Source organism: Vipera ursinii, assembly GCF_947247035.1.
Source record: "Vipera ursinii genome assembly, chromosome: 7".
Taxonomy (NCBI): Eukaryota; Metazoa; Chordata; class Lepidosauria; order Squamata; family Viperidae; genus Vipera; species Vipera ursinii.
In genome coordinates this window covers 17,482,356-17,611,264 of record NC_139521.1, presented here as the reverse complement: position 1 = coordinate 17,611,264, position 128,909 = coordinate 17,482,356, and the positions used below count along the sequence as shown (strand labels likewise).

The 128,909-nt window shown below is 38.4% G+C and overlaps 2 protein-coding genes across 3 annotated transcripts in view; both read left to right on the top strand.

Moving 5' to 3' along the window:
* Positions 1-7,269: 7,269 nt before the first annotated feature.
* On the top strand, positions 7,270-60,179 carry GLRB (glycine receptor beta; the record flags this gene model as incomplete). The annotated part of the gene is given in 11 exon segments (XM_083366932.1): positions 7,270-7,333; positions 7,336-7,397; positions 8,779-8,930; positions 23,912-24,018; positions 24,692-24,759; positions 38,680-38,909; positions 39,427-39,509; positions 43,155-43,295; positions 48,937-49,089; positions 51,127-51,419; positions 59,883-60,179. Coding segments are annotated over 11 exon segments (1,650 nt in total).
* A 24,488-nt stretch (positions 60,180-84,667) lies between these two features.
* GRIA2 (glutamate ionotropic receptor AMPA type subunit 2) overlaps positions 84,668-128,909 on the top strand; it is a gene marked incomplete at its 3' end in the record, with an annotated part of 82,486 nt that continues 38,244 nt past the window's right edge. For both annotated transcript variants that reach the window (XM_083368001.1, XM_083368000.1), the window contains exons 1-3: positions 84,668-84,821; positions 85,502-85,642; positions 118,822-119,061. In XM_083368001.1, the coding sequence (XP_083224127.1) occupies positions 84,728-84,821; positions 85,502-85,642; positions 118,822-119,061 (475 nt within the window). In that variant the 5' untranslated portion in view covers positions 84,668-84,727. The remainder of the gene's footprint in view (positions 84,822-85,501; positions 85,643-118,821; positions 119,062-128,909) is intronic.

Here is a 128,909-nt window from a genome sequence, read left to right as displayed (position 1 = left end):
AGCAACCTGGAAGTAAGGAGAAAGTTCATAAAAGTGAGGACAATTAACCAGTGGAACAGCTTGCCTTCAGAAATTGTGGGCACTCCATCACTGGAAGTTTTTAAGAAGAGACTGGAGAGTCACTTGTCTGAGATGTTATAGGTTCTCCTGCTTGAGTGGTGGGCTGGACTAGAAGCTCCATGGTCCCTTACAGCTCTATCCTATTCTAAAATAAAACACGTAGCATTAGAACATCAGCCCAACAATTACCAACACAGCCAGGACATGTGCTTTGACACACACCTCAAGTTCCAGCCTTGAGCCCAAAGCCAAATTTTCAATGCCTTTCAGAAGGCATGCAAGGATGATCAAGGCCTAGCTAATCTCAGAAGGTATGATGTTCCAAAGTGCAGCAGCCCCACAGACAATGCTCTCCTTTTGGCCCCACCTACTAACATTCCTTTGCCAACAATACCTGGAAATCAGGTAGGATGGGTGGGGACAGTTGGTGAGATATGGTCCCATAAATAACCCGGCTTCAAGACATGAAGGTCTTTAAAGGTGATAACTCACACCTTAAACTGCATCCAGGAGCACACTGGAAGCCAGTGCAGTCGATGGAGCTGTAGTGTAACATGCACCAAGTAACCAGTATCATTAACTGCTACACTGCTGAATTCTGTGCCAGCTGAGTTGTAAAGCACATAGTCCAATCTGGAGGTCATAAGGCATGAGTGAGTAGGAGCAGGGCTTCACATTCCAGAAATAGCTGCAACTAATGCATGAGATGAACTTGTGGAATTATGATCTCATAAAGTACTCAGGAAGATTAAATACAAGGATTTCTATTGATATGCTTCCAAATGTGACAAACGAAAAATACCACTGAATACTGTATATATTTTGCATTACTATTCAGTAACTGGTAAACAGATTTGAAATTTTTATTGACTGAATATTTCCAATTTGGATTTTCTTGCCTGAGATTTTAGAGGTTTTTCATTGCTTTCTAATGTTGGTGAGAAGTCTGTTTTACCACACTACCAGATTTACTTAAATATAGATGAGAGGGAAAGAGAGAGAGATAAAATCTTTCAAGTATATATAGTGCAAATAAACCTTTACCAAAGAAGAGAGTATTTCAAGTGCAATAGGAAAAAAATTATTGGAAAACCAAATGGTTTCCAATAGATCCTTTGTGAAAAGCACTGTGAATATATAAATTTTCTGCTTTTATACAAGTAATCCTTGACTTGCAATAGTTTATTTAGTGATGTTCAAAGTTACAATACTAAAAAAGCGACATGAGTTTTTTACACTTACGACCATTGCAGCATCTCCATGATCACATGATTAAAATTCAGATGCTTGGCAACTAATTGATATTTATGACAGCTGCAGTGTCCTAGGGTCATGAGATCAGTTTTTGCAACCTTCTGACAAGCAAAATCAACAAGAAATCTGGATTCACTTAACAACCATGCTACTAACTTAACAAATGCAATAGTTCACTTAACAACTGTGGCAAGAAAAGTTTTAAAATGGGGCAAACTCACTTAACAAATGTTTCACTTAGCAACATTAGCAACTGTGGTCGTAACTTGAGGATTACCTGTACATTATTATTGAGGCAGATGGGTATTATTTATATTAAGCTATAATGTCACTACACAGAAAGGGCACTAGCCAAGAAATCCAAGGATCCTGATTTAAAAACAATCATATTTACTTTGGGTAGCTGTTGTAAAACAGGTTGTAGACTATGTTGCTTGTATATAAATCAAGGACTTAAGGAGAAAGCTCAAAAACATCAGTAGTCTAATAAGAGAGTAGACATACTTTGTGGTGAGTAAGTGGAAACGTTCAGCTTCCACTCCATAGGCCTTTTTCTTAGCAGCATGCATAGCTCTGTAATTTCTTTATGAGTCAGTGAGGGTTGTATGGTTTTTCTTCTGAAAGTAGAATGTGCCCGAAATAATACATTTCATGTGGCAGATGTCATCATGATTAATCATATGTTTCTGAACCAGAAGATATGTTTTCTTTCTGCAGAAACCAGATAAAAGTGATATGAAATTGAAATATGTTCTCATTCCATAATATTTTACATCCCATGTATGATTATACTACTCAACTTGAAATTCATTAAAAATCTTTAGGAACAAATATGTGACATTCAGGAATTAAAGATCTTTTTATCTGTGTGAACTGAGATCCTTATGCCAGGACAAAGAACAGAAGAATTCATTGTTCTTTCCTCTTATTTTCTTAATTATTGCCATTGTGTCCTATGTAATGCTAGGAATAGAAGTGATCAGAAGCCCAGATGTTTATTGTTAACAATGGATTAATAGAAAAGCCAAAATCTGGATTGCTTTAGGTGAAAATAATCTTTAAAAGCTAGTTTTGGCTGCTAAAAATTCACATTTCAGGGAGGCATACCAAAAGAGCTAAATAAGTACAAAACATATTGGCAAAAAAATCAATTTTCTTTGGAAGGAGGTCACTGGAGGTCAATATATATATTTTATAATATTTTAGTTTTTACATGCATAGACATATGTTTATGTATCTATGTATCTATGTGTGTATGTAAAAACTGAACACACACACACAGACATATATCAAAGTCAAACTGATAAAACCCAGGGGCCATCCCACCTTAGGGGGAACATACACTGAAGATTGTTCCACAAGGTAAGGCAATGGTTGAAAAATTATTTTGTAAGTCAGCAGAAAATATATGGCATTTTTGATATTTCATCATGAGTTTCTTACTACCAATTCTTTTTATAAGAGATCACACAACAGCCCAAGTCCATTTTTGAAACAAGTTAATTCAACCTTTGTTTTTTCTTCCCAAAGCTAAGTTTGTTAATTTTTCCTTCCTTGACACTGCTATAGGGCATGTTTTTAAGGACATATACTAGAGCAATTTAAAAATATGCTGATGTAATCTAGGTATCTCCATTGTTCCACTACTTTGTTAGTAGATGTTCTGTCCCAGCCTATGTACATCCTTGTTAAATGCACAAGGACAAAACCCCTTTTGACAAGTAGGCTGGAGACTCAGAAGAAAACAACCCCCTTTTAATATTGGTAACAAACCTGCCAAATGGTCCAAAAACAAAGGCAACAAAACAGAATCCAAATGGAGAAAATTGTCCACATGAAACACAATGCAAAACAGAGAATTATTCACCGGCAAAACCAACAGAACATGATCCCATGAAGTACTTTGCAACGGTTGCCTTCAGCAACCAGCACCGCCCACACATTCCCCTTTTGCAATTCAGGCCTCAAGGTGTGGCTTCTCAATGCCTTCTCCAGAGTGGCTCCATTGCCTTTCTCTGACCTACTCTCCTGGCCTGTCTTTGTTTGTGGGTGTCTCTCAGGTCCTCCAGCTGTGCGTCCTCCGAGTCTGATCCAGCCTCCCCATCCAGCTGCCTCTCATCCTGACCATGAGCGGAAGGGCCAGGCTCCTCACTGGAGTGTAAGTCTTGGAGCTCATCAGAGTCTTCCTCCAACTTCGATGGCTCCCCAGGCCCCTCCTCCTCCTCCTCAGATTCCCCGGACTCAGCTGTTGGGATCACAGGCTGGCATGGAATCACAACAGTAGACTTCAAAAAACAAAAAAAACCCTACATTTCTACATTTCACTTGTAAACTTGTAAAAAAATATGATTGTGAAAATTAAAAAAAGTATTTCTGTCATAATGCATAATGAGAGTTTGCTTACAATAAAATTAAGTGCAGCACACAAACTGGACGGCACCCTTTGCACCGGCACAAGTCAGAAATTGCTGATGTAAAGCACAAAATGTTGTTTGCAGGTTGCCTTCTTGGAAGGCTGGAGTAGTTAGAGCATGATGCTTTATTTTCTTGCCTGAGTACTCCTTACTCATGCTGAAACAAACTAATTGTGTGGATCAGCCCTGAATGCATTTGTTAACTATAGGTGCAGTTGGGTGTTGGGTATTGTCAAGATTCAAAATAATTTTAAAAAATGGCTCTTATTCATTTTGAAAACAAAACGTTAGATGATATTACTTTGGCTCTTGCCAGTGGATTTAAGATTTTTTTCCCTCTGATGGATAGATCATGTAGCTATGATTTATATCGTATATCAGTCTAACCACTGTGTGTATCTGCATGAGCTATAACTCATGGAAACATATGCTGTTTAGAAAAAATTGACAGAAACTGGTGTACCCTGTTATTTTGTCACCCTAAATTAATATGACTTTCCTCCTATATTTTCAGCTATGATGAGTCTATTAACAGGACAAGATTAGAATCCAGGTGTTAAAGTTACTTCATTCCTGTATATCTTAGGAAAGAAGCAAGTGAGCCCTGAAATATGCTGTTATGATTTTGATAATAATCCCAAAATTGAAACCAAATAAAGGGTTATTCCTTTACCGGATCTTTACAAATATGGATCCAAGCATTTTCGATACAACTAAGAAACTTTGATCCAAAACACAATACAGAAACATTAACCCAAGAAAGTAATAAATTAATTGTATTGTTACATGGAATCCACTTGGAACTGCTGACAAGCTCACACCTGACTGTATAACATACTGCAAACCATGCTTTGGTGCTTTCATGGTGCAAAAATGTGAATTCAAAGTACAGGTTCTCATTATTTTTTACATGAATCCACCTGAAACTATCATCTAATTATAGATAACATCTGTTATCAAGGTCTAATAATTATGAATCATCATGGTACAAAAATAGAAATACAAGGCATGGATGCTCATATTTTGGATGAAATTATTTGACGGTACAGAATTGGTTAATTGACTTACAGTCTATAAAGGTAGAAATAATGCTTTATTTTAATGGCACTTTCAACCAAAAACATAACAATTTGTAAGAGTTTGTACTTTGAGTCCCTTTTTATACAGGTTTTTTTCCCCTCAAGTTAAAATTGTCAGATCTGTGCTTCTTATGGTCGTTTTTGTGCAAACTGATGTAATCTGTGTTGTGATACTGATTTCAGGCAGATGCATAGTAAAAAAAAAAGTCCAGGGAATTCATGAAGATTGGATGCTCTTTGGATCCACATTTCATTTATTTATAGATTTATGTCCCATCTTTGGTACAGACATTCATGGTGGTTTATAAACTGACCCATTTATTTTATTTCTTACAATGAACCTGTGAGTCAATCTGGCATTAGAGAGTGACTGGACTAACATCACTCACTTTCTGTGGCTGAAGTTGGACAAGATCCTGGGTATTTCTGCTCCTGCTTACGTATCTTAATCTATACCATATTGGCTCTCTTTTTTTAACTGTGATAGCAGGAAAATATCAGATCCATGACTATGAAGATGGGTATGATTCTATGGAGACTGATCCCATGTAAAAACAATTAAGAAGAATGAGGCTCTACATGGATCCAGCATCTTTCTTCCAATCAAATTCAAGAAATCTCATTACAAATTAATGCACTGAATGAACTCAGTCTCTAAACCCATCTTTCAATCAGAACAGAGAAAGAATCCCAGTAGGCAAATAAGTGCAGTACCAATTCCAATCCAAATACAGGTTGATTTAGAAAAGTTCAGTTATTGAGCATACAAAATTACATCACCACTGAAAAAAGTGAATTCTGACTGTTGCTGCAGCTTCTCATGATCAAAATTCAGACACTTGGCAACTGACTCATATTTATGACGGTTGCAGTGTCCCAGGCTCGTGATCACCCTTTGCGACCTTCAGACAAAGTCAATGGTGAAACCAGATTCACTTAACAACCGTGTTACTAATTTAACTGCAGTGATACACTTTACATCTGTGGCAAGAAATGTTACAAAATGAGGCAAAAGTTCACTTAGCAACAGAAATTTGGGGCTCAATTGTGGTCATTAGTCGAGGACTACTTGTATCTCCCCTGCCACCATCCTATCATGCAATAAATGGCTACAAACTTCTTAATTTTCTTGGAACACTTTACGTTAGTGAAAAATCCTTGGTGACAGCCGATTAACAATTGTAGGACTAAGTCCTCCTGGTAGAAGTTTTGTGCTAGTACAATATTACAGGTGTTTTTATGGATTCGGGATAAAAACCTCAACAACCGAAAAAGGCCAGGTGCTCGCAGAAGGAAAGGGAACGAAACCTCGCAAAGCCGTCGAGGCAAACAGCTTAAAGGTAGAAAAGGGACGGGCGCAGAAACGAGCAAGGGCAGACGCCACATCGCCACCGCACATGCGCAACAGGCCCGCACATGCTCCCTCACAGCCTCTCAAGGCGCGTGCACATGCTCAGTAGCAACATGGGCGCTTTTTTGATGCGGGGCTCGTTTTCATAATTCAGCGGCGGATCTCCGGCGTTGCTTCGTTTCTCTTCCCGGACGTGCTTTGGTCATGTCACCTTTGGCCAATCACCTCTGGCTATAATCCCGGAGAGGCAAGGGAGGCTGCTAGCGGTAAGTCCTCGTCCCGTGGCTCGCAGGGCCGTAGAGCTCAGCCAGGAGTTTGTGCCTGCGCGTCCGTTTAGGAAGGGAAGGGAAGGGAAGGCTTCGGGAACCCACGCAGACGGGTCTTGGGAAATGCCCCAGATGGTGAGCCCTCCCCGTGAGGTCCCGGGCTGATGTAGCATCCCGCTCTGCAGAGGTGGGCGATCGGCCTCTCTCTGCTCCATCGGCACCTGAGTTCAGTACCTCGGCCAGCTTCTGGCGGGATGCCGCCCTTCCTTGCTGGCAAGCTGCGGAGCCGGCTCTTAGCGAGGTTGGGAAGGAATCTGGGGACAGCGGAATCCCCGGACGCTGCTGCTGTCGCCCAGACGCGAAGCGGGGAGAGGGGAGGAAACTGCGGGGTGGGAGATATTTTCATCCGGGAGAGGGGAAGGCGGGCAGCTCTCGAAATGTAGGAAAAAGCTGTAGGGCGCAAGAGCGAGGCTCTGAGTCTGAAAAGTCGGGCTCCACTGCTCGGTTCCGACCGAGGATTTGGAGGGAGACAGTTGGTGTTCAGAGGCCTTGTTGGTTCGACGAGGTGCTGGAAGGGGCAAGCGATAAACCTTAGGTATGGTTGCTTGGTGGAAGCGGGGGTGGTGGTGGGGGGGGGGGAAAGTGACATCTGTTGCTAAAGTGACACAGGGAATCACTCAAGTCTCTGTGTGTGTTTTCTTAGAAATGTGTCCTCCAATGAAAGGTGCTGTTTCTGCAGGTTGAAATGTGTTCTGCAGATCCTATAAAGTGTGTGCGTGTGTGTGTGTTTGTCTCAGTAATATTTGATAACTTCAGAAAAGGCCACAAAGATCTCACACTAATGAATGCAGGAGAAGATGTTAGGGAGACCTTGTCATTGGACAAGTGAGAAGGCACCGTCACCATTTCTACCCTACCAGTACTGCAGCACTGGAGCATGTCCTTGGTCAAAGCCTGGATGTGCTTATGGGGAGTACAGAGAACCCATGTCTCCTAATCTGACTGCAGTCCAGCACTGTGGGCAGAAGAAGATGCTTCTTCTGTTGGAAGGAAGACACCAATTCTGTTGCTGTAGATATACATTCTGTTGAAGGGGTATAAATATCCAACCTCTGCATTCAGAGTAAGAAGGATGGAGAAAGAAATATACGCAGCTCATAATGCTCAGTCACTTGCTCTAGAGCTAAAGCTGGTTGAAGATCATAAATGCAAAAGGGTTTTTTTCCCCTGTCAGTGCAGCTGGGAACCAGCAAGCAGTGTTTGTATTAAGTGTAAACAATTATGCTGCTCTTTGTTTAGCTAGGTTGATACAGAATATTCAGTAAGTGTCATGTAAAGAGCATGTAATAATAAAACAGCTTCAATGAATATCTCTTATTATTTCTATTTGAAATTAGAATGTTAAACAGATTATTGACAATTCGTGTAAGTATATTCATTGTAATAAAAAGCTGAACATTCCAGTGGGAATGAATATACTGTAATTAATAAAATGTTTTGATAATATTAATTGAACTACTAGGAGAATAAAATTCTAAACAGGGCCCAAAACTAATCTGTTTTATCTTATAGGTAGCATAATATGAAATACTTATCAGAAACTCAATGACTGATTACAGTGTTTATATTTAGGAATTTATGCTGGTGGATTTTCATGCCTCTAGCTTCTTTTGGAAGATTTGTTTGTAACATTCTTTTAGAAGACTGGTTTGTAAAATAACTCAAGGTTTTATTAATAAAAGGATTACCATATGTTGCAAAGTTTATAGTGACAGTTAAAATATAGTCACCCCAATCTAAAACAATTTAAATGAGCGTTAAAATATATGTCTATTTTTAATTTATTTATTAGGTACCTTTAAGTCAGTTTTCAACTCCTGGCAATTACCTGGCCTGATCATGGTAAGGTATTTTCGTGGTAAGGCATTTTGGAAGTGGTTTGCAATTGCCTGCTTGCAAGACTGGGGCGGAGTGACTGATCCAAAGTCACCTAAATGACTTTGCTCAGGCAGGACTAGAACTCTCAGTCTGCCAGTTCCTAGTCAGATGCTTTAACAACCATACAGACGGAAAAAAAACTTTATTCAATACTAAGCTTTCGTCAACAGTAGTAGCCTTTTAAAATGGATATACCTGGGACTCGATTTTTTAGGATAATTGCAGGTGTGTGTGTGTCTCTCTGTGTGTGTATTCCTCGTATAAGAGCCAAATTAATAAGCTCTAGTAGCTGATCATTAGAGAATAATTATTTCTATCTAGGATATTTAAAAGTGTTTGCTTCCAGTGTGAAGTATATCCTAGTTTTTCATTGAACCTCATCAAATTGCATTTTTGTTCTTTCTTATCTGTCATAGGTCAACTTTCATCCTGGGCTTCAAGTCCCCACGATGAAGTTTTTCTTGGCAATGGTTGTGGTTGCTTTTTTCTTATATGTTGAGGAAGTCTGTTCCAAAGAGAAATCTTCAAAGAAAGGAAAAGGGAAAAAGAAGCAATATCTCTGTCCTTCGTATGTTCATTACATTTTTATACAATGTCTGAAATACTGTATAGTTGCACATTAAGAAATGCCTATAATTAAATGTAGGCTTTTCATAAAACAAGTTAATTCATATAAGCAGTATTGTAACTTTTTAGGGATTTAGACAAGAGACTTTCTCAATGTAGAATTTGAACCTGGAACTTTGTAAATGAAAACCATGTATACTGCCATGAAACTGTGATTAAATAAGACTTCATCAATACAGACACAAAATAATGATCAGAATTTTAAGTCAATTTTTAAAATGTGTGAGTGTTGAAAAGCATGTTAATCATTATACTGTAATATGCCTCTTAAGTCCTTGTGCAGGTAGCTTGATTTTGCATGTGCAGAGAAATTATTCTCTTATGTTGTCCAGGAATGGATAAAGCCAGAGTGTGACTTTTTAGGCAAATTGACATGAGAGAAATTAATTCTTATTCATATTTTTATATACTTGAAAGTACGGAAGGCGTAACCAACCTTAGCATGCCATGGTCAGAGATGAATTGTTAGTTCTGTTGACATTAGCAGCCAGCTTCTGTGCAATTATCTCGCCAGTAATTTTGAGCTTGTATAGTACAAAATTATTTCCTGTTTTTTGTTTCTTAATGCACAAAGATATAGTACAGGTAGTCCTTGACTTACAACAGTTCATTTAGTGACTGTTCAAAATTGCAATGGCATTAAAAATGACTTATGATCGTTTTTCACACTTACAATGGTTGCTGCAATATCCCTATGGACACGTGATCTACTGACTCATATTTATGACACTTGCAATGTCCCAGAGTCATGTGGTAACCTTTTGTGACCTTCTGACAAGCAAAGTCAATGGGGAAGCCAGATTCGCTTAACAACCATGGTACTAACTTAACAACTGCAGTGATTCACTTAATAATTGTGGCAAGAACAGTCATAAAGGGGGTAAAAATTCACTTAACAGTCTCATTTAGTAACAGAAATTTTGGGCTCAATTGTGGTCACAAGTTGAGGACTACCTATATTTTGCCATAACTTTTTATTTTTTTTGTAATATATTTTATTGATTTTTTTAAAAAAAACATAAATCACTTAATAATTGGTGAACAGTGTGTTGTCTGGGTTACATTTGTAAAACAATCATTAACAATTGATTTCTATAATCCATAATCCACATAATTGTTTTAGTTGATTTCCTCTTTTCCCAAAATGTCCTCTTTTGCAAACACTGAGTTAATACATTTCTTATTGTTTTGATAGATAACAATTAAATATATATTTTTCCCAATATTCCTAAAAATAATAATCACATCAATATAATATTTCTTTTCTATCCAATCATTCTGGTTCCCTTATCTTAGATCCTGTTACAGTCCTTATTTCAGTTTGTTTCTCCCACCAAATTTTAGGTATTCTTACTGATTAAGATTTTTTCAAAAATTAATTACATTTAAAAATTTAACTCTATTTTTCTAAATGAACCATCTCACACTTTTACATTTCTTAAGGAATAGATAAAAAAAATGAAGGAAAAAAAAGAAAGGAGAGCAAGAGTAAAAAAAACATAAAAAATAACATACTACTTAAAATATATATCCCTCCTAAGCTAATATATATTTATTTCCTACATTTCTTATTCTTTTTAACTATAATAAAAATATGTTTAATCTTTAAACATTCCATTTAATACATCTAGTCATCTAGTCCTTTAACTCTTATTCAAAACATTTTTTATCCATTATAATTTTCTTAAATTCAATCACATTTAAGTATCTAAAACATTTCCTTTATCTAAGTCATTTCAACTTTTTTATATTACTCATATCAAGAAAGAGAACAAAAAAGGGAAAAAAGCATACTATGTTATTTAGGGAATTCATCCCTCTTAGAATGACATATATATTCCAAAACTTTTCTATTTCTTTAACCATATTCAAACAAAAGTTTCTTTTTAAAGTATTCTCTCTGGTAAGTCTCATCATCTATTTTCTTGGTTTCCACTTTAGTCTTTTTCTTTTGCCCAATGGAAAAAGCAATGTATTTTGCTGAAGCAAAAAGTTTTTCCGTATGTTCGTAAATGTTGCTGTAGATATAAAAAGTAAATCAGGAGAAGTGTCTTTGTACGGGGCTTCTGACTTTCCATGTTCCATGTTTGTTGAAAATCTTTTTCTGTTTCTTTCTCTCCAATTCTCTTATCATTTCCTTTCTCTCCAATGTTCCTGACATCTCTACAGTTCATTTTATCCAATCTGTTTTCTTGTCCTCAGATTTATTTTGTAGTCTTAAGGGATAAATTGTTTTTTCCAATTCTTTTGAATTTTTTTCCACTAGGATTAAATCATGTTTCCTTGTTTTGTTAAGTTCCATCTTTAAGTCCCTATTCTCAATTCTATATCCATTTATCTGTTTTATCTGCTCCTTCTCTGTTGTTGTTTTCTGGGAATTTTTGTTGTTGTAAAGTTAACTTAGAAATAGATTGATTTATATTTTCAAAGTTATTTTGGATTTCTTTGTGGTTTAAAGTCATTGTTGTTTGAATTAGTTGCAGTATACTATATATCTCCTCCTGTGAAGTATTTATCTTTTCTTGATATCTTCTTTCTATGTGTCTCTGATCCATGATGGCCAAGAATTTGAGTTTTTCTTTTCCTTTCTTTTATCTGCAAATAGCTTTAGAGTCCCAATTAAATAGATATTTGTAATCCAAATAGTTAAAAATATTTTTTCTGAAATTTATAATTCTCTCTTTGTCTACAGCACAGATTATTGTCTTTTTTTTGGTCACAGCTATTCTTTGTTGTTAAAACTTTGAAGGTCACAAACACAGATTAGCAGCAATTATTTGTTTTTCAATTTCCAAAATGAACAATTATATTTAAAATGAGAGTCTTAACCATTCAAACAATTTTAGATTTATCCAGATTTAAGTTTTAAATTTCAGGTTTTATATTTATTTCACTTCCATATATTTTGATCCTCCATAAAAAGATTAATTTGCCGCTTCTGTTAGTATAAGGGTGGGACGGAAATCCCCCTCCTTCCCTTTGGAGGTATTTTGCTCCTTGGTGATCTTTTCCAGGAAATTAAATGTAGAATAGAAAAGAGAAGATCGAATTTTTCACCCAGTTTCAAGCACACTGTTCACAATAGTGCTGGTTAGTGCTTTTGGACTTCGGTTGCTAGTAGCTTGGGCTGGTCGATGCAATATGGCCAGCCTTTCTCCTGTTGGGTTAGAAGGCTTTCCCCAAGTTGAACAGAATGGCTTCCGCCATTCCAGAATCGCTGGAGCACCCTTTTATCTTCGTCGCCTCTCCGGGGTGACTTAGACCCATTTAGAGTCCCCAGACAGGTTGAAATTAGCCACGGGGGTGCGGAGAATCCACAAGCCCGTGATCGGTCGCTACCGCACAAAACCAGAAGTCCTGCAATGACTTTTTAGTAATTGACATCAGTGACCTCTAAGTGAACAGGATCTGCTATTCTAAAAATTTAACATAGGGTCCATGTGATAGTCAAAGGTGGTATGAATTTTGCTTTGAGGTTTGGACAATACAATTTTATTTTGTGCAGTCGTGGTTCTTTTGTTTTTTTCAAGGGTAAAGGTATTGGAAAAGTTTAAAAAACAGAACAAAGGATATATTGAGTTTGAATTTTGCCTTATTCAAAGAGTTTAAAGGAATTGCTTATTGAACGGTGCAAATTCAGATTATAACCTCAGTAATATATATCCAAAGTGATTATATCCTCCTAATATATATGCTGTTATGTGCTAAATTTACAATTATATCTAGTATAAACCTCTTTTGCAAAATACTGTATGTATATGTCCCAAACTATTTTATGAATATAAAATATACATGGCTATCAATTTCTTAATTCTCATATAGTTTAAATGATCTTTACTCAACTTTAATTTGCTTCATTTATCAGGATTTCCAGATACTGCAGCAAAATCAATAGTATTACGTTAAAATACTGTTTGTAAGAAAATAGAGTACAAATGTATTACTATATGTACAGTATATGAATGTTTTAAAAATCCTCTATTAACAATTTCATTAAATCCAATTATTTCAAAATCTATTATTCTGCATACTCAGTCCAATAGTAGTCCTTTTGCATTTTTACTTGCATTGTAGTTCAAATATATAACCACATACAAATTTTAATTTCCTTATATTTATAAGCCTTAAGTACAAACTATTCTATTCAAAGAAAAATTGACTATTAATTATAAATTATTAAATATTTAAAACTTCTAATTCATATTTGTTGGCAATTTGAAAATAAACCTCCACAGACACTTGCAGATACAGAATTTTTATTATACACATTACAAAACTACAACATTATATTACTTGTCTTGCAAGGCTTGAAATTCCTTAGTAGTGGTCACTCAGTACCAGATCTGAGCAATGTGGGGGAGGTGATCAAAAACATCCCAACGGAACTGCTTCAAAACCTCTTGGGTGGGCTAGCGGTGTATGGGTGAGCATTATCATGAACCAACACCACACTGGAAGTCAGCATGCCCTGATTCTTGTTATGGATGGCTCATCTGAGTTTTCGTAATGTTTCACAGTAGACTTCTGAACTGATGGTTGAACCACACTCCATGAAGTTCATTAGCAGTACTCCTTTCGTATCTTCATATTTGGCAGGATTTTCTATGGCACCACTTCCAGTGTGGTGTTGGTTCACAATAATGCTCGCCCACACACTGCTAGACGCACCCAAGAACTTTTGAAGCAGTTCTGTTGGGATAGTTTTGATCACCCCCCCCCCATAGCCCAGATTTGGCGCCGAGTGACTACTACTAAGAATTTCAAACCTTGTAAGACATTATGACAAGTGCTCTGACTACCGGGATAAATATAAACCAACTGTTTAATGAACTTAGCTTTCGTCGGCTAACTGCCAACATCATTAGAGTAAGCTTGCTTATAAGACCGGTTGTTTTTTTTTATTGAAAAGTTTTATCATACATTTTATCTTTAACAAACCCCCCTACCCCTCCCCTGTCCCTCCCTCCTTACCCCTCCCCCCCTCCCCCCCCCGACTTCCCAGAGCTAAGTACAAGGTATAAAAAACAAAAAAAAAAGAATCATAAACAACCATATGCTAACAACCGTAAACTCTAAAATCTATCACTCTCTAGCTCATTTAGGATAACTACAAACACTATTAATATAAAATATATAAAATATATATAAAAAAAGGAAAAAAGGAAGGAAGACTTATTCAAATGCTACATGAAACTTCTTAGTCCCGTATTTGTTCTGGATATACTCAATCCATTTTCTCCACTCCATAATATAGCGTTCTTGCGAATGATCTTTCAAATAGGCCGATATCTTTGCCATCTCTGCCAGGTCAGAAACCTTTAAAGTCCATTCTTCTATAGTTGGCAGTTCCTCCTTCTTCCAATACTGACCTATTAAGAGTCTTGCTGCCGTAATTAAATTCAACATCAACTTAGTGTCCACAACTGTAGCATCTGTAATTATTCCCAACAAAAAAAGTTGCGGACAAAACTTTATCCTCTGTTTAAAAATCTTCTGCATGTTTTACCGGTCTACCTGCCCTGATTGGCCGGTAAAATTCAAATGGATGTCAGTTAGCACAACAGAAACAGGATTGATGCAGCCAGTTGTAGGTGGGCGAGTGATGGACAGACCTATGATACGCTCATTGTCGAAATCTTTAGCTTCCCAAAGACTATAAGGATGAGCGTCCCCAGATACTGTCTTATACTTGACAATGTCAGCAGCTGCTGACAAAAGCTTAGTTTTTAATAAAGTTTTTAGTCTTGGAGATCAAGTAATTGTTTTGAATAAAAAATATTTTTCTAATTTCTAATTTGAACTAAATGTTTAAATAAATATTATCTTACTATTTGTCTAAAGCAATATGATGTTGCATGAATCAGCTGTATAGCGCTTTGGATTTAATCTCATGTGGTAACACGAATCTAATTCCTTTGCAACAACCCAGAGAAGCTACATCTTTAAGGCAGGTCTATGATCTTGGGGGCAAATATGTCACTGTTTTAAGATGTATAGGCAGCAGCTACATGTGCTGTTCTGTGCATGCTGAAGCATTTTTGGAAACTGCATAGTCTTAATTTTTATGTTATATTGAAATATTTATTTAAAATACTTTTCTGTTTCCAAAATAGGAGAGTTCTTACCATATTCTTTTGTTTAATTTTAATGATATAATTATTGAGTGATTGAATAACTTTTTTATGTCTGTTTAGATCTTAATCAACTGATTGCAATACTGATTATTAAAAGAAATATTAACAAAACCTTGAAAAGTCATTTTTGTTGTTTACATTTTGTTTTCAAAGTGATATTATAACATTATCTAATTATTTAAATATGTGATCTCTTTATGTTCCTTATAGTAAAAATGATGCTACAAATCCATTTAATTATATTGCTTTTATCGGATATAAGGATTGGGACAAATTCATAATAAACTAACTTTTTGACTTAATGCTGAAACGTCAACAGATGCTGTTGGTATTCAGCTTTTATCAGAGTCATATGGCTGAGTCAACTTTCAGTACTTTATCTCAATTTTTTAATTTGGCCTTCCTCTACTTAATTCTATAGGTATAATTAAATTAGACGTATGACAGAATTCCCACCTTCGTATGTTTTGGGGCTTGGATACGGAAAAAAGTGAAGATAATGTGAAGGTATTAATAGATTAACTGGTATTTGAGGTGACTAATTTTTCAATTATTAAGTGAAATTATGAAGTGATTAATCAGAAATAGGTATTTAGCATTCCCATTAATTTGACTACAACAGAAATTCTTCTGGTCTCTGCTTTTTCTTCATAAAGTCTTTTAATTTATCTCTTGCTAATTTGTGAAACAAAATCCTTACTGGAATATCACAAAGCAAACAGGCAGAAAGTAAAGAAAAATACTAGAATAATTTTTTATGGGTTTTCTTGTGTGTAATAACAGTAGAATTTGGAGTGGAGCAAAACTGTTGTTCTCATGTCATATCTAATCTGTTTGCTTTTAGTCCTGGGGTAAATTGTAGAGAAAGGACTGTAGTGTATACCAATAACATTGGACAAGTAAATTTGTATTTATGCCTGTAGTAGCATAAACATTTTTTTAATATTAAATCTGCAAATAGAAGAAAAGGATATTAGAGCAGATTTATTACCGCACATACATTTTTCATCAGTATTATGCAATTATATAGGATTCTAGCTTGTCTGAACTATTAAGAAAAAGAGCTGAACCACTGTCATAGCCTTTTGGAAGAGCCTCCAAGCATTAACTAGCTGCTATTCTGTGGAACATATTTAATTATGTTAAAATAAAGGTGATCCAGTTTTCTGCAAGACATTTAACTGCGATAATAAATGGCAAACAGTGGCACTCACATAGAACGAATCAAGTCCTTAAATATTAGCTACTGTATCCTCTTTCATTCATCTTCCACATGGAAACAACAAATTGTCAAAGCTTCACCTCAGTTTTCCAATCTGATGGCAGATCTGAATGGCAGTTAACTATTTAGAACTACAGTACTCTTGCTTTTGCTTTATGGTATCCAGTTCAGTCTTTATGAAATATAACCATATTATGATTCTAGAATCATAATATATTTATTCTATATTGAATCATTCTCCATGCCCCTGAATTATCCTTAAGGCTTCCCTGAGTATTGAACTAAATTCTACGTCTATCATTATTTGCATGTGAATTTGCCATCTGAGAAATTAAACTTTTGAGGAAAAAATCATTATTTCATCTTATCATATCGAGGAATTCAACACTTCCTTGAGGAAAGTCATAGTAAATTATTTTTCTCTGAATGGTCTATCCATAAAGCATTAGTAGTAATTGGTTTGGAGCAGGCATTTTGGAGGCAAAGCAATGTATTCTAATGTTGATTTGTAAATTCAGAGATCTGCCTCCTAATTATCTTTTAGCAATTATTTTTGCCCCAGCCCTTTTGCTGTTCCTGAGATTCAGTGCCATCCCATTTATGCTTGTAGAAGGTGATTTAATAATATGCTCTATTTAGATTGCCATTGCAGTTCACCACTGCAGATACTACAGTAGGCACTTTATTAATTGCTCATATCCTGTTGCATTGCCATTACCTTAGCATTGGCAATCAGTTTAGTTATATTTTCTTTTGGCCCAGCATACGAGCTGGGCTGAATCTGACAGAATCTTATTAGCACTTTTTATTAGCAGATACCACCTCTGAAATTTCTAAGAAAGTGGCTTAATTTTGTTCTGTTCCAATTGCAATTAGATGTCATTAGATGTCATCTGGTGACATCAACTTATTGCCTATTATTATTCATTTGTATATTCTTATAAATATACTTCATTTGATTTGATTTTAACCATTTTTGTCTATCACATGCATTCATTTTCATAACTTGCTTTATTATCATCATAAACATATATTTTGTTTATTACTTCAATATTGTTTTTGACCATAAACGTATAATAAATAAAAATTGCAGGAAGTGTTCTGCTATTTACACATAAACATAGATTCTAGTATCGGTGGCTTAATCAGAGAGATCAAGAGATCTGATTAAAGGAAAGGAAAGCTTTTCTTGGCATCTGATTTTTATGACAGCAGCAGTTAACCTTAGAAAACATCTTGTACATTTTGTTAATGCAGTATCCTATTCCTATACTTTGAATAATGATGAGGAAATCTAGATCTATCGAAGGAAACACATTTCTGTCTTTATGATTTATTACTGTAATAATACTCCCTATGCCTTCCTGCAATCACCATTTCATGGCTAAACCTACTACAGTCTTTGACTTACAACAAAATTCAGCCCAAAACAAAACTGTTGTTAAATGAGCTTTACCCCATTTTACAACCTTCCTTGCCACAGTTGTTAAGCGAATCACTGCAGATATTAAATCAGTAATATGGTTGTTAAGTGAATCTGGCTTCTCCATTGCCTGGTCCAAACTCACCTAGCTGGTTTCCTACCTAAGGCAGGACTAGAACTCACAGTCTTCTAGTTTCTAGCTGGTGCCTTAACACTTCACCAAACTAGCTCCATAGCTGATATTCTATATACATCTTACTAAGTAGAGATGTTGAAATAAATGCCCACATAAAAAGGATTCCAATACTACCCCAGATTTCACTTCCATTTTCTGCTTCCTAGGATGGAGGGATTGAAATTCTATACTTAAGTCAATAATAAAGTTAACATATATGACAAAAGTTAAAATATCAAAACTTAGTTTACTGATAGTAATTGTAATTTATACCTTAAAATCTTCACAGGGAATTATTCAACTTGCTATAAATTTGCTTAAAACAGTGTTAATTTCATATCATTCAGTTTTACCATAGACATTGAGAAATGACTTTTTCCATCAAATATATTGAAGGCACATACAAGTCTTCCACAAAAAATTTGACCTAACCATACTAGTCTAAAGACAATAAACCTTGGATTCCACATTTTACAAAGGCGCACCATGAAATATATTAATATTTTCTAATATTAAATTGTTTAATATTAAATAGTTTCTAATTAATATTAGAATCAATAACAAAGAACAAAATGCCCCTTGCATTAAAAACTGATGAGGATGACGACATTGCTGAATATTCCATGAAGCAGTTGGGGGAGTTCTGCTGCTAAACCTACTGAAATATATTGACATCAACAAAGTTAAATATAAAAGAGAGAGAGAGGGGGGGGGAAGGGGGGAGAAAAAAAGGAAAAACACATAGTAGTGTTGCAAGTGAAAAAGCAAGCAGAGCTTCTATAGGATTTATGTTTTTTAATTGTTCTTTATAGCCAAGGTCATATAAATAAAAAAGCTAGCTTAATTAGGAAATGTGGAGATAAAGTGCCTGAAGACAAATAAGCAACAAATAAAATAACATTTAATCCCCCTTCAAAAGGAATTCAGCTCTAAGGAGCTAAGACATTTTTCTGCTTCCCCATGATATAAAATCAAAAGTGTCATTTGATTATGCCAGAACAAAGGAATACAGAATTCTTCTAAAATACTTATACAATATTTCTCTTCATACTAAACATCATTCTATGTTGTTCAATTTCCTGAGTGTAATATCAGAGAAACATAGGATATACTATTTTTCCCATTTAATCACAAAAATGAATTGTCCTTTTGCTATATTTCATTTTGTACAGGTAATCTAAGAAATCTCACAGTAAATGGCTGAGCTTTAATAGAATATGAAAAGAAGAAACTGGAAAGTGGCGATCCTTACCTTTGTGAAAACCAATTCTTTAACATTTTTTTAAAAAATATTTTATTAATTTTCCCATTTCCCATTTAAGTATTTAAAAAGCAACGTGGTGACTGGGTTAATCAATAGTTCGATAACAAAATCTTTAGTGCAAATCTCAGGTTACAACATCAGATATTTGTTCTCTTTTTCCCTTAACATTTACTGTCTCATATTTAAGCTGGTACAGTTATATAAACTCAATAAAAACATCCTTATTACATTTATCAATAATTTTTTTAGCTTATACATATCTTAATTACATTCAATCTTCATAAATAATCCATATCCTGTTATTTTTACCCAATTTTTAGTTTCTCATTAATATTCCAATTTAACCTTTGATATTTATAATTTTCAGGCTTTGGGTAACCAACATTTATTTCCCTTGTCTCAATTCATAACAAAATATAATATCCAAAATACACATTTTATCTATATGAATGTAATCTTGTTGTATTTCCTAAAAGCTATCTATTTCCCACCATATAAAATCATCTACTTAATAATACAATACACCTTTAATAAATCAAAATTATGTATATTACCTGGGTTAATCAATAAATCAAACATATTCATAATAATTAATTTTATTTTCCCTTTTAGGTGTAATTTTTAAATATTAAACAGATAAAATCCTTATTTTCAACTAATTTCCAAGTATTTTAAATCTAATGACCAAAATTCCCCTTATCTCAACATCTCCCTTTAATACTATAATTAATAATATGAAATTCCCTCTTAATAAGTCAAAACCCCAGTTTTCTTCAATCTTATTCTGGCTTTCTTCCTTTGCCAACTAGGCTTCCATATCAGTGCTTTTAGATCGTCAAATAGATCTCCCTCTATTATTATATATATTATTTGAAATGAAGGAGACCATTTAATTGCCAGTTTTCTGGAAGGACTAGTATTCATTAAATTGTCTCCCTGTTATTCCAGTTCCACATTGTCTCCCTGTTATTCTAGTTCCCCATGCTTGCTCTGATATATTTGTTGTCCATTCAATCTGTTCTTCTTTTTCAAATTTCTTCTGATTTATATAGAAAGTTATTTCCATTTTCAGTGTTGTCACTTCCTTTTCTGGATTTTCCGTCAGCTGTATTTGTTGGTCAATTGAGTCCTCTGTCTTAATATTTCATTGTCCCACTTCTTCTGTTATCTTCTGCATCGTTGGTTCTTTGGTTGTAGTCAAAGTTTGGGTTTGTGTCTCTAAGCTGGCATCTTGATCTTTTATGTTAGGTCTTATTTTATCAGAAGCTGAAAGAATGGTTTCATGTATTGCTTTCAACATGGAAAGAATCTTTTCCTGGTCTTCATCCATCTCTTTCACATGTTTAAGAATAGTCTTTCTAATAAAAGTTGTTTGTCAAGCAAAATTTTATAAACCAAGGTATTTCAACATCTCATATAGTGACCAATATTCCTCAAGTAAAGAGATAGGAAAGCAATTTCCCACATATAACTCTGAAAGTCACTAAAGGTTTACATTCACAGTTCAAGTAGCCCAGCCGCCCAGCTGTTCTCTTATAACTAAGTATCTCACAGATGGTGCCAAGGTCAGAAAAGTCTTATCTAAGGTCTGGGCTTCAAGCCAAGTCTCTTTTAGGAAATAACAAATTGTAATACCAAATTTCACCACAAGATGTCACCAATGCCATTTAAGGTTTTTTAAATCCAAAATTTTCTAATCCTTTTTCTAAATTTATTTCTTTTTTAGAGATAAAAACGAGTCTCCAGTAAAAATAGGAAAATTTTTGGTCCCCAAGTTTCAGGACCAAATAAATCCAATTAGATTAAAATTGTTCTTTTAATGCTTTGATTCCCCTGGGTAGTCAGTTGCCGCTATTCTTAGAGGGTGGGATAAAAATTCCCTCTCTCCTCACAGGGGGATAGATATTTTGAGCAGCTCTTAGAGGAAGAGAAGGTACTTAGGGTAAAGAGAAGATCAGATCTCACCCAGTTTCATCTGCATTGCTTTCAAAGTGCTTAATGGTGAGTTTGACTTTGGCTGTCTGCAGCCTAATGACAGGCCATATTGCTATGGCCAATCTTTCCTCTGCCAGTTTGGAAGGCTGCCCCGGATTGAGCAGAAGGGCTACTGCCCTCCTGCAATCAAGCGGGGATCCCCTCCTTGCTCGTCATTGCTACAGGGCGACTTTCAACCCTTTCCAGGGTCCCCAGTGAAGGGAAATTGGATGTGGAAGATGGAGCTCACCTTCCAAGCAATTGCGGCAGCAAAGTGGAAGCCACCTTTAACATTATAGCTTCCTAGAAAGAAAGAAAAAAATCCCTGTTTTTTTTTTGCTTTTTCTTCATGTATACTTTAGCTGAACAAAAGAGAGAATCCAAGAATATTATTTTATCCTGAATGGATCAGTTGTAAATTATAAAATATAATTTAATCTGCAATGTGAATTATTAATTTAGCAGACATTTTATGATCTTTCTATTCCTCACCTGCAAATGAACAGCCTTTGCATTTTTCTCATTTGCTTCCTGAACTATAGTCAGAACCCATTCATTCCCTGGGGGGTGGTTCTCTTTCAATTCTTCCCATTTCTTTCTGTGGGTTCTGCCATTCTCATGAGGGGGAGGGGGGAAGGCTCTGTGATATGTTTTCTACTTTGTTACAGTGTGTCCTTTCTGCTGTTTCTATATACTTACTCTTTGAACTGTTTCTCCCTTGTTGTCAACCTGGGGTGAGAAAGGAATGTGCCTCAGGGCATCTGCCTTGTCTCTCGCTGTGGAAGGGAAGGTGTGAAGACCCAACAACATCTTCACAAGCATGGGAACAGACCCCGTTATCAGCTCCATTCCCACAGTGGACTTTACACCTAGGAATTGGCTCATTTAAACCAGATGAACTGTCAGGGTGGGATTTGCTTGGGACTCTTTTAACCTATTGATCTGAGTGGGAAACCCTCAGATCCTGCTTTCTATGCTTACTATCAGTTTCTCCTAATAAAAGTTCCTTTTGAGATGAAACAATTCTAAGGGTACTGCTTTCTTGGGATGAGGTTTTGAAGTGGGCCCTGACACTATTGCTCCAATGGAACACATTGCTGAATTTATTTCAGAATCATCCAGGCAAACCACAATATCTCTCCTATAAATGGACAGGGCATTTTGTAGTTCTAATTTAAGTGACTATTAAGTGTTTATAATAATATAAACACTGTGGGAGATATCAGAGAATTGCAATACCCATTCAGTTATAGCACAATTTTAACCAAAAGTCTTTTTTCAATTTTGTTTTTATTTTGTTTTAATGTCTTCAAAATCAAGAGTGCTAATTGCTTCTATAATATGTCCAAACTATAATAATTTGAGCTTCATCATTTGTGCCATAAATAAAATACTTATATAATCTATATTCAGTTCTTCAGTTTATGCATAAATATATTGGTTAAACAGCTAATACATGGAAAAATGCTTCAAAGGAATATTTAATGTTACTGGTATATTTATTTCCAGTTTGAACATTCCCCGTTCATATTTTCTTGTAGCTTTGCTGCATGTGACCACTCCATAGTATTGCAAATGTTTGTAACTTTGATTTATGAACTTTTGACTATACAGCTTTATATCTGAGTACTTGTCCAGGACTAAAATTGCAATGGTAGTTATATATCCTGGCTATCTTGACATTTTTTTCCTAGTCTATAAACTACAATGCATGGTATTCAACTGAAGTTGGCCTTTGTAAAAGGTTATCAGGGTTAATAACATACAGTATATTAAACCTCTGATAAGTACATATTTTGTAGGAAAGCTAATGAAATGGTTGTTTAAAATGCCAGTGCTGTGGTGTATCAAATGCAAAGCCTATTTAATTAAAATGAGGTTTAATTTTTTTGTACTTTTTTACCCTATTTGCGTGGATTAACAGGCTTGAAGCATCTCTTTTCTGGTTAAGAAAAACTTTTACTTGTTTCTTGCTTTGGTAATGGACTAATCTGGACTGAAGTGGTGTCAGTCTTTTTTACTTCTGATTTTATGAGAGCTGCCTCTCACAATTATTCAGCTGTGACAGAATCATGGTATGATTTTTTAAAATATGATTTTTAACTTTAAAATTTGGATACTAATATTGCCTAATATGGTAAAAACTCTAACACTTATGTTATGGGCTCAGATGCTTCATTTCCTTCATGCATAGATTTCCAGAAATCAAGTTATGCTATTCTTTTGTAATAAAAGAAACAAATGGTAATGACGAATCTTAATGATTTAGGTTTGCTTTGTATTATTGTATACAGTTTCATGTATCCTAGTTCATGCATTAAAATTTCATGTTTCATTTACAATTGTATGTGCTTTCATGTATCATGCTTCAAATTCATGTAGTTATTAGTACATTTAGAAATTAAGATCTTTTTGAGTCTTTTGATTAATTGAACAACTATTGATAGTTAGGAGTTTGATCCTGACTGGCTTAAGGTTGACTCAGCCTTGAATGAGAATTCTGGGTCGATTCATTTGATCATCCCTTTGTTCCCTTGGCTAGTCATCTATTCTCAGGACTTCCAAGGTCGGTAAAATGAGGACCCAGATTGTTGGGGGCAATATGCTGATTCTGTAAACCACTTAGAGAGTGCTGTAAAACATTATGAAGTGATATATGTCTTAAGTGCCAATGCTATTGCTATAAAGGTGCAGAAAAAGAATAAGTAAAGCTTTTTTGGTTTTTAACAGACAGCAATCAGCTGAAGACCTTGCAAGAGTACCTGCTAATTCTACAAGTAACATCTTAAATAGACTTCTGCTTACTTATGATCCCAGGATAAGACCAAATTTCAAAGGTTGGGTAATGTATAACAAAGTAGATTTATTTTAATTTGATTTGCTATTCTAAATGTTTGTGGCATCAATAATTTGCATTTTAATTATTTATTTCTGTAAATTAGCTAGACATTGGTAGGTGAGAATTGATTAGAGTTCTAACTATAAAACAGGATATAAATTAAATGTCAGATTATGTATTTTAAATGTAAGTTAGAACATTGAATTTGCTGTAAATACTGTAAACTAACATAGCTGTCAATCACTATAAATTAATATACCATTATATGCAAAAATTTATCTGAATTATAAGCTGAGCTAACCACATTTTAGTAATTATTACTTTTTCATCTGCCCATCTAATATTTGGTCATAATATACCATTATATACAAAACGTTATCTGAATTGTAAACTGAGCTAACCATATTTTAGTAATTATTACTTTTTTCATCTGCCCATCTAATATTTGGTCATACTAAGTAATAAATTGTTTATAATTTTTATGGCTTTTTTTCTGAAATTTTCTTCATAAACTAGAACTGGGTATATATTCATTAAAGAATATAGAATTAGAATTACTTTTTACTTGCTGTGTATTTATAAATCTTTTATTTAAGAGTCAGAAACAAAAATAAAAGGATGAAAGATGAAAGAGAGAAAACAGAATAAAAATTCTTATGCATATGTTTTAGGAATTCCAGTGGATGTAGCAGTGAATATTTTCATTAACAGTTTTGGATCAATACAAGAAACAACTATGGTGAGATTGAGGTTTATTTATTTATTTGGATAATCAATGTTTTTCTTCATTAAACATAGTCATTGTGATGGGCAATAATGTTAGAAGAAAGAATCTCAGAATAGTTAAAATTAAGGCAGTCAGAAATAGTCAACACTCAAAATGACAGTTTAGAGTCAAATGACTTTATCAGCATTTTAAAAAGTTTGGATGAACATTACTCAGGGGCAAATATTAAGGAAAAAAACAGTCCTAAGAAAGGAATGATCTTCACCTTTGAATCCTCTACTGTATATTTACTATACAGTATCTGCATAAGAGATTAAAATTTTCCTTTCTTCTAAATGTTTATTATCTTTAAAAAATTTCTTCCCAAGGCTGACATAGCGTTATGGATTGATCTATAGCTATACTGAGTGGATGTGATAGATGTCTTTCTATCTGGTGCTCTAAGGCACCAGCTAACTCATTCCCACAACAGTTAACTTAGTCCCTACCAACATTCAATTGATCAGTGGTTCCCTATGACATTAGAACAGAGTCATGAGAACTGTGTTATTTAAACAAAGGCTTTTAAATTTAATCACTAGTTGAATTTTTACCAAAATGCTTTTACGTTTCATTCCTAGTTTGTCTTTGTCAAGAGTAATGGTTCTAAAATGAAGCAAGGGAGATATTTAATGAATTTGCAATAACCAATGACATACATATCTTTCTGATGTCAAATCTTCCCTTGATTTTATTTTGAAATCTCCCTTGGAAAATTCCAGTATATCATCCTAGGTTAATCACCTATGTTTAGCTATCATTTCTCTTGCATAATATGCTTTTTGTCATGACAGCCACAAAAGTACACAATTTGGGTTTACTATATATCTATTCCATATTCTGAATATGGCATGCCTAACAAAATGATTTTTAAAATGTACATTATCATTAACATTAACCATAAATAACCATGCCACCCAAACCTCAAAGCATGTCCTTATACAGGTAACTCCAATATCTTCTATTTCTTACAACAGCCACTCTTTTATCCAAGCTAAAAAGCAGGCAACAAAGTATAATTTCAAATCAGATGAAACCAAGTTTGTTCTTTTTTTGACATTATAACATCTTATACTTAGCTCAGGGGTAGGTAACCTTGGCTCTTTTATGACTCGTGGACTTCAACCCCCAGAATTCCTGAGCCAACTGGCTCAGGAATTCTAGGAGTTGAAGTCCACGAGTCATAAAAGAGCCAAGGTTGCCTACCCCTGACTTAGCTTATGGCTTTTTATCCTGCTGCAAAAGTTTAATATGTTAAATGGTTCATCAGTTGTCAAAACAGGTATTGTCTGGAACAAAAATAATATCTTAGGTAAAACATTCATCTTAAGTCAGAGATTCTACCCCAAAATGACAATTGTATATTTTTCCATCTTAACATATTTTTTAACTTCATTGCATGTCTTAACGTAATTATTTTGAAAAAGTATACAATTAATATTTGTCAATTTAACACCCCAATATTTCCCCTTTTCTTGAATCTTCAAACCAGTTTTGTTCATCAATTTTGTTTGATCTTGTATTTCATATATTTGTCTCTTCAGTTTATTAATATTAAAGCCAGCTAAATGCTAATTCTTTTAATTTTCTCATTTAATGGATCTTCCAATAGCAACACCAAATTATCTGTAAAAGCTCCCAATACTTTTTAAGTTTTTATACCCTTTATTCTTTCATCTTGCCTTACATCTCTATTCAAAATTTCAAGAAGCAAAATAAAAGAGTATCTCACATTGTTAAATCTCCATTAACAATAATGTGTGGTTTCTGTGAGGTACAAATGAATTTACCCATTTTATAAATCCTCTTCAAAGTTAATATCTTTCAAAACTTTGAATAAAAAAGGTCAATTTAAATTATCCATAGCTTTCTCCACATCTAAAAAAATTAATACACCTTGTTTTTTATTATGGTGTTCCAAGTATTCTGTAACATCTAATACTATTCTGACATTAGCTTTTAATTGTTTTTTAAGATAAAAACGGCATATAGATGTCTGTGTGTGTGTGTGTGTGTGTGTGTGTGTTTTCTCTTGTTTGTATTACTGAAATCTGAGATCTGAGGGGCAGTTCCTCTCTTGGAGATGTGTCCAAACAGCTTTATATATGGCATCATCCATTGAGCCATGGCTGGAAGAATGCTGTGGTAATTGCAATTAATATTTAAGAAACTCTAGTGGTTTTCAAAACTGTTTTGCAGATTGCCAGATGTGAAGTCTTGTTTGTGAATTTGGGCTGCAGGGATCAGAAAAGAAAGTGGCTTGTGAAAAGAAAGTTTCCTTGCTTCATAGCCCTGTTTGGGGTATCATGGTCTGTTCTGACTAAGGAGGGGTTGCAAAAATACCTGCAGGCCCACCTTGAGGAATATTCTAGTAAACTGTCCAATAAAGTTGATCAAATTTGCTTGGAGGTCAAATTCAGCTATAGAGATCCTTTATTATTGCCTGAGGAAGGGTCTGGCCCAGTTATCTAGTAAGAGTTCAAACCTGTCACCCAAGATAAAGTAGACAGAGTTCTTGGTGCAAAGGGCCAGGCTATTTGCAGGACCACTTACCTCCCATTGTCTCTTTGTGCCCTGTTATATTAAATAGAGACAGCATATTCCCAGGCCCTCATATCAAATTATGATCTATTATTGGAGCCTTATGTATGGGGCAGTGTGAGGCTTGGGTCCAAGAGTGATGGTGCATAAAATTTAGCTATACAAATCTTTTCAGTGACTGACTGACTGATTTAATGAAATAGACATGTATTATTGATTATTATTATTTATTAAATTTGCTTGCTGCCCATCTCACCATGAGGCGAATCCATATATGGAGTATGAAAATGGTTTCTTGATTTAAGCTTTGTGAGTTTTGCTAACATTTCTGTCAACTGAATATACCGAATATCTGCTTTAGGTGTTAACGTATTAATTCATTATCCTGGGAACAGCTCATCGGGGCAGCAAAGTGAAAGAGCCTTGGTGGAGCAGTGGGCTAATGCTTCCTTAAGTAACACCAGCTGCCTGCAATTAGTGCAGGTTCGAGTCCCACCAGGCTCAAGGTTGACTCAGCCTTCCATCCTTCCGAGGTAGGTAAAATGAGGACCCAGATTGTTGGGGGCAATAAGCTGACTTTGTAATAATGCCGCTTGGGGTGTGTGTGTGTGAAAGCCCTAATAAGCAGGCATATACATAGAATGAAGGCTACTGCTAAGTTTGTAAGCCGCCCTGAGTCTTCGGAGAAGGGCGGGATATAAATGGAATTAAAATAAAATAAAATAAATAAATAAACTCTTCTTTATTTTGGCGTCTAATAGCTTGCCACTTTGAAAGAATCTATACCCCATTAGACTGTCATATATCTCCTGTAACCTGGGAACTCCATTTTCGGAAAATGTATGAAGACCCCTCCAGCGAGAGTACAAGGTCTGTAATGAAGGATTTACCTGAGTGGCCTCCAGTTTCAGAGTCTGAAATTAAATCCCTCATTGGCCAACTCAGGATAGGGAAGGCGCCAGGAACTGACTTCATTTCAGCTGAATTACTAAAGAATAATATGGAGTGGTGGATACCCATCCTGGCAACACTATTCACCTATATTGACTCCACCGGCCATATCCCCGAGGATTGTGGTCCCAATTTATAAAAAGGGAAAGAGAGACAACCCTGCCAACTACAGACCAATAAGTCTGCTAAATATAATCAGCAAACTCTATACCAGGGGTCAGGAACCTGAAACAGTGAAAGAGCCACTCGGAACCGGTTCCCTCACAAAAGGAAAAACTGGGAGCCGCAAAAAAATGTTTGCACATGTGCGTACATGTGCACATGCGCAGAACAGGGTTTGACTGAAGAGTGGAGCCAAGGCGAGATATGCACCTACCCTGCATATTTGAATTGATTGGTTGAACTTTTTTAGTCCCGCTTTTTTTTTTTGGACTGCACATGGCAGAGGACTGGGAGCCGCAGGAGACAGCTGAAAGAGCCGCATGCAGCTCCGGAGCCACGGGTTGCAGACCTGTGCTCTATACCAAACACCTTCAAGATAAATTAAAGGAGTGGCTGGAACTTAGGAACCTGATTGCTGAAGAACAAGCCGGGTGTAGAGAGGGGAGAGGCACCATAGATCAGTGCTTAGTTCTTCATCATTTGATTGAAAAATATGCATCAGATGGACCTGCATCATTATACGCTGCCTTTATAGATCTTAAGGCAGCTTTTGACATGGTTACAAGGACTAAGCTATGGGAGAAGCTGGAAGCTGCCTCAATTGATCACAGACTCCTCCATCTGTTACGTGCCTTACATACCAAAACATCCCTCAAGGTGAGGTGTAATACGCAAGAGTCTCTCTCGAGGTCAGTTGAAACTCAAAAGGGGGTTAAACAGGGGTGCTTTTTGGCCCCCTTGCTCTTCAATTTTTACATAAATGATATGGTAAAATGGTTAAATAATCCAAATTACCACCCCCAAAAAATAGGTGACCGAAGAATTGCTTTGCTGCTCTATGCAGATGATGCTGTGATTCTCTCCAGTTGTCATTAAAAGAGCCTTGCGAGCCCTTGTCCAGTATTGCAGATATAATAAACTGGACAAAATTATGAGAAAACAAAGGTTATGGCTTTTGCAAAAAGGCCAAAATGATATTTAAATAGCCACAAAATAGAGCAGGTAACCACCTTAAGTACCTAGGGCTGGTCACCCATGCCACTGGCTCACAAAAAGTCCATGAAGAATATGAAGCTGCCTCTGGTCAACGATCAGCAAATGCCATTCTTAAATTTTTCCGCACAAAGGGAGGACGCTATGTTCAAGCTGCAATCAAGCTCTTTCCGGCCAAGTCGCTAGCACAGCTTCTCCACGGGACCTTGCTCGGACCCTCAGCTTCGTGTTTTACATCACTGGAATGAGTTCAATCCAAATTTATCAGAACAATTCTCCAGATGCCGCCCTGTGTCCCAAATGCACTTCTGCGCCTGGAGACAGGATTGATAAAAGTCTTAGCAAGAATCTGTATAGCTTCCTTAAACATCTGGCTAAGGCTTAATTGCTTTCCGCAAGGCCTTGCTCCGTTAATTCTTCAAGATAAATTCTCCTCTTCATGGATCTAGACCAGGGGTGTCCAAACTTTTTTCAAAGAGGGCCAGATTGGATGAAGTGAACATGCTGGAGGGCCGAACATTTTTCCGAACATTCTTTGAACAATTACAATTAAATGCAAATGAATTATTTTATGCCAAGTTAATTGCAAATGGCATACTTTTCATTTTATAACATAAGATCAACTGACAGCTGAGTTTTCACAATGTATTTTAAATAAATTTTAAAAAAAAACTTACTGTGTGAGCTGTTACCAGAGAGTCTGACCTTGTCAAACTTACTTTGACTGTCTGGTAACAGCTCACACACTTCCACCACTTCACAAATTCTGCTAGGCCAGGGCCCTACCTACCCCTGTCCAGCTCCCCACATCCCAGCCCATAAAATGGCTGTGAAACACAGAATGCGCGCACGTGCACACACACACACACACACACACACACACACACGCCCTTCCCTGGATGTCGCCAAGGCCCAGGGGAGCCAGAGGGCTTCGAAGCCGGGGCAGCTCCGGTGGCAAAGAAGGCGCGCCCTCGCTGCACCGGCACAGACGCCGCGCCAAGCCCGCGGCGGGGGGAGGAGCGTGGCGGTTCGGCCAGACAGGAAAAGGTGCGGGAAGCGACCGCCGCCTGGTAATGGCGCCCGGGCTCACAACGTGGAGGCGGTGTAGTGAGGCTGACGGTGCGCGCCTGGCCTGGCTGAGCGGGAGAAGGGCCTGGCGGGCGGAGTCTCTGAGCTGGCACCAGGCAGAGCAGAGTGTGCGCCCCGGCCGAGCTTTGCTCGGCAGCAGCGCAGCCCGGCCGGCCACTCCCTCGGCGCTCTTCCCTCACTGGACCGCGGCCGCCTCGCCCTGAGCGCGCGCTTGCTCGCCGCCTCCACGTTGTGAGCCGGGGCGCCGTTACCAGGCGGCGGCCGCTTCCTGCACCTTTTCCTGCCTGGCCGAACTGCCACGCGCTCAGCCAGGCCAGGCGCGCACCGTCAGCCTCGCTGCACCGGCACAGACGCCGCGCCAAGCCCGGGGCGAGGGGAAGGATCATGGCGGTTTGGCCAGGCAGCCGGCCCTTCATCCCACCGGAGGAGCGGCAGATCGGCGCGGCCGGAGTCGGGAAAGCCACTAGAAGGGGGAGGGAAGTCACCTCTCCCCGCCGGGGGGTTGCCCAGCCCGTCCCGGGAGGCTGACATGTCTGCAGCTGAAAAAGTCGTCTCGGATTCCATGGCGGAAGGTCACCCCCGGGAGTCCAGCGCCAGGCAGGGCTGAGAGAGGGAGGGGGGAGAAAGGGAGGGAAGGAGAAAGAGAGAAGGAAGGAAGGAAGGAAGGAAGAAGAGAGAATGGAGGCAGGAGAGAGGAAGAAGAGAGAGAGAGAGAGAAAGAAAGAAAGAAAGAAAGAAAGAAAGAAAGAAAGAAAGAAAGAAAGAAAGAAAGAAAGAAAGAAAGAGAAAAGAAAGAAAGAAATCGGAGGCTTGGACAGACCCCGCTCCAGGCTCCGGGGCCACCACCACGGAATGCCCAGCCTCGGGGGGGAGTCTTCTGCAGGCGTGCCCTGGCCCCCTCCCCTCCCCTCCCTCCCTCCTGCAGCCCGTCCCCAAGGCGGCGCCCGCGGGTCCCCGGACTCACAGCATGCAGAGGGCGAAGGCGCCGGCCATGCTCTCGCTGTCGCGCACCAGGAAGCTGCCAGCCCGCCCGGCCCATGCCAGCAGCTCCTCGGCTGCCGCCCGGCTCAGGTCCTTGTGGTACCAGAGCGGCCAGCCCAGCACCGCCGGAGCCCCCGCGCCCGGGAGCCCCAGCGTCGCCGGGGCCGGAGCCGCCGCCATGGGCAGCCGCGGCGTGCAGGGAAGGTGCTCAGCGGGATGGGCGTGCAGGCTGAGACCCCCGCCGGCCACCCCTGCCTCGCCCACAGTGCCGCATGGCCCGACCGGAGACCCCCGGCTGCTCAGGGCATGCCCGGCCCAGCGGCTCCTCCTCTGGGCTGCGCTCTGGCCGGGATGAGGGCGCGATCCGCTCTCTGCGCGCTTCCCCTGCGCACTGGAGCCGCCCTGGGCCCCGAGCAGGCCTGGTGGAGGAGGAGGAGGCGGAGGAAGCCGTGTGGAGCCCCGGAGCCTGGCTGGCTGGGTGGGGGCGGCAGCTGGGCCGGCCTGCGCTTCCTGGGGCGGCCCCTCGGCGTGGGAGGTGGGAGCAGCTCCCGAAGGGGCGGCCCTCAATCAGAAGGGAGGGCCGTGGGAGGGCCGTATTTACATACAGCAGGGAGGGCTGTTGCGGGCCGTATTAAACCGCCCCGCGGGCCGCAAATGGCCCGCGGGCCGGACTTTGGACATGCCTGATCTAGACAGTCAAGTCCAACCTTGCAAAACTAAGCTTCTCGTCAGCCTCAATTCTCAAATTGGACTATGTTCAAGCAAAACAAACCTTGTGTCAAAGGGTAGAGGACATCGAGAGGCAAGCGGACTTAGGTATAGCTCCACTGTTTCTGGCTCCAGACTCTATTAGATACGTGGTTACACCTGCCAGGTATCCTAGTCAGTTGTAGTCAGTAAACCACCAGAAAGCATTCTCGCTTGCACAGTGCCATGCATTTCCATCAGCAAGTATAAAAAGACACCACTGTCTGAAAGACTGTTCCTGTGGCTCAGGAGAGGTGGAGACCATTGGACACATACTCCTTCGATGTTCCTTCTACAGAGCCATTTGGAAAAAACATATCCTCCCCATAATTGATAGGTATCCTGATCGTTCAGAAAGTACCGTATATACTTGAGTATAAGCCGACTCGAGTATAAGCCGAGACCCCCAATTTCACCCCCAAAAACTGGGAAAAGTTGTTGACTCGAGTATAAGCCGATCCGCCGTTCTGCAAGCCTCCGCCGCCGGTGGAGGCTGGATCCGCCATTTTGCAAGCCTGAATACACAGGAATACCCTGTGTGGCCGCGGCTCTCGGGGAAGCCCTGGCTGTCCACTTCCTCACTCCACGCTGCCATTCGGGGCCCGCGCGTTCCCCGGGCAAATCGCGGCGCCCAGCAGGCGAGGAAACACGCCCGTTCCAGTCGCCCCCCCTTCCCTCAGGAGACGCGAAGCAAGTGACCGCCCGGAGCTTACCGAGGACTTGCGCGCGGTCTCCGTTCCTCCTGCCGATGTTTGGGGAGGTTTGGGCGCCTCCCCAAACCTCCCCAAACGTCAGCAGGTCTCCGTTCCTCCGCGCAGACCTGCCGACGTTTGGGGAGGTTTGGGCGCCTCCCCAAACCTCCCCAAACGTCGGCAGGTCTCCGTTCCTCCTGCCGACGTTTGGGGAGGTTTGGGCGCCTCCCCAAACCTCCCCAGGTCTCCGTTCCTCCGCGCAGACCTGCCGACGTTTGGGGAGGTCTGGGCGCCTCCCCAAACCTCCCCAGGTCTCCGTTCCTCCGCGCAGACCTGCCGACGTTTGGGGAGGTTTGGGCGCCTCCCCAGGTCTCCGTTCCTCCGCACAGACCTGCCGACGTTTGGGGAGGTTTGGGCGCCTCCCCAAACCTCCCCAGGTCTCCGTTCCTCCGCGCAGACCTGCCGACGTTTGGGGAGGTTTGGGCGCCTCCCCAGGTCTCCGTTCCTCCGCGCAGACCTGCCGACGTTTGGGGAGGTTTGGGCGCCTCCCCAAACCTCCCCAGGTCTCCGTTCCTCCGCGCAGACCTGCTGACGTTTGGGGAGGTTTGGGCGCCTCCCCAAACCTCCCCAAACGTCGGCAGGTCTCCGTTCCTCCTGCCGACGTTTGGGGAGGTTTGGGCGCCTCCCCAAACCTCCCCAGGTCTCCGTTCCTCCGCGCAGACCTGCCGACGTTTGGGGAGGTTTGGGCGCCTCCCCAAACCTCCCCAAACGTCGGCAGGTCTCCGTTCCTCCTGCCGACGTTTGGGGAGGTTTGGGCGCCTCCCCAAACCTCCCCAGGTCTCCGTTCCTCCGCGCAGACCTGCCGACGTTTGGGGAGGTCTGGGCGCCTCCCCAAACCTCCCCAGGTCTCCGTTCCTCCGCGCAGACCTGCCGACGTTTGGGGAGGTTTGGGCGCCTCCCCAGGTCTCCGTTCCTCCGCACAGACCTGCCGACGTTTGGGGAGGTTTGGGCGCCTCCCCAAACCTCCCCAGGTCTCCGTTCCTCCGCGCAGACCTGCCGACGTTTGGGGAGGTTTGGGCGCCTCCCCAGGTCTCCGTTCCTCCGCGCAGACCTGCCGACGTTTGGGGAGGTTTGGGCGCCTCCCCAAACCTCCCCAGGTCTCCGTTCCTCCGCGCAGACCTGCTGACGTTTGGGGAGGTTTGGGCGCCTCCCCAAACCTCCCCAAACGTCGGCAGGTCTCCGTTCCTCCTGCCGACGTTTGGGGAGGTTTGGGCGCCTCCCCAAACCTCCCCAGGTCTCCGTTCCTCCGCGCAGACCTGCCGACGTTTGGGGAGGTTTGGGCGCCTCCCCAAACCTCCCCAGGTCTCCGTTCCTCCTGCCGAAGTTTGGGGAGGTTTGGGCGCCTCCCCAAACCTCCCCAGGTCTCCATTCCTCCGCGCAGACCTGCCGACGTTTGGGGAGGTTTGGGCGCCTCCCCAAACCTCCCCAGGTCTCCGTTCCTCCGCGCAGACCTGCCGACGTTTGGGGAGGTTTGGGCGCCTCCCCAAACCTCCCCAGGTCTCCGTTCCTCCGCGCAGACCTGCTGACGTTTGGGGAGGTTTGGGCGCCTCCCCAAACCTCCCCAGGTCTCCGTTCCTCCTGCCGAAGTTTGGGGAGGTTTGGGCGCCTCCCGAAACCGCCCCAGGTCTCCGTTCCTCCGCGCAGACCTGCCGACGTTTGGGGAGGTTTGGGCGCCTCCCCAAACGTCGGCAGGTCTGCGCGACGTTTGGGGAGGCGCCCAAACCTCCCCAAATGTCGGCAGGTCTGCGCGGAGGAACGGAGACCTGGGGAGGTTTGGGGAGGTGCCCAAACCTCCCCAAACGTCGGCAGGTCTGCGCGGAGGAACGGAGACCTGGGGAGGTTTGGGGAGGCGCCCAAACCTCCCCAAACGTCGGCAGGTCTGCGTGGAGGAACGGAGACCTGGGGAGGTTTGGGGAGGCGCCCAAACCTCCCCAAACGTCGACAGGAGGAACGGAGACCTGGGGAGGTTTGGGGAGGCGCCCAAACCTCCCCAAACGTCGGCAGGTCTGCGCGGAGGAACGGAGACCTGGGGAGGTTTGGGGAGGTGCCCAAACCTCCCCAAACGTCGGCAGGAGGAACAGAGACCTGCCGACGTTTGGGGAGGTTTGGGGAGGCGCCCAAACCTCCCCAAACGTCGGCAGGTCTGTGCGGAGGAACGGAGACCTGGGGAGGTTTGGGGAGGCGCCCAAACCTCCCCAAACGTCGGCAGAAGGAACGGAGACCTGCCGACGTTTGGGGAGGTTTGGGGAGGCGCCCAAACCTCCCCAAACGTCGGCAGGTCTGCGCGGAGGAACGGAGACCTGGGGAGGCGCCCAAACCTCCCCAAACGTCGGCAGGTCTGCGCGGAGGAACGGAGACCTGGGGAGGTTTGGGGAGGTGCTCAAACCTCCCCAAACGTCGGCAGGAGGAACGGAGACCTGCCGACATTTGGGGAGGTTTGGGGAGGCGCCCAAACCTCCCCAAACGTCGGCAGGTCTGCGCGGAGGAACGGAGACCTGGGGAGGTTTGGGGAGGCGCCCAAACCTCCCCAAACGTCGGCAGGTCTGCGCGGAGGAACGGAGACCTGGGGAGGTTTGGGGAGGCGCCCAGACCTCCCCAAACGTCAGCAGGTCTGCGCGGAGGAACGGAGACCTGGGGAGGTTTGGGGAGGCGCCCAAACCTCCCCAAACGTCGGCAGGAGGAACGGAGACCTGCCGACGTTTGGGGAGGTTTGGGGAGGTGCCCAAACCTCCCCAAACGTCGGCAGGTCTGCGTGGAGGAACGGAGACCTGGGGAGGTTTGGGGAGGCGCCCAAACCTCCCCAAACGTCGGCAGGAGGAACGGAGACCTGGGGAGGTTTGGGGAGGCGCCCAAACCTCCCCAAACGTCGGCAGGTCTGCGCGGAGGAACGGAGACCTGGGGAGGTTTGGGGAGGTGCCCAAACCTCCCCAAACGTCGGCAGGAGGAACAGAGACCTGCCGACGTTTGGGGAGGTTTGGGGAGGCGCCCAAACCTCCCCAAACGTCGGCAGGTCTGTGCGGAGGAACGGAGACCTGGGGAGGTTTGGGGAGGCGCCCAAACCTCCCCAAACGTCGGCAGAAGGAACGGAGACCTGCCGACGTTTGGGGAGGTTTGGGGAGGCGCCCAAACCTCCCCAAACGTCGGCAGGTCTGCGCGGAGGAACGGAGACCTGGGGAGGTTTGGGGAGGCGCCCAAACCTCCCCAAACGTCGGCAGGTCTGTGCGGAGGAACGGAGACCTGGGGAGGTTTGGGGAGGTGCTCAAACCTCCCCAAACGTCGGCAGGAGGAACGGAGACCTGCCGACATTTGGGGAGGTTTGGGGAGGCGCCCAAACCTCCCCAAACGTCGGCAGGTCTGCGCGGAGGAACGGAGACCTGGGGAGGTTTGGGGAGGCGCCCAAACCTCCCCAAACGTCGGCAGGTCTGCGCGGAGGAACGGAGACCTGGGGAGGTTTGGGGAGGCGCCCAAACCTCCCCAAACGTCGGCAGGTCTGCGTGGAGGAACGGAGACCTGGGGAGGTTTGGGGAGGCGCCCAAACCTCCCCAAACGTCGACAGGAGGAACGGAGACCTGGGGAGGTTTGGGGAGGCGCCCAAACCTCCCCAAACGTCGGCAGGTCTGCGCGGAGGAACGGAGACCTGGGGAGGTTTGGGGAGGTGCCCAAACCTCCCCAAACGTCGGCAGGAGGAACAGAGACCTGCCGACGTTTGGGGAGGTTTGGGGAGGCGCCCAAACCTCCCCAAACGTCGGCAGGTCTGTGCGGAGGAACGGAGACCTGGGGAGGTTTGGGGAGGCGCCCAAACCTCCCCAAACGTCGGCAGAAGGAACGGAGACCTGCCGACGTTTGGGGAGGTTTGGGGAGGCGCCCAAACCTCCCCAAACGTCGGCAGGTCTGCGCGGAGGAACGGAGACCTGGGGAGGCGCCCAAACCTCCCCAAACGTCGGCAGGTCTGCGCGGAGGAACGGAGACCTGGGGAGGTTTGGGGAGGCGCCCAAACCTCCCCAAACGTCGGCAGGAGGAACGGAGACCTGCCGACGTTTGGGGAGGTTTGGGGAGGTGCCCAAACCTCCCCAAACGTCGGCAGGTCTGCGTGGAGGAACGGAGACCTGGGGAGGTTTGGGGAGGCGCCCAAACCTCCCCAAACGTCGGCAGGAGGAACGGAGACCTGGGGAGGTTTGGGGAGGCGCCCAAACCTCCCCAAACGTCGGCAGGTCTGCGCGGAGGAACGGAGACCTGGGGAGGTTTGGGGAGGTGCCCAAACCTCCCCAAACGTCGGCAGGAGGAACAGAGACCTGCCGACGTTTGGGGAGGTTTGGGGAGGCGCCCAAACCTCCCCAAACGTCGGCAGGTCTGTGCGGAGGAACGGAGACCTGGGGAGGTTTGGGGAGGCGCCCAAACCTCCCCAAACGTCGGCAGAAGGAACGGAGACCTGCCGACGTTTGGGGAGGTTTGGGGAGGCGCCCAAACCTCCCCAAACGTCGGCAGGTCTGCGCGGAGGAACGGAGACCTGGGGAGGTTTGGGGAGGCGCCCAAACCTCCCCAAACGTCGGCAGGTCTGTGCGGAGGAACGGAGACCTGGGGAGGTTTGGGGAGGTGCTCAAACCTCCCCAAACGTCGGCAGGAGGAACGGAGACCTGCCGACATTTGGGGAGGTTTGGGGAGGCGCCCAAACCTCCCCAAACGTCGGCAGGTCTGCGCGGAGGAACGGAGACCTGGGGAGGTTTGGGGAGGCGCCCAAACCTCCCCAAACGTCGGCAGGTCTGCGCGGAGGAACGGAGACCTGGGGAGGTTTGGGGAGGCGCCCAAACCTCCCCAAACGTCGGCAGGAGGAACGGAGACCTGCCGACGTTTGGGGAGGTTTGGGGAGGCGCCCAAACCTCCCCAAACGTCGGCAGGTCTCCGTTCCTCCACGCCCTGCCTGCCTGCTTCTTTCCGCTGCGGAAAGAAGCAGGCAGGCAGGGTGCGGAGGAACGGAGACCTGCCGACGTTTGGGGAGGTTTGGGGAGGTGCGCGCGCACCTCCCCAAACCTCCCCAAACTTCGGCAGGTCTCAGACGGCGGTGGCTTGGGAGAGGTGCGCGCGATCCCGGAAGCACCAAAGCCTCGGCCGCGCACAAGTCCTTGGTAAGTTTTTTTGTTGACTGGAGTATAAGCCGAAGTGGAATTTTTCAGCCCAAAAAGTGGGCTGAAAAATTCGGCTTATACTCAACTATATACGGTATTTATCTCCAGTGGCTGCTTAAGAATGAGCAGGCAGTGATCATGGTGCAGGTGGCTAGATTTTGTGCAGCAGCATTGGGGATTCGCCAGAAACATAAATAATCATTTTAGATCTTTTTAATAATCTTTTATAATTGATTTTATTACGTGTTTTAACCAGTTTTAGTCTATACTCAGTGTATTTTTATTGTCAGGCCAGTATGATTCAGTTTTTCTGAAGCTAGCTTGTTTTTGATATACTGCCTGTAAAACTAGGCAGACATTGGTCACCCATTGATTGCTTCATTGATTGTAATATATTGCTTTGTCCTCTTGTGATGGTTCTGTTCAGTTTTGTTTTATTTGGATGTTTGATTTATGTGTGGCCTCTGGCTGTAATAAATTGATTGATTGATTGATTGATTGATTGATTGATTCAATAAATGTAACAGTTAATATGTTTAATATATTTCAAACAGGATTACCGAGTTAACATCTTCTTAAGACAGAAATGGAACGATCCTCGGCTTAAGTTGCCCACTGATTGGAAAGGATCTGATTCACTAACAGTGGATCCTACCATGTTTAAATGTCTGTGGAAGCCTGATCTGTTCTTTGCAAATGAAAAGAATGCTAACTTCCATGATGTCACTCAAGAAAATATTCTCCTATTTATATTCCGTGATGGAGATGTCCTAGTCAGCATGAGGTGCTTTATATATTCCACTGATTATGAATAGTTTTAAGGAAACTCCATAGTTATAGGCTTTTTGTTTTAAATAATATTATCATAAGTAAACAAGGTGTTATAAACCAGAAAATTGGACTGTTTTAATAAAGTCAATTTAGAGTGCTTATTCAAATAGTGATTATTCAAAAATAGAGTGATTATTCAAAAAGGCTGAATAATCATCATGCCTCTTGCAAGCCACAAAATCAAAATCAAATGCAATATAATCGCTAGCTTAAGCGCATGTACATTTAATACACATACACAGTGTGACTACTTTATTTCCTAGGGAAGTATTTTTTTGTTATTTATGTATTTAATAAAACAGAACAAAGTAGGGAAAAACTCAAAAATGCAAAAAAGAGAAGTGCAGATATGAATATTAAATATAAGACTTCTTGTGCTGATATACAGTACAAGTATTTAAATTTGAACATTTGTCTTTCTAACTTATGGCATATTTGAATTGCTTTTAAATTTCACTTTATATTTCCAGATTATCTGTTACTCTGTCATGCCCGTTGGATTTAACTTTGTTTCCTATGGATACACAGCGTTGCAAAATGCAATTGGAGAGCTGTATGTAAATTACATTTTACATATTTATATCTGTCTGTCTGTCTGTCTATCTCTTATGCTTAATAATTGAATATGCATGTTTAGAACGATGATAGACCTTCAGATCTTCCAACAGTGCACTCATCACTCTTGTAATTGACTCAACTCCACCTTGGTGCCTCTTCTCTTTCCTTTGACCTTTCCCATAATTATATAATTCTCTAGAGAGTAAATATTTGTACAATATGTCTGAAATATAATAACTTATGCCTTGAATGAGAATTCTGGGTTGATTCATTTGATCATCCCTTTGTTTCCTTGGCTAGTCATGTATTCTCAGGACTTCACAAAAGTATCAAATCTGTTTCTATCTTGCTTCTTCAAAGCCCAAACTTCACTTTCAAAATGTGTCAGAGGGAAACCATTACCTGTGGCACATCATAGCATTTGAAGGTTTCATGGCTATATATCAAATACCAGTTTGTGGCATATTCCTTAACTGTTGGTTACTTCAATGTTGACAGCACAATGACATTACCATTTTTTCTAAGCACATTCCAAAGCTTGACATGATGAACATAATCAAATGCATTTCTATAATCAATGAAAACACACCCACTTCCCTTTGGTATTCTTTGTATGTCACACTATATATGTGCGTTAGCAGTAATGTTTCATATTCCTTGGCCTTTTCTAAGCTTGAATAAGTGACATCTCCTTTTCCATGATCCTAAGCATTATTTCTTAGCATGTTATATTAAGAATATTGTGCAATAATTTGCACAGTCTGTTCTTTGATATTAATATGCACAGTAGATTAACCTTTACCATTATGTTGTCCACTATGACATTCTCCAGATCCAATGGCATAGCTTGGTTAGAGCCTTTACTGATTCTTTTTCTGTTGCTTTCCATATGTCTGTACAGGCAATACTTGACCTACAACCATTCGTTCAGGGACTGAAGTTACAGTGGTGATGAACGAATGGTAGTTACATTTGGTTCTTTCAAGACCTCCACAGTCATGTGATTGCAGTCTGTGCACTTGGCAAATGATTAACATTTACAATGTTGCAGTGCCTGTGATCATGTGATCATAATTTGCAACCCTCCTTACTGGCTTCTCCAGAAAGCCAATGGGAAAGCCAGCAGGGAAGATCAAAAGTTGTCGGGATAACTCTCTCCCACCCTCTGTCCCATCCATGCAACCTTACCTAGTCCCTATGCACTCACACATACCAGGCATTCACATATCCCATACGTTCTTCCCAACCAGCATCTTAGTGGACTCTCCCTATAGTTTGTTATGCTCTTGCTCACCCTCTCACAACTTTGTGCACCCTCCCCAACCTATGTCATGCCCTCCTTCACCTTCTCGTACTCTTGCCACATCTTCACAACTACACACCCTCATAGAATTTCTGTGCTAAATAATACAGTTGTAAAACATGACCACATCATTTAACAACAGCAATCCCTGCAATCACAATTGCCATCATTAACCAATTTCTACAATCCATGAGGCAACTTCCTGTTGTCTTCCAGAAACCAGGGGGAGAAGGGGATGGTTTAACATGCAACCTAGATCCTGTGCATGTGCAAATGAAGTTTCACTCACTCGCCTGCCACTTTCCCAGCCTGGTTCCTAATAGGCTTCAGACCGGTACTGGTCTGTGGCCTGAAGGTTTGGAACCCCTGCTATCCATATCTTGTATCCTCTCTATATACATACTGAATAATGTATACAAAATATGTATTATATTCATATGTGCTTGATAACCAAGTTAAAAAAAATCTCTTCTATTAGTATAAATTCTAGTCAATTTTAGCAGAATATCCCAATTATTGCCATGAAATCTTCCTATTAAAATTTTATGTTTGTGTATGCATGTGTGTGTGTCTAAATAGGCACACACACAAACAAATATACAGTATTTGGTAAGCCTGCACTTCTGTATATATAGACTTGGGTGTAAATCTACATTAAATTCTGTAGGATTTATGTTTGGTTTATCTTTGAATAAAAACCTCCATATAATAGTAATGTAAATTGTACACAGGGCATGTGATGTATTTTCATAATGCTGTTCTGAATCTTGAATTTTTCATAGACACTATTATTTCCTTGGAATATACATTTTTCTTTTAAACACTGAAAACACTTAAATAAAGCAATTGCCTGGAAATAACTAAATAATAAGAAAATGCAGATTATTAGAAGAAAATTTTAAAAAAATGCTAAATAAAATGTTTATAACCGACAACAATATTTAATGGATAATTTGAGGAACATGAAATATCAGTATCAAAGGCTATCTTAATTAGAGATTTCCTGAGTGGAGGTATATATACATATCCACAGTGCTTTTTTGTCATAGAATGCACGGAACGGTATTCCGGCACCTTTTTTCTGAAGGGAAGAACCAGCTCCTTCTGAGCTGCCAGCGCGAATGAAGCTCTGGCTTGGTGAAAGGAAGCTGCCTGGGGAAATTGGGGGCATTGAAGGTTGACCCGGAAACACTTCCACAGCCCTGAAAGCAGACCCTCTTCTCTGCCTTGGTTCATGGGGCTCCCCCCACCACCGCTGCCTATCCTTGCTCTCGCGTTGGCCTCCAGGGACCAGGACTGGCTCCTGGAGCAAATCTCTTTGAGGACCAGGCACACTCCCAAAGCAGCACCACCACCACCACTTTGGTTGCTCTGGTTCCGAAGGAAGCCTCTTTGTCATCAGAGGTGGAGGAGGACGAGGTGGCAGAAGACATCCCGGCTCTGAACAAGCGCCCACTCAAAAGCCCCAGTAATGGCATCCGTCAGCTGATGCTGCTCACGTGATCTGTGCCTCGGAAACTCCCTAAAGCGGTTTCCCCCCCCACTCCATAAAGGGCTTTCAATTGGAGCCAGAGCTGTGCATGAGTTCTGGCACTTTTTTTTTTTTTTACAAAAAAAGCACTGTATATCCATATATTCCTTAGTCATCTGTCCCAGACTCAGGGTTATCAAAGCCACAACTGAAGAGTCATTTGCTACTTCTGGTTTTCAGTCATCACTTCTTTTCCTTCTTTCTTTCTTGAATTCACCTCAGTTAAAGTGTTTAATATCAGTAGAAAAGCTACTAATCATAACTTGGGAAGAATGGATGGGCAGCCATAATTTTAGTTTATCCAAGACACAAACGCAATTATGTTTCAATGAGGATGGGATCTGATGGGCAATGATGCTGGCAGGGAAACCTGTAATTAAAAATACTATTTGTGGCACCACACCAACCCATGTGAATTCCAGTCCTAGTTGTGACAAAAACTTACAAAGTTAATATGCCATAGTGGAAAAAGTGTTTCCAGTAAAGAAATAATATCTAAAGGAAAGTTCAGAAACACTTTTAAAATTAGAAATATATTACTTTGGCATGTGGACTGAAAGCCTACCCTGCTTCAGACGATCTACTTCCAGGTTCTTTAAGTTAACACTCAGTTTATGTGGAAACAATGAAAATCTGTAAATGCACCTCAGTACTAATGAGAGATGATCAGTATAATAAACACTCTTTAATAATTAACCTGCCAGATTCTTAGACATGTGGAAGAAAAGCATGCTTGTTTATAATTATTGCATTTATTACTTTTTACCACATTAACATCATCTTTTTTTTCTGTCCAAAACATGTAGTTGGTTACACTACTGATGATTTACGATTTATCTGGCAATCTGGTGATCCTGTTCAACTGGAGAAAATTGCTTTGCCCCAGTTTGATATTAAAAAAGAAGATATTGAATATGGCAACTGTACCAAATACTACAAAGGGACCGGTATATATTTTAATCAATTTATTTGTCCAATCATTAAATTAAATGATAATTTATTCATTTATCCTAACATGAAAGGAAGTAAGTGGTTATTAAGTGAATGAACTGATTTTGTCTTGTTGCTTCTGCAGTAAAGCTTGATTCAGGAAATCTGATTTGCAATATCTGTTTTAAATAAAAAAAATTGTTACACAGTTATAGATAATGCTTTGTTGTGTTCTTTACTAATAAGTCTTGATAATACTATTCCAGAATCATGAGACATATAAATTGCCGTCCTAGTCAATATGGACAGATATGTTAGTAACAGAAATGTACTGATTCACATGATTCATTAATCACTATAATTCAGTTAACAGCTTCAGCCTGTCTAGGGCAGAGCACCAAAATGAAGAATTTATTAAATTGTTATTTTTTAATGGGAAAATATTTTTGGCCATACAGATTTATAAGAGCACATAATGGAAGTAAAATCAGTTCTTTGTAAACATAAAATATAGATCTTTTATTTATCTATCTTATAATTTTTTTAAATATATTTTATTAATTTTTTACAATAACAGTCTTTAGTACTTGGTAAACAACATGGTGTCTGGGTTCATACATTTAACAACAATCAATAATAGTTAATTTCTATGATTCCATAATCAACATACTAGCTAATGATACATGTCCTTGATCTTCTCTTCTTCCAACAATATTTCCCTTTTGCCAGTGCTTTTTTTCTAAAAAAAAAAAAAGTGCCGGAACTCAGAGGTGCTATCAGTGGGAGCGATGCCGGTGTCTTGCTACAGCGTCGCCGCCCGTCCTTTGCACCCCCGCCCCTGCGGCTCGGAGCCACATGCCATGGGGATTCCCGTCCCCACAGCCGCCGTGGGGATTCCCCTCCCTGCAGTTGCCACGCCGTGGCCCATGCTGAGCCCCCACCCGGAGCTGCTCCAAACCCCGACCCAGAGCTGTGTTCCTCGTGGCAGTGGTCTCTGGCGCCAAACAGCTGATGGCCTCCAGCACCGGCACTCATTCACTTACTGCCCTGTCGCTTCCAAATGCAGTAAGTGAGTGAGCAAGCAAGTGGCATTTGGAAGCGTTTGGAAGTGATGGGGCAGTAAGTAAGAGTGAATGAGCAAATGGTGTTAGGAAGCGTCAGGGCAGTAACTGAGTGTGTGAACGAGCAAATGGCATTTGGAAGCGATGGGGCGGTAAGTGAGCGAGCAAGCAAGAGGCCTTTGAAAGAGACGGAGTGAGTAGGGGAGAGACTGAATGAGGTGCCTTTGAAAGAGACGGAGGAGTGAGTGAGAGCGACTGGAGGTTTTTGTGAGCAAAGTGTGAGTGGGGAGGGCTTTTGCGAGCGAAGGGTGAGAGAAAAAGGGAAAAGTGAGGGGGAGAAGGGAAAAAGAAAAGGCACTGACTTCTGACTTCCTCTGTTACAGGAGGAGAAGGAAGCATTAACATTAAACCTCAACTTTTTGCTTTTCTATAATATTATAAACTAGCCATTTCTATCATAATAGATGAATCTAACCAATGTAACCCAAAATACCCCCCCCTTTTTTTAGTCATCAAGTTTTTGACACCTTGTTAAGCACTGGTGGTGCTTGAATATTGTCATGTCCTAAAAGTGGTACAATTTCTGAAAAGGTTGAAAAGCCCTGATGTAAATGCAGCCTAAATTGTTTATTGCCATCCTATTTGCAAATAATATCTTACTAACCTAGTTGAGATGGTGTAGTTGGGCAGCAGGGAGGGGTGCAAAGTTCCTGCCTTCACTGCAGACAACTTGCCTGTGCAACGTTTGCCAGCCGGGTCTTTTGGCGCGCTCAGCAGCAATTCCTATTGGCTTTCGAAAGCCAATAGGCCCGGGGTAGGCAACCTTGGCTCTTTTATGACTCGTGGACTTCAACTCCCAGAAGATGTTACATAACATAACATCAACTGTAAGATGTTAAACTTCTGTTTCTTTCCTTCCCAAAAATTTTGTTAATGTGTCCTCTCTAGGCTCTGCTGATCAGCTTGTCCTGGATTGTTTTGCTGCAAAACAGAACAGTTTGCAAGTTGTGGTTGAGACAGCCCATCTCATTTTAGATATATCACATATAATTGAAGATTGTAATTAGTTGTGTGTGCACGTTCAGCAAGTGTGATGTATTTGTGCTGGCATTTCTAGGCCTCTTTCCAACAACATTCAGAAAAAATTGTAACAAACATTGGAATTCTCAAGGCCATGTTTGGTATTTCCCAGCAATCTGTTACTGGAAGAAAAAAAACAATCCCTGCTGCGTTACTGATCCCAGAGAAGCATTTGCATGTATGCAGGTATCCTTAGGGTGCCATAGTTATGGATGCGAAATATTGGTTGCAAAGTTGGCATTTCTGGATGTAATACAGATATTTTGGACTTATTTTTGTTTCTTTGCATGTTTGATATTTTTAAAAAGGCATATGCTACTGACTACGCTTATGCACATATGTAGCATCTTTTGCTAGGATACATGACCACTGCTTGTCCAGAATGTGAAAAGTGAAAGATTGTGACTAAACAAAATTTTAATGTACAGATAATACCACCAGAAATTATTTTAGCCTTTTTAATAAATGTTGTTATTGATGTTAAGCTCACCATGGAAAACATCATATATTGTTATGTATATACTAGGTTAATTATTTAAAGACTGAAGTGCAACATAACTAGATTTTAAATAATCTATTTTTCAAAACACACAACAGTCCAAACAGTAAAAGTAAAGTCCAAATTAAGAATATTTCATTCTTAAGAATTGTTTAATTTAAAGTGGTTTAGTTGTAATAGATGGTTATAGATTCAAAATAGTTTTCAAGAGTATTTACAAAAGATACTATTTTTTTCTAGCATCAGCTAAATTAGACATATTACATTGAGAAAAATGTTTCTCATTTCTTTCCTGTTACCTTTATTGATTTCATTGCAGAGTTGTTAACATATGAAATAGATTATTTTGTTATCTAATTTTAGCTTCCAAAAGACAGAAGCAGATGAAAAATGTGAGGTTCTTTCCTGTTGGCTTTTTTGAATTAGCTGTTTTATATTCTAAAAGTTTAGTTCCTAAAGAAGTAACCTTGTAAATAATTTTAATGTCCTCCTCTAGTGCAGGGTAGGCAACCTTGGCTCTTTTATGACTCGAGGACTTCAACTCCCAGAATTCCTCAGCCAGCATGGCTCAGCTTGGAAATCTCTCCCTTTCCCCTCAGCATGGCTGGCTCAGGATTTCTGGGAGTTGAAGTCCATGAGTCATAAAAAAGAGCCAAGATTGCCAAGCCCTGCAATAGGCTTAGGAAAGCCAATAAGGGAGCTGTTTTGTTTTTGTTTTTTGCAAAAAAGCTGCCGGAATGCCGTTCTGAGCGTTCTATGAGAAAAAAAGCCCTGCTGGTATGTATAAAGCCTTCAGATGTACAACGTGATGAAAATAAGAGTTGTAGATGTTAACCTCATGCCCAACTGAATATATGTCAGACTATATTTGTATAGTCCTGCCTAAATCTTTGGACTTAGGCTGCTGATAGCTTGGGCTAATCACCAAGGTGTAGCTAGCCTTTCTCCTGTCTGTTTGGAGGACTTCCCCCCGGATCAAACAGATCAAACCCCATCTTTCTGTGATCAACAGAAAGTATCTACCATGCTTTCTAGATGCAAAAATAGGTATAGATTTGCCCCCAGCTCATCTTTCCCCTGTTTTCAGCCAACCAGAGTTCATGCCAAGATGTTGTCATGCCTCCATTGGAGCCTGAATCTGCAGAGGAAAATGAGCTGAAACGGGACCCTATGGAGGGTGAGGGAGAGGTTTCTGTGGCTTCAGAGGAATGTGGGGAAGAGCAGGACGAGGCAGGCCGGGGCCCTTCAGGATGGGGACAGGATGAACTGGAAAGACAGAGTTCAGGCGATGAGCAAGAGCCACCCCCAACTGATCCTAGAGCACAGAGAGAAGGAGGGAACAACGCAGGCACACTCAACTACTCAGGAGGAGAGCGTCCCGCCTCTCTCCACAAGGCACACCTGGAGACTAAGATTTAAGGAGACGCTGTGAGGAGGGGCATTTGTCGGGAACAAACGCTGATTCCCTGGAATTTTGTGTGTTGTTGCTGATCTCTTGTTCTGTGATTTCTGCTTGGAAACCTGGAAACGGACTATTGGACTGACTGACAACATTGCTTGAATGTTTAAAGACCTTGGACTGTATTTTGGATTCTCTTTTGAAACTGCTCAGGCAAGCTTGTATTCACACAGACTCTAGGTTTATGATGTATGTGTTATTCCTTGTTATCTCTGTGGCTTTGAGTACATTCCTCTTCTAATCAGATTGTATGTGAAACTACTTGCAGCCAGAGCCAGCTGAAGGTGTGTGTGTTTTCTTTTGTTGGAGGCTTGCCAGAAACGTGGGAGCATTTGGGGAAAATTTGGAGCAATTAAAGGACTGTTTGAATTGCTGGCTGACTGCATTGTCTCTGTGCTGTGCTCTGGGTCATCACAGATGTTTTGGGAACTCTGAGATGTTTGGTGGTAATCCACATATTTCTCAGGGTGCTTGGCCATGTGATGCTGGTATAATCAGGAACTTACTGCTCTGGTTCTTATCACATGCCATTCCCCCCTCCCTGTTTACTATCACAAAAATTTATTGCCCTTTCATCCTTCTCCCCTTCTTCTTTTGATGGCCTTTGTAAGGCCCCAAGCCAACCCAGGCAGAGCTTTCCATATCTCTGTCCTCCACAACTAGCCTCCATTTTGTATCTTTGTTATTTCAGTCAATTATTGGAGTGAATAGTGGGAAGACACGCACACACATGCACAATACATAAACACATCTAGTACATAAGGGTCACCTACTGCAATTAATTTGTAGTGGGTTGAGAAAAAAAAGATATATTTTATATTGGTATTTTTTTCCAGAAAACGTATTTTAAGAAATATTGGCTCAACTGCTATGTTTCATTCCTCCTGTTTGTTTTTGATTGTTGTTGGAGAATCAAAAAAATTCATTCACTCACTCCTTGCTGCAATTATCCTTTCTCTTTTAATTTTACTTTTATAGTAGTATAAGCATTCTTTTTTTTCTTCTTAGAAAATTTACTAGCTGGCAAGCCTTTTATTGCTGTGCACAATGCAAAACATTATATTGGCACCCTTGATGCGAATGATGTAGAGCTGGCCATGCCCACCCAGTAGGCCATACACACTCTAGCCATGCCCACCCAGTAGGCCACGCCCACCCAGGTCACACCCACCCGGCCCCTTGAGGGCAACCGCAATGCTGATGCGGCCCTCAATGAAATTGAGTTTGACACCCCTGAACTAAAGCATCCACCAGCATATCAGAAGGGTAAATTGAATGACTTTATGTTGCTCTTACTTGCAGTGTAATCCCAAAATGATGCCTGATGAATTGAGGTCACATTGTTATTCACACTTTCAGTTAAATGCTATTTAGCTGCAGTTTGAGCTGCCAGTACTTCTTTTTCCAAAAATAGGCAATTAGGATAGGCTCAGAATTGGTTAAAGCTTCAGGTAAATTAACATAAAAAGTTAGTTAAAATGACATGCATCAATAAACCCAAGTGACTTTGTGGAACTTGCTAAAGCATTTAGAACTTTGTGTTGTTATTTTCTCCAAAGGCTATTACACATGTGTAGAAGTGATCTTCACTCTGAGACGACAAGTTGGCTTTTACATGATGGGTGTCTATGCTCCTACACTGCTCATTGTTGTGCTTTCATGGTTATCATTCTGGATAAATCCTGATGCAAGTGCCGCAAGAGTACCATTGGGTAATCTATGTTTCTGATATTGTCAGCACCACTTAATGTTGCATATCCATTTGCAGTTGCCTCAGTAACAAGACATCATGGATACTGAAAGCAACTGTGTTCTCATAGCATGTTCTTCACTGTCATCCCAATCTTCTCTTTTTCAGTTCCATATTTGTTGCTTCCACTTTTTAAAAGACAAGAACTCTAGCCTTTAAGCAAATTGTTCCTGTATCTACGTATATGAGTGCAACAGTGAGTAGAAAACTGAAAGGGGTGTAAGTTTTGTCTGGGAATGGAATAATGGATTATTGATATCTAAAGAACTAGAAAAATAGTTTGTTTCTACAAGATGTGGTTCTATATAATTATGGGCTTTCTAAAGGCTATAATGTTAACTACTGAATAGAGTGATATACAAATAGAATGTTTCATGAATCTCACAGAGAATTTTTCCTCATTTTTATTTTCTCAAATTATGTGTTAGAAAACAGACCTAACCCTAGCTAAAGGTAATCTTGGAAAAAACAAGTTGTCTTTTGAGTTCTTCCAAACAACAAATTCTAATTATCAGTTAGCTGGAGATAAATAATAGCACTGCTGACATAGTAGGACAGAAGGCATGCAGGAGGACATGAAAATAATGACCATCTCCTTCTCAGCTCTCATTATTTTATTTCACGAGAGTGAGCAAATATTTATACAAGACCAGTATCCTTAATGGATTATATTATGACTTTAAATCACTGGCAGCTACCTTATAATATGGCTGGCAATGGTACTTAATATAAAATCTAGGTAGTAGATTTCTCATGGCAGCTATGAACCTTCCTGTAGCAATGTAAGATAAATGGCCCTCAAAAAAACCCCCAAAACCTTACAGAATGGATCTTCTGCTGAAAACAAGCTTTAACATTTCTTGATCAGTTTGTAGTCTTGAAACAGTATTCCAAAGAAATAAGTTTTAGTGGGCTTAGTTTTCATATATGAGAACCAGAACTAATCCTATTTTTACATTGACCCTCTTTGCAGTCTATTTTCAATTTAGCTAATTCTTCCTTCAGAAGAAAATAAAATCCAGTCTGATCATAGATGTTTTAGATTTTTTTGATACTACTAAATTTTTATCTCAGAGCAAAGCTGCTACTATTTCAACTATTTAGGAGATTAGATAGACAGGCAGACAGGTAGGTAGATAGATGGAGAGAGAGAGAGAGAGAGAGAAAGAGAGAGAGAGAGAGAGAGAGAGAGAGAGAGAGAGAGAGAGAGAGAGAGATGGTAAGTAGAAAGTTAGATCTCATTTGAAATATATTGTGTGATCTGATTGATATTTTCACTCTAAATTGTAGATAAATAGAAACCAGCTGCATTCTCATGTTCTTCAGGTATGTTGGACTGCTGTTTGCAGAAATGCTAGCTAGTATGTCCCAAGAAATGATGCTACTAGAACAGGGAAAGATACAATATTAAGCAGATTTTAAAAACACAATATTATTAGCAGTTTACTGTGAAAGAGGGGCATTTCTTCAATAGAAAACATAATTTCAAAGATAATGATCTATTTAAATAAACCTTTTTAGATTTTTCTATGATGGACAAAATCAGTAGTCCAAACTGATTGCTACATTGCCTGCAGGCAAATCTGTATGTCTGTCTGATGCTCAGTTGCCAGGTTACTCCATATTTTTATGGTATCTAGCATTCCATTTGATTGACAATCTGCAAATTTATGGTAAGAAAAGATTATATCAGCAAAACAATATGTGTCATGATAAATAGAGTTGCTAATAAACAAGAGAAACCCTTTCCAGCTGTTAGTGTTATATATGTACTCAGAATGATTATGTATCAATTTATTTAATTAGTTCCATAACTCACCTTCTACATTCATATTCATCTCTGTGACACATGTGGTACATCAACAACTTCTATTTCCTTTGAGGAAATATCATTTAGAAAGTGCTGTAAAATGTTTTAAGGTTAGCAAAGTGGAAAATGGTTAGCAGTGCAACAACATTGCAATTACATAGTATATTGTTGGATTTTTATTTCTCTTAGGCATTTTTTCAGTGCTCAACTTGGCATCAGAATGTACTACCCTTGCTGCTGAACTCCCCAAAGTGTCTTACGTGAAGGCCTTAGATGTATGGCTGATTGCATGCCTTCTATTTGGATTTGCTTCATTGGTTGAGTATGCAGTGGTCCAGGTCATGCTGAACAATCCAAAACGAATTGAAGCTGAAAAAGCAAAGATTGCTAAGGCAGAGCAAGCAGAAGGGAAGGGTGGAAATGTTGCCAAAAAGAATACTGTGAATGGCACAGGCACCCCAGTGCACATCAGTACTTTACAGGTAAGAGTACTACCTAACATACTTGGTATGTTATTAAATCATCCAACTTCAGTTCCTGATCCTGTAATGGTTGATGTCAAATATGTGCTAGCCTGAAGATTTTATCTAACCAGTATTCCTACCCTTCGAGATCAGCTATATTGTGATCACTAATGGATCTGCTACCTGAGGATGATATAATTTACAGTAGTCCAGTATGTAAGTAGAGGCACTTGGCTAAATAAAATTACCTTGGAGTAAAACCAGATTTTGTGAGTCCCTATAATTGTGGTCGTCAACAGTCTGTCTTTTTAAATTTGCTATTAATTGAAGGATGGGAAAGTTATGATATTCAGAATAATGATGCATTTCAGAAATGGAAATTATGTACCTTCATTAACAGAATGTGTTGTTTTGTTTTGTTTTGTTTTATTATTTTTATCCTGTATTTATTATTTTTACAAACATCCCAAGGTGGTGAACATATACAACATTTTCCTCACAACAACAACCCTGTGAGGTGGGTTGGGCTGAGAGAGTCTGGTCCATAGTCATCCAACTGGCTTTCTAATAGTAAATTAAATTATACACTATTGCTAATTATTGTTAAGTAAAATTAGTTGTAATATTAAGAAAATATTTAGGAACAAAAATTACAATTGCTTAATTTTGGCTGACAATCAGGAAAATATATAGTTGAGATATTATTAGAATTTTTAGAAAAATAACCTGTTGCATGCATAGAAAAAGATGGGAAAAGATTTAATTATCTATCATTCTCTAGTGATGCTTTATGGGATCATCAGCACCCATAATGGATTATATTTCTCCTACAAAACATACAGTATATGTAAAATGCTTTTCTGAATTGAACTGATAGATCCATATTTAATGTTGCATTTTAATTTAAAAATATAAATGTACTTTACTTCTGAAATACAGAAAAATGTCTTTGTTACCATTTTTCCATTGTCTGGATTTTTGTAGTTCAAATAGAGTTTCCTAACATATAAAAAGTATGAGGTTTCTGCATGTACTGTAAGTGTCCATATGATCAGGTTATTTCCCTTTGAAACTGAAGCTTGAAGTTATTCCCATTTTTCAGGTCAACTGAATCTGTTTCTATTCTTACCTTCTTGGATAAGAAATTTATGTTTATCAGAAAGCAAACAGTTATGTTATCTTATCTGCAAACAATGTCTGAATAGAGTTGAATCTGCATTTCTCTGGCTGAATCCACATTGTTTAATTATATTCTCTACAAAATCTTTGTTATTAATGCCTCTCTTGATATCTCTCTTATAGCTAACTATTAGAACTATCCTTAAAGGAATTTTTAAGGAAAGAATCAAAAGAGCAATCTGCTTGCAAAGAAGTTCAGTCTAGTCCATCTGCAAGAAGGTTATAATTCTTTAACACTGACGAATGTTGATTCATAAAGATACACTGCCCTTCAGTCTGGAGGATCTTTCTGTCTGGAGTTCAATTATGCTCTTATTTAAACTTTGAATACCTCTCCTCCAAGAATTTGAAATATTTATTGTTTAAAAGCTTTCCAGATAAATGGTTGTCACAAATTTGTATAACCATCTTCTAGAGCAGGGCTTTTCAACTGGTGGTATGTGTACCACTGGTGGTACTTTGGCACTTGGCAGGTGGTACGTGACCTGCTAGACAAGTGTAGCGGGGCAGGGGAATGAGCTGAAGCAGCGACAGAACCGCACAAGCCTGAGGGAGAGTCAGCTGGTGCTGCAAGCCTGTCAGGACTCGGCAGAAGCCCCAGGATTGGTGCGCACAATTACCTGCTGATCGGCACTTCTGCAGGCTGCAGGGGTGAGACAGAGAGAAAAAAGACAACAGGGAAAGAGAAGGGGATGGAGAAAGAGAGATGGAGGAGAGGCTTCTTTGAGACAAGCAGATGGAGAGAAAAGGATGGAACAGCACAAAGATTAATGTTAGAGAAACAGGCACAGGTTTCCCAGTAAAAGTGTGGTAAGTGGGTGTACAGATAGTCCTCAACCTACGACCACACTTGAGCCCAAAATTTATGTTGCTAGGTGAGAAATTTGTTAAATGAGTTTTGTCCCATTTTACAAACTTTTCTTGCCACATTTGTTAATTACTGCAGTTGTTGAATTAGTAACATGGTTGTTAAGTGAATCTGGTTTCTCCATTGACTTTGCTTGTCAGAAAGTTGCAAAAGGGGATCAGATGACCCTGGGACATCATAAATATGAATCAGTTGCCAAGCATCTGAATGTAAATCACATGGCCCTGGGGATGCTGCAACAGTCATAAATGTGAAAAATGGCCATAAGTCACTTTTTTCAGTGCCATTGTAACTTTGATCAGTCACTAAGTGAACTGCTGTAAGTTGAGGACTACCTATATTTTATCAATTTTTCCATCGAGTTTTTTACACCTTGCTAGGCAACTGGTGGTGCTTGAATATTGCCATATCCTAAAAGTGGTACAATCTGTAAAAAGTTTGAAAAGCCCTGTTCTAGAGCAGTCTTCTTCAGTGTAGGCTCTCCAGATATTTTATATTCCAGTTTATATCAGCTTCTCCTAACATGGCTAGAAGACCTGTTAGGAGTTATAATAAATTACTGCCACTGTTTAAATGTTTAAACAGCCATAGGTAGTCCGCGACTTACAACCATAGTGAGTATTTGAAGTTACAATAAAGCTGGAAAAAGTGAGTTATGACCGTTTTCCACACTTACAACAATTGCAGCATCCCCATGGTCACATGATTAAAATTCAGATGCTTGGCACTTGGCATGTGTTTATGACAGTTGCAGTGTCCTGGGGTCACATGCTCACCTTTTGCAACCTTCTGACAAGCAAAGTCAATGGGGAAGCTAGACTCACTAAACAACTGTATTACTAACTTAACAACTGCAATGATTCACTTAATGGTGGCAAGAAAAGTTGTAAAATGGGCCAAAACTTACTTACCAATTATCTTGTTTAGCAATGGGAATTTTGGGATCAATTGTGGTTGTACATCGAGGACTACCTTTATTGTCTGAAACAAAAACATCACTAGACAAGTCATTCTTTTTGATCACAGAGATTCTTCCAATAATGAAGTTGCGGTTTCTCCCATTTTAACATATCTTGTTTAACTTCATTCCAGTCTTAGCAGTTATTTTGAAATAGGATACAATTCATATTTTTATCATAGTGATACCCAGATATTTTACAGTCTTCTCAATCTTAAACTTTGTTTTATTCATCAATTTTGATTGATCTTTTATTTTCATATTTTTGCTAACTTCTTTGTTTTCTGTTTTCTAATCTTGAAACCTGCTAATGCATCAAATTCTTTGAAATTCTACCTTAATATTTCAATTCCTGTATAAAGGATCTTCCAGAATCAACATCAAGTAGTCTGTAACAGCCCTTAATTTATCTTTTTTTTAAAAAATCCTTATTCCCACAATCTTTTCATGTTGTCTTATATCTCTTTTCAGTATTTCAAGAACCAAAATAAATAAAAAAGGAGATAGACAGCATTCCTGTCATGTTTCATTTTTGTACCTCACAGTTTTGCTAGATCTCCATTATCAATTATTTGTGTTTTCTGTGAAATGCAAATTGATGTTACCCATTTTATAACATTCTCTCCATAATTCAGATCTTTCAAAATCTTGAACAGAAAAGCCCAGTTCAAATTGTCAAAGGCATTCTTCACATCTATGAAAATCAATGTGGCTGGTTTTTCGTACATATTGCTTCATATACTGCATTTCAAAATGTCCAACATTTAACGGATATTTCTAACATTGTCCTTTAACTATATTTTAGGTAAAAGCCGACATGGATCCTCAAGAATAATTCTTGCAAATTTATTTTCATTCTATCTGCTGCAATCATTATGAACAATTTGTAGGCATAGTCATTATTTAATAATTATATCAGCCTCTGAGGGAAATGGGAAGTTAAGAAATACAAAAATAGATAGATAGATAGATAGATAGATAGATAGATAGATAGATAGATAGATAGATAGATAGATAGATCATTTATTGTAAAGTCAAATCTTGTTCCTCTTTGATATTAATACTATATTGGGCTCTTTCCAACTCTCTGAAACTTTCCTAACCGTAGGATAGAGTTTATAATGTTTTTCAAAGGTTATAAAAGTTCATCCTCAAAACATTTATAGTAAGAACCTGATCATCCATCTGGTCCAGGAACATTTCCTAGTTTAGCCTTTCTTTAGCCTCAGAAAGTTCCCTTGTTGTTATAGGTTATTTGTAGTCTTTTCTGCTCTTCTGTAATACTTGTAAATTTTATTTAATGAAATACCAATCTGTTTTCTCTAAAGGGATGTCACTTCCTTTACACAAGTTAGAATAATATCAATAAAATGCTTTTTGTATGGTCCAGTAATACAATATCTTTCTCTTGTAAATTTCAATATTTTCTTTTTTTATTTTTGTAATCTGTTTGTTAGCCATTTCACCAAATTATTTGCAAACTCAAAATATTTTTGCTTTATATAATTCATTATTGTTTTAATTTTCTCCTATCTGTATCTCTGAGGTATAGTATTTCAAAGAATGGAGCCACTATGCAGAAGAGCTTTGGGTAGTCTATCCCCAATATATGTACGGTATCTAATATTTCATCTTTGATTTTTTTTTAACATACTGAGTTTCCATTTTTACTAACCTCCTCCTCATGAATTCAAGATTTACTTTCAGGTTAGCTATAGCTAGTAATGCTTTTTATATTTATTAAAATGAGATAATATAAATAAATTAATGTCAGGAACACTATCTCCCTATACTAAATTCTAATTCAGATTCCACCCCCCACCCCCCACCCCCCCAAAATTAGATATTGGAGATGGATTTGGAAGTGATAAATAAAAGACAGAATGAGATGATAGTGGATAAAAGGTGATGGTGGGATAGAATAATGAAATGTATGGTAAGGGTTGAAATGAAAATCTTTATAACGTGTCTCATTTCTCACAGTATAAAGAAAGACTTGAATTTCTTGTAACACTACATATATTAACTAGGTCATTAATGCAAACTGTCTGTATCACATGTAATTATTGCTGTGTTAATGTTAGCATTTATAAGTAACTCAGTCTCTCACATTTCCTTTCAGTATTTATTCTTTGTCTTGTCTCTGATAACTCTGTGTCTGTGTTTCTATGTGTGTATATAAGTTATACTTTTTTTAGTGTTAAGTCCGGAATGACGAGCGTTGACAGTGAGGTTTTTAGCAAAAGAACGTTTATTGAATGCACAATGGTCAACTGCCTTGTGGCCGTTAAACCCCGTATTATATACCAAGACAACTTAAACAATAACCAATCTCCGGCCAGGAATCTCCCGCCGGGAATACAATGACCAATCCCTGCACCAGGTTTTCCCGCCTAAGGAAAACCACTCCCCTTTAACTACGGACACAACATTTAGAACACTACGTGTATCAGTTGATGTAGATTATTGTCCATGAACATTTAGGCAATATTAAAGTTTCTGTTCTGGCTGCTTTCTATTAATCTGTATTACCACTAATTTGGTTTATGCAGTATTACTATAGTAATGCATACAAATAAGTGAGAGATATCTTCCAAGACTCAAGACTCATTTGAAGAGCAGGTGGCAGTTTTGATTAGGAGACCCTCTGCATAATACTATCTTATGTGCCATTTATAACTATTGCTAGAACAAGAAGAGTCATTTACAATCACTCAGGCATTGCTCATCTCCCAAATCGACTTTTGCAACTCATTCTAGATGGCACCATTCTTGGTAACTACCCAAAAGATACAGATGGTCTAGAACAGGGTTCTCCAACCCCTGGTCCACAGACCGGCACTGGGCCGTGGCATGCCAGAAAACAGGCCATGCAAACAAGTGAAGCCCCATCAATGGGATGGGAAACTACGCCCCCTCCAGTCTGCAGAAAAACCTGTCTCTATGGAACCAGTCCTAGATGCCCAAAATGTTGGGGGGCGCTAATCTAGAATGTAGCAGTTCAAGTAGTTCCCATTTTGCCTGAGAAACACCACTACTGCAAGAGCCATACTGGTTACCAGTTGACTTCAAGATGATAGCTGTCATGTTTAAAGTCCGACACAGTTCAAGAACTGGTTATCTACAGGACAGTGTCAGCTGGATTCTTTTCAGTCTATTGATTCTAATGAAGTGGGTAAAGCAGTCTCTAGCATGAGCTTGCTACTTGTGGGTCAGGTGTATGCCCCTATTCTTCCTTTGTATTCTTTAGGAGTGAGACATAGCTGGATTTGTAGTAGTCAATACTTTTGTGGGGAAAGGAGTTGTGCCTTTAAAGAGGCTTTGGTACACTAGCTGTTAAAGAGACCTTTAGACAACTACCAACCTATCATAACTTTACCTTTTTAGGAAAAATTGATGAGATAGGGTGGCTTCACTGTCCCCTAAGAGGAACCCCTTTCAAACACAATATTCAGCTCTGGTGAAAATTAAAACGGCATTGGCTGCTCTGGTAGATTAACTATGTCATGACCTAGATGGGGGAGTGTATGTTTTCTAGTCTTTTTTGACCTCTTACTGGCATTTAGTATTATAGTATTATATCCTTTTTTATTGAAAAGTTTTACAGTACATTTTAAGTATACTCCATCCCTCCCCATCCCTCCCCCCACATCCCCCCCTCCCCCCCCCCAACTTCCCAGAGCTGAAAGCAGGGTATTGCCTCTAACAGGCTTAAACTAGAATATGCTAACCAACTGTGAATACACTAGGATTATATCCTTTTGAATCCCATACAAAGGTTGAATATACTGCTTGGCTTGATTCCCTTTCTTACTAATAGGCTATTCAAATTAGTGAAAGATTCAATTTCTCACTCATCCAAGCAACTACATACCTTTTTAATATCTTCGTGATTCCATTGGGAGAGCTTATACTTTTTTTCAAGATGAAGTAACCATTAGTAATCAGCTATACACTAACACCTGGGCCAAGCCATATCATGGAAGTCTTGACACAATGTTTGGAAGATGTGGAAGTCTAAAAGGGACAAAACAAATTAAACTTTAAGAAGATGATGTGGCTATTAGTCTTTATGCAAGAACACTGCTCTAGTTATAATTTACAATGATGTAACTGTGACTTATATCTGTTGATTTAAAGACGACTGAGGCTGTAGCCAGGAGAGTTCAAAATGCAGCTGCTTGCATGGTGGCAAGTGAGAACCACCTTGGTTATATTACACTTACATTGTGAGCACTGCATTGGTTAATATCACATTTCCAGGAACCATTTGAAGTGTCATTTTTTTGAGCTTTAAAACCCTACTTGATTTCACCTCTAGCTACGTTTAGGACTGTCTTCTCCATATGGAAGCAGCCCAGCTTGTAGAAAGTTAATTTGCTTGGGCATGGACCAACATTTTGAATTTATGGTCCATGCCCAAGCAAATTAACTTTCTACAAGCTGGGCTGCTTCCATATGGAGCAGGCAGTCCTAAACGTAGCTAGAGGTGAAATCAAGTAGGGTTTTAAAGCTCAAAAAAATGACACTTCAAATGGTTCCTGGAAATGTGATATTAACCAATGCAGTGCTCACAATGTAAGTGTAATATAACCAAGGTGGTTCTCACTTGCCACCATGCAGGCAGCTGCATTTTGAACTCTCCTGACAGTGGGTTAGGATGCTGAGCTTGTCGATCAGAAGGTCGGCAGTTTGACGGGTCGAATCCCAAGTGCCGCGTAGCAGAGTGAGTGCCTGTTACTCGTCCCAGCTTCTGCAACCTAGCAGTTCAAAAGCACATAAAAATGCAAGTAGAAAAATAGGGACCACTACAGTGGGAAGGTAACAGTGTTCCGTGCGCCTTTGGCAACTAGTCATGCCGGCCACATGACCACGGAGACGTCCTCGGACAAGCGCTGGTTCTTCGGCTTTGAAACGGAGATGAGCACCAGCCCCTAGAGTTGGAAATGACTAGCACGCATGTGCGGGGGAACCTTTACCTTTACCTTTTACATATAGAATAACCTTCCCCACCCAGCACTTGAAGCTAGACAGGCCCAGATTCTTTCTGCTAAGCGATACAAATGTTATTATTCAATAGGACTTAGAGACTTTAAGAGTTCTTATTTTGTTGCATCTACAGCTATGTCTGGGGTTGATATTGTTGTTATTGAATTACTTCAGTTTTATAGTAATATCTTAAATATTTTCATTTTATTATGTTATAATCTATTTTATTATGGTAAATATAAATTTTTATAATCACTATAAAATTCAGTTACAATAATTTACTGAAACAAAATGATAACATGGAAGTTATTGCTTTAGAATAAAACAATAACTGAAATAATTACAGAGTCTTAGTAACAGTAGATACCAGTTCAATTAAAAGTAGTCATAAATCTGACACCTGGCACATATTGAATGAATTTTAATTTATGTTCATATGTCCTAAATATGTAGTGAACTCACAACTTCTACTACACTGTTTTTATAGGTTGGGGAGACCCGATGCAAAAAAGTTTGTACCTCCAAATCTGACCTGAGATCCAATGATTTCAGTATTGTCGGAAGCTTGCCAAGAGATTTTGAATTGTCAAATTATGACTGTTATGGAAAACCCATTGAGGTCAACAATGGACTTGGGAAGTCTCAGACAAAGAACAACAAGAAGCCTCCTCCTCCCAAACCTGTCATCCCATCAGCAGCAAAGCGAATTGATCTTTATGCAAGAGCACTATTTCCATTTTGCTTCCTCTTCTTCAATGTCATATACTGGTCTGTCTATTTATGATAATGATAATACCTTTTTTTTTTAAAAAAAAGTATGTGCAATATACTCCATTTCATTACATCATGAAGGCCACCTTGCAAACAACTATTTGCATTTGAAAAACAATATACTGAGTATTAGAAGCCAAATGTGACTGTAATGTGTAAGGGAAAAGAGTAGTATCATGATTTTGAATGAAAGCATGACACTGCAATGTCTGTGCTTGACCAAATGTTGTATATAAATGTACAGCATACACATCTTGCTTTAGGAATATCTGAAAGACAATGCATACTACATACTGGAGCTGGACAACACTCCCTTGTGACATAATCAAGAATCCAAGTGTTTCTGACAATGAAATTGAAATGCACGCTGAGTATTAGTAAGATCAATATTCTAGTATACATAGTATTAAAAAAAATCTTATGACTTTCAAGGACAGTACCTATTTTTTCTTGTATAAAGTTAAATGGCACTTTGAAAGAACAAGCTGATATTGTAATTCAAAATATGTAGACTTTGTAAGTGACCAAAGTATATATTATGCTGATCTGTCTATGTGAAAAATAAAGATCAGAGAATTACGCATTTTGCAAAATCATGTCATTTATCAAAATCACACTGTTCCATCATAATAACTGAGAAAAAAAATGCTGCTGAACACAGCAAATTGAAGTTTTGGCTTATCTTCATGTTCTTTGAAGATATTTGGGTCTGAAAACTTTCTTCCTATGAGTATATCCAGTAAATCTAGTCAAATAACCCCCAAACCGAAGATACACTAGTACTTAACAGCAGAAAGGCCTCTATAGGCCAGTCTGTGTGCTAAGTAGGACAAGGGAAAGGAAAGCAATCTGAAAAACATTAAAATGTTTTTATTAATACTTCCATAGAATATATTCATAGTAATACTGGTACTTTAATGATAGCTATCTACAAAGGCATATCCTCAATATATTACTTGAATTTCACACAAATAGCATAGACGATACCATAGTACGACAGTCCAGCAAGACTTTGAGAAATTAAATTCAAAGATTTATATCTATTCATAGACATAATAAGGCCTCTTTTTTTCTTGTCATAGCCACTTTTACAGCACAATACCCTCAAAATGTGGAAAGAGAAGAAGCATAACCCTGCATTCCACATGGACAGGGTGGCTTCCATGAACATGCAAAACCTTCTAAAGATACGAACTGTAGATATGTACAGAGGAAAAAGCAGTTAAAGAAAGGACCTAGGAGATACAACAAGACAACTACAGATGCACACAGTTAATCTAATATTCAGTGGATCATTGCACTAGGCTATGGACTAAAACAAGATTGGGATTTCAAGCATCATGTTTGCACTTCTGTTAAAAACTGTGGTAGAAAAGGGAACTCCTAAGACTTGATAAAATAAAAGGTGAAAACATAATAATTCAGGTACAGGGCCAAAGAAATAGCAAGCTTCTTTTGGGGCATCTAATTAATATCTAAACATAAAAGAGTACAGAATTTGAAATATAAGTTCTAGCCTAGATAGAAAATGGAACATTTTATCTGCTTAATCCCCCTAGGATGATCTCAAGGCAAGTATATGTTAGAGCAAGAGTTCCCAAAGGTTTTGCCATCAGGCCTATCTTTAATGTAATTTAAACACACACACTTAAAAATCCAAACAACGTGAACACCAATGAACAATGAAAACAACACACTGAAACTTTGGGAAACGTGGATTATTGTAAAAATATAACTAAAAGGTTCTTCACAGCTCCCCTGGACTCTACCTGCACCTCCTCAAGAGAAGTACACGTCACAGTTTGGGAAAGCCTGTGTTAGATTGTAGTGACACACTGCCCAGTAATTCATGATATGACCAATCGGGACTACTGAATTCTATATGAGTCAATCCCTCTATTCGCCCATTGTTTTCTTAGATCAGGAGTCTTCAAACTTGGCCCTTTTATGACTTGTGGACTTTAACTCCCAGAATTCCTCAGCCAGGCACGGTGGCTGAAGAATTCTGGGAGTTAAAGTCCACAAGTCATAAAAGGGCCACATTTGAAGACCCCTGTCTTAGATAATTAAATCATCCTTCCAGTTGCCTTAATAGACCTGGAAGGATGCTACCTGATTGGGCAGAATTAATTACCTATTCTCATTTGTCCTTATTATCCAGGATCCTTTACTCCAACTTAGCTACCGTATTTTTCGGACCATAAGACACACTTTTTCCCCCAAAAAGTGAGGGGGAAAACGACGGTGCGTTTTATGGTCGGAAGGTGATCCGTATGGCCAGCCCCAACCTCCGCAAGTGGAAAGCAAGGGAGATTGCCAGGAGCACAAATCGGCACGTGCTGAGAAACGCCGATCTCGCACTCCTGCAATCTCCCTCGCTTGGTTTCAGCTTCCCTTGCTACAAGAGAAAGCAGGCTGAAACGGAGCGAGGGAGATTGCCACAGTGTCTGCTGCAATCTCCCTCGGTCTGTTTCAGCCTGCTTTCTCTTGTAGCAAGGGAAACTGAAACCACGTGAGATCGCATTCCTGGCAATCTCCCTCGCTCCGTTTCAGCTTGCTTTCTGCAAGAGAAAGCTGGGCTGCAGGGCCGCCTCCGTGGGTACTGCTCTAACACAGAGAGGGAAGGACAAAGAGGGAGAGAAGGAAGGAAGGAAGGAAGGAAGGAAGGAAGGAAGGAAGGAAGGAAGGAAGGAAGGAAGGAAGGAAGAATGGGAGAGAGGGAGAGAGAAAGAGAGAGAGAAAGATAGGGAGAGAGAAGGAAAAAGAAATAGGGAGGGAGAGAAAGGGAGAGAGAGAGAAGGAGAAAGAAAGGGAGAGAAATAGAGGGAGAGAGAGAAAGAGGGAAAGGGAAAGAGAGGGAGAGAAAGGGAGAAATAGAGGGAAAGAGAAAAATAGAGAGGGAGAGAAAGAGGGAGAGAGAAAGAAGGAGAAAGAAAGGGAGGGAAATAGAGGGAGAGAAAGGGAGAAATAGAGGGAAAAAAATAGAGAAAGAAGGAGAGGGAGAGAAAGGGAGAGAGAAAGAAAGAGGTAGGGGGAGAGAGGGAGAGAAAGAGAAGGAGAGAGAGAAATTTAATAATAATAATAATAATAATAATAATAATAATAATAATAATAATAATAATAATAATAAGAAGAAGAAGAAGAAGAAGAAGAAGAAGAAGAAGAAGAAGAAGAAGAAGAAGAAGAAGAAGAAGAAGAAGAAGAAGAAGTTGGAAGGGACCTTGGAGATCATCTAGTCCAACCCCCTGCTAAGGCAGGAAACCCTATGCCATTTCAGACAAATGGCTGTCCAGTCTCTTCTTAAAAACTTCCAGTGTTGGAGCGTTCACCACTTCTGGAGGCAGGTTGTTCCACTGGTTAATTGTTCTAACTGTCAGGAAGTTTCTCCTTAGTTCTAGGTTGCTTCTCTCCTTGACTAGTTTCCATCCATTGCTTCTTGTCCTGCTCTCAGGTGCTCTGGAGAACAGCCTGGCTCCCTCCCTCCTAGTAACATGATTGTTAAGTGAATCTGGTTTCCCCACTAACTTTGCTTGTCAGAAGGTTGCAAAAGGCGATCACATGACCCTGGAACAATGTGACCATCATAAATATGAATTGATTGCCAAGCATCCGAATGTAAATCACATGACCCTGGGGATGCTGCAATGGTCATAAGTGTGAAAAATGGTCATAAGTCGCTTTTTTCAGTGCCATCGTAACTTTGAACAGTCACTAAGTAAATTGTTGTAAGTCGAGGACTACCTGTACTTTATTATTTTTTTTTCCTTTTTGGGGGGGTGTCAAGTTTTTGCTGGTCACCTTGCTGAGCAACTGGTGGTACTCGGACATTTCCTTGTCCTAAAAGTGGTACAATGGATGAAAAGGTTGAAAAGCCCTGTTTTAGTATACTGATACTATTTGGTTCAGAATATTTTTTTTCTTGTTTTCCTGCTCTAAACACTGGGTGCGTCTTATGGTCAGGTGCATCTTATGGTCCAAGAAATACGGTACTTCATACAGCACTTATATCAACCATACTTGTAATCCCTTTTCACAATCAGCAGAGATGGGAATTCACTTTCTTATGTGCTAATATGGATCCTAGTTTGGATTTATCTGCCCCATACAGTTTTAATAAAGTCCCATCTTCTCCCTCAAAATTATTTGTTTTTATTTTTTATTTTATGTATAATATTCACAGTTGCTAGCTAATAATATCAACATTAAAATTCAACTAAAAAATTCCACTAAAGACATTACATATATCTTTATAGGATAGTTCCTGATTTAGAACTTTCAAGATGGATTGTACAACAAGTCCCATCATTCATTTCCTTTGTAAATGATAAGCATTACAGTGGGCGCATAGTTAAAGAAAGTTGGTATAGCTTTTCAGCTAGCCTATCTTCAGTATAGGATTGTTATCTGTAGCAATGTGCAGTCTATAATCTCAAAATATAATATGCAATTTTAATGTCTCTATTTAGTGACCAACCATATAATCTGAAACAGAAGAACTCCATGTTTTCCAGAGCCATAAAAATAGGCCTTAACAATTAAAATTGCACAGTAAAAAAAACCCACAGGCAAAACAGTTTTTGAAAGAAAGCTTTGAATCCTACAGATTTTTCAAGATCTGCAATTTCAGCTATCCCACAAATAAAATACAGTTGTCTGGACATTTAGCAGTAAGATGACTCTAGTTATCTCCTTGAATACATATTTGTGGGATCTTTCACCTTAGTAAAGCCATGCTGCTCAAATAATGGTGCAAGGTCCATAGCTTAATACATTTGCTAGTGAGGACCTAGGGGTTAAGAGAAGTTTTTGCAATGAGGTGGACAGAGAAATGGCCAGTTATGGGGCAACTTGAAAATGGATTCCTTCTTTGAAAACCTTTTTGTTAGGTTACAAATCTCCCTCCCATTCTGGCCATTTTTCTTTCCAAAATTATGCAGATGCTATTTTTTCAATTTGTCCTTAAGTGACTGAGAGTATGAATACATTATTTTACTCATCTTAATTCCATGTATTTAAAAATATTATGTGTTATCAAAGTATATGGGCTTTCATACAATTTTCCTGTAACATCAATGGAAAGATTAAGAGGACACATGTTAAGGAATTCTTCAACTAGCCCTATGATTGTTTTATCGTAAAATAACAAGACTGCCTGTTACTTTAGAACAGCTTCGACTCCTAGCCATCAAGAAAATGAGAAGCAGCAGAGTTTTCCAGAATCATTCAGAGAGGCTGAATTTAAGGTTCTATAACCCTCCAATAAACAGGCAATAGAATTCCAGTACACCTGGAACTAGTAGGGTAAATCACAGCTGGTGTAAACTTTGATTATTTAATATAGTTCTTAATAACACTTGAATAAAGTAAACATTAGAGGGACGCGGTGGCTCACTGGGTTAGGACACTGAGCCTGTCGATCAGAAGGTTGGCAGTTTGGCGGGTCGAATCCCAAGTGCCACGTAACAGAGTGAGCACCTGTTACTCGTCCCAGCTTCTGCCAACCTAGCAGTTCGAAAGCACATAAAAAATGCAAGTAGAAAAATAGGGACCACTACGGTGGGAAGGCAACAGCGTTCTGTGCGCCTTTGGCGTCCAGTCATGCCGGCCACATGACCACGGAGACGTCCTCGGCCAAGCGCTGGCTCTTCAGCTTTGAAACGGAGATGAGCACCGGCCCCTAGAGTCAGAAACGACTAGCATGCATGCGCAGAGGAACCTTTACCTTTACCTTTTACCTTAAAGTAAACGTATGTATTAGACCTTATGTAATATCTAAATAAGCAGAATTAATGCTGTTGTTGTTGTTAGTTGCGAAGTTATGTCCGACCCATCGCAACCCCATGGACAACGTTCCTCCAGGCCTTCCTGTCCTCTACCATCTTCTGGAGTCCATTTAGGCTCACACCTACTGCTTCAGTGACTCTATCCAGCCACCTCATTCTCTGTTGTCCCCTTCTTCTCTTGCCCTCAACCTTTCCCAGCATTAGGGTCTTCTCCAGTGAGTCCTTCCTTCTCATTAGGAAGGAATTGCAGATCTTGAAAAATCTGTAGGATTCAAAGCTTTCTTTCAAAACAGTTTTTGAAAGAAAGCTTTGAATCCTACAGATTTTTCAAGATCTGCAATTTCAGCTATCCCACAAATAAAATACAGTTGTCTGGACATTTAGCAGTAAGATGACTCTAGTTATCTTCTTGCAGAATTAATAGAGTAACTTAAAAACTTTGCAAAACTGTTTTTAGAAATAAAACAATCTCAATATATTTAAAGCAACAAAAGCATTAAAATCTGTAAGTTGTCTCATCCAGCAAGAAGAAATATGCCTGAAAACAACATGCACAAATTCAGCATAAACTTCCTTTGATCCACCCGATTGTTAAATAAACTTTCTTTCTTTCTTTCTTTCTTTCTTTCTTTCTTTCTTTCTTTCTTTCTTTCTTTCTTTCTTTCTTTCTTTCTTTCTTTCTTTCTTCCTTCCTTCCTTCCTTCCTTCCTTCCTTCCTTCCTTTCTTTCTTTCTTTCCTTCCTTCCTTCCTTCCTTCCCTTTCTGCTTGATAGCCTATTTGCCAACCCTCTGCCAGATCTCTCCTTCTTCGGAAGGGCTTTCAAGCAGCATAGAGCTGGAAGGGACCTTGGAGGCCTTCTAGTCCAGCCCTTTGTTCAAGCAGGAGACCCTATACAATTTCAGACAAGTGGCTGTCCATTCTCTTCTTAAAAACCTCAAGTGATGAAGCATCCACAGTGTCTGAAGGCAAGCTGTTCCACTGGTTAACTGCCCTCACTGTTAGGAAGTTTCTCCTTAATTCCAGGTTGCTTCTGAAGGAAGACCCCGCCCCTCAGATAGAAGAAGAAATCTGGAGGCAGAAAGAAAATTTAATCACAGCAGTTTAAATCTTTCCAAAGTACACATAAGCCCTCCCCCCCTGCCCGAAAAAGAATTAATTAAATCATGAGTCCTTTTTAAATTAAAACAAGCACCCTGTCTAGATCATTTTCAGAACCCACAGCCTCAGACAACCCAAGTGCAAACAAACAGCTACAAAGTATCAACTTGAACAAACATTGAAGATAAGCTTAACCACAGGAATGCAGGACCTGCTACCGGCAATTAAGACTGACAGGATTAGAACAGAAACACAGAAAAATACATAAAATTAATGAAACACATCAGATTCTTTCCTGAGACAGAGATTAACTTTTAACCTTTTTTCATAAACAAGATCGGATAAAGAAACTAGCCCATCAATAGACACTGCTCCACGAATCAGGAATGACAGTTTGAAAACTCAGAAATTCAATGAATCAAAATTGACCATTTTGAAAACCCTGGAAAGGTATAAAGACACACATTTGGAGACCACTCTTTCTAGCTAGCCAAGAAACCTTGCTGAATGTCACTCATCTTACTTTCTTGCCATTAAAAGACTTCTTTCTGGCAGCTCGGCTTCAATTCAATTCCAAAGCGCTGATCCTTGTGTCCTAGCTGGAAGAATCCCCAATGGAGGGGCTCTTTCCTCTCCACACTTCTTTCTTTGATCAGTTTCCAATAATTGTTTCTTGTCCTGCTTTCTGGTGCTTTGGAGATTTGACCCCCTCTTCTTTGTGGCAGCCTCTCAAATACTGGAATATTGATATCATGTTCCCCCGTAGTCCTTCTTTTCTCTAGACTGGCCATTCCCAAATCCTGAAGCCATTCTTCATATGTTTTAGTCTCCAGCCTTTAATCATCTTAGTTGCTCTTCTTTGCGCTTTTTCAAAGTCTTTTTTGTAATGTGGTGACCAAAACTGGATGAAGATGTGGCTTTACTAAGGCTTTATGATTTCCAGGAAGAGGGCCAACAGGTGGCATGCCTGGGGAGAGATCTCTGAAGGATTTCTTCCTGGAATGCAGCTCTTCAACCTTTTAACTGAAGGGACTGGCATTCCTTTGGTTTTTAACACCCACCTGGTCAGTGTGGGTCAAAGAACTTTTCCTCAGAGACTTCCGGTTTGTCACGTAGCCGCTATGGATGGCTGGGAGACTTGCTCTCTTTCCCCCGCTCAGTTTCCCATTGCTGGGGGGGTCCCTGAAAAGGGCTGAAATTTGCCCCAAAGAGGTGACCAGCAAGGAGGGGCACTCATTGGATCATGGGAGAGTTGCAGCAGGACTTTCAGCCCTGTTAGGCCTGGCAATCTCTCCAAACTGGCGGACAAAAGGACCGACCATTATGGCTTGTTCCTAGGCTGTGAACAGCCGAAGTCACATTTTCCACCAGGCAACTCTTAAAGCAGCACGGAAGAGACTGGGTGAGATTTACCTCTTTTACACCCTAATTACTTTCTGTACCTCCTTAAGCTGCTAAGCATTTCCCCCCTGTGGTGAGGCAAGGGGAACTTTTGCCCTCCCTCCAGAAAGAGCAGCGACTAAATACCCAGGGGTGTTTTAAACGTTGAAAAAGTAACTGAATCCCAACTGGAACTTTATTTCTCAAAGCATGTGGATTGAAAAATCTCTTATTTTCTATTTTTCATTGTCTACTTCTGTTGGAAATCTGGATTCTTTCTTATGAAAAAAAAGAAACACTGAAAAGATTAAGACAACTTTGGGACTCAAAGGGAAACTTTAAAAGGGGCCTGGCTGACTGCTCAGGGAAATAGATAAGATACATAACCTTGAGAACTTTGAAACAACAGCTGTGAAAGGCTTTGTGTTTCCTACCTAGGAAATACAAAATCTCTCTTTTGGATTTTCTAAGTGTAAAGCCTTTAGCTTAAAATACCAATATGGAAGAAGACCAGGAACAATATTTATTTATGGATGAAGATCAACAAACTCTTGCTATGTTAAAAACACTAATCCAAATTCTTACCACAACCAATGAAATACTAAGAGGCTATGGGAAGGAACAAAAAGACAGCCCAGATGTGAAAGCCCAAACTTTGACTACAACTAAAGAATCATCTATACAAAATACAATAGAAAAAAATGAAACATTCAAGTACGATGACAGAAGAATCTACTATTAAACAAATATTGATATTTGAAAATCCAGAAAAGACATTGACAACTTGGAAAAAGGAAAAGGTTTCTTATACAACTCAGAAGGAACTAGAGGATCTAGAAAAAGAACAGTTGGATGAGAAGACAAACAACTGAGAACAACTACGTCGATATTGAAAAATAAAGAGACAACCCACTAGACCTACAAGTCCTCTCAAAAAAATGGTGATTGGATGGTTTTGCCAACATCAATTAATATACGTGATATTACAAGGAGATTGGTTCAATAACCCAAAAACAAGGACATGGAAGATGATTTGGCAAAGGAAAAAAGCCAGAATAAGATTCAAGAAGAATGGAGTTTCGGCCATCTTATTGAAATCTGAAACAGAATGCACTTAAATAGATAAGATGTGTTGAATACAAGACATTGTTATGAACTGAGATAAAGAAAAAATTTGGTCATTAAAATTTAGCCAATGTCAGTTGACATGGATGTCTGGAGGATGGCTCCTGTCTTCCACATCCAGTTTTGCATTGCTGGGGGGGTCCTAAAAGGGCCGAAGAGCTGCCTTGGAGGGGCGACCAGACAGAAGGAGCTTTTGCAGAAACGCGGGAGAGCCGCAACCCCACCGTTAGTGCCTGCATTCCCTTTATACTGGCAGATGAAAGACTGGCCGTAGGAATATGGCCATAGGAATATGGCCAGTTACTAGGCTGCAGACAGCCGAAGTCAAACTTACCATCAGGCAACATTAAAGCAGCATGGAAGAGATGGGGGTAAGATTCCTCTCTTATACCTTAATCTTCTTCTTTTCACCTAAATAAGCTGCTAAGTACCTTTCCCCCCTGTGGAGAGGGAGGGGGGAATTCAACCCTCCCTTCAAATAAGTGGCGAGCAAGCCCAGGGGTGTTTTTTTTAAAAATGTTGAAAAAAGAAACGGACTAAAAGAAAAGAATTTTCAAAGTACTTGGGGGACACCCAGTGGCTAAACCTGAAATTGCAATCTAACTTTCTCTTTAAAAAAAAATCAAGAAAATATTCAAGAAAAACAAGATAAGATTAACCTTGAACACCAGATGTGAAACTTCACTATGGAAGAGTTTCAAAAACAAATCCATGCTATGTGGGAAATATCTTACCAAACTTATCTGTTCCTTTCTACAGCTGGTGATGAAATAAGAGCTTTTAGAAAAGAATTAGAAAGCATCTCGAGGAAACAAACTGAAACTGTGACTACAACTAATATTTTATTGGGACAGAATTTAACAGATGAAATTGAACAATCAAATACATTGGCAGAAGATTTAAATATTCAACAAATACAGACTGTTGAAGATTATTATGGAAAACAGGTGAAAGAAAATTTATTCAGACCAGGACAATTATATCAAGAGGTGAAAATAATGAGAAGATTTGGAGCTCTTAACAGACTCCTCAATTCCTCAAAAGTGGAGACTGGAGGGCCACTTCAATATGATATAACAACACAAGAAAGCTTTGATGACCTTGAGGGAAAGAAGCGAAAAATGACATGGCAAAGGAAGAAAGCAAGAATAAGACTGAAGAAATATGGACATTTTTAAGAGGCCTGAAATAGATAATACCAAAATAGACAGGATTGTATTTGGATTACGAGAGATTGTGTTGATGAGTAGATAAAAATACTGACCAATTAAAAAATAAAAAATAAAAATAAAATACAGATGTATGAATACTAACATTGAAATATTGAGTTCTTTAAATGATATGAATTAAGATGTATATATGTTAAAAATGATAGAATGTAACTAATATACATGGATGTAGTGACATGAGAGGATGTATTAAATGTTGAAACGGAAGAAATTTTGGTTAATTTTTAATATGTGGAAACTATGTATGAGAAACAAGAATATTATATTGTCCTCCCCCTCTTTCTCCTCCTTGCAATTGGTATTCTAATGACTAATATTCTAATATTGTACTACTAATATTGATATGGAAATGAGATAAATAAGAACTGTATTACATTACTAGATATTGGAGAAAATTGTGTAAAGGGAAAGGAGGTTATTTAGCAATATGAAAATGAGAAATTTTAAACATTTAATTTTAATATCAATGTAAAATTAAAGCTAGAAAAATATATGTTTGATGTTTTAAAGATGAAATGTTAAAGTATACTAAAGTATTGATAAATATAAGAAAACTATTAAATGACTGATGGATAGCAATGAGAAGTATGTTAATTTAAATAAGAGATAGTATGTATTAAAGGAAAAAAGAGACACAAAGTATTGGTTACAACAATTTGGAGATTTGTAATAATATGTATTTGTCTGAAATGGAACTATTGTAACCCGGACACCACATTGCTTTTTAAAGATAATATTGGAATATTGGAAAACTAATAAAAAATGAAATACAAAAAAAAATTTTTAGCAGTATAAATATCAGGGCTTTTTTTCTCATAGAACGCTCAGAACGGAGTTCCGGCACCTTTTTTTGGATGGAACCTTGTAGGGTAGGCAAGGCGGGTTGTATGACGTGTGAGTTCCGGCACCTTTTTCTTTTACAAAAAAAGCACTGATAAATATTAATAGCTAATTTGATTATTGATTTGTGCATAAAAGTCATGTAAAGGTGAATAATGTAGACAAGCTAAAAACCTATTGTTGAAAGGTTAAAATTGAAAACTCTATTAGGTCATTGATTGTCTAAAAATTTGTATGTTAAAACAATTCGAATATGTGTAAACTAAAAACTATGGATATATGTAAGAAAGGTATTTTCCATGTGATTGATAGGATGAAACTTGTCTTTAAATCTACAAATAGACAGTATATATGAAGGGGAAAAGAGAAGAAATGTTTATGGAAGCAATTTGAAATCTGTACTAATGATATCTGTATGTAATTGAATTACTACTACCCAGCCACCATGTTGCTTTTCAAATATGTGACTGTAATATTAGAAAATTAATAAAATTTGAAGAAGAAGAAAAAGAAGAAGAATTTTTCCTCAGAGCCCTCCAAAACAGCTGCAAGCTGGCAGACGGCTTCTGGAGTTCATCTGACTCAATCTGCATGCCAAAACCTGTGGGGTGGGGGTGGGCTGCAATGTGTTGGAGTTTGAAGAAGCCGACATTTGAAATCCATCTTTCAAACGGACAGTAAATTGTGCCTTTCCCTTCTTAATCACCTTCAAAGACTATTATTCTTTTCAAGCCAAGTTAAAGAGAGGATCTTTTTAGTTACAGTCTGCTGTGCCTTTTTTTTGAAGACCCATGACATTTTAGGGATTTCTTTTTGTCTCAAACAACAAGCGGCTATTAGGGCTGTTAAGGCAAGCCAAATAAGGAAGTGTGGTGAAGAAAAAAAGAAAGAAAAAGAGACATATAAAGAATGAAGGCTGTGATTTTAGTTTAATATTGCACTAACTTGTAGCTTAGTTTTCTCTGCTGTGGGTGGCAAAATTTTTATGATCCTGACTAAAAGTAGAAGCCAAGATGGGCAAACAGAGTATTAGAGATATTCTTGAAAGGTCTTTTAACAAAATTCGCCAATTTGTTGACCAGCTGTGCACTAAGGATGATTTTAAAAAATCCTCTCAAATTGCTGAGATGCATATGGAGAATGCTATGATACTATCAAAGCTGTAACAAATAGCTGTAACTTCACAAGTAGTTGAAAATGCAGAAAATGTAGAGCAGCGCATTACAGTTTTGGAAGAATCTGATATTAACTTTTACTACTATGGTGTTAATATAAAATTTGCAATACAACTGAAAGAAGAGCATAGAGAAAAAAGACAAATTTGGGGGTTTCTCTTTAAGGATTAAAATGTGGAAATGTAATTTTTACACACACACACACATAATGCTTAAGTAACTTTTAAAGTTGGTAAAATGTTTTTGAAAAGGTATTTGAGAGTACTTGTGTTAAGAGAAAGCTAAATAAAATGATGTACTAGTTTAAAGAAAACTTTGTGTTCTAAAAAGTATGTTTATAAAAGGAAGGGAAAAAAGATATCATTTTTTAAGGATACTTTGAAGGGTGGGAGCTAAATTCAATGTTGAAATTCAAAGCCTGTATGTTAAGAAGCTAAGGGAAAACAAGTATTTGAAAGTTTTGATTTTAGAAAAGTATTTAAAGAAAGTTTAGCATTTTTCTTTTTAAAAAAAGGGTGGGTGGGTGGTAAAAATACTTTTCCTAGTAAGGTCAAGAATTTGAAAAAGTATACAGTTAACTTTGTTAATAGAAATGGTGATAGTTTACTAAGATTAGTAGGGGCAAATAGAAACATATACTATTTCCACAGCAAGGTAAAACAGGAATGGTTAAATTGATCATCCCATTTAAAGAGGAGAATATACTTCGGTATGTTTTTCATTTGGATACCACTTCTGGATTTTGTGCTTGTGATAAAAAAAATATGTATTTTTGAATTTGGTTTTGTCGATTAGATAGATTTGCTGGTATAGAAATGGCTAGTTATATAATAATGTCTAAAAATAAAAAGTTGAGGCGAGAGTGTTTTTACTTTGTACTGTGCTAAAAAGAGTCAGAAGTCAACACCTTGTTTTTCTTTTCCCTTGTACCTCCCACCTTCTCTTCCCCTTTCCTTTTCCCTCCCTTAATCCCGTATTTTATTTTTTATTTGTATTTTATATTTTATATACTAAATGAAAAAAGGTGTACTAAGGCTTTATAAAGCGGTACTAATACTTCATGTGATTTTGTTTCTATGCCTCTATTTATACAATCAAGGATTGTATTAGCTTTTTTGGCTGCTGCTGCACACTGCTGGCTCATAGTCAAGTGATCGTCCACTGGGACTCCAAGGTCCCTCTCACAGATACTGTTTTTGAGCCAGGTTTCGCCTAATCTGTACTTGTACCGCTGGTTTTGGGGTTTGCTTGTACCTTTGGCTTTGTTCTGGCTTGATTGTGCTTACTTCACATTTACAATATTGTGGAACTTTCCCTGCACTTAATCTAAATTTGGTTTAAAAATTGCTAGGTCTTAAAATTCAGTTACTTATTTGTTCAGCTATGAACAGTGCAGTGCTGATTGATTCTTGGCATAGAAACAGATATGTAGAATATTAATAATCCAGGTTTGGACCACAAAAATCTGGATGACTACTGGATAGCATCAAATAAATATGGGGGAAAAATAATTATTTGCTGCCATCTAATAGTTACAGATATGTTTGCAGCCCAGATCTGTCAGCCATAAATAAATAGTATTTGTGCCAAATCTAATAGATCTTCACAAGCACTCAACATAAACAATGTAATATATTTAGTCTAGGTTTGCACATATGTTACCTCTTTTCCATTCAATTCCAATTTACTAACTTTAAAGCCCTACATGCCTTGGGGCCAGGTTGTTTGAAGAATTGCCTCTCTCCAGTTATACCTACCCAGTCCACTAGAGCAGGAAGGCAGAGTATATTGGAGGCTCCATCAGAAAAGTACATCTAGTACAGACATGTCAAACACTAAGGCCCATGGGCCAGATTTGGCCCATGATGTGTTTAGATCTGGCCTGCAAGAAGACTAGTAGGAGAAGACAATTGAGTATGTAGTGGGGGGGGGGAGGATGTGAGCTGAAGTGGCAGCAGCACCAGAGATGCCTGGGGGAGAGTCAGCTGCAGCTGCAGTGTTGCTGGGGCTCTGCTGAGGTCCCAGGATCAGTGCACATGGCTCCAGTTTATCAGGGCTTCTGGTGGCCTTGGGGGTGGCCAGCAGCCGCATGCAGTTTTCTGGGGAAGAATTAGCTGGAATTGCAGGAATGGAGGGGCTTGGCAGGGACCCCAGCATCAGTGCACATAGCTCCAGCTAATGAGCGCTGCATGAAAATGCCAACCAGGCAGTGAGTGAACACATGGGGGGAGGGGACGAGAGGATATAAAAGGAGGGGTTTTGGTGGGAAGGAGGAGTGAGGGGAGAGAGAAGGTAATAAGGAAGATAGGAGAAATGTCAATGGGGCAAGCCTGAGGGAGAGAAGAGGACAGCAACTGGCCGTTTGAAGGCAACCATAATGCTGATGTGGCTGTCAAAACTGATTTGCCCTTTCACCTACATTTTTTCCCTTGTTTATAGCTTGACAAGATTGTGGAATGGAAAGTAAAGATGGGAGAGGTGGTAACTAGGCAAATGAGGCATCTTTGAGAGCTTGCAAGAATGCCAAGGTCACTAATGCAGGTGCTCAATGGAGAAGTGGACTTTTCCCATAACAAGAAGAAGTATTACTATTGGATATGTGAACAACTTGTGGGTGGGGTTGAGGGAATCTATTGTTTAATTAAGTAAGCTTTTGAGCGGCAAAATCAGAGCTGGTTTTGCTTCTTCTGTGCCAATGTAAATTTTCAGTAAAGTATTATACTCTTGGTAAAATCTTGTCCCAGGAGTTTCTTTTTCTGGAAATGCCAACTGGACCATTGACAGCTGCCCTCAATAAATTGAATTTGACACCCTTGATCTAGTAGGGACAATAAAAAGGACCTTCTTTGTGATAACTTCCTCCATATGGAATAAGATTCATCACAATTAAAATTAGTCCTCTCCTGGGTTTATATGGAAAAAATAGAATTAAATCCACCAATGTAAATGTAGTTAATTGTTGAGAAAATTGTCACTAGTAAGAATATTTAGAATTTGGGGGGAGAAATAAGCTGAAATAAGCACGGTAACAGGATTTACAATAAGGCAATTAAAATGACAAATAGGAATATTGGAAAAACTATATACTTAATTGTTTATCAAAATAATGAGAATGGTTTTAATCTAATGTTTGCAAAGAAAGATACTTTGGGAAAAGGGGAAATCAACTGAAATTAGCTGTCTCCTGTCCTGCAATTGGCTAGCCCCAGGCAGCAAGAGTGGGTTCCAACCTATTGGCTGCCGCCTAGGGGCTAAACTATATACAGTATTGTGGCTGGTTGCAGCCAAATTTCAGTACAGTTCTAGCAAGAATAAAGCATGTGTTTTCCTGTACTCAGCCTCGTGTCTTCCTTCCTGCACCAAAGAGCCCACTACTTAACACTGACAATTGCAAGTACACAGATTTTTAGCTCCTTTGTGGTTCCAATATCTGTAATTAACCTCTTTCCATCAGCATACCATTGACATTTTTTAACCATGTACATTTTTCTCCAGCAATCTGGGAGCAGACAGTCAACAAACCAACAACAAAACATTGTTTGAAGTGCTACATTTATGATGTCATTCCACTGAGAAAAACTTTGGAAATATGTTATTATAATTAAATGAACTGAATTAGTGTGTGTACACTGCAGTTTACAATTAGATCAACACAATGTACTGTATCATTATCATACGTTATCATAGTTCTAATAACAATCCAAACCTAGACTATCCTATGTAATACTATAATGCTATCCAGTGAGATTATTAACTGGGCTATAAAGTAGTCACCCAGAAACTACATATAACATAACGATGGCCTGCATAAACCAGCCACCAAGGACACACAGCCTGAGAATAGAATGCGAAACTATATTGAGAGGTGCCAAACCCCAAAGCTGTTTTCAAAACATCAGAAACGAATATGATTGGACACTGATGGACTGGTCAAGGGGGGAAGGCCAGGGGAAAGGGAAAATTGTAACCTTTGTACAGGCATACTGAATGTTAAGTCATGGGCTCTGGTGAGCAGGAATGAAGACACAAGGCTGAGTACAGAGAAACTCATTCTTTATTCTCGCTGGAACTGTACTTGAGCTTGGGCCGCACCCAGCCACAATATATAGCCTAGCCCTATGGAAGCAGCCAATAGGATTGAACCCGCGCTTGTCACCTGGGCTGACCAATTGTAGGACCGGAGATGGCCTGTCTGGGTTGCTGGGGAGCCGTTAGCTCTCCAGCAACGCACGTGGTGTGGTACCACAAGCCCAATACATAACACTGACAATACTTACTTTAGCTATAGCCGCTTGACTTTAGTAAAAGAACCTTTCTCTTCAAAGCAAAGGAGTCGAGGGTCTTTCTTTCCTAAGTTTCTAAGTCGGGATAGACTTGACTGTGAAGCTTTATTCATTGAATCACCAAATACTGTATTATGTCATTTCCAACATTCAGTTTATGTAAAATATGCATCTCTTTCTCTCTCTCTCACACACACACCTCTCTCCTTCCCTCTCACTCTGTTTAAAGAGAAACACACTCAAAACTGAACACACTAAAAATTGTATATAGTAGATTTTAGGAGAAGCCTAACATTCCTCTTAAAATACTAGACAACACAGTATCAACAGTGGAGACCTTCCAGTTTCTAGATTCTATAATATCTCAGGACTTAAAATGGACACCAAATATCAAAAACATCATAAAAAAACACAACAACGAATGTTCTTCCTACGCCAACTCAGAAAGCTCAGACTACCCAAGGAGCTACTGATATAGTTTTACAAAGGAATTATTGAGTCTATCATTTGCATCTCTATAACTGTCTGGTTTGGCTTAGCAACCAAACAAGACAGAGACAAACTTAAGTTAGGACTGCAGAAAAAACAATTGCAATCAGTCTGCCTTCCATTGAAGACCTGTATACTACATGAGCCAGAAAGAGGGCTGTGAAAATATTTACAGAGCCCTCACTCACATTCTAGAGATAAACTGTTTCAAGTTCTTCCCTCACGATAATGCTATAGAGTATTGCATGCCAAAACAACTAGACAAAAGGACAGTTTTCCCCCCCCCATGCCATCACTCTGCTAAACAACTAATTCCCACATTACTGTCTTATGTCAAGCCACCTAATAGGCTGCATTACTATTATCCTTTTCATCTTTCCTATTACCTATTTCCTTAGCTCCTTATGACTAACACTTTGTTGTTTGTATGTTATTATTTATGTTGTTGCTTTTATTTAGTATGCTATTATGAAGCTATGTACCTTTAAAGAAAACAAAATACTTTATCTATGATTACAGTTAAAATAATCCAAGACAATTCAAAACTACTTCGAAGGACATTTGGACTACATTCCTGATTTTTTTCCTGAGGGCCTCCTAACAGGCCTGCAGAAATAGTTCAAGTGTTCATTTGTTAACAGTCACCACTGGGTTATTTTCGTTTTTCAGAAACTACCAAAAACAGGGCTTTCACAGCATGATCTTTTCATTTATTTATTCTGCCATAATTTTCTGCCTCTTGGTCATCCCAGTATGATAATAAAAACAACAGATTTTTTTTTAAAAAATAAAAAATAAAAAGAGACCATTAAATCCAAAGCCAAAGAAAGCCCAAATAGGAGAGAAGAGGTGTCGGCACTGATGCTGATAAGCTCTGCAAAAAAAAAAAAGTCCTATTTTTAATAACTTCCTAAAACAACCAAGACAGAAGCCACTGTGATTGCAGTGAACAACCAGAGAAGTAGAGCTTTCATATGACAGAAATTTGGAAGAAACGCAAACCTTGGCCTACAGAATCTCAAGGACAGGATGAATCTAAGTTCTGCATGGACCAAGTCACGTGGGGCCTTTTTAGCTAACAACAGCACATGAAATTGTATTTGGAAGTGATCTGGCAATCAGTATTATCAATGTTATACAACTTGTTTTTGATTGAAATTGGGAGAAAACATAAATGTTTCTCTTCTCCTTTAATTGGCAGTAGAAGAATATATTGGAAGACTTAAAGTTCAGCATTCCCACTGTAGACAAGACTGTTCCTTCTGCTTACATTTCATTGTATTTTAAATATTTTAATGGTTTTATTTAATTAAACTCTGCATACACTATCTAACATGTACCATATATCCAGGCAATATCTGTTGTGATTCAGGGTCAGCCTGTGGGTTCGGCAGTTGGGTCGGACGACTCAGAGGAGGAGGGGGGTGTTGAAGACCTTGCTGAGGGGGTTGAAGATCTTGCTGATGATAGCCCTCAGCCAGGCCCCTCCCACTTGGTCACCACGGAGACCCAGCTGTGTGAGCCTGACAGCGTGGATGAAGATGACCCACAGCTGGCCCTGTTCAAGGACGCCTGACGCAGGAGGCAGTCAATTAGGAGTAAACAGAGGAAGGCAATGGGGCTTCTCGGAAGGAGGCAGAGAGAAGCCACGCCCTGAGGGCTGGTTTGCTGAAGGCAACCGCTTGGATAGTTCATGTTTCTTAAAGCTCCTGTTTCTTGGTTCGTGTCTTGTTTGTTTTTGTAGCTATAAATTTGGCAGGCGTAATTCCAGCCTCTTGCCGTTTGTAAAGGGGTTGTCCCTGCCTTTTCTGCAGGGCCGGTAGCAGGCTGGTACAGAACAATATCAGTAGGTAAAGAAATAACAAATAACAAAAAAGTCCTTAAAATACATTTAGAAATTCCTTATCATTAACTTTACTTTTAATATACAACATAACTCTCAACTTAATTCAGGAGTCTAGTATTATCAAAAACATTATTAAAACGATAAGCTTCAGTTACTGTATTTCCCTGAAAATAACCCTGGGTCTTATATTAATTTTTGCTCCAAAAGTCGCATAAGGGCTTATTTTCAGCTGATGCCTTATTTTTTTTCATGTACAACAATCTACATTTATTCAAATAATGTCAATAATATTTATTTATATTTAATTATATATTAATATTATTACTTTATATTCAATACGTCTGTTGTGTGTTACAATGGACATACTAAATGCATCTGGCTGGCTGACAATCTTAACTGGGGCTTATATTACGGATGCTTATATTACGAGCATCCTGAAAAACCATGCTAGGGCTTATTTTCCATTTAGGTCATTTTCAGGGAAATATGGTAGCTACAGCTGATTTCATCAAATGCATATAAACTGATGTAGGATTTAAACTGGGATAGCCAGGGGAAGTCACATTGTTTATGTGACTTTCCTTTAATATTATACATGGCTTGATCTGTCAGCAATATTTCAGTAGTTTCAATATAGGAGAAAACAGGAAAATGTTGTACGAAATAATTAATGTATACAACTTTGACATCAGGACTCAAAGCAACAACCAAGTAACATCTGAACATTTCAGTATCCCAGGACATTCCACAGCAAACCTCAAAGTAACTGTAATAGAAAAGTGGGACTTTAACAGCACCATTAAGTGAGTAATTATTGAACTCATATACAGCAAAAAGTTTAAGTCAATCTCAGAAGGCATCAACACATACAATGATTTTTAAACACATTACAATTGTTAATTGATCAGGTACTTGCACAGCAATGGATCTCGCATGTAATCTGATCTGGATAACTAATTTATCTTTCCCTTTCATCTTTCCCCCCTCCCTCATCCCAGCTTAAAACCTGAGCTTGGCCACTCCATGTATCTGATGAAAATTACTGGAGCTCATGAAAGTTTGTGCCTTTTAATAAAATCTGTTACTTTGGGAAGATGCTACCAGATTCTTTATTTTTTGCCATCATAGATGAATATAGCTCTCTTCCTACAATGTCTACAACACAATCAGTGGCCTTTAATTAATGCAATACCTGGATAAATTCTCACACGAACGCTATCATGTGCCTAAATTTCAACAGAGTTATAATGTGTTTGTTTCATGGGCAAATATAATTCCAGAAAATGGCACTGCTATAAAGAAGGCTACCAATATTATTTTTAAGCTTCTAATGTTTGCCTTGATATTTAGGCCCTAAAAGCTTTCAGATGAGAGGTATTTTAAAAATAGTAAGTAAAATTTTATAATTTTGCCTAGAATATTTTTCCTAAACTCTTTCAAAGAATCTGAAACTAAGCTTAACAAACAGAAAAGATGTTACATTACTTGAAAGATAATACATCCATATTATTACACCACCATAAAAAAACTGGGTAACCATGCTGGTTGAAATATGGATTTAATAAAGCACATGTTGTTAGAATCGGCTTGCAAATACTTCTGAAGTGTATTGGCACACCTTTCCTATCCTTTTTCAGAGATTGTCTATGTTAATTAATCAAGTACTGTCAGGAGGCGATACATCTATTTATCTAACATGTCAATACAAACATCATGAAGGCAGCCATGTTCACATATGTCTTTCGTATTTATATATAGACCAAGGAAAAATTGTTTGGAACAAAAGATATGCAGCTTCACAACATTTTAATTCTTATATCAAAATTAAACTAAATTAAACCATTTGAGAATATAATAAAGTGTTGTCTATTCTGATTGAATCTATTCTTCCCCAAAAGGTTTTGTCCCATTTATGACCTCTCTTGCCAAATTTGTTAAGTGAATCACTGCAGTTGATAAGTTACTAACTCAGTTGTTAAGTGAATCTGGCTTCCCCATTGACTTTGCTTGTCAAAATGTTACAAAAGGGATCACAAGACCCTGGGACACAATAATGGTCATAACTATGAACTAGTTGCCACACATCTGAATTTTGATCGTATGATCATGGGGATGCTACAAAGGATGTAACTGTGAAAATGGTCATAAGTCACTTTTTTCAATGCTGTTGTAACTTTGAACGGTCACTTGATAAACTGTTTTAAGTCAAGGATACCTATATTTGGGACAGTAAAACTAGAGTTCATGTGATTTGAGCCTGCAAATCTATAGTAGGTCTACATTCAAAATATAAACTTTTTCATTTTTGATCCAAACTGGGGCAAATGAGGATTGTGTGTAGTTGAGACATTTAGTTCTCCTTACTTACAACACTTTTGCTGCTAAAATCGGTCACCTTGGGTTTGCTTTTATCTGTGAATTAATATGGATGCTTCTATTTATTTTGGCCTTGATTATCTGTTTATCAAATAGTTAAAAGGATGGCTGGGCATAAAACTTCAATTCAGGCACATATAAAGAGTGCTATAATTGTGAGAAGGAGACAGTAAAATGACAGATAACTGAACAATGTCTTCTGTAATATTCTTTATAATTAAAGATCTCTAAGATATACCCTTGTTATCTAGAAGGTGTACTACAATGAAAAGGAAGTCCATTTGCCCATTGTATCCAGAAGCTGAAAAATGGTCTATGAAATTAAACCTGATTATTCCAATCAATAATCTAATTTACATTATTACATGAACCCAAATTCAATATGCAACAGTTGTTCGGTACATCAGATTTATATATACTATGTGTGTGAGAGATTTACTATTCTGTGTGAGATTTCATTAACACGGAATTCTTTTCTTAATCTTGATATAATTAGGAAAACGGAAATAACCAAACATAAGAAAACGATTGTACTTTGTCTTTGATCTGTATACTTTTAACATAATAGTAGTTGACAAAAACTGGCTGATTCACAGTATAAAAAGCTTGTTTATGTCTTGTTTATATCCTTCCATTTGGTGGTCAGGGACAGACAAAAAACTTATTCAGGCTTCTTGCTAACTGTAGGCAGTCTAAGTTTATTTTTTTATTTTTATTTTTTGCTTCGTTGAAATTGAACCTTGCTTGCACATAGATAACATGAGTGCACAGTGGACAGCTTACTCATAACTGTGATGGCTACACTGAGCATAGGAACAGCCATTAGGGTCCCTCTCCACAGCCTGAAGAGAAGGTGGGAAGATTGCTGGGTTAAATGTCTGTGCTGTGACTCTTACAATCACATATTCTTCTTCTTCAAATCTGAGAATAAATTGTGGATATTCTTCCCAATCCCCATTAATATCTGAAATAAAAAATGTCAGATTAGGAGGTGAAGCAAATACATTAGGAGAAACAAAAAGTTGGACTTCTTATATTTTTAATTTTAAAAAATGGAAAGTGAAGCTAAATGTTGTAAAATAAGGAAAACAAAGGATATCCTTCATTATCATAGTTCAAACGATATCCTTCATTATTCATAGTTCAGAGGGTACAGAGTAAGGGACTATAAATAAATTGGTATTCAGAGATATCTTATTTGGTATTTAGGAATATGAAACAGGAATAGTATACAGTTTGTGGATTTGCCCTAAAAAATTCAAACACGCTAAAATTACATTGCTACTGTTAAAGGCATTCTTTTCCTTGCCCTAAAACAGAGCTGCTTACACTGTTTGATTCAATTATCTTTTTCTCTGGTCTCAAATAATGTCATAACCCAAATTTATCAGTAAATAATTTAATAATAAATAAACAAATACCCCCCCCCCCATATGCACCCTCCTGCTCTGTTGTTTCACACAAGCCGAGCAGTCCCAAACTGGATCCTCAATTCTCAAACAAGCAATTACAAATTGTTCCATTACCTCCAAGACAGGCTCAAATTATGCCTTTAGGGGTAATTAACTCCACTTTAAGAATGAGTGGTCTCAATTATTATAATGATAAGTAATTCTGGACTGGAATATAACCTTTTTCTATTATGGACTTTGATGAACTTTTTGACATATAAATAGCAACTGGTAATGTGCCCTACTACGTACTGTCAAGGTACGGAATTAATTTCTTATATGTGCAATCCTACATGATGGCATGCTTTGTGAACCTATCAGCATTTTCATTCACATTAATGCAGACTCCAAAGATCTGGTTCAGAACCATATTTAACTGCATCTCCTATTTGCGGATGTGGGTGTGTGCCATTTCAGAAAGATGGCTTAGTTAGAATTTCAGGAAAGCAGAACCCAGTAGGTGGGAGCTACTCCTTTCCATTTCTCCTCAAAACCCGCTTCCTCCAGCACACCAACGCACAGGATTTTTAAAAAGGGCATTAGCACGTACAAAGCCAAGTAGCAAGACCGCTGCTCCTCCAAGATGCTCCTTGAGTAGGGGACGGGAGGGGAAGAAGGAGCTTCGAAAGCCAGGCAATTTCTTAAGTTGCAGCTTGTGCAGCCCACATCATGTTTTCTTACACCAAAAGGTTATGCTTCTCGTAATAAGATGGACAGGGAGGGAGGCAAAGTAATCACAATTGCCGTTTGTGTGTGTGTGTGTGTGTGTGTGTGTGTGTGGGTGGGTGCTTTACTGCAGCATAAGGGGGCGGGCTGAGGAGTGGGTTGGTCTCGAACAGATGCTTCATTGGCGCTGTCCCCGGTGCTGAAAACGGCGAGCCCCTCATCAAGGAGAGCCGTGCGGCAGAGGAAACCACCCCTCCCCTCTTGAAAAGGCGCCCTGGACTCGCGCTTCCAGGCCTGCGCGGGGCGAGCCAAGAGGGGGCGGAGGCGCGTTCGCGGGTACGCGCACGCCTAGCTTCTTTTCCTTCCTTTGCCTTACCCGGACTCTGTTCGTGCTTGTGTGTGTGTGTGTATGTGTGTGTACGCGCGTGAGTGTGTGTGTGAGACAGAAAGGGGTGAATGTGTGTGGTAGCCTGCGAAGGAGCTGGATGTACCGAAGCATCGGGACCACAACAGCAGCATTGAAAAACTGCATTCAAGCCGCCTCTTTCTTCCTTGGGCTAGCCCCTAGAGCACTGCAGCAGCGGGCCGAAGCTCCCACCCAGATTCTTTTGCTTCTGCTGGGAGATCCTCTCCAGCTCCGGTCCTTCATTCAGCTGCTTGCTCAATATGCAGAGGATCTTAATTTGCTGAGCGAGAAACGGTCAGGGAAGAAGGAGGCGGTAGTAGCGGAATAGGAGGACGAAAAGGAGGAGGAGGAGGAGGAGGAGGCAGCGACAGCAGCAGAGGAATATTTCTGGCTTGGTGGATGCTCTACTTTTCATGGCAATGCAAAAAATTCAGCAGATTTCTCTTTTCCTGGCTCTTTTGGTTTGGGGATTCATCTGGGGGGTCTTCTCAAACGGCATACAAATAGGTGAGTCTCATCTGGAGAGCAAACCTTTTGTCTTCATCCCCCAAAGTCTGTTGTTGTTTTCGGGGGGGGGGGTTTGTTTTATTTTTCCTTTAAAGGAGATTTTATTCTACCCCAGTTCATAGCATGTAAACTTAGATTGAGCCTCTCTGCTGAAGGAAATGGATGCTAAGAGTGCCTTCATTAGAGACCAGTTCCCAGTAGCCTATTTCACAACTCAAATGACTGCTTCCCAGCTGTACTCTTTTCCCACTAAAAAACAGTTCATTTCCACAAATGGCTTTTAAAAGGGAATGCCTTTTGCTAACCAGTTGTACAGATAATTTCCCCCCTGAAATCATGAAACCAGATCCTTTGGATGGATAAAAAAAAGAATCTGGATCAGTGACATTAACATGGTGAAGGATATTCATAGTGGCCCCTGCCCCCCCATCCCCCCACCCCCAGCCTGTCAACCAAACTTAGTCAAGGTTTACAATTGCTAAAAAGCAGGAGGATATGACCAATAGGTTAGGACAGATTGTCCTTAAAATTAGTGAGCTTGGAAGCCATTCTAGTCTGAGGCAGGTTCCAAGGCTATTTCCCCCAACAGGGCTGATACTCTGACAGCTCAGCCTGCAGCACTGATGTTCCCTCTCTCTGTGTCTCTTGTTCTGTTTTTATGTTTGTCTGTCATCCAACAGGAGGTCTCTTCCCCAGGGGAGCAGACCAGGAATACAGTGCATTTCGTGTAGGAATGGTTCAGTTTTCCACTTCAGAATTCCGACTGTCACCGCACATTGACAATCTGGAGGTGGCCAACAGTTTTGCTGTCACCAATGCATGTGAGTAATCAAGCTCTTCTTGTGAAACTCTGCGTTCCCTAGATTGGTAGGATTGGGGGCAGCAACAGCCTTTGTGTGGATTAGGTGAATGATGCAAAGAATGAGGGTAATGATTTTGGCATTTATCTCTCCCAAAATAATCTTGGGAAAACTTGGTGGAGGGCTGAGGAGCCTAAACTGTGGAGTATCCCTCCAGCTATGATTGCCTCTCACTATGATCCCTCCATCCTCCACTCCTTACCTTTCAAACTGGATTGTACCGCTTATGCTGGCAGTTGATTTCCAAACATATTACAGGTTCTATTTCTGTTTTATATATATTGGCTTCAGTTTAGGAAGGACCCCACCCTTCTCAACATCAGAGGCTCACCTGTCTGAGAGGGGACTGTGATTTTCTCTATTTGTTTCTAAAATTCACCCCACCTATGCTGGTATATTTGCCTCTTGAAATTAATTCTTCTCTTTTTCTCTTGTCATAAGGGATTATTTGGGGTTGGATTTTTATTTATTTGTTTTGTTTTATTTTTTTCTTATAGAATGTGTAGAAGCTTTAAATCTGATAACTACTTTTTTTTACCTTCGTTTATCACAATTCATTTTATCCTTCTACAGAAAAGGATAAACATATTTTCATCTCTCAACCTTTCCTTAGCAGGCAAAATGCTTGGTTCTTGGTTCTGTAGAATAGAGTATAGAAGTGGATGTCGAGAAAAAATATATTTTGCCATATGATTGGGACATATACAGTATAAGTTGAAGTGGATAAAATGAGAGTAATTGTGAGATATTCCTTCTGGATCATATATCGATGGCTGGCTGGTTGCACATGGCAGAAGATCACTTATATCAAGCTTGCTCTATACCTTGAGATGGCTGCATCAGGAGCAAGATTCCATGTAGGATGTATGCTAAAAGACACAATTATTCCTATGATTCTTTCAAACCTTTGACATCTTGTTTGTTTGGTTTGGAAAAAAGATACATGGCAAGGGAGTGCTAGAGGAAGCAACCAAAAAGCTGCAGCTGGATTATTGCTCTGAAAAGCAATAGCTGCAGAAATACTGAACAGCCATTTTCCTTTTTGCAATTTTTCCATTTTAGAATTATACTGCCTCTGTCTCTTTTCAATAAATCACATCACTTTAAGGAGCTGTCTTTTGATTCGGGGAGGAAAGAAATGAATAGAAGGCACTAAGGTTCTGAATTTGGGATAGAAATGTCTCTTCTTGTATAGTAATGCTGCTAGAATGAAGATAACTGGAGAATAGCACAGTCTTGTTTGGCATATCTTCAATGAATTTTTAGCATGTCCAAAGTAAACATATGACAAAGCCTTCCTTCTGCAGCTTGGCCTTAACTTGATATTCTTCTTGTACAAGGTAGTCCAAATTCATTGGCTTCCACATAAGGTCACTGGATAACTGAGCAGGTCACTCCCTTTTATTCCAGTGTACCTTGCAGATTTGTTGGGAGTAAAAAATGGTAGGGAAGAGTGATGTATATGCCACTTTGAGCTAGAGAAGGATACACACAGGCACACACACACACACACACACACACACACACACACACCCCTATATGTATAATACGTTTCCAGGTTGTTTCAGCAAAGGAAACAGTGTAGATATTGAAAGATCATATAACAAAAATTATACTGAGCAAAATCAAACCTGAAATTGCTTAGGTTTTTATTTTGTTGTTGTTGTTATCATCATCATCATCATCATCATCATCTTTCAGGTTTTTTATCCATGCCTTAACTGAAAAACACATTTATTTAAGGGATGGATGATGGAACAACAAATAATTATGGCTGCTACTACCAAACTAAAAACCATTATAATTATTTCATTTTCTTTCCACTTAATTATTTACATACAAAAATGTGTCCTTTATTTCACTTTATTGTTTAACAATATCTCTTAAGATGTTCATCACTGAATTGGACATTGTTAAACTTAGCGTAGGTTTATTGCAATAATACAGTGGAATACAATGGTCAAGAAAGTGTTGATTCCTGATCTTACAGAGTAATTTTGGGCTGGAATTGAATGACTACAAAGCCCACATTACAGATTTGTAGAATATCAGTACAACACCTTAAAAGTTATATAGTAAGAGAATGATGGCTAGACTGACTCTTCACGTGATGGCCTGAGTAGAAAAATAACTTCCAGCTAGAATTATTAGAAATATACTTTGTTATTTTGTCCCTTCTCAGGAAGCTAATTGCTCAAATTCATTAACACTGTAATGCTAACTAAAACCATAATCTGCTCCGTGGATTAAAAAGCATATTCTACACATTCATAGGTTAAAGATTATAGTTAAATGAAGCTGTCTGCATTGAAAATTAATATATTGAATGTAATAGCTGTCATAGTAGAAACATCCCAGAGTTACTCTTAAACCTATTTTATTGTGGAGTAGGCTTATGTAGGCAATACCAATCTTCATTCCTTGTATTAATTATTACATAATATATTACCATTGAAATTTCACAACATTTCAAAATTGATAATGTTAAAGGTTTCGCTGAATTCTTTATGAGAAAGGAGTGAGATCAAGGGGGAAGGAGAGAATGTTAGTCTTCCAGAAAACACTTGGACAAAATGGTGAACAAATATGTGAACAATCAGTTCTCTATGTGGATGCTGCTTCCGGAAGTCCATTCTGGGTTTGGACAACAAAAAATTAGCTAAAGGTTCTGCTGAACTGGTGCGAACCAGCTGAATCCCACCACTGGCAATACCCCATTATTACAGGTAGGATTCAAGTCTCAAATCTATCTTTATTTCAGAAGCATAGCCCTCAAAAGCATAGAACTTAACTCAAAGGCTTTTGGGTATATGCAGATTACATTTTCTTCATCTATTTCCCTCTCTTTTTAGGCAGAAAAATGGTTTCTAGGAAGGAATGATCCTTACCCACCTCTTTTTGGAAATATGGCACAGTCAAGATCAAAAGAATCAATAAATCCACTAGAATCAGTAGGGATGATTAAGTATATACTTTGAAATATCAGGAAATGGAGAAATATAAAAGTTTTAAAATAAAAATAAACACAATACTTTTAAAGAAACAAAATACAACTAGTCAGAGTGAAAAAACAATTCAAATTAAATTAACCTGCCACAGTATTTTGAAACCAAGATTATAATGAACTAGCATTACAACTGAATACTAATTAACTCATTTACTATACTTATAAATAAGACATTACTATACACTTAAGATAAATAAGAAAGTCACAATTAAACAATATATTTTATATGGAGGTGATGAATCTCTTTAACGTCTAAGTTTTGTAAAATATTAGAAATAAAACATTTAACTATATAATCAAATGTTTTATACAGAAATGTATTCGTTTAAAATTTACCACTTTTATATGACTGAACCAGAAAAAGACATAAGAAGAAAAAGACATTTCATGTCATATAGATGCAAACAACTGAAATTTGATAATGAAGAAATGGTGAATGAGATAGAAGGAAGAGAAAATATTAGATAAATGGTGAATTAACATGAGAGCCACAAGTATAAAATGGACAGCTATACATTTAATAAATAAGTTTGGCTTGGAAGAAATTATTATCATTTGTATATTATCCCATATTTTTAAAAAATCTTCATACTAAAAAAAATCAACATTTTGAAAAAAAACCTCCATAGAACTTTTATAACATGCTCAACAATTCATACTTTGTAAGAAAAAAAATACACCACAGCCATCAAAATTAAGCCTTGAGTGCTCAGGGGAAGAGTTGCTTTTAGAAGTTTTTTTAAAGAGGCCCAGAATGGGGTCTGACCAGGCCTCAGGAAGAAGTTGTTACATGGTAATGGTAGCCACCACAGAGGACTGGCCCCAAACCCCCACTTCCCTAACCTCTTGATAGGCAGAACCTATCCAAAGATCTTCCTTTCAAGTATATCACATAATGAGTGCAAATTCATTTGAATGAGAGTTTCCTTCATACATTTATACCCCAGTCTGGAATGAGATATAAATCTAAATGGTAACATAAAATATATTGCCAAATAATGCTTAGGTGGGACACTTGGAGTGAGATACAGGCTTGCATATGATTCAGTTGAACCACTGTAAGAAAAATCAGTTCTGTCCCCAATGTATGACTTCATCCTCTGCCATCACTGTCTTTCAAAAAGTATAGGGAAAAATGTGCAGCTCTACATGATTACTCCTTGCTTAACTAAAGCATATTACATGGACTACCATCTTCAGCTTGGGCTGCTCTAGGTCATGAGATTATGGATTTGTTCCTTCATCCTTAACAGGTTTCTCATTTGTTGGCTGTACTTCATATTCCTTTAACATTTGAAATGTAGTTAACTGATAACTGTCTGGAATTTTCATAATATAACTAATATTAGTCAGTGATCAGGCCAGTTGGATTTGTTAGGAAACACAAAGTGAAGTGTGTAATATTTTAATATTAACATCATAGGGTCAAATGGCTTATTTATCTTTTAATATCTTGCTGAAGACCATTGTAAAGCCTCTCTTTATAAAAAACAGTTTTTTATTGTATAGTTGCTTTCTAAGCTACTAATATGCATATGACACAATATGTTATAAATATGTTACAACATTAGTATACTAATGTGGATTTTTTAAAAAAAGAATTGTATATAAATTAATGAATACAAATTAGTGATTTCCTTCAACTTTGTAAAAACATTTGGCTAATTTAAATAATCTCTATAACTGAAATGCTGAGGTAAACTTCAGGCAAAGTAAGATTCTTGTATATTAATTTATTCTCAGCCTCTTCACTATAATTTTTATATCTCAGTGTGGCAACAGAGGAATGAAAAAATATTTTTCTAAGTATTCACTGTAGCATAATGACAAAATAGGAGCAATTAATCACTTGAACTAGATATGTAGTTGATAGATAAATGCATATATCTAACAATTTCTTTCAAAAGAAAATAAATAATTACAATAACACCTTCCTTAGATTCTTAAATGTTATGAGCAAGGTAAGCCCAAGAAGGAAATTGTTGAAAATTTGGGTGGGGGCTGAATACATTTGCATAGTACTGTACCTAATTAGTGCCCACTGGAGCTTTCCACGCAAGCATATCATATACCATATAAGAAGGGAGATTGATTCATTTCAACTACTAAAGCACTCTCAAAAATTGCCCAAGTCAAATCTGAGAAGTGGCATCTTAACCACTGTGTCCACTTAATTTTCTATTGAAGACAGATCATTGGATCATGCAAAACTTGCTTACACGGCACTTTTAACTGCCAGTGCCATTACTGAAAAGCATCAGATAAAATATACATTTCATTTTTGGCTCAAATATGCAACAGTCTCAAATATGTAGCAATCCATTATTAATAGGCATGAAACAGTACATATGCCAAAATAAACCACAACTGTTTTCTAAAGTTGCTAAGAAACTCAGTTTCATAACCGAGTAACTTATGCTAGTAGTATCCTTTCATAGTCCAAATTAAAGCAACAGAAAACAATTGAACAAGTAAAATCATCAAATAAAAACAAAATATAGAGAAATCAAAATGTCATATATTTTTCTGAGTGTATACACCTTAAAGGAAGGCTACAATGTTCCGCCGATAATTTTAAAATGCAAAAAATACACAGGGAGAATATAAGATTTTTCAGTCTAACGTTTTTTGGCAGGAATAGTGGTGGTAATAATTTACGATTTTCATCCTTTCTGGTAAATACATTAGTTCTGGATGTAGCTGTGACCAGTGATTAAGGAAGAAAAGTGAAGGTTATATGGAATGCAGCAAGAAGAAGAAGAGACAGACTTGAAGCTATAAATATATCGGTTATCCTCACCTGGTGTACTCCAGTAGATTGGTTTCCAATTGCTATTGTTCTTTGTCTTTCACATGTTGTTTGAGTAACGGACCTAATCCAACAAATACCTTGATAAGTGAGAAATGGTAATAGATGTTAATAAATATTCTAGAAAAGAAAGCCAGGGAGTATTATTGCATAATTATTTGAGTATATAAACTATTCCAATATAAATGAACGCTTGCTTTAATTCATGTTATGCCTGCTAATGCAGTTAAAAATTGCCAAAAGAATTAAAGCACACATTTAAAATAAAATAATTTTTAAAAAACAGTGAATGTGACACAATAGTGATCTGATAGTTGACAAACTTACATTTTTCTCTTTGGCTTATACGTGTCATTACTACATACTAAGAAGTAAATGATAAAAGAGAAAAGTAAATAATTTAATGTGATTATGTAGAAGTATGCATTATTAACAATTTAATTCATGATAAGAGAGTGTAATTTATTCTAGTCTTTGACTAATAAAAATTGATTTGATCTGATACTGCAGTTAAGAAATACATATCGTATTAAATGTTACCTTTTACAAAAGATATCAATATTAGACAGATCCACTTAACTTAGTGGGCCTCACTTCAAAAGAGACGTGCAGGGGATTGTGATAGGTAGAACTCTTTTGTAAGAGTGCTTGTAGGAAGATGTCCACCAGATGGCAGTATGGACCTAGCAACAAAAGGGCAGCAGCAATTTGTTCACCCACTCTCTCATCCTCAGCAATGGAAACAGATGCAGAGATGCAAATTCCCCTCCTCCCCAAAATGTGTATGTGCACGTCTGGAGAGAAAGACACAGAGATAATATATCTGAAATATGCTTGATGATATATTTTAAGACATGTCCTAACAGCGTACTGAAAATGTAAATGCCAGTATTCAAATGGTGTCAAGAAATCAGCCAGAAAACTTGTATTCTTCTCATGAATGTGTTCCATGCTTTCTGCAGTTATAATTTTAAGGGAACAGAATGTTTTGAAATATATTCATTTTTGCTTGACATTTATGAATTATATGTGCCATGTTTATGTGATGTGGCCTTTAAAATTCAAATTTCTTACCTCCAGAGCTCCTCAGGAACTATTGTTCCATGTGTCATTCTGAGAAATAAATTAATAAAAGCAAATTGTCTTTTACTGGAACTTCCTAAATTGCTTTTGCCTCCCCCTGGCCTCAGCCCCACTCCTTGCAACCACCTTCTGACAATTCTGCAGACTTGCTGAATTTGCTTATACTGCAAAAATAGAATAGAATAGAATAGAATAGAATAGAATAGAATAGAATAGAATAGAATAGAATAGAATAGAATAGGAAGGGACCTTAGAGGTCTTCTAGTCTAGCCTCCTGCTCAAGCAGGAGAATCTATACCATCTCAGACAGATGAATGTCTAGTCTCTTCTTATGTTGGGATCAAAATATTAATTAGGGATCACTTTGCTACATACTTACCTAATTCTAAATTTTGACTCTGTGGACCTTTTTTAGATATCTAGATTAGCAAGAATTGGGAGAGTAGAGAGCACAAAGGACACTTTTCAGAAATTACCGCAGACAAACAGCGATATTACTGCCTTCATTTTCCATTACAGAATATGTTCTTTCAGACTATTGTGCTGTAACTGCATACATACATCTCCATTGTGAATTAAATGGAAACCATTCCCAAGCAAGCCTGTGTAGCAAACTTTCCCCATCTGGTACACTTCAAATGTGTGGCATTATCGTTCCCAGAATTCATCTACAACCATTTCTGATCCAGCCAATTGCATATGGAAGCTGTATTATCAGCTTCATTAACACTAGGCGTCTGGAGTGCGTTGGGCTGGCAAGAGCAGCTATTTGCAGCCCTCCGTGCTTGATTCCTTTGCTACTTTTATGTGAGTAAAGAGGTCTGTGTTCTGCAGGGTGTTCTGGTGTCCACTGGGGCAGACATAAAGGGAGCAAAATATTTGTATCTTTCTCTTTTAAAGAAACACCATTCCGAGGATACTGTAACTTTACTCCCAGGACACATCAGGGTAAGAAATAAGGAGAGGGATTAAGGATAAAGTAATCATTTCCACTTCATAGGTTAAAATATTTCTACCGATCTCAAAGAGTAGTCCTTCTGGAAAAAAGAATCGTTACCACCACAATTTTGCTAGAGATTGCTAAACTTACATGCATAGGTTTCAAACTACCTCTGAAGGCCTCAACAAATATAATGGCTTTTTTTCCCAACATATTACAAATGTTAATTATTATGATACTTGTATATGTCTTACATATACAGGTATATGTCTTACATATACAGGTAGTCTTTGACTTACAACAGTTCATGTAGTGACTGTTCAAAGTTACAACAACATTGGAAAAGTGCCTTATGACCATTTTTCACACTTATGACCATTGCAACATCCCCATGGTCACGTGATCAAAATTCAGATGTTTTCATTACTCATATTTATGACCATTGCAGTGTTCTGGGATCACCCCATCCCCTTTTGTGACCTTCTGACAAGCAAAGTCAATGGGGAAGCCAGATTCATTTAACAACCCCTGTTACTAACTTAACAACTGCAGTGATTCACATAATGGGGACAGGAAAGGTCGTAAAATGGGGCAAAACTCACTTAAATGTTTCACTTAACAATAAAATTTGGGCTCAATTGTTGTAAGTCGAGGACTACCTGTAGTCACATTTAACTGTATCTTCATAGCCACCCTGTCTCCCCTTTCCCCCACGCCCACCATCCAGATTTAAATCCTGCTTCAGATTAGCCACTCCATGGAGCTGACTAAGTGGGCTGCAGCTTGTGAAAGCTTATGTCTTTTGATAAGATTTGTTACTCAGATACAATTCTATCAGACTCCTAATTTATGGGCCATAGTAGTTTGTAAAATAAAAAATATATAAGAACCCATTTTGAATGCTATTGTCCTGTCGTTGCAAAAATTAAGCAAGGGAGACATTCTCTGAGTTGTATAGGAAAATAATGATATCAAGTCCTAAAGTTCTACTCCCATAATACCAAGCAAAGCTCATTATAAGCATAACTACACATTTAGTCTAGTCCTTATTTGGTTCACTTTCTTCTTCCATGCTGTATACATTTCAATCCAGATTATTTCCAATTTTTATTACAGCCGGTATTTAAGTTTTTTCTCTAGAGCTGTTTCCACAAACCATTCCATAGTTTTGTCATTGTTCATTGTTTTTGTTTGAAAAAAGCAACATCCATATGATCATTAATAAAAAGGGGAAAAAATGCAGCGGTGATGTATCCAGATGCTAGTGGCTTGAACAGGCATTGAATGTGTAATTCACCATGAGTATTGGATAAAAAGTGCTATGATCACTTATGAGACAGTGACTTTGATGCATATGAGAAACCTATCTTATTTTATTATCTTCTATAATCAGAATAAAATATAATATAAACCAATATTCTTACTTAATAAACACAACTTTTTCAATGTTTCTCTACAAATAGCAAATACTGTACATTCTCCATTGTTTCATTCCTCATATTTATTTGACTTTCAGTGTGATATTATACTATATAAAATGATTTATTGTAAAAGAAACCATTAGGCTTCTTCACGTAGAAACTATTTGAAATTCATTTTTCCGTAGCAAATAAATTTAACTATATTGGTGACAACCTACTCAATATGTGTGAATAGGACTAATGAATCTTTGCTATATTCACTAAATTAATTCTCATTAGGCTGCTATATATCTTTGGATTCAATACATTTACATGTAATTAAAAAATAAAATTACAATTATATTTTAAGTGATGGTCATTTATGTTTCATTTTAATAGCTGACTTGCATAATGGTGTACTTGTTTGAATAAGACCTTGAGTTTCCCTTGATGTTGTAAGTTAAGGATGGTTTGTCAAGTAGTGCTGACAAAACATTTATAAATGTGCCATATTGTATCCAGATGTTTTTTGAATACTACAAAAATATCAGTAAAACCATTTCCTGAGCAAGTGATAATATTTTATTAAGATACCAATAAAGTGTAATATTAATAAAAGTGTATTCCTAATTGAAACTTTGCATTTTGCTGATAACTGAACTTTTAAAGGCTTCCATATCACTTCTAGATGATATTTTAAAAGCACATTTCTGTATATTCTGCTTTGTTTTCCCATTAAAATGATCAATTATTTAATTTATTCCATTTCATTTAAGCAACACATTTACATGAAATAAATCTCATCAGTCATGGTCCAGAATGTGTTTCACTTCTTCCATCATGGATGCAAAACAAACAACAGAACAGAACCTTAGAAGAATAAGGTCCTTTTAAAGGAGATTTGTGGCTGTATTTTCAGTGTAAGGATTAAACTACTTGGAAATGATACTTGCATGATAAATTCTTAGCATTTTAATTATAAAAATGTATGTTAGAATAATGAAGTTGGAAGAGTCCAACCAAACCTGGCAGCCACTCATATTCCTGCAAACGGGAAGGAGCTAGCCACCTCCTGTAATGCTAAAATGCTGTTACTTTTAGGAGGTTTTTCCTATCATTCAGCTGGAATTGGTTTGGACATCAGCTGACATCTTGTTAAATGTCATCTCAGCTTTGAAAGAAAGAAAGAAAGCACCAGGCAACTACAGGCCAATTACCTGATTATGAATAAATTTTAAATTGCTTATTGATGTAATAACTGATGCAGTCCAACAGCGTCTAGTTGTAAACAAAGTTTTTCCCCCTGACCAAAAGGGAAATTGCCCAAACAGACGAGAAACAAATATCAGCCCCTAATTTATAAGATGATTTTGAAGAACTGCAAGAACGTATAGAGTTATCTTGAGGCAAAGGGGGCAGCCAATAAATCTAATAAACAAACAAATAAAACCAGCTTGAATGTAGATTGGATTGATTACAAGAAGGCATTGATTCCCTGTCATGATTGGATAAGTGCCAGAAATAACAGGAGTCAGTAGAAACAACACACGTGTTGTACAAAAACTGATGGCACAATGGAAGACATGGTTGCTGGTCAATGGTGATAGATTAGGAGAGGTTAATATCAAGACAGGAATCTTCTAAGGCAGACATGTCTAACTCGCGATATCATATGATGTCGCGCAACGTATTGAGACAGTTTTGCCATTGCCGGCAATGGGTTGGGCGTGGATTCCGGATGACACGTTTGACACCCCTGTTCTAATGAGATTCACTATCACCATTACTGTTTGTATTTGCACTGATTCCTGTCAATAATATTGAACAAGTTCAGGCCATGGCTATCCAGCATCAAAAACATCTGCCAACTATTGCACCTCTTTTATATGGACAATCTGAAGTTGTATAGAAAAACACCATCTGAAACAAAATTGTTTCTCAACTCTCCATTTATACAACCAAGATATTGCAATGGAGTTTGAACTGGACAAATGTGTCACCTTTACGATCAACAGGGGAAAAATAGTTTCGTTAATTATGCAGCTGTAATTGTGACGCGGTGGCTCAGTGGGTTAGGACGCTGAACTTGTCAATCAGAAGGTCGGCAGTTTGGCGGGTCAAATCCCAAGTGCCGCATAACAGAGTGAGCGCCTGTTACTCATCCCAGCTTCTGCCAACCTAGCAGTTCAAAAGCACGTAAAAATGCAAGTAGAAAAATAGGGACCACTACGGTGGGAAGGTAACAGCGTTCCATGCGCCTTTGGCATCTAGTCATGCCGGCCACATGACCACGGAGACGTCCTCGGACAAGCGCTGGCTCTTCGGCTTTGAAAGGGAGATGAGCACCAGCCCCTGGAGTCGGAAACGACTAGCATGCATGTGCGGGGGAACCCTTACCCTTACCCTTAATGGTGATCAGGACTCAAGCTGAAGTAGAAGCCCTGGTTAGAAAGTTCAGAAAAATAATGAGAATGAATCATGCCCTTCATCCACACAATGATGTTGACAGACTCTATTTACCAAAGAAAATAAATGGTTCTGAAATGTTGCAAATACACCACACAGCTGAAGAAGAAAAAGAGGCATTAGAAGAATAGCTGAAGGAGGGTAAAATAGATGCACTGAAGCTAGTACATTATGAAGATTTACTAAATAGCAAAGAGACTGAACTGGCCTATAAGACAGACCAAATGAAAAATAGAAAAGAGATGTGGCTAGGCAAAGTTTTGCATGACCAATACATTTAAAAAAATAGCAGGCAAAGCAGACCTGGCAATAGCTAGAAGCAGGAAAATTGAAGAAAGAGACAGAGGGGCTAATTCTAGCTTCACAAGGCCAAACTTCAGACTAAATACATACTGTACAGAACTGCATCTGTACAGCATCTGCCACACAACTGCTCAGAGTTAATGATTGTTGATAAAAAAAAGACAAAAAAACACCACAAAAGACAAAAGAAACTTCTCCAGGTAATTTATGTGCCACTACCTGGAGAAAGCAGGATAGAAGAGAAAGAACTGCAAAATACAACCTGCAAATAGAAATAGAAAGAATGTGACAAAAGAAAGCAAATATAATACCAATAGTAATAGGCACCTTGGATGCAATTCCAAATCATGTGGAGCACTACCTAAACACCATGGCAGGGGTGAAATCACCAGCAGTCAATCGCAAAAGGCAGCGTTACTAGTAATAACTTATCCTGCGGTGATACTTTTAATATTATTAAAGAATATCTGCCTACCCTAGGTCCTTGGGAGGGAGACTATCAGTGAACAAAAATGCCAAATCCAGTCTAAATGTCTGTGTGGCTAACCATTGGAAAAAGGAGTTCCTAAGTGTCAACTGCTAATTCACATATCTTACACTTTCCTTAAAATGCAAGCCTGTGCTGAATGTACAGTGTCCATCACCACGAGAGATGTCTCAGGTAGCATTTGACAATTATGTTATTTTATTGTCACTCATTCATTTTATTGAACTGTATTAAAATGGTATTTCAGGAGAATGCTTAGTATAATCAGGAATACAGCTTTTTTGTAAGCAAATTTGAATGTAGCATCTGAGATGTTAAAAAAGGGTAGAGTGCATCCCATCAGACAGCTCATTAGCAGTTGCTCTATTTGTGATGAAAATAGCAGATTATCTTATTAGTTCATGAGTGCTAACTAAAATTTCCTTCAAAAAGTACTTTTATCTGCTCTCGTTATTTTGATGTGCTCCTGGAACATACAATACTTATGTAGCTTCTAATCACTTTTGCTTTCAACATGCTTAAATGTATGTCTCCAGAATTATGTTTTAGGATGATACAAAACTTAAATTCAATTTGAAAAAGAATCTACATTTGTTCTGATCTGTACTCCAAAGTAGCTTTTTGACATTCAATCTGAAGCCATGCCCATGTCAAGAAGAACATTTCCATGCCTTCAGGAAAGATGAAATATGGGCCTGAATGCTTCTAATCAAGTTTAATTCAATGTATGATATTCAGTTAAGCATATTTTAAGGGTGTCTTTTCCCATTCTGATGATTTGGCAAATAAATTCCATAAGAAGAAACAATCACATTTCCAAATGTCATGAATACTATAAAATGGCTATGTTACAAGCAGAAATTTACTGGCTAGTCTTTCAACTTTAAAAGATTTGTATTATTAGTTTTCATATTAAGAGAAGAAGGAAATGTAATGTACAAATCCCCTTGTGGACCCTTCTAAATTTAACCAAATTATCTTGGCTTTCTTAGTTAATGAGTTACCACAAGAGAGATTGAGGGGCAGGAATGTTACTAGCTCCACTGCTGACAATCCACCACACACATTTCAGTGTAAAAACTTCCTGAACCTTCTTCTGAGAATATCTGCAAATCCCAAACACTTAGGTCTGATTAATGACACATTCAATAATCCCATAATCAAAATCAAGACCTTCTAGAAACCTGGTGCTGTGGATTCCAAAAGAAATTGTGTTTATTTACCTCTATTGTTTTAACAAAGTTTTCTTCTATTTATTTATTAATTCACTTATTAATAAGAATAGAAGACCAATAAAATAAATATTGTGAAATCAAGTCAACTGAATGTTGTTTTCATTGAATATATACAGATATGGAAATGTAACTGTTATTTGAAAGACGAAAGGCTGTTTTCAAAGCGGTAATGATTTGACCCAAGATTTGGCTGTTCCCAACATTAATAAATAGGCCTACCAGAAAATACCTGATAAGAATAGTTTGTGTTGATTTGATGTGAGCATGATTGTAGACACCAGGCAAAAAGAGCAGCTTTTAAATTCAAGAATAAAAACTCCTATAAGCTTTGGTTCTCAGACATGTTAACTTTGTTTTTGCCAATTTAGTGCTGATGGTAGTTCAGAAGGTATGGATTATAATGACTTTGTATAAGAGGAAGAAAAAACAAAATATATGCATATAAGAGCCATGGTAATACCAATGGTTAGAATGCAGTATTGCAGGCTAATTCTGCCAACTGCCAGCAGTTCGATTCTGACCGGCTCAAGGTTGACTCAGCCTTCCATCCTTCTGAGGTCAGTAAAATGAGGAGCCATATTGGGAGGGGGGGCATTACGCTGACTACAAACCGCTTAGAGAGAGCTGCAAAGCACAATGAAGTGGTATATAAGTTTAAGTCCTATTGCTATTGCTATATGATGTTATTTCATCAAGAAATCCACATTGATTATTATACAGACATTTTAAATGAGGCATAATGAATAATACATAGTCCCCTCTCCCAGGAATTTTTACATTTTTTTCGCAATAAAAATGGCAGTGATGAGATTCTTTTGAATCCACTTGTTACAGAATTCATTCCATGTTTTAGACAAATATTCTAAGTCAGTCAGAAAGAAATGCTGCTGTTTGAAAAATAATCCATATAGTTAATTCAGTGTCATGCTCACATGCATTTCAAATGTAAATACATACATATATACATATATACATGTTACAATATATTACTGATTCCTTCCAAAAATATTTTTGTTGTCATCTCTATTTCAAATGAAGATTTTAATTTTTTTTAATCTACTTTCAAGAAAGTTTATTGCTTTGGTATGTATCTTATCTTTGGTATATATCCTATTATTCAACATAAAGTTAGCTTGTGAGCTAGACACTGAATTGCAATATGTTTTATTACAAATTTAACCTTGGAAGCAACAAACTCATGAAAGGAATGAACAAGTTCTGTGCTGAAACTTTTTAAAATATTGTTTTACATATGTTGTCCTGGCATTTAATTACATGTATTTGGACTCTTTAGATCTGCCAGTAACATGTAATGCTTCCAATTACAATTTGTCCCTTCACCAGCTGGTTCTTTCTCAAACTTATAAAACTGGAAATTTCCGAAAATGGGGCATGTAAGGCTATACCTCATACTAAAATCTTATTTAACTGTACAACACCAACTATTCTAAAAGATTCTGAGAAAAACAGCAATAATGCTGTTCAGACTTATGTTTTTCTCTATTTTTTCTCTAATATAGTTCTTGATATTATATAACACAATGTTCTCAACCTCAGCAACACACTGGCTGAAGAATTCTGGGAGTTGAAGTCCACACATTTAAAGTTCCTGAGATTGAGAAGCACTGCTTTAACCAGTAGCTCATTTACATATTTCTATAGTATTTCCAGTACTGTGATCTAGTTTCAAATTTTTGGTATGGCATCTGTGATATAATTCTCATTAGCTCCTTGGTTTGAAGTAATGTTTCTAGTCTTCCTCCCCACGGAGCTTACTAGCTTTGCTAGTAAGTCTACAGAAAAGTTCTTCAAATATTCTGGTCCCAAGCTATTTAGAGCTTTATAGATAATAACCATCTCAAGTTAGTGTGGAAATAAAGCCAAAATAGAATCAGTGTTCAGTTCCAATACTGAACTCCAGAAAGCAGCCTAGCAGTCACATTTATTAGTACCTGTAGTTCCTCACCCTTTAAGGGCAGCTTCATATTTATATCTATATCAAAAGATACAGTCATTATTAAAGACCTGAATAATAATGAGCACATCTGACTTCTCCAGGAGGAAGAACTGTTGTTTCAGTTGAAACAGCTGCACATAACGGAAGTGCGGAAAGAATATAGCCCACTCAGAACAAGCCATAGATCTATTCCTGTATCAGGTTTTTTGTATATTAGCTATCTTTTATATTTCTTTGCCTTTTTATCCACTCATTGCTTGTTATTATATTTAAAAGTCATTGAGAAACCTGGATTGCTTTGTTCTTTCTTTACAGCTCGTTTGGAATGAAATAAAAAAAAATATTTGCAAACCTCCAGGCTCTTATCCTAGATTCCACCTTCATATAGGTTATTGTAAATGTTAAATAGAATAGTCTGATTAAAAGTTCTTTGTTATCCCATAAACCGAGGATGGGCAATTGTGTGGTATGCTAAAGAGCATACTCAAAAAAAAAAAGACTGGGCAGGACAAAAGGATTAAAATGAAACCAAACAATGCATGATTCCAGAGACTGGCCAATCTTTGTGACCTATTAATGAGCTCTTTTGTAGGATGGGCAAGAGTATTTTGTCTATGTAGCAATATTTAAGTATTATTTTCCCATGGTGAAGAACTGAAATATAAGATAGAACTGTAAAGGTAAAACCTTATTTACTTTGAATAAATAAATAAACCTTAGTTAGTTTGAATTGTTCATCTTCGGTGGTGATGTTCAGAGTTGCATGTCTTGGCTAATGGTACTCAAATCAAATAGCATGAATTCAAGGCTGACAATTAGAAATAGTAGTGAACTCATCATACTAAGCCATAGACTTTAGGAATACAGATTTGCATTTATACAAAACCCTTACTGGCAATCCAGATTCAAGGGCAAGATAATTTATGTTGCTAAATCCAGGGGACGGTTAAGATTTCCAAAGAGACTGGTTTGTTTGTCAAATTCATAGGACCGCCTGTCTCAGAATAAATGACCTTGGGCAACCTACAAAAAATAGTATAAAACAATAAACATGACAAACAGGGTCATATTCTCTTCTTTAGCTTGAAGCAAGATATGCAGTATATATGGTTGGGTTGTCACAGAGAGTTAGTAATGAAGTATAAAACAATCAGGAGAGTTCTTAAATAAATAAACATCTATCCTGTGTCTGGGGAACCTTGCACTGATTTGTAGAGCTAGACAATGCTAGGCACTTTTCTACTTTTGAGTAAACAAGCCTAGATCCAGTATAACTTCACACTTTTCTTTTTCTTGCTTCCAATTTTCTACAGCAGGTTGCAGCATTTTGTGGTATGCATGGATAAGGCTCTGGTGCAATGTCTAGGTTCAGTAGCATCCATTATCTTATGAAGCATAATACTGTATGAATAATTTATTATAGAATCTCGAACATAGATAATTATTTAGAAATATTTACCAATATAATTGAATCTGTGTATGGCTCCAAACATGTTGGAGGATTTGAGGAACCCAGCATGAGACTTGCTTCTTTGATGGACTAAGCAGAAGATTCTCTTTCTTTATGGAGCTCTAGAGAAGTGCTGAACTGCTTAGATAAAGGACCATAAAGGTAAAGGTAAAGGTTCCCCCGCACATGCGTGCTAGTCGTTTCCGACTCTAGGGGCCGGTGCTCATCTCCGTTTCATAGCCGAAGAGCCAGTGCTTGTCCGACCATATGTCTTCCTTAAAAAACATGGTCCTCTAGTTCAGAGGTCCCCAACTTTTTGGGCACCAGGGACCAGTTTCATGGAGAAAGGTTTTTCCACAGACCGGAGGGTACGTGGTTTTATGTGCTGATTGCATCCCACGGATGGGGCTTTGCTTGTTTGTACGGACCAGTTGCTGGTATGCTACATCCCGGTACCAGTCCACAGGCCTGGGGTTGGGGACCCCTGCTCTAGTTGAATCATCAACTATAGCTTTTCTTGGCTAAAAAAGTGTGCTTGATCGATAGTTTGATGAGAATGAGCTGGTTCTCTTGGCAGATTAAATTGTAATTCTCAGTTTAAGTCTTGAAAACTTCAGTTGCATAATTGGCTGGTTTTTATGTCACTTTAGACATTCACTGGGATTTTCATTATCATTATCCCAGATCATCACTGGGATTAATTTGGATTATCACCCAATGGAACAAAAAGAATGAGAAAGCATTGTTGTCATCTAATGGCCATCTGATCTTTGCCATTCAAATTTGGTGACCCTACATTCAGAATGATCCATTCTGTTGAAACAAAGAACAGAAACTGTAGCAAATGTAAAGCTGGTTGATGTAAAATGTACTGCAGGTTCTAGTTTTGGATAAGAGATGATAATTCAAATGCATGATATAAAAGGAAAAAATGATACTGTCAGTTTGCAGAAACATAAAAAACTATCTGTGGGCGCGCTGGATTTATGAAACCGTCTTCCGGTTGAGCTCCGGATGGCGCCCGACCTGCGCTCCTTCCGGCGCGATCTAAAGACGTATCTCTTCGAACAAGCTGGCCTGGCCTGATGGGATGGGGTTGGGTTTTTATTACTTTTAATGTGTTTTAACCTATTGTAAGAGTTGTGGGCATTTTGTTTAATCTCTTTTAATTTTTGTATTTTGTCTTTTAACATGTAGTGCCCTGTTCACCGCCCTGAGTCCTTCGGGAGAAGGGCAGTATACAAATAAAATTAATAATAATAATATTATAATATATAAAAATATTCTTGTGAAATAAGAAGGGCAGGCTTCATGACCACATGAGACCATGTATACATGGTTAAAAATAAGAAATGAAGTTTCAATATGTGATTATTTTGGTTGCAATCTGGGAAAAAGCCCTGCCATGCTTAGTAAAATATGAGGGATCATATTAGCAGCATCACATTCAGTGTATGCATGTATTAGTAGAGATGTGGAAAAATGTAACTGCTACTATTTTTTGGTCATCCTGTTTTTTCTGCCCAGGTCTGATAGCATTGAATTACCCCTTCACTTTTTCTTTTTTTCATTCAGTTTAATACCCCTCATGTTTCTCTTTCAAGTGTAATTACACTTCCTTCTTACTCAGTCTCCATATTCATTTTTCTTTTTATTGTTTTTCTCTGGAAGGAGCACATGTGTTTCTGTGTATGAGTAAGTAAGTGTTGTAATAAATATAGAGAAATTAGGATAGGGAGAAAGAGATAAATCAGATTTTTTAATGCAATTTTAACCAATAGTTCTTAATTCAATTGTTATACATTTACTTTGAGCTATCACAGACTTTTTTTGAAATATGGTTTCTTGAAAAAGAGAAGTAAGTTTGGAATTGGAGACTGTTGGAATTAGCAATTGTAGATGGTTTAGATGGAGAAGTTGGGAATTGCACTTAATTTCTGACTGTTTGTATCATTGTTTTCTGTCTGTTCTTTCTTTTAATCTTGTTAATTCAGAACCATCTTTCCTTTCGATAAATACGGTAAAATTGTGCTCATTAGACCAGGGGTCGGCAACCTCGGCTCTTTTATGACTCGTGGACTTCAACTCCCAGAATTCCTGAGCCAGCTATGCTGGCTCAGGAATTCTGGGAGTTGAAGTCCACGAGTCATAAAAGAGCCGAGGTTGCCGACCCCTGCATTAGACTGTTCTTCAAAGATTTAGCTGGTATAAACTACCAGCAAACCTGATGATGTTGATGATTGAATAATGGCTAATTTATTTACCATAGATTATGAAGTTTTCTTATTTTTCATGACTGTATAATCATGATAACTATACTCATTACAAGAATAGCAATAATCAAGGTGATATCACTGAACCACTTTCAGTCATAATAGGCGAACATTATATCACTGCAGCTTTCAAATTACTTGAAGCCAAGCCAATAATATAATTTCTCTGTGGTACTCAGCTGGACCTCTTTTCCAATTCTGCACCATTAGAGCCTGTACAATCAAAATATTTAAGAGGTCTTCAAATCCCTGTGTTTCTAATGCCACCTTGCAACTAAACAAGTTCAGATCACTAGAACCTGTTGGATTACATACCAGAGTTCTGAAGGAGCTGGCAGATATGATCTTGTAACCATTGAACCATATCTTAGATAGAGTACTGGGAACTCTCATAGAGCTGGAAAAGAGCTGATGTGGTTTCCAGCTTCAAAAAAGAGAGAAAATAGATCCAGGAAGCTACAGACCAATCAGTCTGACATCAATACCTGGGAACATCCTGGAAAAGATAATCAAACAACAGATCTGTGAACACCTAGTAGGAAGCCAAGCTATAACAGAAGCCAATATGGGTTGTCAAAACAGATCATGCCAAACAAATCTTATTTCATTCTTTAACAAAGTGACTAAATTAATGGACCAGTGAATGCTGTTGACAAGTATACTTGGATTTGACAAAGTAGACCACAACCTACTTCTTGGTAAGCTAGAAAAAATGTGGGATAGACAGCATCACCAACATATGGATTTGTAACTGGCTGACAAACTGCATTCAAGGTACAGTGCTTAATGGAAATATATTTACATGGAGGGAAGTAAAGAATGGGATATCCCAGGTTCTATCTTAGGCTCAGTACTCTTCAGCATCTTCATAAAATGATTTAGTTGAGGGAATAGAAGGAGAACTCATCAAATTTGCAAACAACACCAAGCTGGCAGAAATAGCCAACACCCCAGAAGCAATGCTCAAGATCCATATGTATCTTGACAGACTTGAACACTGGGTCCTTTCTACCAAAATGAAATGTAATGGAAAGAAAAGTAAGATTTTTACACTCAGTTAAGAAAAAACAAATATACAGGTACATATTGATGAAACCTGACTCAATAACATTAACTGCAAGAGGATCTTGGAGCCCTAGTGGACAATCATTTAAATATGAGGCACAGTGTGCTGCAGCCTCAAAAAAAGCCAATGCTATCCTAGGCTGCATTAACAGAGGGATAGAATCAAGATCACATGAAGTGTCAGTACCACTTTATAATGCCTTGGTATGACCACACTTGGAATACTGCATCCAGTCTTGGTTACCACAATATAAAAAAGATGTTGAGACTTTGGAAAAGAGTACAGAGAAGAGCAACAAAGATCCTTAGGGGCCTGGAAGCTAAAATATATGAAGAATGGTTGCAGCAATTGGATATCTCTAGTCTAGTGAAAAGAAGGACTAGGGGTGACATGATAGCAACATTCCAATATTTGAGGAGCTGTCGCAAAGAAAGGGGGGGTGTCAACCTATTTTACAAAGCACCAGAAAGCAAGACAAAAGCAGTGGATGGAAACTAATCAAAGAGAAAAGCAACCTAAACTAAGGAGAAATTTCCTGAAAGTGAGAACAATTAACCAGTAGAATGGTTTGCCTTCAGAGGTTGTGGGTGCTCCATCACAGGAGGCTTTTAAGAAGGGATTGGACAGCCATTTCTCTGAAATGGTATAGGGTTTTTTGCTTGAGCCTTGGTTAGAAGTCCTCCAAGGTCCCTTCCCACTATGTTATTCTGTTAAGAAATAGGCTTTGTGAATTGTCATAACCAACTAATGGCTTAGATTATCTTTCTTTCCCCTTGACATCGCACTAGTAACTACAGGTAGTTCTTGACTTATAAATTGTTGCTTAGCAACCAATCAAAGTTATGATGGACTTTCCAAAAGGTATTTACAGCCCAATTTAAAACATATAATAGTCTTGCAAGCCCCCTTTCGGTTACATTATTGCATTTTGGGAGCTTGGCAACTGCCTAAGCTTTATGGCTATTTGTAGTTTCCCAAGGTCACTTGACTCTGATTTTTCATGTTTTTTTAAATGGCTTTTGGCCTGAATTTCTGATTTTTGGCAAATAAACATCCATTGTATAAAACAGATTTATTTAAGCACCACAGAGGTCACTTAATTGCTGCCATATTTACTTAACAATCACCACAATAAAAGGTCATAAAATCAAGCACAGTCACATGATGAGCCACCTGTTGCTGCAATGATTTATGATCATAATTTGGGCTCAATTATAATTGTAAACCGAAAACTAACTATCGAGAAACAGGTAGGGGCAGTTGAAATCTCATCCTTAGGCTTCTCTCCTGGTCTTTTGCTCAGCATGGAGTATGATCATGCCAAATGATATGTAGCAGACACAGAGTGTCAGCTGAATCTAGCCAGGACACCAAATGTTTTTGCTGATTAATCCAACAGTCTTTCTCATTCCATATCTTACTAAATTAAAAGTACCTAAACACAGAGGCTTCCAGTTTTGCGCAGTTAGTGCAACAGCCGAGGGATCGAGGAGCTCTGCACCCTATGGCTGATTTCTCTCTATTTGAGGACCCTAAATGGGCCAAAAGCCACCCTGAAGAGGTGGCAAAGGAGAGAAGCCCTCTGGTTGTGGAAAGATGGTGGTCAATCCGGACATCCAGGAAAAGTTCTCCAGAAACCAGCAGAAGAAAGGCTAGTGTCATTCATGAGTCTAGCCCAAGCTGCATGCAGCCAAAGCCAAAAAATACTAAATTAAGTGTGATCGTAAACAGCATGATTGAACTGGATAAGAATATTGATTCTCTCTCTTCTACCTGATTGATTTCCTGAAAAAACAACAACCCAGAAGTAAAAATCCTCCGAAAGTGGGGGGATTTCTGCTCCACCCTCCTCTAAACGGAAGCAACAAATTAAATTTATGGGGAATAGAATTATACAGAAATGAAATCAATATAAGACTTAAACTTGGAAAGTGTGAAATTGATGGATTATGTTATGGTTCTCCTGGCAAGAGATTATTGATGGAAATAAATGGTAATTATTTGTTTTGAAAACTGAAAAAAAGAGCTGGTGCTGACATCTAGTGGTGGATGAAAATACTGCCCTAAATATACAGCCCAGAAAAAACTTATTATTGTGATCTTCAAAGCTTTAATTAAACAAAGAACAGCTGCAATAAAAGAAAAGAAAACATTGTGGACTATCTACAAAACGAGAACTATAAAACCTAGAAAAAAAATTGACCTTCCTGGATTATAAATACTTTTGAAACTGTGACTTTAAAGTGGTTGGCAGAGAAAGGAAAACTTTGATTTTTACTCATTATGGAGCATCAGAGGTCTGCAGAAAGAACATATCAAGAAAAAATAAATAGTTCCAAGGAGGAAATGTACGTTATGTTACAACAAATACAAATGACATTAATTTCAAACCATGAGGAAATTAAAAATAATTTGAAAACTTAAATAAATACATTCTCAATTTAACGTCACAACAAATAAATGATCAGAAAACAAAAAGAGAGAGAGTGATCAAATAAAGCAGATAATTGAACATAAACTAGTGGAAAGAAGCTTAGAGGTAGAATTTAATATTGGAAGGAACTGTGATGTAATCCAGATGGAGAAAAATGTCCAGAAATACTGGACATGGAGAAGATAACCTATACGTCAAGATTCCAAGAACTTGAGAGAAAAAAGGAGATGGGAGAAACTAAGAAAGAAAAAAAAGATCTCTGAGGAATATTCCCACAAAAACACTCTAATTGACTTATCTTTTGTGCTGACAGCAACATGTACAAAACTATGGGAAGATCTCGGGGTTCAATGGAACATACTGATTAGGAAAAATGTTTGGCAAAAAAAGGGCTAAAGCCATTATTAAGAAATTAGATGACAGGACTTGTTTGATGGAATACGTAAAGACTAAGCGCTTGTTTGAATACGGTTAAAGAAATAAAATTCTGAATACAAATGAATCTTAGCTTAGGAGGGATAGGCTCCTTAAGCAATACAGTGTTTTTTGGTTATGATATGAAAAATACAAAAATGTTCGGGATGATTTATATGAGGGAAATGTACTAAATATAAATATAATGGATTTTGAGAACTTGAATATGCTTTAAAAATGAAACATTGTTTATTAACGTATCCTAGTTTAAGAGGGATATGGGTTTTTTTAGACAATATATTATTTCTGTCCTTTGTTCTTTCTGTTTCAAGATACGAAAAATGTAAGTGTTGGGATGGTTCAAATGAGGAAAAAGACTTCAATATATAAGTGTAATTAACTTTAAGAAAATTTTAACAGGTAAAAATGTTTTCTTCTGAATATTGAGGGGAAAATAAATTTAAATGAGGACTCTAAAAACAGGATCTATGATGAGGTGATCTACATGATTAATTAGAAAAGAAGCTTAATAATGAGGTGGAGGATATTTGTGGATATTTATTTGTTATCTTCTAAAACAGGGCCTTTCAACCAGTGGCATGGGTACCACCTGTGGTACATTGGCACCTGACAGGTGGTACGTGACCATCCTAGAGAAGTGGTAGCGGGGGAGGAGAATGAGCTGAACTGGTGGCAGCACCGCACAAGCCTGAGCGAGAGACAGCTGGAGCTGCAGGGCTGTCAGGGCTCAGTGGCAGCACCAGGATCAGCGCCAGGCTCCAGCTGGAGCTCAGCGCTGATCCTGGTGCTTCTGCTGAGCCCAGAAGAAGCTCCAATCAGCTGGAATGTTGCAGCATCCCCAGGGTCTTGTGATTTACATTCAGATGCTTGGCAACTGATTCATAGTTATGACGGTCACAGTGTCCTAGGGTCATGTGAAGTGACCAAAACCTGCTGCAACCACCCAGCAGACGGGGGAAATAAAAATCAAACACCACCCCACCCCACCCCCTGCTGCCAATCCTCAACAGAAATGCTCACAACAATGAAAACCTCGGACAAGAAGAGCGCCACCGGGTGGGCAGGCAGGTGTCTTGCTTGGCTGTGGCTTGGGGGGCACTTTTTTCAGTGCCATTGTAACTTCGAACAGTCACTAAGCGAACTGTTTTAAGTCGAGGACTACCTGTACTTCATCATTTTTTTCCTTTTTTTTTGGTCATCACATTTTTGACACTAGGCGACTGGTGGTACTCGGATGTTGCCATATCCTAAAAGTGGTACAATGGGTGAAAAGGTTGAAAAGCCCTGTTCTAAAACTATCAAGAAATGTACTAATTTAAGATTGATAAAAGAGAATATTATTGGAAGAAGAGAAAATCATGGAAGGCTACTAGGTAGAATATGGAATTATAGAAACTAACTGTTATTGATTATTTGTAAATACAAACCTAGACTACTCACTGTTTACCAAATATTGATGATGATATGTAAAAAACCCCAAATAAAACATATTTTTTAAAAAATAACTAAAAGTACTTAAACACAGTAGAACTTGTACTCTGGCACAGTGTCATATCCTGTCCTTAGCTGTCCTTTAAGGTTAATACAAGAAGATTATTTACTCAAAGAGACAATGGCCTTGTAGCTTTGGAGATACAGAACAAAGGAGCATGTTGTTGTCTAGTGCCTGTACTGCAAATGTATTTACATTTCACAATTATTACATAAATAACAGGGTGCATAGAAAAATTTTATGCTACACTATTGCTTTCACATACCAACCCTGTTGCAACATAGAATGGTGTTAGATTCTGTGGAATAGCAATCAAAATTCTAAAATGAGTTTGATGTATTAGAGTACGGTACTTTGTAACTTGATATAGTCTTTCAGTTACTAACTTTTTATGTACCCTACACTCATCCAATACTCCTATCTCTTCTTTTAGATTCTTGTTTTTATATATACATTAGTTTTTAATTTTTTATACCTTTAATAACTTCTAGTATTTTATAATCCATTCCACATAGTAAGAATTAATCAGCCTCTTCCTTTGCTGTGTTACCTAATTAAATATACAAGGAATTTTTATAACTTTTATAACTTCTAGTATTTTGTAATCCATTCCATTCAATTAGAATAAATAAGCCTCTTCCTTTGCTGTGTTACCAAATTAAATATACAGGGAATATGCAACATTAAGCAGTATTACAGGAGTACTTGCACTGTCATAGGAAGTTGTAATAATCTGTGATCTGGTCAGTTGAACATTATAGTTTTATCAGTGGACCGGTAAATTATTCTCAGCTGGGTCCTGAACTATTTTTATTGAATTGTTATATCACCTGATAGCAACATAGTACTAAGGATGATTATTTCTGAGCTTTGTCAGGGATGAGCTGTCAGTCCTTTATTTAGGAGGCTAGCTAGCATTTTTCCCCCTGAAATACTCCCTGTGCCTTTCTCAAATTAAGCAACATAACTCAGCTTTTTTTAAAGCCTGAGTATTAACTTTCAGGAATTATATAGAAACAATCAGAAATCAATTTATCATGAACTGATGGAGAAGACTGCAGACAAGTAGTTTGGAATGTGACAACAATATTAAGAAATGAACAAAAAGAATATATTACCAAATAAATGCATAAACAATCGAGAACTAGCATGGTTCTGTATAAAATGTGAAAGGGGGATTAAAACTTCCCACAGATATTACCCAGACTGCTTTATTTCCTGGTTAATGTTAAGATAAGCTAAGGAGTGGGAGATGAGTGCAATAGGGTGTGTGTGGTCAGAAACAATTTCCTAAAAAATTCCTTTTCTTGTTTGATTGTCTAGTTAGTAGCTAGACAGGAGTGTCAAACTGGTGGCCCATGGGCCAGATGCATCACACACAGGCCATGCCTACCCTGGTTCCACAAAGGCAAAAAACATCATGATAGTCACAATACATCATGTGATGCGATTGAGCTTGACACCGAAGACCTAGGAGGTGGTAGGGCAGTGCTTATACTTCGCTCCTGGCACTTCTGGCTAATCTCAGACACCTTGGCAGGTCTGTGCTGCTTTATCCATCTGAGCATGCTGCTTAGTATGATCTGTGAAGGCTGAGGGATGAAGTAATCTTGTCTTTTGCAATGTGTCTAGTGTAGATGCAGCTTCTTTCTCCTATAAAAGCCTGTAGATCATTGGCCTCCTCCATTAGTCCTTAGAAAAACATTAACAACAGTTCATCCAAAGTAAATCAAACTGGCTAGCTAACATCTTTTATTCTTACAGAATACAATTTGTTTGGATAGTTTTTAATTAGCCCTTATATTTTCTGCAATATTGAGGTGAATTAACACTTTAAAATTACTTTATTTTACAATTGTCACAGGTCACTATGGTAATGTGATCACGTTATTGAATATTTTTTATTTTATTTTTAGAGGTTGCAGTATTTTAGAATTTATTATGATCCATAGCATAGCACTATCATCACCATGATATGATGGGTTGATAGCATTGGAAATTGCTTAATTTCACCGAAAACTTTGTCAAGAAAATAGTTTCTTCTTGCAGTATTTCATTTTTCTCAGAATGTGTTCTTATTAAGCACTAATTTCTGTGCTGTCAATTGCCAAAAAACAACTGCCAATATTATTAATTAGGTATATCTAGCCTTTTCACTAAATTTCTGGCTCTGTTTGTATCTGTTTTGAGTACAATATCTATTATTTTATCTTGTATCTTTCCTAACAAAGTCTTGATTATTTCCCAATATTTATTTCATTATGAATCATTCAACTTTTCAAAGGAAATAATTTTGCATTGGTGTGTTATATATTAAGTTTTTGACAGTGTTGTTGTTTCAAAGCTTTAGTAATATCACACTGCAACCAGTGCAATATAAAAAAGATGTTGAGACTCTGGAAAGAGTGCAGAAAAGAGCAACAAGAATCGTTAGGGAGTTGGAGGATAAAATATATGAAGAACATTTACAGGAATTGAATATGTCTAGTCTAATCAAAAGAAGGAGTAGTGGAGACATTATAGCAGTGTTCCAATATTTAAGGGGATCCTACAAAGATGAGGAGGTCAAACTATTTTCCAAACCACCAAAAGGCAAGATAAGATATAATGAATGGAAACTAACCAAGGCGAGAAGCACACCTGTTCTGGAGTTTGTCCACTTAATTGCCGGCTCTGCTTGTTTTACACTTCTACCAGTGCATAAGTGACAAGGGGTTTTGTATTTCAGCTGGCTTGTCTCAAAACTTGATGCTGATTAGGCTGAAATGTTATGTTTCTTATTTTAGCAATCTAAAACTAATTCAAATTCAATTAAAATTAGCATTTTGTTTTCTTATTGCTTATATTTAGCCAGATATTTACTTATAAGTAATAAATATAAAACATAGTTATAATTCAAAAACAAATACTATTTGATAGTATCTACCAAATACAAAATCTACCATAATGCAAAGACACATCTAAATAAAAATGATGAAGCCTTTGAAACACAGCAGTACAAAGGGAAAAAAATATTGTTTTATTTCTTCGGACATAGGTTTCATTAGAAGGAGTAACAAAATTGGTAAGGCACTGGTTTAAAAATAATAATCAAGAGACAATGCAAAATGTTTTAACATTTAATGGTTAAACTTCCAACTTCAAACAAAGGCTAAATCCATACATTTGAGAATAGAATAGAGCTGGAAGGACCTTGAAGATCTTCTAGTCCAGCCCCCTGCTCACACAGGAGAACCTGTACCATCTCTCAGACAAGTGAATGTCTAGCCTCTTCTTAAAAATCTCCAGTGATAGAGAGCCCATGATTTCTGAACTCAAGCTGTTCCACTGGTTAATTGTCCTTACTGTCAGGAAGTTTCTCCTTAATTCCAGGGTGCTTCTCTTTTTGATCAGCTTCCAACCATTGTTTCTTGTCCTGCCCTCTGGCGCTTTGGTGAATGCCTACTTAACTATGTATTCTTCAATAAATCAGATGGGTCCAGAAAAAAATATCATAATGAGCAAATGCAGTTACTGATGCGATTAACTAAGCGGGATAGTAAATCTGTTACACAATAGCTGCCTGTGAAAATAGAATTGATTGCCAAATAATATAACTACTATTATTGTTATTCTTATTTGCAATATCCATGTTTGATGTGAAACTTTCCTATATGCATCAAAGCAACTTATTGACTCCATCCTTTGTCATTTCACTATGCATAATAGAAACCATTAATTTAAATATCACTGATTTTACGTAATAACTACATCTGTAGGAGTAAACAATATCCCATGAAATCTATGCTGTGCTTACACAGAAGGGAAACAATAGGAGAAATGTGTACATTACTACTTGAACATCTGCAATAAAGTTCCTTGGATTATTTCTTACTTTCAACAGACTCCCAAAGTGGACATATTTCTGTTTTAATTTGAGTTTATCTGTTCATATTTTCAAAATTAATACCAGAAATATTTTCTAAATTAATAAAGATGTTACCCTTTTTATTCCAGTTTACATGCAGATATATCATTACCACCCGTAACAAAATACCAATATTTTATGGAGAAGTGCTTTGTTTCCAACTCACAGATTGGAACACCACCATCTGTACCAATTTCCATAAGAAGATGTCCTAAACGTAGAAGAATTACATCATGATGTTTCTTTGCTATTAATTTCTTTCTCCAATAAGCTATCAAAATAGTTGTAGGTTTGCTGAGAAAGTGGCAATGATTCAAATGATTCTTTTTCTATATAACACAAGACAAGTTTTTCTAACTTCAGAAATCCCCGCTCCTCCCTCCCTGTTTCTCTCTTTTTCTCCTTCTACTGCTAAAGGAAGGCATTGCTTAACCTCTTGCTGCCACAGCAAATGTTGTCTGGATTGTTATTGAAGCCAACCTTTCTTTATTCTGAATGTAGAAATAATAATTAGATAATGGACTGCACTGGGGACCACTTTGTAAATACTTACATGTTGTTGAGGAACATTATTGTCCCACACTAAATAATTTAAGAAAGACTATAATTGTATTTAGATGCAGTAAACTTAAATCGAACAATCACTTATCATATATGGTGTATACAGGATCACAAATCTCAAAATCCAAGTGACAATTATTGATCAATTTTCAACCATTCAGTTTGCTATAAATGAATGAAAATCCATTTATAAATGAAAAATAGAAGTTGACAAATCTGTTAATAGGAAACAGGGAAACATTAAAAGAGTTTGCATTAAAATTCACAATGAATGTTACCTTATAGGGGAAAACATACTGAAGATTTACATAACTTTTCCTTCCTCAGTTGTTTTTGAAGGCAAATATTACAATCAAGATCAAATATTAAAATAACCCAATTGTTATGCTAGCTATTTCATATTTACTAAATACCACTCCATAAAAAATCCCATCATGTGTCATCATAATCTCATTAAGATTTATAATCAGAGTATTAAATGTTAGAGAAATAAATAGTATTGTTTGTCCTTGGGTATAGTTAATAATTTGCAAAAATAATATTTCAGTTTCATGTATGTAAATTTATATTATTGAAACATTTGATTTTATATATAGCTATAGATACACATTACCTCATCATATTCACTCATATAAATATGTATCAATAGAAAATAATATATATGATGTACATGTATATAAATAGAAAACAAATTTAAACTGAAATATATTAATGCATGATATGTATAATTAGTAGCAACACAAATCAAGCCAATGCTTTGAGAAATATGCTAAACTGAGCTATTGCATATTCCGAGCAGATGCTTCTCACTGGAATTTCATCAAATAATGATTTCTTTGAGGAGAAAACAGAGAGAGAATTGAAGAGCTGTAGTTTGTTGCTAGGCAACTCCACCAGTACTCTTCATTTCTTCTGTGTTATCTGGAAACAAAATATAAAGCTGTTGCTTGACAGTGGCATTGTACTCAAGATTAGATCAACTGAAGCATGAGGCGAAATAAGGTGTTTGCCTTAGGCAGGATAGTAATTTATTATCTTATGTCATTTATTATTATTGTGTCTTTCCTGTCAGAGAGGAAAAGCAATACTTGTTGGGGGGGGGGGTTTCTTTTCCGCTTTAGCTGGCAAGATAACTTCTTCAGCCTTTGGCATTGTATTATTATTTTATTTGTTATATCTGATTTATATATTCCATTTATATACCACTTTTTCACAGTAGGTCTAGGAGTGTGGGGTATGTTTCTCCACAACATCAGAGAGAGAAATCTCCAAAATCACCCTGTGTGCTTTTGTGGCTAAGAGTGAGTTTATTGTAGGCCTCCCCAATCCTAATTCAGCACTTTAACCATTCAGGTTCTGTCCTTTTAGACTGGTTTTAATCTAGCCCTGCAGTTTTTGAACTTTTCCTGGGACAGCAATAGTTCTAGGATTAGCAAACCTAACCAGATCCAAAATTAAGTCAGTTAATTAGCTATTTTAATCCATGTACCAGTCACTTCTTTTTGTTTTAAAAGATGAGATCGTGAATTCTGACCCTAAAGTCCCAGACTTTTTGGTTTACTAAGGTTGTGTAATAATTTTTATCTAGCTCTAAATCGAGGGTCCCTGAAGCTGCCAGCCATCCTATAAATAATTTTAAGATAAAAGAACATGTATCTTGTGTCTTGTATCCCATGCCTCACTTGTTTCTGCCATGTTGAACCTGTGCTCTCAAGTCCTTTTTTCTTCCTTGGTGTGTCTTGCTATATTATGTCTGCCAGGTCATGTTTCTTTAACTCTACCCTCCAACCATGCCAAATTCTAATTCCATTTGTGAAATATTGGAAGGAGTATACCAGGGCACTGAGAAGAAAACTCATTAACTGCATGTTAAGCTAATGAACTTAATTATCACATTTTACTTTTTATATGATAGGTCTATATTATTAATATTACATGAACTGATACTAGAATTAGTAGTCTGGGTTTTATATAGTCTAGGACTGAATGTAAAATATCCTTTTATCAAGGCCATTTAAAATTATGAAATTTGAATTGATAAGTTATATTATTGTTTATATTATATAGTATTTCAAAGCTGTTTAGAATCTTGGGATTAGTCAACAATATATACTTACTAAATAAACAATTCTTGTACAATGTGTGCATTAGGAAAGGTGTATACTATTGGAATACATTAATAGACATGTGCACGAACTTGAGAATATTTGGATTTTGAATTAAAAATATATTCCATTACGTAATGCAAACCATATTTGTAATTACATCCACACTCATTTGTTTAATAAATAATAACATGGACAGTTTAACACCTAAGTAACAAACTGAACTTGCAGAATCATTGAGTAGGATGACCCAGAAAGATGGAAGGATTCATTTGGGCTTTATTGTTCAGCATTATTTAGGCTTTTATGGTCTGAGATAGCAATAAAAACAGAATAAACAACGTACATTTACACTCAAGAGATTATCTTTCCTGCTCCAGGACCAGAGGTGCCATAGAGAACAATTGGCTTCTGCTGAGTCTTGTAGTACTGATATTAAAATAGAGCATTAGCACACAATAGATAGGAACTCTAGCCTTCCTCCTGCTTTTATATTATTGGTGCTCTTGTGACTTTTAATTTCCTAACAAATTTTTAAATGTAATACTAGAGGGATTTTAAAGCAGCACAGAGCTAGTCTATAATGGGCAATGCATAGCATTTGAAACATTTGGAAATGTAAAATAATACCAAATAAAATGTTTGGTATCTTTTTTTTAAATCCCATTTATATCCCGCCCTTCTCCGAAGACTCAGGGCGGCTTACAATCTAAGCACAATCAATGTGCTTAGCAATAGCCTTCATTCTATGTATATGCCTGCTTATTAGGGCTTTCCCCCCCCCCCCCAAGCGGCATTATTACAAAGTTAGCTTATTGCCCCCAACAATCTGGGTCCTCATTTTACCAACCTCGGAAGGATGGAAGGCTGAGTCAACCTTGAGCCTGGTGGGATGTGAACCTGCACTAATTGCAGGCAGCTGGTGTTACTTAAGGAGGCATTAGCCCACTGCTTCACCAAGGCTCTGGAGATTTTTCTGGAGCAATATGGAAAACTGCCTGTGGCACAAAGAAAACCTCATCTGCTAGCTATGTGATAGAAATGTGACTCTGTTTTAATGTACTGTTTATAGCTGTTTTATTCTTTTCTTCTCTATTTGAGTAGAAAAGATACATATTTCATATATTGTGTCACATAAAATTAAATGGTGTAAATCATAACAATTGAGTTTTTCAGGTTTATTGTTGATGAAACTAATATTAATTGTATTTGCTTATATATATACATATGCATATACATATATATATATGCATATACATATACATATACATAAAGGACGCAGTGGCTCAGTGGGTTAGGACGCTGAGCTTGTCGATCAGAAGGTCGGCAGTTTGGCGGGTCGAATCCCGAGTGCCACGTAACAGAGTAAGCGCCTGTTACTCGTCCCAGCTTCTGCCAACCTAGCAGTTCGAAAGCACGTAAAAATGCAAGTAAAAAAATAGGGACCACTACGGTGAGAAGGTAACAGCATTCCGTGCGCCTTTGGCGTCCAGTCATGCCGGCCACATGACCACGGAGACGTCCTCAGACAAGTGCTGGCTCTTCGGCTTTGAAACGGAGATGAGCACCAGCCCCTAGAGTCGGAAACGACTAGCACACATGTGTGGGGGAACCTTTACCTTTACCTTATATATATATATATATAAGCAAATACAATTAATATCAGTTAATAATATATATATGCACACTGTAAATCATTCTACTAATTTTTTTTTATCTTTTCCTTTCAGTTTGCTCCCAGTTTTCAAGAGGAGTCTTTGCTATTTTTGGATTTTATGATAAGAAGTCTGTAAATACTATAACATCATTTTGTGGAACTCTTCATGTTTCCTTCATAACACCCAGTTTTCCAACAGATGGTACACACCCTTTTGTCATTCAGATGCGACCTGATCTTAAGGGAGCACTTCTGAGCTTAATTGAATATTATCAATGGAACAAGTTTGCGTATCTCTATGACAGTGACAGAGGTAAGATATTTGCCATATATTAAAATTAATTTTATGCTAGCACAAATCTGTTTGCAGTATGAAGAAGGATTACAGTATCAGTCATAGCAGAAGATAGCACTTTGTAATGTTTTCACCCTTAAATATTTGAGGCGAGAAGGTTGAATCAGTGGTGTTGACTATAACTGTGAATATAGTACCATGAACTGCTATTTCAATCTAGAATACTATATACAAGGGGGGAAAATGTACAAGTGTGTTCCTATGAATCATTGCAAACTTGCTCTGTATAAGAATATATTCTAATGAAAAGTCTTTTTAGAAGACTATCACTAAAGAACAGTGATTTTCACAGCAGGAATTTGATTAAGGAAATAGACAGTTTCTAGACAAGACTTCCTGTGGTCATCCTGGGGACTAAAGGATGATTGATTCTACCTATATTCTAGTAATTATTAATGTGGATTTGTTGTAGCACAAGCCTTTCTTCCTCCCTGCCTCTCACCCTTTCTTCCTTTTTCTGTTTAACTGATCTGGCTAATTGAGAATTAAAATGAGCAAGGCAACCTCAGTCAATAAAGCTTAGGGATCATTAAAATTATCTATTTTTATTAAACACATAATTTCAGTGCTATAGAAAAAAGATAGCTGCTGGTGAAATTATATGCCTCGGATTGTCAAAATAAAGTAGGCTTGGTTACTGAATGGCTAAGTGAAAAACATTTTGGCTGGCCCTAATCTAGTCCTAAGAATACCAAATATATCTTCCACATAGTTAATTGAAATAAAATGATGCAATCTTCAGAAAAAAAACATCCTGGGTTAACTTTATTTTAACATATGTGATAACATAACGTATTTTGATTTACATGCTTTAAAAAGACCTGGAATTAAGATACAGGCATTTACTTATAATGTCTACTTCGGTGTTTTCTCTTTAAGTAAATAACTTCCTTATGAAAGGTGAAAATGAAATTTATATCACTTTTTATTTTCTTAATGTTCTTAATGTTATCTTTGGGAGCTATTTTTCCCAGAATGCTTTGTTGACTCATGAAAGTGTTTGCCAGCCATAAAGTTCAATAAAATGTGTCCCCAAATACACATTCCTGGCTGATGTAGCCATTTAAAAAATGGGTGAAGTGCCAAGAAAATACATTTCTCATTTCCAGCCATCTAGAAAGAAAGAAATTGTGCTAACTGAGTTCTGAAACAAATCTGAAATCATATTTCTTTGAATGAGCATTGTAATAAGGATTAAACTTAAATCTATTATAATATTTTTTTACTATTACAGTGCTCTCATATTGTTATTATTACTATTAATTATTCCTGAAAATATGACAACTGGCTCAGACTCCATTCCTGTTCTTCTCCCCGCCATATCCCTGACCAATGCAACAAAAGGAAGAAAGAAAACAGGATGAAGAGAAATCAAGGTCCTTTTCAGAGCAAGGGAGAAGGACATGGTTGAAACAGATGAGTTTGGGTACTAGCTGAAAAAAACCTGAGGTGAAAAAGCACTCATGTTTCTGGAGAAAAGTTCCATGAGTAGACGTGAAGTTGAAAGTGTGGGAAGAACAGAGTTAGGATGAATCTGGTAATCGATGTAATTGATATTGTTATTACTGAAAAAGAAGTTCCTCGCTTTACACAAACATACAGTGCATAGTCAGAACATTGGAAGGTGAAAATGTGAAATCCTTGGAGTGGGAATGGAATGGAAATGATGTTTTAACGATAAATGAAATTAGGCAGATTTCACAAGTCTATAAAAAGGAATAAAGGACATCTCTGTGTGTGTGTGTGTTTTGAACAATTATTGTCCACTTTAGAGATAGGAACAAGTAGCGCAAAAAAATTCAGAGGTTTTAAGTTAACGTACGTCTACATGGAATCAACTGAAATAAAGAAAATGATGCAGAAATGGTGTTATCGTGAAGGATTTTAGAATCTGCTTGTTATCACAATTGGCACATAACAACTTCATAACCATGATACCAAGAGTTTGGCACTCATTCATTTGCAATTCTCCTTTCAGAATACCCTGTGTCAGCTGCAAATTGTGATCATGCAAATAGTCTAACACTCTGAAGACAATGTCTCAGTTATATCAACTGACTTAATTACAGCCACCTCATAAAGCTGTAGCAGTTCAAAATACATTTGGGGGCTTCCGGTGGCTGCGTGGCGCCGGAGACAGCCTTCCCGGGCTGCCCGCGGCTCAGCTGAGTGTTTTTTCGCCCGAAACAGCGCCGATCAGCTGTTCGGGCGAATTTGAAGCCCCCTCCTTGGGAGAAGAGGAGGGGGTGAGGCCCCAGGTAGGGGTCGAGTTCTCCGGGGCCGCCTGAGCTTGGAGCTTGGGCGGCTGAAGGATTGAACTCCCCCGAAGCCTGGGTTGCTCCCAGCTGGCCAGTGTCTCTGCTCCGGACTTCTTGGAGCAGAGCCAGGCGTCTGCGACCACCCCTGCCTGAAGAAAGGACTATGGATTAAAAGGAGCAGGCAGAGCGGTACAAGAGGAAAAGGTGAAGAGGATTATTTTATTTTACTCTCGAGCTTGATGGACTTTTTAAACTTTAAGTGAAAGTGCGTCACAATTGAAAGTAAAAGATGGCGGCTAAACCTCCCCCTAAAACTCTTCGGAGTGGTGGATCTTCTCCGGTGCAACAATCATCATTACAGGCGTTGCACCCTCCTGATGTATTGACACCGAAGGACTTACGAGATGCTCTGGATAAACATGCTCAGGTACTTTTGGAATCAATCAATCAATCAATCGGTGATAAATTTGCACAGATGGAGGAGAAATTGGAGAAACTGGAGGAGAGAATAGAAGAGAGGATGGAACAGAAGTTCAGCGTGATGAAGGTAGACATTTTGTCTTCAGTGCATAAAGTGGCGGAATGTGTGGATGATTTGGATGAAAAAGTGGATGATTTGACTCAAAAGAATGCCATATTAGAAGCAAAAGTACGGGAGAATGAAGATTTAAGGGACAAAATGGAAAGGGAATTAAGTCTTGCTCAATATTACCAGATGCAGTTTGCTGTTAGAATCAGAGGCTTAAAAGAGAATATTAAGGAAGACTTAAAGCAGCTGGTTTCTGAGGCTCTCGAAGTGGTATTGAAACAGCCAGCATCTGAAATAAGAGAAGCTATGGATAAAGTGTTCCGTGTGAATTCATGGATTGCTAGACAGAGAAAGCTACCTAGAGATGTGGTGGTCTACTTTGCAAAAAAAGAAATTAGAGATGAAGTTATACAAGCTGCTTATGATGCTAAAGTTGTGATTGCTGATCAAGAAGTCTTGGTTTTAAAAGAAATTCCTCCAAAGATTTTAAGGAAAAGGAAAGACTTCACATTTCTTGTGCAAGAGCTCAAGCAACGAGATATAAGGTTCAGATGGGAGATTCCAGATGGGCTGATGGTGATGCATGAAGGTAAAAGGTACCGGCTGATTACTGTGAAGCAAGCGCGTGATTTCTATAATAACGTTTTAAAAGCAACCCCATTAACACTTTTGGAAGCTGCAAAGGGATCTGGAGAAGGAGAACATCAAGAGGTTGAAGTAGAGGAAAATGGTGCTGGAGGAGATCTAGCTATAACTTCTTTGGATGATCCTAGAGAGCAAAGGGTAACGCGTGCTGCTTTAAAACGAGCAAAGAAAATAAAAGAACAAGACCAGCAAAAGTCTTCGGAATCTTCACAACGTACTCATAGCCAAGCAGTGGGAGGAGCACGGCCTAAAGATGATAGTCCTATCAAAACAGTGCTCCAAGAGCTTTGGGAGGATATGCATGGCAACTAAATTTTTAACTTGGAACGTTAATGGACTAAATTCACCACAGAAGAGGAAGAAAGTTTTTCAATATTTAAAACAATTCAAGATAGATGTTATATGCTTGCAAGAAACGCATATTAGAGTCTTGGATCAAAAGTATTTATTGAACTCAAGGTTGGGTACGCAATTTGTCGCTTCTGCAATGAATAAGAAAAATGGAGTGGTTGTTTATGTTAAAAGTGCCTTAACAGCAGACTTAATTGAAGCAGATAAGCATGGAAGATACGTTATGATAGAGCTGCTGCTAGAAGGTAAAAAGACGCTTTTAGTTGGATTATATGCACCTAATCAACAACAAGCTGACTTTTTTAGTTTACTTCACACAAAGCTAATGTAATCTTTTATTTTTATGGGGGATTGGAATGGTGTTTTGGATGTACAGATGGACAAGGCTGGAGCTTTTAAGCGCATTCCAAGTCATGCTAGACTGCCTAAATCTTTTTTTGAAATGAAGGATGACTTGGAACTGCGAGATATTTGGCGTGAGAGACATCTACAGGAAAAGGATTATACTTTTTATTCTGATAGACATCAATCTTTTTTGAGGATTGATTTTATTTTGTTGACTAATGATTTTTTTTAAGGACTAAAAAGGTGAAGATTTGCGCAAGAACTATCTCTGATCATAGCCCAGTTTGGTTAGAGATTGATAAAGAGAAAAGGGACAGGCGCTCCTGGCGCGTAAATGAGAACTTATTTAGAAATCAGAGAAATGTGGAAGAGTGCAAACAGCGGATGAAGGATTTTTTTTGAAATTAATATGAACAAGGGTACCTCTATGGATATGGTTTGGGATGCTAGCAAGGCCTACATGAGAGGGGTGTTGATATATATGAATAATAAACATAGACGTGCTGTGGAAGCTAGAAGGAAAGAACTGGAGAATGAAATAAAGGAAAAAGAAAAGGCTTTGATTTTGAACTCAGAGGATGTGAAGATTAAGGAGGCTATTAAATTGTTAAGAGGACAATTTGATAAACTAATGGCTGACCAAGTGGCAACCAACTTGCGGTTTGCCAGGCATAATACTTTTTGCAATGCTAATAAACCAGGTAGATGGTTAGCTTATAGATTGAGGAAAAAACAAAGGGCTTCTAATATTGATAAGATTGAGCATAAAGGAAGGGTTGTGTTTCAACAGGACTTTATCAAGGACGCATTTGTGGATTTTTATTCTAAATTATATGCTAAGGAGAAAATTAATGAAAAAGACATTGATATATATTTGGAGAATGCTAGCATCCCGGTTCTTACGCAAGTACAAAAAGAGGGGATTAACCAATTGATTACAGAAGAAGAAATTTTTACAGTAATTAAGGAACTGAAGGTGGATAAAGCACCAGGTACGGATGGTTTGACTGCGGCCTATTATAAAAATTTGCAATTAGAGATGATAAAACCGTTAAAGGAACTGTTCCAGACAATCCAGAGGGGGGGAAAGGTGCCACCGTCTTGGAGAACAGCTTTTATTTCCCTGATTCCGAAGGAAGACCAAGATGCTACTCAAGTTAAAAATTACAGACTGATATCGCTTTTAAATACAGATTACAAGATATTTGCTAAGGTTTTGGCTAATAGACTGATGAGGGTTCTGCAACAGGTGATTCATGGGGACCAAACAGGGTTTATTAGTGGTAGGCAAATGAAAAATAATGTGAGGCATATAGTTGATGTGTTAGAGTTTTTGGAAAGGAACAACCAGATCTCTGCGGCGCTAATTTTTCTAGATGCTGAAAAAGCTTTTGATCAATTGAATTGGCAATTTTTGTTGAAAGTTTTAGACAAAATGGATTTTGGGGAAAAAATTTTGCAACCGATTAGGGCATTATATCAAAAACAAACTGCCTGAATTATAGTTAATAATAGCCTGACAGAGGCATGTAATATCGAGAAGGGCACAAGGCAAGGGTGTCCGTTATCGCCCTTGTTATTTGTGTTAACATTAGAGATATTATTGGTTAAAATACGGAATTCGGAAAAAATTAAGGGGATACAAATTAGAGATCAGGATTATAGATTGAGAGCATTCGCAGATGATCTGGTTGTTACAGTCACCCAGCCAGAGAACTCTGTTGTGGACCTGATGGAGATAATAACACAATATGGGAAGGTTTCTGGATTCAAAGTTAATATACAGAAAACTAAAATTTTGGCCAGAAATATGACAGTTTCGCAAAAGGCTCTCTTAGAAGGATTAACTGGATTTGAGATTGTTAAAAGGGTTAAATATTTGGGGGTGCTTTTGTCGCCCTCTAATACAAAGTTATATAAAAATAATTATGAAAAACTATGGGGGAAAATTCAAAAAGAATTGGAGAGTTGGGAAAAATTGCAATTGTCTTTGTTGGGACGGATTGCAGCAGTGAAAATGAATGTCCTGCCTAAATTTTTATTTTTATTTCAAATGATACCTATTCTTAAGAAAGACTCTAATTTGGAGGAATGGCAGCGAGGTATCAATAAATTTGTGTGGGCAGGGAAAAAGCCACGAGTTAAACTTAAGATTATGCAGGATACTCGTGAGAGAGGTGGCCTTAAAATGCCCAATTTTAAACTATATTATGAAGCTGCTGCATTAGTAGGAATAAGTGATTGGATTAATTTGACACAAGAGAGATTATTAAATCTTGAGGGCCATGATTTGTTGTTTGGCTGGCATGCATATTTGTTGTATGATAAGAAGGTAGACAATGTGTTTAGAGTGCATATTTTAAGACAGGCATTGCTGAGAGTTTGGAAGAAGTATAGACATAAGTTAGATTGCAAGATACCACTGTGGGCAATTCCAAAACATGCAATAGAAAATATACATGCTGGTTTCAAACATGATGTGACTACGTACAAGGAGATCCTAAGTTTGGAAAGAAATGTCTGGTGTTTGAAATCATATAGCCTCTTGCGAGAAGAGAAGGTTGTTCAAAACTGGTTTCAATATACTCAGTTACGGGCCAGGTGGAAAGAAGACCAGAAAAATGGTTTTACAATGACTGATGAAAATTTGATAAAGCAAATTAGAAATCAGGGTCCAGCACATATCAAACGGATATATCTTGCATTGATAGAGATTGACTCAGAAACAGAGCTTGTTAAGGATTGTATGATAAAATGGGCCCAAAACATCCAGGAAGTTATCACAATGGATACGTGGGAAAAGATTTGGGTGAGGAACGTAAAATTTACACAAGCTCAAAATCTAAGAGAGAATTTTTACAAAATGTTTTACAGATGGCATTTAGATCCTAAAAAGCTTGCAAGTATGTATCCAAATTATCAGCCTAAATGTTGGAGGTGCGGTGATGAAGATGCAACATATTTTCACATATGGTGGACATGTAAAAAGGTTAAGGCTTTTTGGATAAAAGTCTGGTGGAACATGCAGAAGATCTTTAAACAGAGGATAAAGTTTTGTCCGCAACTTTTTTTGTTGGGAATAATTACAGATGTTACAGTTGTGGACACCAAGCTGATGTTGCATTTAATTACGGCAGCAAGACTTTTGATAGGTCAGTATTGGAAGAAAGAGGAACTGCCGACCATAGAAGAGTGGACTTTAAAGGTTTCCGACCTGGCTGAGATGGCGAAGATTTCGGCCTATTTGAAAGATCACTCGCAAGAACGCTATATTATGGAATGGAGAAAATGGATTGAGTTTATCCAGAACAAGTATAGGGTTAAGAAGTTTTATGTAGCATTTGAATAAGTCTTCTTTCTTTTTTTTTCTTTTTTTCTTTTAGTTTCTTTATATATATTTAATATTACTAAGGCTTGTTTTATCCTATATAAGCTAGAGAGTGATGGATTTTAGAGTTTATAGTTGTTAGTATATGATTGTTTATGATTGCTTTTTATATATATACCTTGTATTTAGCTCTGGGAAGTCGGGGGGGAGGGGAGGAGGGGGGAGAGGTAGGGGGGGAGAAGGGAGGGGGAGGGGGGTTTTAAAGGAAAATTGTATGTTAAAACTTTTCAATAAAAAAAATACATTAGCAAACAGTTTTCTGTACTCTGAAGTAACCAGTTGTGTAGTGGATAGTGCCATGTAATCCTCTGAATACTAGAATAAGATATCAAGGGACAGCATAAAGGACCTTGTACTAAATTTTATTTTATTTATTAATCAATTTTGTAAAGCTGCCCTTCTAACAAAAAGTGGCTCTGAGCCAGAAAATCAAAATTAATCTGTTCCTTTTATGTAACTATGTAGATGGCAATCAAAAACAAAATAACAACCATCATAAATTGAGTTAGATCATTCAACAATTTGGCTTTCTATTGACTGCACTGTCAATGGCTTTCCAAAGTTTCAGTTTCTGAAACTGGATTTTCATTAACTTTCCTTTAAAATGTTAGGTATGTTGTCTTTATAGGAATAGTATGATTAGAGTGCTTTCAAGTATTATTTTTGCTATATGTTCTGGTGAGAAGTGAGTGGAAAAAGCATAACTAACTGGATATGGAAGGTGATCAATGCCTCTTTGAAGGAGAGGGTGTTGCTTGCGGTCCTGGAAAAGACTTAATGTGTTTCCTTCAAAAGAGGCTGTTTTGAATCTTGCACTTCTTGACATCTATTGTCTGATCTCCATCCTCTCCTTTTGGGGAAAGTTGTTGAGAGGTTGGTGGGGAATTAGCTTCAAAGCAACCTAGAGCAGAGGTCCACAAACATTTTGGGCACCAGGGACCGGTTCTGTGGAGAAAGGTTTTTCCATGGACCAGAGTGTGCATGGTTTTGTGTGCTGCCTGCATCTCGTGGGTGGGGCTTTGCTTGTTTGTGCGGGCCAGTTGCTGGCATGCCATGGCTCGGTACTGGTCCACAGACCAGGGGTTGGGAAACCCTGACTAGAGGAATTGGATTATCTGGACTTTTTTTGGTCAGTATTTAATCCTGAGCATTATAATAATACAAACTACTTTGTCAGATAACAACTGACTATTTTTGTTATTGCCTGGATTGGAGTAAGATTTCTTGGTGGCTTTTGAGAGTATTAGTCTTTTGGACTTGAGAGTTGGAAATTGGAGACATTGTTCTTCAGTGGTTCTGTTCTTGTCTCAGTATCCATTACAGCGGGTAGAAGTGAAGGAGAAAAAGTCTGCTCAGTGGCCATACGTATCAAGTTCAGTCCTTTCCACCCTGCTTGTTAACATTTATATGAAGCTTCCAGGTCATTTATTTATGATATATCATTAGTATATAGATAATACACAGTTGAATACAGGTAGTCCTCGACTTACAACTATTATTTAACGACTATTCAAAATTACAAAGGCACTGAAAAAAGAGACTTATGACTATTTTTCACACTTACAACCATTGCAGCATCCCCATGGTAACATGATCTAAATATGGCCACTTGGCAACCGGCTCATATTTATGACAGTTGCAGTGCCCTGGGGTCATGTGATCCCTTTTCTGACAAAGTCAACAGGGAAGCCAGATTCACCTAACAACCGTGTTATTGAATTAACAACTGCAGTGTTTCACGTAACAACTGTGGCAAGAAAGTGTTGTGATTCAGGGTCAGCCTGTGGGTTCAGCAGTTGGGTCGGATGACTCAGAGGAGGAGGGGGGTGTTGAAGAGCTTGCTGAGGGGGTTGAAGATCTTGCTGATGAGAGCCCTCAGCCAGGCCCCTCCCACCTGGTCACAACGGAGACCCAGCTGTGTGAGCCTGACAGCATGGATGAAGATGACCCACAGCTGGCCCTGTTCAAGGACGCCCGACGCAGGAGGCAGTCAATCAGGAGTAAACAGGAAGGCAATGGGGCACCTCGTAAGGAGGCAGAGAGAAGCCATGCCCTGAACTGTATAAAAGGGGAATGCGTGGGAGGGCTGGTTTGCTGAAGGCAACCGCTTGAAAAGCTCCTGTTTCTTGGTTCGTGTCTTGTTCCGTTTGTTTTTGTATCAATAAATGTGGCAGGCTTAATTCCAGCCTCTTGCCTTCTTGTAAAAGGGGTTGTCCCTGCCTTTTCTGCAGGGCCAGTAGCAGGCTGGTACAGAACAGAAAGGTCATAAAATGCGGCAAAACTCACTTAA